This window comes from Physcomitrium patens, chromosome 19, assembly GCF_059467195.1.
Source record: "Physcomitrium patens ecotype Gransden chromosome 19, ASM5946719v1, whole genome shotgun sequence".
Classification (NCBI taxonomy): domain Eukaryota; kingdom Viridiplantae; phylum Streptophyta; class Bryopsida; order Funariales; family Funariaceae; genus Physcomitrium; species Physcomitrium patens.
In genome coordinates, this window is record NC_143428.1 from 9,458,230 (window position 1) to 9,602,408 (window position 144,179).

At 32.5% G+C, this 144,179-nt stretch overlaps 10 protein-coding genes across 22 annotated transcripts; 4 read left to right on the top strand and 6 right to left on the bottom strand.

The window, feature by feature from the left end:
• Nucleotides 1-40,836: 40,836 nt before the first annotated feature.
• LOC112272802 (uncharacterized) lies at nucleotides 40,837-43,440 on the top strand. The gene is made up of 2 exons (XM_024500915.3): nucleotides 40,837-41,954; nucleotides 42,219-43,440. The coding sequence occupies exons 1-2, from the start codon at nucleotides 41,375-41,377 to the stop codon at nucleotides 42,857-42,859; spliced, it is 1,221 nt and encodes a 406-aa protein (XP_024356683.1). The 5' UTR covers nucleotides 40,837-41,374; the 3' UTR covers nucleotides 42,860-43,440.
• Nucleotides 43,441-48,209: 4,769 nt separating this feature from the next.
• LOC112272768 (uncharacterized) lies at nucleotides 48,210-52,806 on the top strand. 6 transcript variants are annotated; one of them, XR_016498601.1, is made up of 6 exons: nucleotides 48,210-48,349; nucleotides 49,980-50,161; nucleotides 50,304-50,632; nucleotides 50,723-51,221; nucleotides 51,338-52,608; nucleotides 52,721-52,806. XR_016498601.1 is itself a non-coding variant. In XM_090244729.1 (5 exons), exons 3-5 carry the CDS (start codon nucleotides 50,333-50,335, stop codon nucleotides 52,267-52,269), a joined length of 1,701 nt encoding a protein of 566 aa, XP_090100855.1. In that variant the 5' UTR covers nucleotides 48,210-48,349; nucleotides 48,989-49,068; nucleotides 49,980-50,332; the 3' UTR covers nucleotides 52,270-52,806. The 6 variants fall into 6 exon arrangements, 5 of the variants coding, with proteins under 5 accessions (XP_090100855.1, XP_073385195.1, XP_090100856.1 ...); XM_090244729.1 differs by adding an exon at nucleotides 48,989-49,068 and having other exon boundaries at nucleotides 49,980-50,632; nucleotides 51,368-52,806; XM_073529094.2 differs by having other exon boundaries at nucleotides 51,338-52,806.
• A 6,315-nt stretch (nucleotides 52,807-59,121) lies between these two features.
• Nucleotides 59,122-61,643, top strand: LOC112295939 (phosphoribulokinase, chloroplastic). The gene is made up of 4 exons (XM_024547990.3): nucleotides 59,122-59,763; nucleotides 60,335-60,419; nucleotides 60,636-60,720; nucleotides 60,835-61,643. Exons 1-4 carry the CDS (start codon nucleotides 59,153-59,155, stop codon nucleotides 61,332-61,334), a joined length of 1,281 nt encoding a protein of 426 aa, XP_024403758.1. The 5' UTR covers nucleotides 59,122-59,152; the 3' UTR covers nucleotides 61,335-61,643.
• A 1,057-nt stretch (nucleotides 61,644-62,700) lies between these two features.
• On the bottom strand, nucleotides 62,701-67,112 carry LOC112295938 (FHA domain-containing protein DDL). Of its 3 annotated transcripts, none has more exons than XR_016498537.1 (10): nucleotides 66,366-67,112; nucleotides 65,891-65,922; nucleotides 65,638-65,704; nucleotides 65,130-65,187; nucleotides 64,826-64,918; nucleotides 64,535-64,649; nucleotides 64,005-64,099; nucleotides 63,345-63,390; nucleotides 63,138-63,208; nucleotides 62,701-63,003 (listed from the first exon to the last, which is right to left on the bottom strand). XR_016498537.1 is itself a non-coding variant. In XM_024547987.3 (10 exons), exons 1-10 carry the CDS (start codon nucleotides 66,849-66,851, stop codon nucleotides 62,958-62,960), a joined length of 1,062 nt encoding a protein of 353 aa, XP_024403755.1. In that variant the 5' UTR covers nucleotides 66,852-67,112; the 3' UTR covers nucleotides 62,701-62,957. The 3 variants fall into 3 exon arrangements, 2 of the variants coding, with proteins under 2 accessions (XP_024403755.1, XP_073385044.1); XM_024547987.3 differs by having other exon boundaries at nucleotides 64,005-64,052; XM_073528943.2 differs by lacking the exon at nucleotides 64,005-64,099.
• A 12,991-nt stretch (nucleotides 67,113-80,103) lies between these two features.
• Nucleotides 80,104-82,517, bottom strand: LOC112296168 (uncharacterized). Its single transcript, XM_090244564.1, has 2 exons — nucleotides 81,844-82,517; nucleotides 80,104-81,086 (listed from the first exon to the last, which is right to left on the bottom strand). Exons 1-2 carry the CDS (start codon nucleotides 82,096-82,098, stop codon nucleotides 80,232-80,234), a joined length of 1,110 nt encoding a protein of 369 aa, XP_090100690.1. The 5' UTR covers nucleotides 82,099-82,517; the 3' UTR covers nucleotides 80,104-80,231.
• Nucleotides 82,518-83,037: 520 nt separating this feature from the next.
• LOC112296167 (pre-mRNA-splicing factor SLU7-A) lies at nucleotides 83,038-86,967 on the top strand. Its single transcript, XM_024548458.3, has 9 exons — nucleotides 83,038-83,164; nucleotides 83,314-83,477; nucleotides 83,691-83,803; nucleotides 83,977-84,405; nucleotides 84,660-84,795; nucleotides 85,071-85,370; nucleotides 85,780-86,100; nucleotides 86,297-86,365; nucleotides 86,679-86,967. The coding sequence occupies exons 1-9, from the start codon at nucleotides 83,149-83,151 to the stop codon at nucleotides 86,751-86,753; spliced, it is 1,623 nt and encodes a 540-aa protein (XP_024404226.1). The 5' UTR covers nucleotides 83,038-83,148; the 3' UTR covers nucleotides 86,754-86,967.
• A 5,555-nt stretch (nucleotides 86,968-92,522) lies between these two features.
• On the bottom strand, nucleotides 92,523-96,950 carry LOC112295919 (mitogen-activated protein kinase homolog NTF6). Of its 5 annotated transcripts, XM_090244755.1 has the most exons (5): nucleotides 96,443-96,902; nucleotides 95,808-95,999; nucleotides 94,909-95,683; nucleotides 94,131-94,317; nucleotides 92,523-93,840 (listed from the first exon to the last, which is right to left on the bottom strand). In XM_090244755.1, the coding sequence occupies exons 3-5, from the start codon at nucleotides 94,909-94,911 to the stop codon at nucleotides 93,707-93,709; spliced, it is 324 nt and encodes a 107-aa protein (XP_090100881.1). In that variant the 5' UTR covers nucleotides 94,912-95,683; nucleotides 95,808-95,999; nucleotides 96,443-96,902; the 3' UTR covers nucleotides 92,523-93,706. The 5 variants fall into 5 exon arrangements, with proteins under 5 accessions (XP_090100881.1, XP_090100880.1, XP_024403728.1 ...); XM_090244754.1 differs by lacking the exon at nucleotides 94,909-95,683 and adding an exon at nucleotides 96,378-96,442 and having other exon boundaries at nucleotides 92,523-94,317; nucleotides 96,670-96,950; XM_024547960.3 differs by lacking the exon at nucleotides 94,909-95,683 and having other exon boundaries at nucleotides 96,443-96,907.
• Nucleotides 96,951-97,620: 670 nt separating this feature from the next.
• On the bottom strand, nucleotides 97,621-100,536 carry LOC112295806 (uncharacterized). 2 transcript variants are annotated; one of them, XM_024547773.3, is made up of 2 exons: nucleotides 100,111-100,536; nucleotides 97,621-99,790 (listed from the first exon to the last, which is right to left on the bottom strand). In XM_024547773.3, exon 2 carries the CDS (start codon nucleotides 99,756-99,758, stop codon nucleotides 97,971-97,973), a length of 1,788 nt encoding a protein of 595 aa, XP_024403541.1. In that variant the 5' UTR covers nucleotides 99,759-99,790; nucleotides 100,111-100,536; the 3' UTR covers nucleotides 97,621-97,970. The 2 variants fall into 2 exon arrangements, with proteins under 2 accessions (XP_024403541.1, XP_024403540.1); XM_024547772.3 differs by having other exon boundaries at nucleotides 97,621-99,811; nucleotides 100,111-100,533.
• A 17,728-nt stretch (nucleotides 100,537-118,264) lies between these two features.
• On the bottom strand, nucleotides 118,265-122,320 carry LOC112272817 (uncharacterized). The gene is made up of 6 exons (XM_024500952.3): nucleotides 121,500-122,320; nucleotides 121,207-121,326; nucleotides 120,832-121,090; nucleotides 119,316-120,716; nucleotides 118,883-119,175; nucleotides 118,265-118,774 (listed from the first exon to the last, which is right to left on the bottom strand). Exons 1-6 carry the CDS (start codon nucleotides 121,718-121,720, stop codon nucleotides 118,717-118,719), a joined length of 2,352 nt encoding a protein of 783 aa, XP_024356720.1. The 5' UTR covers nucleotides 121,721-122,320; the 3' UTR covers nucleotides 118,265-118,716.
• Nucleotides 122,321-128,964: 6,644 nt separating this feature from the next.
• Nucleotides 128,965-130,438, bottom strand: LOC112295951 (GPI-anchored protein LLG1). The gene is made up of 4 exons (XM_024547995.3): nucleotides 130,300-130,438; nucleotides 130,000-130,151; nucleotides 129,713-129,784; nucleotides 128,965-129,595 (listed from the first exon to the last, which is right to left on the bottom strand). Exons 2-4 carry the CDS (start codon nucleotides 130,076-130,078, stop codon nucleotides 129,333-129,335), a joined length of 414 nt encoding a protein of 137 aa, XP_024403763.1. The 5' UTR covers nucleotides 130,079-130,151; nucleotides 130,300-130,438; the 3' UTR covers nucleotides 128,965-129,332.
• Nucleotides 130,439-144,179: the final 13,741 nt, after the last annotated feature.

A 144,179-nucleotide genomic window follows, 5' to 3' on the forward strand; every position in this document is an offset into this window, starting at 1 on the left:
ATTATCAATACTGTTTATTTCTCACCTCCATCTAATCTGACACATTAATAATTACTAATTATTCTTTCAGTTTCTTCTACACCCTAATGTACTTATACCTTACTTAGGTCTATTCTAAGTCCATTCGAAGTCACCTCCCCCAAAAAAATAAAAATTCGTCTTGGATTTTATGTATTGAATAACTATAATTGATTCTTGTTAATGTGGATACTAAATCGATGGCCCATGAAATCCTCCAATTAAACAAATCCATTAAAAAAGCCTTTAATCACCTAATATGGCCCGTGCCAACGAACTTGAAATTTGTTTAAAAAATGAGAAAACTAATTATCATATAATAATACTAAATCATTGAGCATAAAAAGCTTCGAGTGCAGTTTACTATCATAGTAACTCTTCTTCCATTTTTGAATTGCTTCCATGTTGAAAAGAACTGTAACTTGTATTTCATCCAATTCCTCCAATTTTGCCAATCAAGAGTGTAATGACTCATTATCACTGAGACATTCATCCAAGGCAATCCATAAACTTTGAACTTCTAATTCAATAGATAAAATTGCCTCTTGTCCGTAAACTAGTTGGAACAGAGTACTGTTTGTAGTTACTTTATATATGGTACGATACGCCCACAAAGCCACAAAGAATTTGGTCTCTCAATTAGTACCTACCCTCAAAATTGTCTTAATCAAGACCTTGCACAAAATTCCGTTGATCTTTTTTGTTTGCCCATTTGTACGAGGATGATATGGAGTAGTTTTTTGATGCTTAATCTCAAATGTGTTACTCTAGGCAGTGTCGTAATACATGAAGTCTTGCTTGAGAATGCTCTAGGTACCTAGCTGTGGAAGATAGAATGGAAATTGCAACAATAAAATCCTATTTCTAATAGAATACTAACTAAATTCTAATTAGACCACAATAATGTTAAGCAAGCTTTAATCAAATTCAAAGAAACCTCAAATAAATTTCAAAGAAACAATAAAAAAATCTTAAAAAATATTAGAATGATCACAAATATATCTCAAATATATCTCAATTCAATCTTAATTTAATCCTAGTTAAAATCCTATTAGACTTCATTGAAACTTTAGGCCAAACTAATTAAATCTTAAATCCTAAACAAATCCTAATAAAATCCTTAATCCTAAATCAAATCCTAAATCCAAAACCAAATCCTAACCAAACACTAAACAAACCTTAAACCAAATCCCAACCAAATCCTAAATGAAATCCTAACCAAACTCAAATCCTAATCAAACTCTAAACCTAAACTAAATTCTAACTAAATCCTAAACTAAATCCTAAACCAAATCTTAAACCCTAAACTAAACCCTAATCAAATCTTAAATCTTAAATAAAATCCTAACCAAATTTTAAACCCTAAATCAAACCCTAGTCAAACTCTAAATTTTAAATCAAATCTTAACCAAATTCTAAACCTAAACCAAATCCCAACCAAATCCTAAACCAAACTCTAAATCCTAAACCAAATCCTAACCAAATCTTAAACTCTAAATAAAATCCTAACCAAACTCTAAATCCTAAATCAAATCCTAATCAAATCTTAAATCCTAAATCAAATCCTAATCAAACTCTGAATCTAAACCAAATCCTAACCAAATTTAAACCAAATCTTAAATCCTAAACCAAACCCTAACCAAATCCTAAACCCTAAATCAAATCCTAACCAAACTCTAAATCCTAAATCAAATCCTAACCAAATTCTAAACCTAAACCAAATCCTAACCAAATCCTAAATCTTAAATTAAATTCCAATTAAATCCTAAACCATAAATCAAATCCAAACCAAATTCTAAATCCTAAATCAATCCCTACCCAAACCCTAATAATTTCTATAATAGATTTAAACTTCAATAATTAATGAATAAATTATTTATCTCGACTCAAATTTTGTAAAATTCTTAAAAAATAAGTTGAAAACAAGCACAAAAAATTTGAAAAAGATTAGAATTACCAAATAGACGATAACCTCAAAAATGTGCTCGGGTATTGGCCAGCCTCCTTCTCCAACCTTAATGCCAATCTTCCAAAGCCAATATCTCTCTTTTTCACCATTTGATTGATTTCAAAATTCTCAAATATATAAAAAAAATAAGTCTTATATCCTCTCACATAAATTTCATTCCAATCCAATTAGTAGATTACAAGAAATCTTAAAAACCCTCACTAGATCTAAAATTCTACTTTCTGATACCATGACCCATTTAAACCTCAATAACCTTCAATTCAACTATTAGATCGAGCTCAAATTCACAACACATATTAAATTCAACTATAAACATTAATCCAAAAAATTTTACTCATAGATCTATTACAAAACTCTTGAAATCATCCAAAATATAAACCTTCTTTTATTTCATAAATCCAAGTCATCCAAAAACAAACCTTGACTTTGCAAAGCTCTTACAAAGTCATAACAACTCCCAATCATCCAAAACCAATGCTCTTAGAAATCCTTTCCAATCTGATATCAAACCCCACTCTCCGATTTAAAAAAGAACCCCGGAGTCGTTGTTGAGACTCAGTTTTGTGCCTCAAGGTTTGATTTCGACCCTAGTTCATAACTAGCCTCTTCTGCATATCAATATCTACTTTTTCTTAGTAAATTTTACTAGAATTCACTCTTAACTTCCTTCTAAAGATGCCCATATCATTTATTTTTCCAATCTACTTTATTTTGCTTTACTTATGGTCTTACAAAATAAGTAAAAGTCACCTTTTTAAAAGGCAACATTGGTACTTTTTTGTTTTACTACCCTTTTGACTATTAACTATATTTCTAAGATAATTTGTTCTAATACTTTGAACTAAGATCTCCTACATTACAATAATTTCTACATTCTTTTACCTATTAGTCATGTTACATCACGACAGTAGCTATGGTAGCATTTATGAAATGTGTGCCGCAATCACTAACTAATTCTTTTGGACACCAAAATTGAGTTATAATATTCTCATAAAAAAAAGTGGCCACCACACTGGCATTATCATGGCAGGTAGCAATAGCCTCTACTGATTTTGTTACATAGTCGATGGCGACTAAAATATACCACTTTTGGCCAGGTTTTGACACTGGTGCGATGGGACCGACAAAATCAATATCCCATTTTTCAAATGGTGTCTGTACAAAGATTGGTACTAACGGCATGGTTAAAGTACTCATGGATTGTACATTCGTTGACAAGGATCACAATGACAAATAAATTGGTGTGCATCAGAAAACATTGTGGGCCACCAATATCCTGCCATTAAAGCCTTGCGAGTAGTGCTGTCGCCCGAGAAATGACCACCACAACTATCCAAATGGCAATCCTCTAGTATCGACTGTACTTCACTTGGAAAGATACAACATCTTAAAATGCCATCTTTATCTTGTTTATACAAATTATTGTGAATCATCATGTACGGGGCACTCTTCAGAATGAGTCACTTCTTAAGCTTCTGAGTGAAAGTCGATGGAAAAGTGTGAAAGGTCAAAAATTGAATGACTTCACTATACTCGAGAGAAATCGCATCCACCACAAATAATTTGGCATTAGAAAGAGCATCAGGGATAAGCTCGTTGCCGAGAATATTAGACAATCGGGATAAATGATCAACATTTGTATATTTTTCCTAGATTGTACAACAATCATAAAATTGAACTCTTGTAGAAGTAATACCCATTGGGCAATGTACCCACTCAATTGAGGCTTATTAATCATGTTTTTTAGGGCATCATGATCCTCATAAAATATAAACAGATATCCCAGTAAATAGTGCCAAAATTTCTAAACCGAGTATATCATACCCAATGCTTTGCGTTCAGTAGTAGTATAATTGCGTTCAACAGCCACCAATTGTCGACTAGTATAATAGATAGGATGATCCAGACCTTGGTCATCCTTTTGAATTAGCACCGATCCAATAGCCACATTAGATGTATCAATGTATACATGGAAATGCTCCATCCAACGAGGTGCCACCAATATTGGAACAGAGACCAATTTTAACTTTAATGCCTCAAAGGCCCTGATACACTCCATAGTCAAAAGGGGACTAGTCCTATCTAATGGAGGTTTTATCAGTAAGTTTGTTAAAGGTTGACAAATAATTACAAATGAACGAATAAAGAGTTGATAATAACTGACATGGCCGATAAATCCTTGAACATCGAAGACCGTCTTTAGTCTGGGCAAGTTCATTATATGCTGCACTTTGTCAGGATCTGTAGCAATACCACGGCTGGAGACAATATGTCTCAATAATTTTTTGGATGGAACATCAAATTAACACTTATTCAAGTTCAACGATATTCCAAACTTAACGTATGAAGCCAAGTATTTGCCTAGACAACTAAGATGATCTTGTTTTGTACTAAATGTACAAAAGTCATCTAAAAAGATCTCCATAAACATCCAGAGATAGTCTTGGAAGACCTGAGTCATCACTCTTTGAAATGTGGCTAGGACGTTGCGTAATTCAAAAGGCATCATGCGATAAGCAAATGTGCTCCAATCTGTAGTAAAGCTTGTTTTGAGCTGGTCTTCCAATACAATTTGAACTTGATTATATCTAAAAAATCCATTGAGGAACGAATAATATTTGTGACTTACTATAGCATCCAATATATTATCCGTGTAAGGTAATAGGAAGTAATCTTTCTTGGTGGCCACATTAAGCTTCTAGAAATCTTGACAAATTTGAATTTTCTCATTTTTTTTTTGGCACCATGACAATTGGAGAAATCCACTCACTATTTAGTACTGAGTAAATAAAACCAACCATAAGAAGCTTGTCTAATTCTTCCTTCACCATGAGAGAATATTTAAGATTAAGGCGATGTTGCCTCTATCGTACTGATTTAGCGTTCTCGTCTAAAATGATATGATGCTCATAGACTTCAGTGGAGATACCTTTTAGATCATCATAAGTTCAAACAAAAGAAAATTTATGATGCAAGAAAAAAAAATTTCAGTAGGTCAACTCCTATTCCTTAATATCTTTATAGATCTTAATTGTTCGAGGCTCTGTTGTGGTCGCCAAGTTGATAGTTTGACATAAAGATGCAGCGATGATGTTCTGTTTCAACCTCCGCAATGGTTGAAAATTAGTCGGTAAGTCCAACATGTGCAAAATACTAAATCCTAAGTCCATGGCACTTGCATAGTGCACATCATACTTGGTCATCCAATTAATACTAACTTTAGAAGAGATTTCTGAATCCGATGGGTATATCAAGTACTCCCCTGGACCTCCACATTGGTACACCACTCTAGGGTGTTGGACTGCTTCTATGGGCACCTCTATAATCGGTGCTACTGCATCATCATCAAAGCTAAGCTCATTGTCTAACGTCAATTCAGATGCCGGCAATTGAGACTCCCCGTGATAGTGTACTAGGTACATTTGCAACACCATTTTATCTTTGTCCTTGTCAATTGTCAAAGTACCTCGACCCCAATTATTCTTGGCCTTTGTTTGATAAAGTCAGGGTCATCCCAATAAAATTGGATATGATAAAGTTGAACGTTGTAACCAAAAGATGATGTAGTCAATTTTATACATAATATTGACAATTATAGTTTGAACACTCCATAAAATATCCATTGGTTTAACCTGGCTATGATTTACCATTCTTAACTTCAATATTGTGGATATTAAGTGTTCCAAATCTAAAGCATCTATTATATCAATGTTCATTAAATTGATGCTGGATCGACCATCCACCTAAACACCTTAGATTATAACATCGTCAATCAAAACATCGATGGTTGGTACACGTGGATCAGGGTTCAAACTGACTTCACGAACTTTCTTATTGCATTGCCTATGTGTGATTGCTCGTTTTACTTATTCCTAATTAATCTAATAGGAATAAACCCATATAGAGGGATTCGAACACGGAGAATGTTTAGTTGCTTAAGCGTTCACGTTAGGATCATACAATCAATCACCTCCTGAATGTATCGTCTCTATTTCCAACATCTGAACACACAAGGAAACTATAATCTCCTCCTTTACTTTATCGGTCTCTTCTTTACAACAATTCAATCATACCAATAACTGCTATTTCTACTAATATATTCACCTTCATAATCTCTAATTGTAATACTGCACCCTCACAGCTTTCAGCACAAAATTATCCTCATTCCAATCACTGGAATTCTTCACACAGAACTGCCATTCACATTACGGTGTTTCATACAAACACAGACTCATTCTCTCAAGTGAACTACAATCAGATTTCAGCATTCAATCTTTCTTCTTCTCAAATAATACCAATCACATTTCCATTCCATAATTCACTTCACAATATTTAGAAACTTTCAATCCTCATATTCAAAGAAAATAACAAACAAAAGAAAAGAGGTAGTACTAAGCTTACCCCGGCTCACAGCTATCACAGCGATGGCCCTCGACTCATGACTATCACAGTCTTGCCTCCTAATTAACTTCTACAACTCCTATATACTTTCCCCTGGTTCTCCAGATTCTAATCATAATTCTATAATTAATTACTTTTAATAACTAAATTACTCATCCGTCTTCCTGAATTTCCTATTATATAGACTATTAATATATTTTATTAATATCTTTTAAAAACAAATTAATATCTATTCTACACTATGTCATATTAACAATAAATTTAATATAAAATGACATTCTGGTATAATCGCTAGAAGTTGCTTCATAAAAATAGAAGGCCGAATAGCATCCAGATCCTTCAAAATGTTATAAGATTCCATATTTAAGGTAATTCCCAATTTCCTCTTTCTTTTCATTGGATTGAGTTTAACTCCAAGAGGTAAGATATTCTTCCGTCGTGGACTTGAAATTAGAACAATAGCCTGAGCTTTCTTAGAATTTACACCCCTAAGAAGATCTTTCAATGGATAGGACATTTTTTAAAACTGCGTAGAGAACAAAATATCTTGAAATGGAACTGGAGCCTTTATAATCAAGACCTCATTGGGTTGCCCTATTGAGTCAGGTCTCATACTGGGTAAGAGGCTCGTAACAGGACCTGGATTGGATGTCCCCATAATTGAGTCAAATTAGCCCTTTGCATCAGGCTCACCCAAATGTTGAATTGGTCTATTCTCTTTTTGCTAACTCTTGGTAAGAATGGCTTGGATACATTCTATCCGATTTATTGGAGAATCTTGAGGACCGTAATTTATCTCCTCTATTTTTCCTTGGCTTTGGATCTGTTGATCTAGATTATTGAAGTTGAACAGAGCATTATATTGCTGATAAGTATGCCTTGACTACTTGCAATTTCCATACATTGGCGCACAATCGTCACTAGCTCTGGGATTGGGACATTCACTGGTATAATGACTAATTTGTCTGCAACGGAAACAACAAAGTGGTCTTCTTGCACCTCCATTAGGCATATTAGGTGTCTCCATCTATATATATATCTACTAGATTTGTTCCATGTAGGATTAAAAAATGATCCTGATTGTTCCATTGGTACGGAGGATACTTAGTTCGATGATACCGATGGAGCATATTGTTGATACTTCTACTACTCCTTATCATAGTTCTGATATTTTAATACAGACCCCTGATTAAAATTAGAACTTTAAAAATTATTGAATACTCGATTATGTCGATTAGATCGATTTTCATTCTATCTAAATGTATTTCTGATTTGAACTTGATTGACTTTCCACTGAGTTAGTGGGATCATGGTCTGATTACTGAATTGTTGTTGCCTTTGCCAATTTCAACAATTAGCTATTAAGTGCTTTCCTCCACAAAATGTACATTGACCCATCATTTGTGAGGGTGAAGGGCATCCTATTACCAAATGACCGTGGCCTTGACAATTACTATACCATACATTAGTCTTATTGTTGGTAGGCTTGTACCTCTTTTCCTTATCCTTGACCATATTAATAGCCATTTCTTCCATTTTCTTTGTCAGGTTCAACAACAAGGTTTCATTGGAATCTTTTGGGGTTGGTATTAATGGTAACTCTGCCATAGTTAATGCTTGTTGTTGATACAAAAAATATGGAGCATACACTATTGTCACGTTCGGTGGTATAGCTTGCAATGGGATGACATTAATTGGCCCGTGAATATTGGCATTAGAATTGGCCATTGTTACTAACATCCATAGATAACTACTCAGTGATCCGTTTCAAGTCGGATTTTGATAGCTACCTTGAACTGGAATCATTGTGGCACTTGCAGTTAAAAATTGATCATAATGGCATTCTTTCCAAAACTTGGCTCTATTGAGAGATGCAATTACCATATTTGATTGAGCCTCTTTTACAAACATTTTCAGTTCGAGTGGATGCAATCCGTTGATTAAAATAGATAATACAAAAGCCTCTGGCATTTGGTGATTTGGCCACTTGCGGAGTATATCTACCACACGACCATAGTATGATTCCACTGCCTCTCTTGGATCCATTTTGCTAGTCATTAATCTTTTTTGAAGACGATCTCCAAAACCAATTGCGTAAAAATGGATTAAAAATGCATTCTTCAATGCTTCCGAATTGAGAAATTGACCTACTAGTTGACGGTTGTACCATTCAAATGCCATGTCCTTCAAGGTTGCTGGCAACCATCGTAACCAAATATCTTCAGTTCTTCCATTATTGGCTACACATGTTGTCAGAAACTGAGACAAATGTTGATCAAGATTCACATCCAAAAAAATCCTAAAAGTAGATAATGGAGCCACGCTCGTTATATGATCGCTCATGTCACCTATTTGTACTACTATTGGAATTGCTGGACCGCCCGTGGCCATTGAAAAAAATAATGTTTCACTTAATCTTTTAACAAAATAACTGGCACCTTTTTCAATTGATTGTTCTAAATTTTCAAGTTTCTTCAATTTGCTATTATTGTCCCTTGCTAAGTTATTTGATTGAATTAGGGGTGAAAAAGATGGATTTTAAAATACACTGAATTGGCCCTTATTGACCAGTAATTTATGCCACTCTACAAAATCAGTTTTGATGGAATTGGAAACTTCAGGTATTGAAAACGTATCCAATGGAGTACGCAATTCTTCTGTGATTCTCCTACTCGTAATTAACAGCCTTAACAGAAACACTGGTCTATTGACTAAATTTTTTGCGAGTGCTCTTGGCAATTTTTTTAACAATATATACTTCTGAAATATTTGATGTCAATCAGCTTCTAGAGATATTGAGATATGCTGATAGTCATGCAACTATGGTTTAATCCAACTTTGTCAATGATTCCTTTTTAACTTTTATTCTTCCTTGTTACGCAATAAATTTCTTACTTGCGATCTATCTATTCTTTCTTTCGACTACCGTATTTTCTTTACTATTAAGTTTTCATTCTTAATAACTATAATCTTTCATTATATTCTACTGAATTTGCTTCCTATCTCTCATCTAACTAAATCGGAAGTTAATTCCTAATATTCAATGCTATTGAGTATCCCCGGTAGCAGTGGCAAAATGTTATTGTTGTTTTACTTATTCTACAATTCATTTCAAAATAAACCTATATAGGAGAATTTGAATACATGGAAAGACTAAGTGCATGAGTTTTACTTGTTAGGGTCACACAATTAACTGTATTCCAAACTACTAAAATACTAAAAATAAAACTGCTTTTTTCCAATAATAATACTCCTTCATCAACTGATAACAATAATGTGCAATCTTGCACTCTCAAAAGACCGCTCAAAATACATAATTTCTATCCAACACCAAAACTAACAAACTTCACTCCAACCAATCTGAATTCACATAATTTTTATAATCACAGACTTTCTCTATCAAAACACACACAGCTCTCAATAAACAACAATCATAATCTTCCAATAACTCCTCATATAATTCAATCACTCAGTGCTCCAATTATCTAATCAATAACTCATAAATCAATCTCTGATTTATTCTATAGACTCACTTCTCATTATTTAGAAACTATCTATTACTTTTCAACAACAAAGAAACAAAGAAACAAAGAGGTAGCACCAAGCTTACCCCAGCTCATATCTATCACAGTCTAGTACTCAGACTAATTTCTACAGCTCATATATATTTACTCCCTATTCCCAGATTCTAACCATAATCCTATAATTAACTGCTTTTAATAACTAAGTTAATCATCCGTCCTCTTGAATTGACTATTCTATGGACTATTAGTCTATTTTACTAATATTTTATAAAAACGAACTAATATCTATTCTACATTAATATATAAAATTATCCTTATATGAGCAATTACATCAATACATAAGCCGTAGGTACCAAAAATCAACCAAAATGTGATGAAAATATTCTAAAATCATATAAATCTTTAACGTAAAATTTTTCTAAACTTCAACAGCTCATATCTCATGATCAAATTATTCAAACAAACTAAATTTTGGTATGAAGTATAAATGTACTTTAAACAACTTCTACAACAAATTTTAACTATAAATTAAGTATGGATCTTGAAATATTGCCAAAATCCTAGCAGTAGCTTCAAATCCTTGTTTACATATACTAGCATGAAAATTTCTTTATATTTCACAAAATAAGAATTCAAATGCTATAAAATTTGGTATGTAGCTTTTTAACATAATAATATACAATTTTAAAAATTTTAGCCAAAACATTATTTAAAAACTCAAGATATGGTTCCAACTACTACTATCAACAAAATGATTCACTTACTACCTTTGACTTACATGTGTTGTCTTTAACTTCCTATAATTCTTTTATACAACTTTCAAATATAATAATTCTTCAACAAAAGACATAGATCTTAAAATTGCTCTTATAGCTGAATCTTTCAATCTCCAAAAGTTGTACAACTCCTTGTATCTTCAAAAGCATAATAGTATATCTAAAAAGACATCTTAACTTTAAATGGCTAAAATTTCATCACCCCTATTCCAAACCCTTCAAAAATTTGTATATATATTATAGCCAAAATTCTAAATCTTATGATCCTTAGTTTTGATTTCCAAATATTTCTTTTGAAGTTGCTGAAATCCTTGTTATGGTCACAAACAACCTCTTGAAAGTCTATTCGCCATGATTTTTGATCAATTATCACAGACATACACATGTAAACCAATAATTACTTATATGATTAGATAAAAATAAATAAAAATCAATTAATTCTATAAAATCTTCTATATAAGCTTCTTAGAAGTTTCATAGATATTGCTTTGACTTTGTAGGTATCTATAATTGACTTTTTAGGTTATAAATGTGGTCAATAAGTTAGCCATGTGCTATTTATATTGGTAGCTTGAAGAATAAGTTAACTATGTGGTCCACACATAGAAAACTTGTCTTGTAAATTAAAGCATGTGTCTTGCAAAGTCAATATATATTAGAGGTCTTATAGAACATTGCTACATAGCTCCTAATTAGATAGTATATATAGAGGTAAGAATTAAGCCTGCTTTACTTTTGTCAATTCCTTTCTTGCTTCTAGTCTAGATTCAAGAGTCTCTAGTTTCCTTGTCTTTTGACAATAGTCATTTTAGTTTTTTTTTAATATACATACTACTTTATTTCTATTTTTTTTACTTTTTTTTATATAGATTTTCTAAGTTTATTCATCTTTTTTGATTCATGTCTTTGACACCAATAGGGATGAAGACCTTCATCCAACCATATCTTATTTTCAGCTATCCATATCTTACTTTCATCCTTCCTAATAAGCTTCTTAGAGGTTTGGATCTTCACCTTTGAGCTCCAATCTTCTCTTTAAATTTTATATTAAATATCTAAATTTTATATAATTTAAATACTATAATCAAAATAGATAAATCTCAAAATAAATTTCTCACATCACCTTTCTTTAAATCAAAATACTAACCATTTTATTACACATCAATACTTTAAATATATTATATATTTTAGTTAATTTTTACATACTATAAATGATTATAATATGACACTGTATTGATATAAATAAATCCTATAATTGGAAAAAATATTGTCTAATAATTTTGATGATAATTGATGTTATATTTTAAATACTTCTCTAAAATTTAATTCATCTATTTATTTTTTTTATTATTTAAAAATAAAAGATTAAAAAAAAAATTATATCTAACTTAAATAACTTTAAAATAAGTTTTTAAAACCTAGGTATAAATTAGATTTCTTAATCTAATATAGTATTTTTTGTATTCCATGATAGAAATAGATGTTATTGAAAATAGTATAGTTTTTTCTTCACTTATGATAGTTTTTGTATATAATATAAATTAATCATTTTAATAAAGAAATCTACTATCATAAATATAAAAATTTAAGAACTTGAAATTAAAAGATCAATAATAAAATCTATAGAAATATAAGAATATTATTTTTTTGATATATATAAAAATAAAAAAGTATATAAAATTAGAAATAATTAGATTTCGATCTTCAATAAATATCACATGATTTTACAAATTTACATCTATTTTCTTCATGTGAGGCTATCAATCTTTTGAAATTAATTTTAATATTTTGTTGTATCTAAAAAATTATATAGTTAGAAAATTGAGACAAGCTTAAAGAATATGCAATCATGCTTTATATTCTAGATGTAAAGGCTTCTTTCTAAATAAAAAATATTTTTCTTGAATTCAAACTTTAAACATTGTAAAATTTTAAAAAAATAATTTTAATATCATACATATAAAAATCTGAAGACATTCTTAATTGAACTCAAAAATAAATGTTAATTTCATTGCTTAAAGATGAAATTACTTTAGCTTAAAAAGAATTGTTTGTTGTTAATAAAAATCTAAATTTCTTTAATTTTTTATAAGACAAAAATCTCTAGAAAAAAAATCTTATAACCTTATTGGCTTCTTAGCCAATATTTTTTTTCATCTAGGTGTATAATCCTATATTATTAAGTTTTTATAACATATTGTTGTATTACATATCTTCTTGTTTGGAAATACATTGGACATCTGGCTATTGAAGGTGAAGTTGTATATTTCTATTATCTAAAACATCCTAATAGGTTTCAACCATAAGAAATAAAGCAATTTGAATTCCAATGTAAAAAGATTTAAAGCCAATGTAAAATACTAGAAAATAATCTTTTTAATTACCTCAAGAAAATACAAACCTTAATTGTCTTGTTATTTGCTATTTTTTGTAACTTTAATTTTCTCTCCAAATCCTAATTCTAGGCAACAAGCTTCAATTTCTATAATTTTTTATCTAACCATCCAATTGATGCAAAATTTTGTACAATAGTAAAAAAAATATGTCTTTTATATGTTTAAATTTTTTGAATCCAATCCAATTTATAATTTATGAGGAAAAAAAAAAAAAAAAAAAAAAAAAAAAAAATGCAATGGTGTCCATTGACTCCCAACTTTAAGGTTGATGATGAAGTTTGAGCAACAATTTCTTTGTCTCAAATTGTTAACTTTAACTCCAAATTGGTATGAAGCTTGATATGTGAATCTATTAAAACCATACCAAATTTCTCCTTGTTTCAATAAGTAAATCTTTAGATATCATAAAAACCCTATCCAACCTTAAACTACCAGCTTTCAATAATTTCTTGTACTAATAATTATATATCTCTCAATTGCACTATTTAAATCATAAAAAAGTTTATAAATAATTAGAATATTTATTCAACTATACATTAATAAAATTTGAATTATAAATGTTGTATGCAAGTCATAAACCAACCAATAGTGCTAGTCCTAATTTTATTGTATAAATCTAAAATTATCAATAAAAATACTAATTTTACACAATAATTACAAAATCATCTCAAAACCTATAAAAATAAGCTTTATAAGTTTGAAACAATCTTAAAGCCAATTCTTTTATCTAATTCTTTAATCTCAAAAATTTCCCTTATTTTATCTTAAGTAATTTTTTTAGTGGCTAAAGGTCTAACTTTGATTTTGACCTACAAAAAATCATCTCTCAAGTATCAATCCAACCTTTCTTAGGAATTTTAATATTAATAAAAATGACCTTTCTAAGGCACTAAAAGAGTTTTTTTACAATCTAGATGTCACAAATATACATATTTATCTTGATAATTATTTAGATAATAAGAATATATAGAAGTAAATCAAAGTAGATAAATATGATAATATCTTGTAAAAATCTTCTTAGAAGCTTCATAGATGCTGCTTTGTCTTTATACATGTCTATAGGCAATTGATAAGTTAAAAAACTTGGCCAACAAGGAAGCCATGTGTCGATATGTTGACCACTTGTAGTACAAGTTGAACATATGGCGCATACCTAGGAAACTTGCTTTGCATATTAGACATATGTCCTACAAGTTAGATGCTTATTAGAGGTCCTATAGCATGTTGCCACATATGTCTTAGTTAAGTAATATATATAGAGATAAAAGTGAGGCATTCTTCATACTTATCAATTCTTTTTTTGTTTTTAGTCTAGTTTTAAGAGTCTTATGTTTTCTAGTCTTTGACAATAGCCATTCCAGTTCTTCCTTGAATTTACATACTTTCTTTTATTTTGTCAATTTCTTTTTGATATAGATTCCATGAATTTATGTATTTTCTTTTAGTTTGTATCTTTGAAAGATTGACAAGAGTGTACATACAATATCAAAGCTTTGTCCTTTCGTGTATCAAGAGTGGATTATCCCTTTTTTTTTATAAGACATAAGCATATTAGAAGTTATAGATTATCTTCTTCTAAACTGATATTATTTTTAGAAGTTTTTTTTTCGATTCTTAAGTATTATATTTTGTAATAATAGACACCTTTTTTTTTATTGTACTAGCATGGTATAGCTTGCTAGAATGAAGAGTGCAATGGCTCAAATGTAAGAGCAAATAAGACAATTAATGCTTGTAATGCATCAACTTAGTCTACTACCACAAAGAATAATAAGATTATTATGTAATGAAGATATAGAGATGATTGGAGTTCCTTCAACATCTACACCAAGCTATACTATTGCTCATACAATTGAACATGATTCAAGTTTCAAGGAATTAAAAATTAGATTATATGAGAAGTTTCATTGCACAAAATCTAAGTTTTAAGGATTCATCAATCAAGTACAACTGGGAATTGAATTACAACCTCAAAGTTATCTAATTCAAGAATTATAAGTTAGGTTTATTGGAATACTACTTCCAAATTCTGCTTTGTCATAGTTTTCATCATTTTTTAAATGACGTGATTGAATATTGGATAATTTGGAAGCATTCTTAGTAGACTTATGATCTATGTATGGAGAATATAATGCAATTCATCTTGCAACCAACAAGATTTGTATCTTATAATAAGGCAATCGATTAGTGATATTATATGCTTCACAATTTTGACAATTAGCGACAAATATTAAGTGAAATAATACAGCACTCATCAACCAATTTCTTTATGGATTACAATATGAAGTAAAGAAATTGATGCTCAATTTACTTGATCTTATGACATTGAGTCAAGCAATTGACTTTGCTGTAAAATATGATAATTGACTTTTTGAGTTTTGATTTGAGAATTGCATAAGAAAACCTCAACTTTATTATAATTCAATGAAAATATCAATGACTTCTTAATCTAAACATTTAAAAGTAAAAGACATCCAAATTGATGCAGTACGTTTTAAACCTCTTATCGAACAAATAAAGACATGTCATTGTTAAGAAGGACTATGTTTATATTGTGAAAAAGCTAAGCACACTACTCAATATTGTCTAAAGGAAAGATAAAATTATAAAATGAAGAATATTGTCAAAGATGAAAACATGTTAAAAAACGAATTTGTCCAGCTACAATAGAGACCATGTGGCTAGAATCTTATATAATTCCTAATGAAGATTCTATTCTCTACTCAAAATCCTCTCCTTGTTTTAGAATAGTTGTACATTTAGGATCTAATAAACACAAAGCTTCTACCTTAATAGATTCAAGAGCCTCAGCTTATTTCTTAGATGAAGAATTTGTTAAAAATCATAATATATAATTAGTATAAAAAACTAAATTCGTACACATAGAAGTCATAGACAATCATCGATTATCTTTTGGAGATGTTATTCATGAAATACTTCCTATAGATGTAGTAATAAATAGACATAATAGTTACATAATTTTTAATATGATTAGATCTTCGTCTAATCCAATCATTTTAGGTTTATCATGGTTAGAAAAATATAATCCTATAATAGATTAGATTTCTCATAAACTTGATTTTTCTTCAAACATCATTAAGAATTTTTCTAATCAAATAGAAAGCCATGAGTCTAGTATAACCAAACCTATACTTATATGTGCAAAAGCTTTTTTGTATGCTATAAAGAAGGATCGTCTTTTGTTATTTACGCCACATCTATTTTAAACGATGGAAAGATTTCAAGTAAAATTCTAAGTCAATATCAAGATGATTTTGAAAAAAAGAATTCAAATATTTTTTAAAAGAATTTCCCATGTAATTGCTCAATCGATCTTAAAGAAGGAACTCAACCACCATTTAGTCCAATCTATATTTTATCACAAAATGAGTTGGCTGAACTCAAGAAATACATTGATGACAACTTGGCCAAGAATTTCATACGCCATTCAAAATCTATTGCTAGAGCTCCTATCTTATTTGTGAAAAAAAAAAGATATATCATTGCGAATGTACATGGATTATCAGGGATTCAACAAGATTACTATCAAAAATAGATATCATCTACCTTTGATATCTAGATTTTTTGATTAATTAAATCAAGGTAAGATCTATATAAAAATAAATCTACAATGAGCATACAATCTGGTCCACATTCAAGAAGGAGATGAATGAAAAACTACATTTTGAACAAAGTATGGACACTTTGGATATAATGTCATGCCTTTTCGATTCATGAATGCACTAGTTGCTTTTCCACATCTTATGAATGATATTTTTTGTGAGTTTCTAGATGATTTTGTTATTTGTTACTTAAACAACATTTTAATCTACTCTAAGAATGTAGAAGAATATAAGATTCATGTTTGTCGTATGTTACAAAAATTTAGAGATGTGGGATTATATGCTAAGATAGAAAAGTGTATATTTTACATTACTTGAGTTGATTTCTTAGGATAAATCTTTCAAACAATGGTTTAATGATGGATCCTAAAAAAATCCACACAATCATGGATTAGAAGATTCCAAAAATAATAAGAGATGTACAATATTTTTTAAGATTTGTCAATTACTATTGGATCTTTATCAAAAACTTTTCTCCAATTATATTGCCACTTACATACTTAACTTGTAAAGGCAAGGTCAAAGGAAGTAAAAAAACAAAAGCATCATTTGAAGCTTTGAAGAAAGCTTTTAATTTTGTACTAATTGTGCATCGTGTCAACTTTTCCAAAGCATTTTATATGGAAACAAATGCATTTGACTTTCCTTCTAATGTAGTCTTGTCACAAATAGGAGCAAATGACAAACTTCATCTAATAGCTTTTCATTCAAGAAAATTTTTAGCTCTCAAGATTAATTATGAAATCCACGACAAGGAACTTCTTTCAATCATGGATTATTTTTAAGAATGTCGTCATTATTTAGAAGGCACTTCAAGTCTAATCACCATGTATATGGATCACAAGAATCTAGAATATTTCATGTTAGCACATGTTTTGAATTGTAGTCAGGCTCGTTGGAGCATGTCTTTGTCAAGATTCAAGTTCAATATCACTTATTGGCTAGGAAAACAAAAAGATTTATCTGATGCCTTTTTTAGACATTCTTAACTTACTCCAAAAGAAGGAGAAGCAGCTTTTGATTATAAAAGAAAATTTTATTGAAGCCAAAATAATTTTATCTTAAAGCAATGAAATCAACATTGTCTGTTGATTTGACTTTTCTCAAGAAAATCCAAACAAGTATGTCCTCAAACTTTCTTGTTCATGATATTAAAAATAACTCCTCTAAGTCTCAAGATACTTCTAAATTTAAATTTAAGAAAAAACTACTATATTTCAAATAATGCTTATATGTTCTAAAAGAAGAAGCACAATTATGTGCTCTTGAAGCTCATCACAATTTTCTTCTAGCAAGACATTTTGGATATAATAAGACTTTAGAGCTTATATCTAGAGATTTTTTGTGACCTCAAATGTGGAAGGTTGTTAAAGAATTTTTTTAAATATGTGATATTTATTCAAGATCAAAAACTCCTTGTCATCAACCTTATAGATTCTTTCAACCATTACCTATACCAAAACAATCATAGTCTTCTGTCTCTATAGATTTTACTATGGATCTTCCAATTTCAAGTTCATATGATTCCATGTTTGTGATTGTAGATTGTTTCATCAAGATGGCATATTTTGTGCCATATACAAAATCTATCACAAGTAAAAGAATAGCTAAACTCTTCCTTAACAACATCTATTGCTATCATGGATTACTAAATAATACTATATTAGATAGAAGAATATAGTTTTTATCAAGATTTTGAAGAACTCTTTTTAAGATATTGAAGTTGGATATAAAACTATCTATGACTTTCCATCTTCAAATTGATGGATAAACAAAATAAATAAATCAATTTTTAGAGTATTATTTGAGGTATACCATCAACTATCAATAAGATGATTGGACAACTCTTTTGCCATTAACAAAGTTTGCTTACAATAATTTGGTATACTCTTCTACTTAATAAATACCTTTCTTTGTTAATTACCATTATCATCCACAGTTTGATACTTTTGAATTTTCAAAAGTTGATAATCATGGAGCGAAAGATGTGACAAATTGATTATGAGAGCTACATGTAATAATAAAGGTACAATTAAAAGAAGCTCAAGAACGTCAAAAAGCCAACATACGTAGATGTTTATCATAAGGAACAATCTCAATTCTATGTGGCAGATAAGGTGTGGTTATTTCATCATAATATCAAAAGTATCTGTCTTTGTGATAAGCTAGATTATTATAGGCTTAGACTATTTTCTATTTGTAAATAAATCAATTTAGTTGCTTATTGATTATCCCTACTTGAGTCTATGAAAATCCATCTTGTATTCTATATGTCTTTACTTGAGCCATACAAGACAATGGATATATAAGAAAGGAGACAAATGCCACCACCTCCTATAGAAGTGGACAATAATGAAGAATTTGAGGTGGAAGAAGTCTTAGATTTAAAGTGGCGCTGAAATAGGTTAAAATATCTAGTACATTGGTGTGGATATGACATTAATGAATGCACATAGGAGTCATCCAAGAATCTAGCGAATACATCAGCCAAAGTTAAAATATTTCATGAATAATATCCATCAAAATCAAGATAAAGAGTCAAAAAATTCTTTGCTATAAAACAAAGCAAGTCCAATGGAAATTTCATTCTATCTTGTATCATTGTTTCTTTAGATTTTTTAGTACTTAGGAGATGAAAAACCAACAATAAGCAAATTCAATTCCAAAGCTATCATTGTTAAGCTATCAGACGAGACATTGCAATTATCACAACCTTTGAGATGGCAAAATTGAGATGAAGATCCTCAACAATGACATATTTTTCCTTGAATAGTGTTAGGGACATAGTCCTTAGAACCTTCTAGAGACAAGTTTCTAGAACCTTCTAGAAAAAAGTCTTTGGAACCTCTAGAAGCTTCTTGGTTGGTAGAAGATATTAGGGATATAGTCCTTAGAACCTTCTAAAGACAAGTTTCTAGAACCTTCTAGAAACAAGTCTCTGGAACCTTCTAGAAGCTTCCTAGTTGATAGAAGTTGCTTGAGAAGCTTCCTAAATAGGAGTATATATTGGAATCGAGGCTGAAGAGTTCTTCAGTCTCGACAACACATCTCTTAGAGCTCTAGCTCACCTCTCTGGGGTTGTTCTTGTATTCATCTGATTAATCTAGTTCTTATCAATTCTTCTTGAACTTCTTATTAGATCTCGAGTCTGTATTTCTGTGTCCGTAACAGTTTTTCGAGACTTCACTCACCTCAGATATCAGAGCTAGTTTCTTCCTCGTTAGAATGTGGATTACTCCTCTGCTTGGAAGTGTACTAGCACTTTAGAGGTTGCGGATTACCCTCCTCTAAACTAATACTTTTTTTGTTATAATATTGGAGTCTTGTTCTTCTTGGAGAGAGTGGATTACCCCTTTTCTTGAAGCTCTTAAGGCATTTTAGAGGTTGCGGAATACCCTCCTCTAAACCAATATTGTCTTCTTGTAGTCATTTCTGTCCTTCTCTTAGAATGGCCAGAGGCCAAGACATTAGTCTGACGGAAATTTCGGAGTCTAAGTTGGATGCTATCAAAAATGCCCTCGCTATATTATCGCAAAGAACTGCAAAGATTGAATGAGTCGTGGCAAGGCTTCATAATGATGGAACATCTGAGATGGCACAATCTAGGTTGCACTAGCGTCAAACTTCTATACTTGGAGAAGCAATTTTACCTCAAGTTTGACAAGCACCATTGGTTCTACAATATAAAGAGTCCCGAGTTAGCCTTCCGGACAAGTTCGATGGTACGCATTCTAAGTTTTGAGGATTCATCAACCAAATCAAGTTGATAACAGTTTTACAGCCCGAACGCTATCCAACGGATGAGTCACGTGTTAGGCTTGTTGAAACCTTACTTACAAGGCAAGCTCTATCATGGTTTGTTCCTTTGTTTGAGAAACGATCGTCCATACTAAACAACTTTGAAATCTTTTTGGAGGTATTTGCGGAAGCATTTGGTGAACACGACAAGATTCTATGGGCTACAACAAAGATCCGGTTACTACGACAAGGGATGCGGTCTACATCAGTCTATGCATCGGACTTCAGGCAATTAGCATGCGACATCAATTGGGATGAAGAAGCATTGATGAGTCAATTCTATTGGAATTTAAGGGACGATGTGAAGGATTTGATGTTAATTCTTCCTGATCTGCAAACGCTCAATGAAGCTATTAGCCAAGTTGTGAAGTGTGATAACTGCCTATTTCAACGGTGCCAAGACCAACGTTCAAGACAACATACGGTTCGCCATGCTCCAACTATGTCGACAAGCAGCATGAAGTCACATTCAGAGGTAGAAGACATGCAAATTGATACCGTACATGTCAAATTCCTTACTCTAGAAGAAAAAAAACAGCGTATTGAGGAAGGTCTATGCTTGTATTGCGGTGAAGAAGGCTACAAAGTTGGAAATTGCCCCAAGAAGCAAAATCGACGTATTATTAGGACTAGAGGCACGTTTGTTCAGGAAAACGAGGATGCCTAGCCATAATAAGAACCGTGCGACTAGGTAGTGAAATAACGCAACAACAATTAGGTTCCTTTCTTTCCGCTCAACCTGCCCTTTGCTTTACAATTCCTTTACTTATTGGCCCTCAGAAACTGAGAACCTTAGCATTATTAGATTCAAGAGCATTTGCTTGTTTCTTAGATGAAGAATTTGTAAAGCATCATAAGAACCCTTTAGTACAAAAATCCAAATTTGTTCATGTTGAGGTCAAAGATGGACGACCTTTATTGTCTAGTAGTGTCACCCATGAATCAAAACCTATAGAAGTGACGTTTAAGGGCCATAGTAGTCATATTATTTTTAATATTATTAGAACCCCATCAAATCTAATTATTCTCGGTCTTTCTTGGTTGAAAAAGCATAACCCATGCATAGATTGGAAGTTGCGGAAGATGACCTTTCCCACAAAACCACCCAAGAGCAAGCCTAGTAGAAAACCCCAAATAGAGAAATCCTTATTCATTGGAGCAAGAGTATTTATAAGATCGTCCAAAGAAGGCATACCATTTGTCATTTATAGAGCTCCAACTACTGGGGAGAAGATCTCGACAGCAAGTATACCGGAGCAATATAAGGATTTTAAAGACATGTTTCAAAAGAAGAATGCCGACATGCTACCGGAACACCAACCATATGATTGCACCATAGACTTGCAAGAAGGAGCACAACTACCTTTTGGCCCAATCTACAATCTATCGCAGACTGAGTTGGCAAAGTTGTGGAAGTACATCGACGAGAATCTAGCCAAGAACTTCATTTGTCATTCAAAATCGTCAACTGGAGCACCCATCTTATTTGTGAAGAAGAAAGATGGCTCATTAGAGATGTGCGTGGACTATCGAGGCCTCAACAAGGTAACAAAGAAGAATCGTTACCCGTTACCTGTTATCCTTGATTTCTGGTCTCTTAGAACAACTTGGACGTGCAAGGATCTTTACAAAAATTGATCTAAGGGGAGCTTACAACCTCGTACGAATCAAAGAAGGAGATGAGTGGAAGACAGCGTTTTGTACAAGGTATGGCTATTTTGAGTATAATGTCATGCCCTTTGGTCTTACTAATGCTCCAGCGGTCTTTTTACATATGATGAATGACATTTTCTGAGAGCACCTTGACGATTTTGTTGTCATCTATTTCAATGATATTCTGATATTTTCCAAAAATGTGAAAGAGCATGAAAAGCACGTTCGTTTGGTCTTGGAGAAACTATGCGAGCGAGGACTATATGCCAGGTTGGAGAAGTGTTTATTTCACTAAATAGAGATGGAGTTTTTAGGGTTCATTGCGACTACGGAGGGCTTGAAGATGGATCCCAAGAAGGTGGAAGCAATTATGTCCTGGGAGGTTCCGAAGACGAATAGAGACGTACAATACTTTCTTGGTTTTGCCAACTTCTATCGGATCTTCATCAAGAATTACTCTCAAGTTGCTGCTCCTCTCATTCGATTGACATACAAGGATAAGTTGGAATGGGGACCCCTAGCGGAGAAGGCATTTTAAGACCTGAAGACCGCATTTACTACGGCTCCAATCTTGGTACATTTAGACTTTACAAAGGCCTTTTATTTAGAAATTGATGCTTTGGATTTTGCTTTGAAAGCTGTACTTTCACAAATGGGAGAAGACAAGAAGCTCCATCCAGTTGTATTCTATTCTCGAAAGTTCTCTGCTGCTAAAATCAATTATGAGATCCACGCTAAGAAACTTCTTGCTATAGTGGATTCTTTCAAAGAATGGCATCATTTTCTTGAAGGAGCTGTACACCCAATAACCGTATACACAGATCACAAGAATTTGGAGTATTTCATATCGGCTCGAGTTCTAAATTGACGTCAAGCTCGGTGGAGTATGCCGCTATCTAGGTTCGATTTTGTTATCACTTATCGACCTGGAAAGCAACAAGGATTATCTGATGCCTTATCGAGGAGATTGTATCTTGTACCAAAGGCTGGAGAAGTAGTGTTTGATCAACAATGTACGACGTTGTTGAAGCCAGAGCAATTTCAACTTTGCGCTACTATTGTGTCAATTGATGCTGACTTCCTGAATCAAGTACGTGCTGTAATCATTGAAGATTTAGTAGCCATTGATATCAAGCAACATGCCAATGATGACAAGTTCAAGGTGGAGGGAGATCTTTTATACTTTGAGGAGCGGTTGTATATCCCAAAAGGACCAGCACGACTCCGAGTTTTTCAATCTCGCCACCATTTTCCAACTGCGGGACATTTTGGATTCAACAAGACCTTGGAGCTTATTTCTCGAGATTTTTGGTGGCCCCAAATGTGGAAGGATGTGAAAGATTTTGTCCTCTCCTGCGACATTTGTTCAAGATCAAAGAATCCTCGACATCGCCCTTATGGACTCCTACAGCCATTGCCAATTCTACGTCAACCATGGTCTTCAGTTTCCATGGACTTCATCACAGACTTGCCATCATCGAACTCATTTGACAGCATCTTTATCGTGGTAGATCGGCTTACAAAGATGGCGCTTTTTGTCCCTTGCAAAATGACATCATCCAGTGAAGTCATAGCAAGGCTCTTTCTCGATAATGTGTATGAATATCATAGACTACTAGATGATATCGTATCAGATTGAAGAACCCAGTTTGTATCAAAATTTTGGAGATCTCTCTTTGAGATACTGAAGGTGGATATCAAGCTTTCTTTGGCTTTTCATCCTCAAACTGACGGCCAAACGGAATGGGTGAACCAAGTCTTAGAACAATACTTACAATGTAGCATCAACTATCAGCAAGACGATTGGACCACATATCTGTCGTTAGCCGAGTTTGCATATAACAACACCCTCCATGCGTCGACTCAATACACACCATTCTTTTCCAACTATGGGTATCATCCGAAGCTTGATTTATTGAGTCGACAAATAACAATCTAGTAGCTGAAGGATTTGCGAAACAACTATCAGAGCTTCAAAATACCTTGAAGCTTCAATTATAATCCGCTCAAGAATCTTACAAGGCGTCTGCAGATAGATTTCAAAATCAAGCACCTACTTTCAAAATTGGAGATAAAGCATGGCTTCTTCGACGAAATATCAAGATCAAGCGACCATGTGATAAGTTGAACTATCGAAGATTGGGACCATTTATCATTCAGATGCAAATCAATCCAGTGGCATACCATCTGGAAATACCAGCCTCTATGAAGGTACATCCAGTCTTTTATGTTTCTCTGTTGGAGCCTTATCGAGAGTTGTCTTTTCTTGAAAGAGTGCAGTGTCCACCACCTAATATTGAGATCGAGAACTACGAGGAATACGAGGTTGAAAAGATGCTGGATTTACGGTGAATGTGGAGTAAGTTGGAATATCTTGTTCATTGGAGCGGCTACGACATTAATGAGCAAACGTAAGAGCCAGCTGAAAATCTTGCCAATACGTCACAAAAGATACAGGAGTTTCATCAACAACATCCTCATAAACCTAAGCCGGTTTGACGATAGCTTTGTTCTAAAGCTTGCTCACCCAAGAATATAAGAAAGGGGGAGAGCACCACCAAAATTCGCAATTGATGTAGTTATTTTCTCCAAGATAAAGTAGAATTTTTTCAGTAGCCATAGTTTGGTCTTTTGATATGGATAGCCAAGAGATAGATACTATGCCAATCAAATTATCTCAACCGACTAGCTCACAAAGGCGACTCCAAGATGAAGAAGCGCCCATACTACGACGACGACGTAGGATATGGAGTAACCGATCACTGGTGATTGTATTTGAGTTCGAACCTGCTTACGATGGTCAGCTAGAAGGCATGTTTGCAGGACAATTTCACAATGATGACATGGAAGTTCATGCTTGGTCACAAGTTGAAAGAGTGGGCCACTACCATTGGCTTTAAGGACCTATGAACCATTTGTCTCGTGAACAACAGTTGGAGTTCATAGCAGACGTTATGCGACAGATCTTCATTTTCTTGCATTGGTATTGATTAACAATAATATTGCTTCTCAGAGACCTCGAAGCTAAAGGAGCGAGTGATGTTATGGACATAGTCCTTAGAACCTTTTAGAGACAAGTTTCTAGAACCTTCTAGAATCAAGTCTCTGGAACCTTCTAGAAGCTTCTCAGTTGGTAGAAGTTGCTTGAGGAGCTTCCTAAATATGAGTATATATTGGAATCAAGGTTGAAGAGTTCTTTAGTCTCGACAACACATCTCTTAGAGCTCTAGCTCACCTCTCTAGTGTTGTTCTTGTATTCATCTGATTAATCTAGTTCTTGCCAATTCTTCTTGAAATTCTTGTTAGATCTCAAGTCTGTATTTCTGTGTCCCTAAAAAATAGATGGCAAGATATAATGCATTTGGTACCACGACCTTAGAAGGAACTTCACGTGTTTAGTGATACTTTTGGGGGTAGGAACTATTCTTGATGGTTTTAATAATGTTTTGTTTGAAAGAAATTATGAAGGCCTTAATAATGATCAAATATTAGGGTGGTCTTTTTGTTTTGATATGAAACATTATCGATGGTTGAAGGAACCTATCAACTACCTTCAATAGAAATAAAGATCAAAGTACATGGCAAATATAATTTGGCACATCTTAAACTTCATCAATATGTAATCATTGCTCCTCTTGGAATTCATCCTTAGAAGGGGGAGTAATGTCACAAGCATACATATTTATCTTGATAATTATCTAGATAATAAGAATAGATAGAAGTAAATTAAAGTAGATAAATATGATAATATCTTATAGAAAGCTTCATAGAAGCTTCATAGATATTGCTTTGCCTTTATACATGTCTATAGGTGATTGATAGGTTGAAAACTTGGCCAAAAAAGAAGACACGTGTCACTATTTTGACTACTTCTAATACAAGTTAGATATATGGCGCACACCTAGGAAACTTGTTTTGTAAATTAGACATGTGTCTTATAAGTTGGACGCATATTAGAGGTCTTATAGCATGTCACTATGTAGTTCTTAGTTAAGTAGTATATATAGAGGCAAGAATGAGGCCTTCCTCACTCTTATCAATTCCTTTCTTGCTTTTAATCTAGTTTCAAGAATCTTATATTTTTTAGTCTTTAACAATAGCCATTCCAATTCTTCCTTGAATATACATACTTTTTTCTATTTTATTACTTTTCTTTTGACACAAATTCCATGAGTTTATGTATCTTCTTTCAGTTTGTGTCCTTGATACTAGAAGATAAATTTGCTAATCAACCTTTAATCTATTAGCTATTAAAATAAGAAAATAAACTAAGAGACTTTCATAAAATTCTTGTTTAAATGTTTAGAATTATTATTAAACTAAGATAAAAGTGTACAAATTATAATATTATTTTTATTCATATTTTTACTATATAGTTGTTTTAAAATATGATAATACAACAAAAACAAAGTTTAAGCTCTTTTTTATTCTTAGAATAAATAAAAATATTTTATAAATAAAAAATAATTAAATTATTTAATATATATTAAAAAGAAATTGGTACATTGTTTACTCTAAAAAAAATGATATTATATTCAAAATATCCATACTTAGCTCAAAATATAGTCTTATATTCATCTATTTTTTTAGTAAGTACCAAATTATATATTTTTTATCGAATTATTTTTATATAGAACTTTATTTGATTCAATTGATAAAAAAATATTAATATCAAAGATAAAAGATATTTTTTTATAGTAATTTTTTTTAATTCTTAATAACCTATGTATATTTATCATAATCCATCTATTTCTCTACAAATAAGATAAGTGGTCATACTAGAAATTAGAATAGAGTATGAAATTAGAATCGTAATATATTCATTTAGTGAAATCAATTAATTTTATTGTAAGTTTATATTGGTCCAAATAGTAGTTGAACTTCTTCTTAAAGATCAATTGAGTACTCATAATAATAATATTCAAAAAAAATAATATATTTTTTTTTAAAATATTTTAAATATCCTTATATTGGCTTGGAATGAAATTAAATTCTCTCTACCATTAGAAATGGATGTTTCTTAAACAACAACAACAACAACAACAACAACAACAACAAAAAAAAAAAAAAAAACTATAATTTTTATGAAAGTTTTTGTACTTATTTCTAAGGGTTTGATTGAACTATGCTTATATCTTTTCAGTTAATTAGCAAAAGTCTTGATTTTTCTATTAAAATATTAAGATTATAAAAAATCTAATATATTTAAAGATTATACTTTTTTAAACCATAATAAATTTAAAATAAGTAAATTAGAAGGAAATATAATAATATATAATAATATTAAATTATTATAAAAAAAATTATAATTTCTATAGGAATAGTTTTATGAATAATATTTTTAGAGGAAAAAAGACGACCATTTATGAATTTTTTATGCACAAGCTTTGTTTTTTTTAATAAAATATTTTATATTTTTTAACAAAGTCTTCATTTAAATAAAAATTTAGGCTATTAAATCTTATTAATAAAATACTTTGTGATTTTTAGGTCATAAAAAAATATTTATTATAAAATTAGGGGATATTTTTTTAGGAGAGAATAGGACCTTTATTATGTGTTATACAAGATTTTAGTTGCACAATTTCAGTAATTGAAAAAAATCTAATATAATTGATAAGTTTAGTTAATCAAAGTTATTTTTACATGTATTTTTTTCTCTGATATCCATGCTCTTTATTTGAAATTGAATTGCTTCTTTAAAAAATATTCAATAATATACTTAGATTCTTCATAATATAAGCAAAATCGTTTTAGACATTAAATTTTTTTTATTCAAAGAAAGGTTTAGAATATATTGTATTAATGTTCATAAATTCCAGCCTTGACAAATAAGTTTTTAAAAACTTAAGAATTGATGTCATGACTTAATTTTTTTTCAACCAAATCTTTGTTCTTAGGATCTTTCAAAAAGTCAATTTTTTTATGCAATAGCTTGAGCAATAAATTGTTTTAATGAGTCAGCTTTTAATGTTGTTAATAACAAATCTTTGAGATTATCTTTTAATCCATATAAAAGTTGATTGATAAGTATATCATCATTTAAATCTATGGTATGATAAAGGCTTTTGAACTTTTTAATATAAATTATAATTGATTATAATTCTTATTATTAAATAGAAATTTTATCAATGCTATGTTTTTAAAAATCGATTTCTTTATAAGTGGCTATAAATACTTTTAGAAATAAATGTAAATCATATAAGAGTTTTAAATTTTTTTCTATCAAAAATATAAATAAATAAATAAATTCACTTTTAGATAAAAATATACTCATAAATTAAGCTTGAGTAAATCCATCAAGCTATTTGAAAGAATTCAACTTTAATTAAAGCTTGATTTTTTGTAAAAATTCTTAGAATTTTGATTTTATTCCATCGAAATCCTCTATCATATCAATCTTTGTCTCTTTTATACTTGTAATATTAAGATTTTTAGATTCACTTGTGGAGTTGATGTATACTAACTTTCAAAATTAAATCAATCAATAAAACATCAAAATTTGGAAAGCCATATCTAAAAAAAATTGATCTTTTTTTTAATTCCAAATTAGTTGAGATGTGCAATCAAGTTAGCTATTATCTTTTTAAATTTTAATTTAAAAATTATAGCAACTAAAAAGAAATTGTATTTTGAATGAAATTTGATCTATTAACTTAGTTTTATATCATACATCTACCAATAAATTAGTAATTTTTTTTACCTTCATATAGAAGTTAAAATAGCTTAGATACAATTGAACATGTTATGATAGAACTTTTGACACTACTTGAAGTAGTGGAATTGAAAGAAGCTTGTACATGCTCTTATAATCAAAGTATTTCTTTGGCTAATGAAAGATATTCTATTAATTTATACTTCATAAGTACCCATACATATATAATTAGATTTATGTCATCTGATTGAAGAAGCTAAGTAAGTACATTAAAAAAATTCATTAACAACCACTACTTGAATGATTTTGCAGTATGTTTAAGATTATTATCATCCTAAAATATAACAGAAAAAAAGATTGAAACAATATTATTCAATTGGATTTACAAACTCATTTTAAATAATGTTAAAATATTTATCTTATTTTATTTTTATGTCTGTCTTACACATGTAATTTATGCTATAAAAAGTCATACAATCCTATACAAAAATTGCAACATCTCTATGTTTAATTATCTGATTCAGATAATAAGCATATAATTAAGATTTTTCAACTTTTATCTAATATCAAGCACAACCATTACAGTGAAATTGATTCATCTTAGTTTCAAATTATCTTATATTAATTATAGGTAGTCCAATCTTTATAAAGTTGAGCTAATTCTAATGTACAATGCACATTCTTAATTGTAAGCAACAACTTCTTTTGCTTTTCTAATGGCCTTAGACTTTATTAAGTGCGTATCTTACTGTGTTTGTACTTACTACTACATTGAAGTGCTCACTGAAGGCATTCTTTACATCTATAATAATATTTAGTTCATTAATTGTAATGGCTCTTACACACATTTTGTCTCTTAGCAAGAATGATGCTTCTTAGAAGCTCTTTTTTTAAAGCTCCATAAAAGAAATAAATTCTTTAAGAATCCTAAAGCATATAGGGTGAGAAATATCCAACAATTCTGAGACTTTACATGTATTATATTTATATTGTAAAAAAGTTATATTATTCAACCTCTTCTTTTCTAATATCCATCTTATGAGCAAAAAAAATATTTACAATTATAAGAAAAAATATCCTAAAAGACCACATTGCTAATCAAAAGTAAAAAAAATAATCCTAAGTAGTGCTATAAAGTCATTCTTGTAATTAAAGATAACTAAAGAAAATAGCTCTAAAATTGAATCAATAGACCTTAGTTCATTTGAAATGCAATTTCTTTATTTTTTTTTAAATTTTCAAGCTATAATTTGGAAAAACAATAGTTAGCTTGATTATTTATTTTATTCAATTTATATTTTGAAAAAAAAATTGATATTCTTTTAAATATGGCTTTTCAAAAAAATATATTTTGATAATTGATTCAATTTTGAAAGTCAATATACCTGCTTCTTATAATTGCACAACTTTTTAGCATAGACATTAGACATTACTGCTGACTTCTTCTATATACATAGAAATAATACATCTATATTTGATACTATTAATTGATGCAATTTCCACCTTGAGAATATTAACAAGCTTATAAAGATTTATAATAGTTGTAAATTTATTCTCACTTTGATTAAATAAAATATCTATATTTTATTTTATTTTCATCTCTATAATATATAACTTTAACAAATCCATAAGTCAAATCAAAGAAGAATATTTTATAATTTCAAATATTAAATAAAAAAAATATAAAAAAGATAATTTATATTCTTCAAAAAAAATATTAGTTTAAAAAAAATACATTTCAATCTTTAAAATATAATAAAAAAAGTTGGATAATTTACTCATTTAAAATAAATAAATAAAAAATAACCCTTCTATTAAACCATCTAAGATATGAATTACAAAACAATCAAAGAATTAATATATTCTTGTACCAATAAAAATATATATATATATATATATTTTTTCTTTAAAATAGTTATAATATTAAAAATAGAATGACTATTACCAAAGAAAATTATTGGCAAGAGTGAAGAAGACCTTACTCTTTTCTTTATATATATATAAATTAAGAATTATATAGAAATATTCTATAAGACTTCCAAAATGTGTTCAAATTACAATAGAATTTTTCTATATGTATGCTGCATGGCCAACTTCTTGGCTAAATTTTCAACATACAATCACCCATAAATATAGATAAAGTCAAATACGCATTTACAAAAAAATTAAGAAACTTCTTCATAAGATATTATCATTTTCAATTAATTTTACTTACTTCTATCTAACTCTTATTATTTAGGTAATTACTTATGTCAATTACGTCTATAATATAACATTACTTTTAAGATTAATCAAGCGTATCTTGAGCAAGTTTATTTAGATTTCCAAATTTGTTGTTTTTTTCATTGTTTCTCCTAAATTCTACTAGCTACGCTCTAATCTTTTTATGGTGTCTTACAACAAACTTCCATGATTAACTATCTTAGTAATTTGTATCTTCCAAAGGTGGCTTCTACTCTTTTTTATCTCCAACTTAAATAGAGATTATACAACAAACCATAACATTACATGACTATTTCAAATCATATGATGGAACAAGTGGGACCAATGTTATATTTTTTTATTTTTATTTTTCTAATCAATTTGAATATTTAAATGTAGTTATTTCTTTTGATAGTTGCATATCCTCAAGTTGATTTTATATCACATCTAATAAGGCCCTCCAATCATTGCAAGTTGTTTATTACAAATTGATTCTCCAATACTTCACCATCTTAGAACCTAGTTTGATTCTTGAATATGAGATTGATTTGAAGTAATTTTTTAGTTTGGGTCAATGTCTTATTCTAGCTTCTTATAGTCCTAATTATTTTCATAAAATTTTTACTTCTTTTATTTTCTTATTTTTTCTATGTAGTTTGATTCTTCTAATCATATTTAATCTCATCTATTCTATAGGACTATAACATAATTTTAAAATATACTAGTAATTACTCTACTTCTAATATAAAAAAATATATTTTTACAAACCTCATTGTTGGTTCTTTTGTAGATGTAGCAATAATACTTCTATGGTTGAGATTGCTAAGACATGAAATTTTCCTCAAAGATTACTAAAAAAAACTCATAAAAATTAGTAAATTCTATATAATAAAAGAAAATAAAATAAAAAACTAAATATATAATAATAGTATTTTATTTTTTATCTTTTAAATAGATAATAATAATAAATTTATAAATAAAATTAAAAAAATTTAATTTACAGCTTTAAATATGAAATACAAATTTGAACAAAAAAAATAATATTCCTTTTTTACAAAAAAATAAATTTTAAAAAAATAATATAAGTTTAAATATGAATAATCGACAATCTTTAATTAAATAGCAATTTTTTTAAGAAGAAGAGTAATATATTCACTTCTTAAACAAAAAAAACTATAATAAGTTAGTATTTTTTTCAACCTATCAAGAATATGAATATAAAAAAAATTAAAATAAATAAATAAATAAATTATATATCTATTTATTATTAAAAAGAAAAATAAATAAAGATAATATATATATATATATATATATATATATATATATATATCTTTAAATATACTTTTAATTATTAAAGCATTTAATATAATGTTAAAGTTGAAAAACTGAATTATACATATTTTATGATTTGATTTAGAAAAAAATTGATAAAAAAAATATTAATAGAAAGAAAAAAAGACAATATAAAAGAAAAAAAACAAAAAAAAAAACAAAACAAAACAAAAAATACAAATATTGAAGACTTAGTATAAAAAGAATTGAAGAAAAAACTAGTGTAAATAAGATTAGGAAAAAAGAATTTAGTGTAAAAATGCAAGATGATTAGTCATCCATTGGTACAGACATACATATTTTTTCTGATAATTATCTAGATAATAAGAATAGATAGAAGTATATCAAAGTAGATAAATATGATAATATCTTGTAGAAAGCTTCATAGACGCTGTTTTGCTTTTATACATGACTATAGGTGATTGATAGGTTAAAAACTTGGCCAACAAGGAAGCCTCACGTCAATATGTTGACCACTTATAGTATAAGTTGGACATATGGTGCACACCTAAGAAACTTGCTTTGCAAATTAGACATATTTCTTGTAAGTTGGACGCATATTAGAGATCTTATAGCATGTTGCCACATAGTTTTTAGTTAAATAGTATATATATAGGCAAGAGTGAGGCCTTCTTCACTCTTGTCAATTTCTTTCTTGCATTTAGTCTAGTTTCAAGAGTCTTATGTTTTCTAGTCTTTGGCAATAGCCATTCTAGTTCTTCCTTGAATATACATACTTTCTTCTATTTTGTCACTTTTCTTTTGACATAGATTCCACAAATTTATATATCTTTTTTCAATTTGTGTCCTTGACATCTATGTGTTGAAAAGATAAGATGATTACAACCACCTCAAATATTTTAGATAGTTATAAATAGAATAAATTTACTTAATTTAAAAAGTAATAAAAAATTATTATTTATAAATTATACATAGCCAAAAAATTCTATTTAAAATATCATATTAGAAATCTTAATAAAAAATTATGATTAATAGTCAATAATATTTTTTCTTTCTATTTTATTAATATATAGGATAAGTCTTAAATTATAAATAAACTCAAGTACAGTTTTATATAGAACCTTAGTCAATTGACGATAGAAGAAGCTTTGGAATTAAAGTCATAGAATAAAAAAGTAAGTAAATAGTTATAAGAAAAAATTTATTAAGTGTAATCTAAATTTATATTTCAATTCTTTTAAAAACTTGGTGATAGTAGAATATTATAAGTCATTGTCCTGGTAGAAAGAATTTGCCTCAAGAAAGCACTTGACTCTTGACTATCACTAATTGCTCAATCAAGACTTCAGATAAGAAAGACCAAATTTATATATATATCACTTTTAAGAGCAATTATACCAAACATATAAGTCTCAAGTTCCCAAAAATACCCAAAATATTATAAAAAAAAAACTCTAAATCCTTATATACCTTGTAGGATACTATTTCAAAACCTCAACAATTCATGTCTTCCAATCGGACCTTTCAAATATATTCAAATTTTACATGAGGTAGTGATGTACTTCTAAAAACTATCACAATAAATTTCAATTGCAAATTTGTTGCGGATCTTAAGATATCACCAAAATCCTAATAGTAGCTTCAAACCCTAGTTTTTATACACCTGCATGCAATTTTTTCCATATCTCACAAATTAAGCATTTAAATGCCACAAAATTTGAATTTATAGCTTTTTAATATATTTATCTATCTATTTCAAAAGGTTTGAGCCAAAAATTTGTCTAAAAACTTAAGATATGGTTCCAACCATTACTATGAACAAAATCACTTACTTATTGCCTTTGATTTGGATGTGGTCACTTCAATTCTCTATAACTTCTTCATTCAAATTCTAAATATAATGATTCTTTTATACAAGATGTACGTATTAAAATTGCCGTTCTAGCCATACCTTCCAATCTCCAAAAATTACCGTAAAAATTCTCGTATGCTCAAAAGAGCAACAGTATGTCTTAAAATGATATGTTAATTTTAAATGGTTATAACTTCTTCACCCTTATTCCAACTCACTTATTTTTACATCCAAATTATAGATAAAATTCTTAATCTTTACAACTCTAGTTTTCAATTCTCAAATGCTTCTTTGAGGTCACCAAAAACTCTTCTTATGGTCGCAGACTATCTCCTAAAAGCCTATTGGATATGGCCTTCGACCAATAGGGATGAAGATCTTCACCCTATACCTTCATCCATCCATACCTTATCTTCATCCCTCCAAACAAGCTTCTTAATAGTTTGAATCTTCAACTTTGAGCTTCAATCTTCTCTTATAACTTTAGTTTAAATATCTAAATCCTATATAATTTAAATACTATAATAAAAATAAGTAAACCTCAAAATAATTTTTCCTACATCAATTCTCTTTATGTTAACCTAATAAATACTCTAATATATATCAAGACTTATAAACATGTTATATGTCTATATTAATTTTTACATACTATAAATAATTATAGTATGATAATGTGTAAATAAGAAAATTAAGGAATTGAAGTATCAAGTTGTTGAGGATGAATTTGGTGAAAAATTGGTATAGAAGAATGAAATGTACTCAACCTAAATAGACTTAATTACAATTAAATCAATAGTAATCTTAAATATTTATAATTACTAAAGGACAAAGAATATTTTTTAAAAGCTATTAAATATTAAGAGATAGTTCCTATGTAGAATCATATAGTAAATATCTTATGATTCTCAAGATGTAAGAATTTAGGTGTTCAATATAGTTATAAGATAGAAAAGAATTAGAATAATTATTGTTAAATACAAAGAAATTAGATAGTCTTAAACCAAGATTAGAACATAGTAAAGATATTAATAAGATTTAGGATAGCCTTAGCCTTGCCTCAATATATTAGCTATAGAAAAATCTTGTGGCTCAAGCTTTAAAATATAAATTACTTCTAATGTAACTTCTTAAAAGTAAGAAACTTCTAAAGTAAGTTTTAATACTACCATGGCATATCTATAAAATTTAAATATTTAATTTGTATCTAAAAAATTCTACAAAGCTTCTTAAAGAATTTACAATGTTTTTAACATATTTTTAGTTACTTCTATTTATTTCTATTTAATTTTATTTATTTTTATATTATAGAGTTATTTTACAATATCTATAATTCAAATCATTGTAGTTGATATATATATATATATATATATATATATATATATATTATTGTAAAATATTTAATTATTTATAAATATTAAAAATATAATACAATTACCATCTGTATGTATTATTGATCAATAAATTTAAAAATAAGGAACCATAAAATAAGTGTTAAGTTTTCAATGTATTACAAATAATTTTATAAAATTTAAATATTTTTATTATATAATATAGATACATATATGTATTAAAAAAATTATGTTAATTTTTATAATTCATTATAAAATTTTATATCTTCACCTTCTATAAATTTAAAATCAAAAACTAAAAATCTAATAAAAATACATATTTGGATATATTTTTAAAATGTAATGCAGATAAAAATTATTCCAACATAAGAAAGAAAAAAAATATAATACATTTAAAATAATTTATAATTAAAGATATTTTGGAATATTGATTTTCAAACCATGATAAGAATAATAATAATATTTGAATTAATTCTATTCTTGCATTTATCATACATTTTAAAAACCTAAAATAGAAATATTTTAAAAGCAAGTTATCTTTTTTATCAATATTTATTTTTAATTTTTTTTACTTAGATTAATTAGATTTTTCTTAGAAATTCTAAACTTAAAATTTTTCTATTTGGAAATTTCAATAAATTATATTTATTTTTATTTCTAAGTATAAACATAAAAAAAATAGAAACAGTTATAATATAAAGTTTGTGTATCAAGTCATATAGTTAGTGAAATAATGACCTCTGTCTCATCAAAGAACAGAAATTATAATATTAAGTTTTAATACTATACATTATAATTTTGGTTAAAAACAAAAAAAAATATATATATATATATATATATATATATATTGCTTTATAAAATAACGAGTGACTTCACAACTTCTAAAATTTCTTGTTTATTGTCACAGAATTTTCTCCAATATTATGATATGATGCATTAATGGAAATTAATATATATATATATATATATATAAATAATTGGTTATTTTTCCTAATTTCACCAATAGCATGCTTATGTAGAAAACATGTATAATTTAGAAAAATAATATGAAATTACTTACAACGGTTTGAAGTGCTGATAAATCTAAAAACTTCAATCTCAAAGAGTTAAATAAGATTGTTTCAAATTTTATTTTTACTATAGTTTTTATTATAATATTTAATATTTAGTCATAACTATTTTCTTATATATACATTATGAGTTTTTCTAAATTCATGTCTTTTTTAGAATAAATCTATACATTTTTTTTAATCATGTTAGAAAAATTAGTATTAAAATCAATTTAACTTTATGATATTATTTGAAAGATTTTCTATTGATCCATAGCTTATTGTAAATAAAGTGTAAATTTCTTCTAGAGAATGTTAACATAAATAATCTAGAATATTATTAATAATTTTTTTTTAATATTTTTAATTTCGATAATATACTTATATTTTTAGAATTATATATTTTTCATATTTATATGTATAATTTAAATATTTTTAATAATTTCTACAGTTTAATATATTTTTATTTATATATTTTTATTTTATAATAAAATTATTTCAAGAAGAACTAATCTTGTGCAAATTTTCTGATACATAATTGTCCTGCATAATGGACCATTGCTGTATACTTTTTGTACTATTTTATAGCGAGTTAATAGAAATATTCACATCAATCTTCAAAAGAATCAACAAAGTAATTTTTAAAATTAATAAGTGCCTTAAAGGTGATCATTTTGGTAAGATATTGATTTTAAATAACCAAAGTTAAAAATATATATAGTTTCTCTATTCAATGTAACCTTACGATTATCTGCTTTTACGTGTTTCAATGCAAAGACCTTACCATTCAGACCTTGGATTGAATTACCATCATGTTTTGTATGAATAGTGTCAAAGCAGTGCTTTGGCAATTCAATGAATAAGGCTCATTGTTTAACTTCTCTACACAAGTCAACCCTAATTCAACCCAATCTAAAAAAAACCCAACTTTATTTCAACTCATGTCATTGTCAAGTCAACAACTACACACAGAAAATAAAATAAAATAAAATAAAAAATCAAATCAAATCAAAATAACTTCTGTATTTCACATATTTTGTCCTTTTTGTTGTTCAGGTTTTAGGGCTTAGGGGTCTGAGTTACATGATGTTGCAAATGGCAAAGTGAAGTCAGCAAATGCCAAGAGAATGTCTTGCCTTGCTTGAGAGCTGCACAAGCACCCAACTTCTCCGAGCACATGGGATTCGCTTGCAACCAAATTTGACTCACAAAGAAGCCAACCACAATACTTTGGTCACACCAAACATGCCTTAGAAGCCTCTTGCAAGGGATGAGGATACTATCCATATGTGGATGAATGAATTTATGGATGAATGTATAAGCAATGAATACCATATACTTAGGTCTAAAATATAGATGTTTGGCTTTGTGGACAAATACCGGTGATGTAGTTTGTATGGTTAATTGAGATTTGGGTTTTTTTTAAATAATAATAATAATAATAAGTGCAATCCAATGAAAGGAGTTGAGATTCTACTCTTCTTATGAGATCAAGTCATTTGAACTAAATAGGAAAGGGAGACAATTTTAAGGTGAAGATGGTGGAGGTGTAAGCATAGGGAAGAATTGAGACTTCATGGAACAAGTCGTTTTTTAGCTTCTTTTCTCTTTCTTTGTTATATTTATTATTTTTTCTTTTGTCTCTATTTATTTATTTATTTCTCTTTCTCTTCTTGTTTTTAAATCATTTATTTTCTCTTTAAGTTAAATAATTTTGAAGTGATTGTTAAGTTATTTGTATCTATGTAATTCATACAACTCCAAACACTAAAGTACAAGAGGGACCACCCAAGTGTGGTCCAACATGTCACCCTTCTTCATAACATCCTTCTTCATGGAGTAGTCAAAGATTCTTCTATTCAATGGTGGCTTCATTTGTGATTATCTAGAGCACCTACAACAAATACCACATGGCTTGCTTTCTTTCTTATTTCTATTTCTTTAATAATAAAATTTAGAGCATAGCCCCTTATCTTTTTTCTAGTTCTAAAGAAGCTTGGGTTTTAAAAGCGTCACAAAAAGAAAGCATGCATGGCTTCCTTGTTCCCATGCAGCAGAGTCAGTATGAAATTTAGTGCACAGTTTGTCACATTTGAATATGAATATAAGACATAATGATCTCAAAGGTTTTTTATTTTTATTTTTCATATATATATATATATATATTTTACTTATATTTATATATATTAAGTTGAAAACTCTCCAGTAGATATACATATATATATATATATATAGATTTTATTTGTGTTTCACTCAAGCATGATATTTATGTAAATCTTTTGATGGAAAATGATTTATTCAATATATTAACAGAATGTAGTAATTTTCAAAAATAGGTGAAGAAAAAAGAAAAATATTTCCATTGTAACTGCTAAACTTGACTAACACTTGTTGGTCAAAATTCATTTATTGATTGCTTGGAAAAAAAAGAAAAAAAAAATGAGAGTAAAATTTTACTACCAGTCAATTGTGAGTGAAATTATAAATTATAAATTCTACTGTTTCCAGAACAACTACTTTAAGACTGCCTGTGCCCTGATTGAGTTAGCTTTGTATTTGGCCTCCGGCCATCTAGAAGCCACCCAAACCGCAACGCTGACATGGCATGATGACACGCAAATGGGAAGATCTCACACTGTCCACGTCAGACAATGCCCCAGGGAGCCTCACAGGGAAGTTGTCCTATGTGGCAGCCCTAGAAGCTTCCATGCGTCCAGGTCAGCACATCTTTCACATTTTAGCATTGCACTTAAATGTGAAGGAAGTGCACAGACATGGTAACCAGTTGCCACATGTTGTCTGTTATCTGTGCCTGAAAGTGTGATGACACAACACAGTGCCATTACAATATAAAATTGTTAATAATAATCTGTTTTTAAAATTTTAGTTACACAGTGAGTAGAGTAATGTAAACATGGAATCAAACGTACACACACTGGAATCCAAAGTACAAGTTCATGATCTTTAATCATTGTTGCTTCAGAGTGGTAATGTTCATTGGAGGAAAACATCCAACCTAACAAAGATATTCAACAACTTTGTTGGTCTGGTTCTCGTCAAAATGGCATTCAGCAATGGTTAATGTGTGCATAAGTACAGTTTCACAAAACCCAATTCTAATGAGCTATTGAGCTTTAAAACGGTTTCATATACGCCTTGACAATCTTTGTTGCAGAATTTCTTTTCAAAGAATTGTAATTTCTGGTGTTCCAAATGTTTGTAGAATCTCATTAGTTTGTTCAAACAAATCACATATGCTTGAATGAAGTTAGCATTCTCAGTTATTCTCTATAAAAATCATCAGGAAAACAATCCATTTATTCATGCATCAATCCGGACTAAATCGGCGTCAAAGCTTGATCTTTACATCCACCAAGGTTCAAAGTTCCCACATTTGATCCCATATTCGCTGGTCTGTATTATTTACTGATTTATTCGTGAGTGATTTAGAAAGAACACATGCTTTCTATTACAAACCCCAGCTTGTTGGGAGTGGATGAGGCCAGTGAAGAGAACCCCAAATTATCCTGATTGGACTTAGTCAATGGGGATCACTCCAGAAAAGGTGGTCTTCGTCAAATGTCTATGCTCGGACAACATTATATGAAGCTCTTCGTCGGAAGTTGTGTGTTTTATTACACACCCATTTCATCCTTCTTCAAATTTTTAACCCTGCAGAGAAACACACACTTGGCAGCCACGGAGGGGTTGCAATTTAAACTGCTAGTTTAACAACTAGTCAGCAAAAACCCATTCACACGGTTGCCAGTTTTCCAGTCTTGACTTGTTATAATTCAAACCTTTTCACAACTTTAATGACATCTGATTTGCAGCAGAAGGTGAGATTAGTATCTTCCTGCATTTCCAAAGTTGAAAACTTTTAAGAAGAATGTCAAAAGAAGATTCTCCAACTGTATTACTTTGACCGATTCCTTCACTCTCTTTAATACGCAGAATCTTCAGCAGCTTAATTCCAACATGCTTTGCACTCCAATTTCTAATCACAGATCTCTTTGTTCGAAATACATTTCTTAGCATATTTGACATTCATCCACAATCTAAAGAGAACTCATACTTCACAATTGTCTTTTCTCCTTTAACACATTCTTCAGAAAAGCTCTGACCAAAAATAGGGTTTCCGGCTGTCAAATATGTTTTTTTGGGGTAGTCAGCAAGGTTGATTGAGTCCTGGGAGGATGTAGAGGAAGTTTCGTAGCCGGTTTTTTTTCTTTTTTCTTTTTTCTTTATAGTAAGTGGAGTGCCATTCAATCTTCTGGTGATGGGTTGGTATGAGCAAGTGCTGCGGGGGGGTGAATTTGGAAGGACTACTGATCTCAAGAGGTTGAGTCTAGAGCAAGGCACGGAGCTGGGCAGCGAAGTCGACAGAATTCTCCATTCTTCTTCGGTTGTTTGGTTTCGGTTTAGACAGTTCGGGGAAGATTTAGATGTGTGTATTCGACACCAGGTGTGAATGGCAAACAGACGCGATAGGAACACAGGAAGTAGGATTGACTACGAAATTCATGCTTCGAATTCGACTCTCTCGGAATACGGCAGCGGAAATTCTCCACTAAATGAGTGAGGTGAAGCAACCAGTGGGGATCATGACGCGGTCGTTTGCGGCAGGGAACAAGTGACATCGACGGAACGCAGGGCGCCGTGTGCGGGCCAATTGGAGCTGAAAAGGATTGCATCGAAGAAGTCGAAGTCCGATGAGGCTTGGATTTTGTCGGCGGGGAAGGATTTCCATAAAGAATTTATTAGTGTAGTGGTGCACTAGCAGTGGTTTTTTGGTTGCTGGTGCTGGGTTGTAGGAATGGCGAGCCCAGGTGGATTCGATTCTCTCGGTGGAGGGAGAGGTCCATCTCCGTTTAACGCCAACGAGACCGCGAGGTTTAATCCGACTATGGCCGTGGTCATCATCGTCCTCATCGGGGGCTGTTTCATTCTCGGCTTCATCTCGGTGTTCATCCGCAAATGTATGACGGACGGGAATGCGGTGACTCCCGCAGAGAGATCACGTATCTTGAGCATGAAGACACGCGGTCTCGACAAGGCGGCTGTGGATGCGCTGCCAATTGTCCACTTCAAGGATTTAGACGAGAAAAATGACCGGGAGTGTCCAGTTTGCCTGACAGATTTCGAGCTTGAGGATAATTTGCGCCTGTTGCCCGTTTGCAAGCACATCTTTCATCAAGAATGCATTGATATGTGGTTTGATTCGCACTCGACATGCCCTTTGTGCCGCGCCAGCTTGACAGGCCAGCTCGGGGTTGTTGAGGATTCAAACGACGGGCAAGTGTCGTCGATGGAGCCCGTGGAGATTGTTGTCGAGGAGTCAGGAAACGAGGACGGCAACAGTGAATTGCAACCCGTCGGTGACGAGCCCGAGGAAGGTAAAGATTTTCAACAGCTCTGAAATCGGAGGTTCTAGGGCTCATTTCTACTCGAATTAGTGCCCTGTCCATAGATTAGATTCTGATTTGGTCGAAAGAGGACTAGCGTTGGAGACAAGAATCCTAGTTGTTGAGATAATGCACAAAATTTGGGGGCTTGGTTACGTTTCGCAACCGACAATGCAAGATCGATGAAAGCAAGTGCTATGCTCACCACAACAGGAAATTCTCCGACACTCATGTTCTGAAATTTTCGAATTGCAGATGCTCGCCGAGAATCTTCAGTGGGAGCGATGATATCACGAGAAAACGTCAGGAGCAGTGCACGCGGAGCCCTATCTCGGAACTCGCAGTCGTTCAAACGTGCGGCGCGAGGCGTTGTAGCATTAGAGAGGGCAGAGTCGTTTGGAGCCGCGGGAGGGCAATTGTCTGCGAAAAAACCATCGTTGGAGCAACCGACAACGCCGAGCTTTCGCCGATCGTCCTCTCCGGAACCCGACCTAATAGCTTTGCGAAACATGCTCACGGGGGGCGGAACTTCGGCCTCGCATCGATTGAATGCCGCTCGGCCTGCTGGGCCCAGCTCCGACGTACTCAGAGGCTCATGGTTTACACGCACTAGAAGCGTGGGCTCAGTACCAACAACGGACCACTCTCTCTTGAACGGATACCCGACTTCTTCCGCAACTTCCCGGGAGGAGTTTGTCGCAATTGCCTTGGGAAACAGAAAATCTTCCGATGGATCCAGCAACGCTGTGGGCGAAACCTCAAGCCCCGCACCACCAACACCACAGCGGTCCTGGTCTGACAGATGGAGTTTGGCAGGTCTACGAGGCGCCATGTTCCCCCGCAGCATGTCAACCTCGGATGTCTCATCGCGCACTAATCTGTATCCGCAGGTCTAATGTGAGATTTTTGCAAGCGGTTGATTACATCGACAACACGCGAATCACTCAACCAGGAGGAGACTCATCATCGCAGTTTTCCTGATGTCCAACGAAGTGTAAAACTCTCTCTTTAGTTCAAGCCAGTTCGGCCAGATTTGTACAGAGTAGATAGCTAGTTTTTATGCATAACCTCTCCGTTTTTGTTTTTGTTTTGTTTTGTTTGTTTTTTTTTCTTTTTCTTTTTCCACTCATTTGTGTAGGATGATTGATTCTTGTCTCGTAGATGTAGAGGACGAAGAGTGTGCAGCATCATGGTGACCTTGTCTTGCAGCGGATGTAGATATTCAAGAGACTCTAGGTAATGCGGAGGATTGATTGTTTTTTTTTTTTTTTGAAGGAGCTTGCAATTTTGCATTGCAGAATATTAGTGTCAAGGTGGGTTACAGGATTTTCATGCATCTTTGTTTTTCTTGTGGTAAGAAGTTCTCACAATTGGATGTTGTGGAGGATGATTTTTCTTTTTTTCTTTTTATCTTTTTTTGAAGTGTAACGTCTGTCTATGTACAGAGAAGTAATAAGAACAGTTTTGTGGTATGGGCTACGTGGAGATTCAATGGTGTAAGGTTTGATCAATGGGGTGTTTTTGTTTGTTTGAAGGAGCACAAGATATTTTGGCTCAATTGCTATATCTACCATGTGTTTCAAACATAATGTATTGTACAAATCAATTCTGTTTCAACAATCTTACAAAAGGTGCAATTTTCCTTGAGCCTCAATGTTTCATTTGTATCACCATGGCTATTTCTTCTGTCTTGTAGAACTTGTTTGTGCAAAAGGTGTGGCTTGTTGGATGTATTTAGCATTAGATAGAATAAGTTCATAGATATAGATATATATATATATATATATAGGTAGATATGCAAGCTTGAAAGTTATCAAGGAGTAAGTTTTTTTTTATACCATTCAAGTAGGAGATTAATCTTTCATTAATCTTTCCATCAAACACAAATTTAAAGGCTTTTGCTTCTAGCTACGATCTCTCCCCCACAAATTGTTTTATTCACAATTATGTACACAAATAAAATAAAAAATGACACAGTTTTTTCTACATCTTGCATTTTCATCCTCAGTGTTTAGTAATAGAAATTTCAAACTGACCGAATTTCTAAAATTGACCTTATTTTTTTTCTTTTTTTGTATAATTTGTTGTTTTAAAATAAGAATGATTCTTAATCATTACTTGCCTTAATGATGTGGTGTTCATTCTATCTTAAGCTTATTATTTCATATTGAGGTTTGGGTTGTTTACCATAGTTCAATTGGTTTTGCAACTTATTTTATGATAGTCTTTTTTATATTTGTGCTGAAAGTATATTTACAGCTACCAGTCTTAAACATGATTCTTAATATAAAACTAATCATTAGATATTTGTGATAACCTTGATTATGAAAAACAATTTATTACTAGTGTCATTTAGGAAATCATTTTAATGCTATTTCATTGCAAATTGGTTATTTATTCAAAAATAACAATAACCATTATAATAATACTTAGTTCATTGTTAAAATATTAAAACAGTTGTGTTATGTTTTTTTTTTTGGCGAAATACAAAATTTTAAATGCAAATTATAAATTGTACAAAAAAATTAATTTTCTAAGTACTAAAGTTTTGGGTATAACATTTAATATTCTCAAATTTCCAACTTCCTCATAAATATCATTTGAAGCATATGTTTTTGTTTTTTAATGAAATAATTTGTCTTTGTTTATATCATTTTAAAAAATAAATAAAATTGTGTTAGAAAGCACTATTGTTAACAACTGAAGAAAACATATTGGCAAGAAAAGCATTTGAAGGGTTTCTTAATTATTTTCTTAGTAATCAAGTGCAAATTCTTGTAACAATTGTGAAAATTGTTGCAAGTTCTAAAATTTTAAAAATTTGTATGTATCTACATATTTTCTCAATCAAAATTAGAGTTAAAGTATTTAAGAAACATCAGTATATTATACAACATATCTTCGTGTGTTTAATTTCTTTTATCACACACACGGTGGCATTTTAATCAACAACGTGGAATTGATGTATCTATTTATGTTTGTATGGGATGAAAAAAAATAAAAAAAAAATAAAAATGAAAATAAAATGAACATATCTATCCACATCATTTCTTAAAACATTTTTCAAAGCTACCATTACTGCTTTCAAATCAGCCCAACAGTGTTTGTTGTTCTCCACCGAAAGGTCGAATGCAACTGGTACCTTATCTTTGTGGTTTTTGATTCTTTTGCTTTTTTGTTTACTTTAACTTTTGCTTTTATTTCAAGGATAGACCAGGATAGCGAATGGGATTACGTTGGATTGCGGGCCGTGCGGTGATAGGTTCCACTTTCGGTCACCGGACCATCCATCGGGAACGCCTCATCCATCCATTAGATTCATCCGCATGGTCCATCCGTGGATCCGTTCATCCAAATGCTGCTCCACCCACTTGCATTTGGACGCTCATGCACACCTCATGGGCTCTCAAACTAGGCAATTTCCAACTATTCTTTCTTTTGGATGAATATAATTATGATGGACGAAGTTTGGATGGATGTACCCAACTTGCATTTTATGAAAATAGAAATTAAAGAAATACATACATACATATATATATATACATACATACATACATACATACAGTATTGTAAATTTTACTGTAAATTCTTCTTATGAAACAATTTGTCCTATGAAACGATTTCAGAAATATGACAAGTGATATCCATTGTGATGGACAATTGGGTATTGGCATATTATTTTGATTTTGTTTGGCTACAAATGAAGATGTGGTATTGAAGTTGTTCAACAACATTATCAGTATTTTTTTATTTTTTATTTTTTATTTTTTTTGTTTTTTTTTTGTCTTAAATAAACTGATGGCAGGTTTTATCACGGAAGTATTCATGGAATTAGATTTATTTGTTGAAAGGTTGTTTAAGTTTTTTTAAGAATCTACCTACATAAGTAAATATACATATATATATATATATATATATATATATTTTATCGTTCCTCATTGTAAATGTTTTCAATGTCACAGTATTAGTTATCTTAATAGGAATTACTAGTTAAAGGATGAAGTTTCGAGTACAAACAAACCAGAAATTCAGATTCTTTTTAAAATGAGGACAAATGAAAAGGCCTATTTGGTTGTTGAAGCTATTTACAATCAGAAAAATAAAATCTTAATAAATAAAAATAAATCAGTGATTTATTATTATTTTTATTATTATTTTTATTATTTTTTCCAGTCATTTTAGAATGACTCTTTCATTGTTCTTCATTTTGTTTTACAAACTACTTCTAATGCTCTGTATTACCTCAATATCATGCACCTTGTATATCAAATAATATAATGTACAATAATGTTTAACTTAAAAAATCAAATTCGTACTGAATAGAAAACACGTATAAGAATTAGACTACAATTTTATAGTTATTAAAAAAAATAGAGTAAAATATTTTAAAACTTAAAAAAACTGTGTATGTATACCTAACAATGATATACCTTAGTAATAACACACATATGTACTTAAAAGAAAAATGTGTGTTTAAATATGAAAATATACATGGTAGCATAAAAAAAAGCAATTTTCAGCGTGATAATAGTAGTGTACTTTAAATGGATTGAATTTATGAAATTAAGCTGTAGAAACCATGCTACACAAATCAGTATTAAGTTTAATGAGATTTAAGTTAAGGTTTTGTTTAATGTATTCAGCAAGTTTGCTAATGTTGTGACCAAAAATCTTTTAGGAATCCTTGGATCCTGTGTGTTTTTATTTTATCTTTTTAAACTTTTATTTTTCATTTAAAAAATTTGTAATTCTTTTTACACCGTAATTTCTGTTTTATTTATAAACATACAAATAGAAAATTTAACAGCTAATTTTGAAATTAAAATCAATATAAACATGTTTTACATATTGAAATGAAAAAATTCAGAAAAAAAAAAAAAAAAACAACATATTTCATCTTCTACTTAATATAGTAACTTCATTTATTCAATGCTATCTATTGAAGATTAATTTCTCTACGGATTGATAACTCATCACCTATAGGTTTTGAGCATAACATATAAGTAGGCATCTGCATATCTACTTAAAATTTCGGCAACAAATTATAGTGCTACCATTTTTTAGATATATATATATATATATATATACATATATATATATATTATAAATATATATCTTATTTTGAAGAAATTATTGATATGGTATAAATATATTACTTTCAAAAAATCTATCCTGACGATTAAAACTTTTAATTGAAGTTACTGTTGATCTGTGAAAAGGAAAATTTGATTTATAAAAATTAGTGAAATTGGAAAATAATCAAATGATATTGGATCAATTTTAGACAAAATCACGAATCAAAAACCTCTAATCAATCTCGTAAAACACTTTGTCTATATTTTTACAATTATGAACTGTATTTGTTAAAATGTAAGCTAATGCTTACGATTACTTTTCATGACTCACTACTGTAAGCATGATCAATTTACACAATTACTTGTTCTTCTTTCACATTGCTCACAAGTTTTTTACATTAAACATTATTCAAAGTTAGAAAACAAGATTAAATATACATCATTAGAGTTAAAATCCCATTCCTTTCATAGGTGCAACAATTGTGACTTACTTCGGTCCAACTCCTAATACAAATCCACATCAAAGACCAAACAATGAACTCTTCGAACCAGACACAGACCACAAGTAAGAGAGACAGGAAACGTAAACGCTGATGAGCTTTACGATTTAATTACAATATAAAGATATTCTTAGAGACTGCTCAATGGAGCGGGTCGACGGCGAGAGGAATCGGTCCTTCGTTCCAATATTCCCGGCACCCAATGGGGGATGGATTTTAACAATTTCGGCTACTTGGTCCACGAGATTTCATGCATCGCGCAACATATGCACAGCCGATTGAATTTAAGCTACTTATGAAGTTACTTGGTTTTTACTGCGTGACGCACTCCGCGATGTGGTTGCGAGGAGTGAGTGAAGGAGTGCACACAAACTCATCACAAACGGCTCATGTGTACGAAGAAGAATTGGGCCGGGATGTGTACAATGCCAACCATCACTGCGCCGTCGTGAACGTAGAAGACGAGACGCAACAAGACGGGTAAATTTAGAATGGGAGGGGAGGGGGGTGTGATGAAATGGACCTGTGGCGTGGTGGTCGTGGACGTGATTCCAAAGCATAGTTGCTTTTTCAGGGGAGAGATCTGGCGCGTTGTTCCCGCTGCTCCCGTTCCTCTTGCCTCCACTCACTCCTTGCATTCGCCGCTAGCACCACTGCGTGTCTCGCGCTCGAAGCGCCCTCACAGTCCCTGTGTTGTTTAGTGGGTATGGTGCTCCGAGTGTGTGTTCCTCGGCTTCCGTCCTCCGAACTCGGCGGTGTTTTGGGTCGTCGTCGCTCCACTTGTGCAGCTCTGAGTCGCTTGGAGATCGCTGTAGGTGCACAGTTTCCGATTTCCCTGTCTCCTGGGGTCTCTTGGACCGATTCGTTGTGTCGAACTGTGTCCAGCCGTGTTGAGATCGATCACCCCTCCTTGAACGTACAGGACGTTGTTGTTTTCTTTGTTTTTTTTGTGCTTGAATCTCGGTTCTCATGTTTAGTGCTGTTGGGTCGAAATTTTAATCTGGAAAGAGTTGGTAAACTCTGTGAGTTGGAATGTAGAATTGTGTGACTGGAAAGGCAAGCTTTCTAAACTTTCTGCCGTTTCAAGCATTTTGATACGTGTTGTAGCCTTGGTTGTGTTCATTTCGACACCTCTATCTTTGTTGCTTCAAGATTCTCCGTAGCCTAAATCGTCCGTTTTCTTCCGTTTCCTTTGTTGTGTTTTTTTTTTTTGATAAATACACGCATCCACAGTTACTCTTAGTAAATTAAGACCTTGATTGATTAGTTTGGAACGCGGATAGAACGTACAAAGGAACGATAACCACGGATCAGTTAGAGTCAGATACAAATGATTCATGTTACTGTCATGACGCTCAATGACGTCGAATGTTTGAATCACGCCGGGCGTTGAAAGTCGAGAAAATGTACGAGATGGGCGTGGTATAACTGGTCGACAATGAAATTACAGGTTGCAAGAGATGTGTGGAGCAGCTCGGCAACTCGGAGCGTCGCACAGGAATATCTTTCAGCTTCAGCTTCAAAACTTAGGTCGGGACTGGAAGTCATTCTAAAGCCACAGTTTGCTTCATTACTTTCCGTTGAGTGAATCCCGCTTATTGTCATGAGATGTTTTTCTTCTATACGCTACATTGCGTAGTCGCACCGTAGTTTGATGTCGTGCTTTCAGGGTCAAATTGTGTGCAATCCCTCTCGATGAACACGCGGATTCACTCCGTTGCAAGGAAGTCCCTTAGGACCAGCTGCAATGGGAGTTTTGGCAGTTAGTAATTTATGCCCTAATGTCGGAGACTCGCTGCTAAGTGTGGATACCTAGGCCGGGGCCAATTACTTTATTGACTAATCTATTGATTAAAAAGAATTGTGCATGCGCCACTATTATTTTTAATCACCATGTGTCAGGAGCGCACTGCTTCATACTCTTTTGTTTAGATGCTTGATGATGTTTTGGTCACTGGAAAAATATTAACTTTCCCTTTCTTTCAAGGTCAATGCCTACACCTCCCAGTTTCGGCAACTGGTTTTGAGTTTAGCCTTTCGACTAGGGGTTGGCTGACCGAATCTCAATAGCATTCAGCCTCACTTCCATTTCGTAGTACTCTAGCAGGAGATCGACATGTTTCGGAGGAATGCCACAATCTCAAGAATTTTGAAGCGCTGAATGACCTTCAGCCAGTCTCAACGTGGTTAGATCAGTCGTGCAGTTGGTCGTGTAATTTTTTTTTCTGTTGCCGCAAGGCTAGCGGTGTGCACGGCCTAGTAGTGAAAATGGTTGATAACGTGTAGGTGTTGGGTTTGCCGCAATGACAGAGAGCTTCGAATCATGTACAATACTCTGTGCCGCAAAGATGTCGAGTTTTCGGAGACCAGTTGATAATAAATCGTGCACGGTTTAGAAACTTGGGTCGTATCCATTAACTCATCAACTGCTCTTTGTGCAGATTGATGCGGCCTGCCGTTAAATTATGAACGCCTGTAGAGGGATACAGCTGCTGCGTCCACTGGGAGTGCAATCTTCAAAGCAGGAATTTAGATGGAATTGCAGCAATCCCTTATTGACACGGCGGAGGGCGGCAGAAAGCGATTGCGGGATAAGTCTACTATTTCTCCATCTTCCTTCAAGGTTCGAAGCTATTAGTCTTACTTTAAACTTCGGTCATTTGAAGTCGTCTTGAAGACCTCGTCAAGCCCCCTTTTGGTTTCGACCTGGGACTTCCGAAGTTATGATCAAACGTGACCCGCATTATCATTCCCCTGTGCACCAGGTGATGAATCTCCCTGGGTCAGTGTCAAAATGCGCGTTACGATGAAGCAAAAATATGCGGTTCGAACACGCTACCTCGAAACGGAAAGCCCTGGCTCCCTCAATAACCCCTATGCTCCAAGTCCATACATTCCAGCGCCAATTCCGCCGGGTTCGTCTACCCCAAGGCCGAACGCATTCAGTCCAGCAGTGGTTGCGGTGATTGGAGTGCTAGCCGGCGCCTTCCTGATCGTTAGTTACTACAGAATCTTCGCAAAGTATTGTAATCGGCACCACTTTCCCTTCTGGGGCACCCGGCGTAATGGTCGAGACGGCGGCACATCCGCCATTGTAAGCATTTTCCTCCTCTTACGAACCTTCTTTGGTTGAATCCGTTTCCGAGATGCCCCAATCTAATCTTTTGATACTCTTCGTCTTCAGGTGTTGATGGAGGAGCATGGCGCATGGCCTTCGAATGCGGTGGGCTTAGACGACGCCCTCATCAGTCGGATCCCAACCCTCAAATACGATCCTCACGAGGGGTTAGTCGATGGGACGGAATGCTCCGTCTGCCTGGGAGAGTTCAAAGTTGGAGAGGTTCTCCGAATCTTGCCGAAGTGCAACCATCCCTTCCACATACCTTGTATCGATACATGGCTCGTCACGTCCTCCACATGTCCCTTATGTCGAGTCAACATCGTTTTAGCTGTTACGGTGCCCTACTCCCTGATGCCGGTGGAGAGAGAGCCGCCCGCGCACAGTCGTGGACCCACCATGTCGGCCATTCCGGCGTCGAATCCTAATCCCATGCAGGCGCTCATCAACCACGAGATTGAGATCCTGCAAGAGCAGTACGTGCAGGAGTTTTGGGAGAGTGGACAGTTGTCTGGTCCTCCGAGGTCGATGTCGCCACCTTCTAGCCGTGGCTCGTTCATGTCCGGTAAGATCGACCTCCTAATTTTGTAGTTCCTGTTCCAACCTGTTCGCAAACATACGCCCGCCTCTCTTGTTCGTAGAAAACATGCTCTTATCGTGTGAGTTTGTTTTACTTTTTAGCTGAAGACCTTAAACCCCAAACTATTGCAGCTCCGGATGTCGGAACTCCAGACAACCACCAGATTGAGATGGAAGGAAGTTCAGTGCAACACTCGCGGCATTTATCATCAGAAACTGTCGAGACTCCCACCAAAGAAATCCATCTCGTCAACAACCAGAATTTCACTTTGGAGCGAAACTCGCACCTCAGCAGGCAATTGTCCGTGTCCACCAAGCGGAGGCTCTACAGCCACGCTCGCAGCGAGAGGCACCGCTACCAATCGGAAGGTCGGCCTGGCCATAGTCGGAGAGACTACGACCACAAGGGAAAGCACCCTCTGGTGCCTTTCCCTTCACCGCAAATGGAGCGCTTCGCTCGCTTTATGGGGTCATCCTCAGCTCGGTCCACGAGCTCAAGCTCAAACCAAGTGGTGGTTGAGCTTCTGGCACAGGAAATATTCCAACACAACAATCCAAGGAACCACTCTAAAACCCTCTCAGAATCAATTCTAGAGACCAGCGTCAGGGAGCATCCATACTCAACGAAAAGCTCTCAGGAGCTGATGTCTACCTGCACTTTTTCTCACAGACCTCAGCGGTTACGACACGACAATGCGAGCTTCGAATTGATGTGGTCTATCAAGGAGCAAGAGCATCCTCCCGTGGACATCATTGAGTCGTCAAATAGGGCTCCATGTGGTTACGACTCCCTGGAAGATTCGAGTAGAGAGCACGTCGAGATGCCGTTAGCTGTATCTGTGAGCTCAGACGATGAAGACGACGAGCTTCACCACAGAGACCATGTTAGCTCTATCAGGAGCTTGAGAGGTCACAGGCACACACGGCCCAGCATGCATTTCGCATTTAAAAACTCCAAATCGAGGTTTAGGAGGTATGGGTCCGTGAAGAAGGTCCACACATCTGAACCTGCCTTGGAGATTTTCGACGTCTGATGCTTCCATCTTTTTCCATCTTCTGCTGCCGTGAGATGCGATCCTGTACAACTATTAAACCCGGTCAATATCATCATACAGGTAGAGAGCAATTTAAAGTACATTAACTCAATTCTGATAATCAAGGGCAGCTTGTAGCCTTTTAATTCTTGACTCTTGGACAGCCTTGGTGAAGAGAAAATCTGGAGATCCAATGAGCTCAGTAGACTGTGATTAGTTTATACTTGCATCCTCACATGATGCGGTTCTCCCATGAACTCCCTGCCGATTGCATGCCTTCGGTGGTGATGAGGTGTTAATTAACGAAAGAATTACTTTTGCAGCTAAGTAAACATGCAGGTATGTTGCATTCCTTCATAACCCAAGAGCTTGAAGAAAAATTTAATATGGGTTCATCCTGGTTGAGATCCTCATGCTAGATCCTCATTCTGGTTATGTGCCTGAACAACAGGTCTTGATGTGTGAAGCTCTGCTTTGGCTTCAGCGTTGTATATGTGAAGACAGTATAACAATGTATCATAATGGTAGTTGAGAAAATGTATTCTTGTCATATTATTCTCTGGTGTGTTTTTGTACGTGATGGTTTCTATGGTATAATATTTTTATTTTTATTTTGTCATAATCTTTTGATTATGGAGGGAAGTTGAATTCCACATTCATGGAATTTTTCTTTATAAAATATAGCTTTGTTTGAACAGTTATGAACAGGTTTTTTTCGGTTTATGTAATTTTAAGATTACAATTATTAATTTGTTTGAAACATAATGGAGTCAACTCTTTCACTAATTAATTGGATGTACACAACTATAGATTTTGAAAAGAGTCTTAGAACAGGGTGGGATATACTAGGGTAAAATCCTATTTTATACTTTGCCCTTCCTCTCTTAGGCCTGTCTAGCCTTTCCTAATCCAATTCATTTTAAACGTTCTTAGATATCTTAGTTCATTTAATGGTTTTCTACAAATTAAGGTTTAAGTCCTTAGTATAATTTATTAATCTAAACTAATGTGTTCTGTCAATATTTTTATGAAAACAAGTTTAGTATCTAAAAACTAAAGTCTATTTGGTGCTTTTAAATTGTTTCAGTACTAGAGCTCTTTCATGTTGGTTATGTTCATGAGAGTTTTTCTAAAAACTATTTGTTGAAATTGTAAAACAAGCCATGTAGTGTTTCTTGGGACTTTTGTTCAAAGAATGTTTTTTTAGTATTAGTACTAATTACTTTGTATTAAATAATATATGAAAATATTAATTATATTAGATTTAATTTAGTTCTTATTTTAATCATTGTCTTTAATATTTGACTTTTAATTAACTTAATATATATATAGACAAATAGATAGTGTAACATGTATTTTTTGAGGTATATTACAACTCATCATAAAATGGTCTTTATCAATTCTTTGTGCATTTAGCTTTTAAACTCAAAACATATAAATTTGTCATTTTAAATTAATTAGATAATATAATCTTATTTAATCTTTAATAAAAATCTTCTATATCATAAAGCCTTAATTGTGGCATACTAGCATATATATATATATATATATATTTGTGTATGTAAAAATAAATAATATGTATTATATAATATAATTTTATTCAAGATGTATGTATAATCATACCGTCTTATTTAATTCATCTATTAAGTGACAAATGAAATCTTAACTATTATAACCATAATAGATGAATATGAACAAATAGATTCTAATGGAATCTCAATGGATGTTTATACCAACATCTCTTCTTAAGTTGGATTTGATATGATTATATAGTTTTTGCTCTTTTTTATATTCTCCACCTCATTTTGTATCATTACAATACTCTTATGTGTGATTTGGTTATGGAGTGTGTACTCAAATGTTTTCAAGGTAATATGTATGTATGATAAAAAAAATGAGAAGGTGAAGATTAACACAATTAAGTGTAGTAGTCAAAGCAACTTATGACAAGACTACATCACTAGCAATAAAGTTAGCAGAGTAGTGGAAGCAAGGCAAACTATCTTGGTTGTGATTTAATAGATGAAGAAGCTAATGTATGAATACATGTACAGTTAGCTTGAGATGACTTGATAAAGAATTTGATATAGTTGGAAGTGCACAAGATGCTTAATGGTAAGAATTGTAATTCTAAATCAATATGCCATATGTGTAAATGTTTCATAATCCAAGCATCTTACAAATCCAAGTTTCAACTTCTTTCTTATGGTGCAATTTCAAAGATATGTCCTATGTAATAGAACATAAAGGAAATACTTGACAACTACATGAGCTTTTAATTGTATTAGATTGTAGAGTATAACAATTTGTTGTGTCAAAATAAAAAGGTAAAGAGTGGTATAGATTAGGTGGCAACACAATAGTTATTCAAGTGTGGACAATTATACTATAAGTTTGACAACTTATACTTATTAATGGCATCTTTCTTAACAAGATTGATGCTTGTATAATACATAGAGCTTTACTATGTTTTCTACTTTATGAAGTTAAAAATATCGAAGACATGTTGTTTTTAATATAGTATTCTAAATTATTGATTGTCTCTTTATTTTTGTTGGACAATGGAATTTGTGTATGATTTTTAAATTTGCAATTATTAGAGAAGTCTATACAACTAAACAACTTCTTATGCTCTATCACTTAAAGTTCAATATTTAGATTTTATTGAAGATCTTGAAATAATCAAATATTGTTTATTTTTCTAACTTATTGGTCTTCTTCTTAATATAAAAATGTATACTTTCATAGATCAATGTGTGTCTAAACATAACTTCCAATCAATGTTTATATATTCTTTAAGTTTATAGTAACTTTCTTTTTGATAAAGTATTCCAAAATCCAAAGTATGCTTAGTGTATTATATTATATATTTATCTACTTCTAAATATAAAATTTAAAATTATAATATAATACAACATACTAAGATTATAATATAAAAAATATCTCATGTGATAATTGTAAGAAATATTAATTTTTCAACTAATTGGCAATAATATGTTACATTGTATGCAAGGGAATTCAAATTGTTTACTAAAATCAATCCTTTTGGCAATCATGTTTTTCTAGGTTAACACTCCTTTATGCCAAATTTATCTAAGATGGTAGCAGCATACTTTGTTTCATATTTAAAGATCTTTCTTTATGTAATTTCAAAATTAAGTCTAGATAGTGGTTAATCCCATTAAGATCTATCATATCAAATGTATTGTGAAGGTGAGTTTTTAACCAACTTGTTAATTCTCTCTTACTCTTTATTAAAAATAGATTATTGATGTGAAATATAAGATTAAATATTTCTTCATTTATGTACAAATAAAATATTTTTGCATCAAAATTGCTTCTTTTTTTGTTGAAATTTTTTTAAAAATATATTGATTTATTTATGCTATGCTTGTAATAATTATTTAAGTTCATATATAGATTTTAAAATTTTGTATACTAGTTCTTCATTTTTTAATGAAATGAATCGTTTAAATTGTGTCATGTGCACTTTTTCTTTAAGGTGATTGTTAAAAAATGTTATACATACATCTATATGATATATTCTCTAATTATTCTATATCACCAATGTAGTAGGTGTATAAATTGTAGACCATTTTAGAACAAATCAATTCTTTTTATTTGTTCAAATCCTCTAATAAATAATGTACATATTTTCATTTTTTGTTGGTTTTCTTTACTAGGTTTCAACTTGTATATCTATTTTGTAGATGTAGGTCGTTCTTTTTCATGTAATTGTTTTAATCTCCACGTCTGATTTTTCATTATTGAATCTATCTCATCTTCTACTCTCTTTCTCCAATCAAGATCTTTATTTGCTTAGTTAAAGCTGATATTATTGGATTGTATATTCACATCTTAATAATTGTCAAACCATATATTTTTTTGCTTAGGCCGTGTTGGTTTATATACACTTAGAATGAATTGAAGAGAAAAAGTATCATTGTGTTGTTTATCAGTACTTGGAATCACTAATCTAGATGCTAAAATTCCTATCACATTGTCACCTTCTTGTATTTATTTTTATGATTTTGTTGATGGTAATTTGTTTGAATAAATGTTGATATTCTTTTCCATTGTATTAATTTATAATACATATTTTGATAAATATGAAAGAATCAATATGTGAGTAAAATTCACTCTTTAACCTAAATTACAAGATAGTCTCAATTAGCACTTGCTTATAATTGGTGGTATAAAGTGAGAGACAAAATCAACAAGAGACAAAGAAGAACAAGAAAAAAATAAGTGAAAGAAATGTACCCAACAATTATACACTTTAAAAACTAGTCACAATTGATTCATTAAATTTTTATTTAATAAAGAAATAATATTAAAATTAATAATGTATTTTTAGGTAGACAAAAAAAATTATAATTTAATGAAGTATAAATTATCAGAATCTATATTACTATAAATAAATTATGATAATTTAAAGAATAAAGATAAAAATAGAAAATTTGTATAAATATGTTTTATCGCAAGAATAACTTGTTCAAGAAATTAAGAGTTTGAATCTCATTATGTAAAATATGTACAACTAGTACATTAGCTCTTGATTCTTTTGTTTTCTACAAGTAAAACTATATTTTTTGTATTTTTGGCTATACCATGGTATTTCAAAATGTTGAATTAGCATAGAGATCTTACATGGCCTTCAGAGCCTACTCAAATTCTTCATAATGGCCTTTCAAAGTAATAAAAATCATTTTTACAAAAGTCTTAAAAAATATGCTTTATAAATTTCTTAATAATTTTAAATAATTCTTAATAAAATTTTAAAATTATTTATAGAATTTTGAAAGTGTTCAGATCTTGGATTTAATACTTCAAATAAAACTTAACTATCTTCAATCTTATTATAAAAAAATAAATAATATTATATCTCATAAGCAAAAAATTATAATTAATTAGAATAATTTATTATATTTTATTAATAATATCAATTATTCTAAAAGAAGACTTGTAGAATATTTTAATTTAAATAGTAATATAAAAATATGAATTTATGTTATTATATTATAATTATCTTTAATTATTATTATTATTATTATTTATTTTTTATTTTTTTGTAATTGTATTGCTCACTATTTAAAATTCTTTTCTAATATTTTAAAAACTAATAGAAGTAATAATTCTAACTTATAGCTATATCAAAAATACAATTGGATTTATTCATATATAGTACAAATTCCAATTGTCATATTTAAAGATATATATATATATATATATATATATATTTGGTAAAATAAAATAAAATAAGAATAAGGATTTTATTAGAATGCATCTTATTTTAAAATTATAACTTATTTTTTAGTATATTACCAAGAAAATTTTGAGGATTTTCACCCTCAAATTTCAAAATTAATTTAAATTATTAAAGGTATTTTATTTTTATTTTTTATTATTCCTATTCCAAGTTCAAAATTGCAATTTTCATTTAAATAAAAGTAATCTTATATAAAGTATGCGTGAAGCTTGCAATAAACCCTTTGAAATGATTGCATTTGTAAATAAATTGTTATTCTATTGAATTTAGTTGTGTTTTGAGTAGAGTAGATCCTCTTGTCACTATTTTCTTTACATATTCTAATATTTGGAAGATCAATCTCTATCATGTGTATGTCTTCTTCATGTGTTGTCTTAATTCCTTGTGTGATTGCAACGTGTCATTTTAATGAGTGAATTTGTAAAAGCCTTGATTTAAAAATGATCCTCTGTTAACTCAAATTGCATTTAGTATTTATTTAAGTTAATATAAAAATTCATAATCCACAACTTCGTTTGAATATCTAGTTTAGTAAAGACAATTAAAAAACATCAACAATCAATTACAAAACTAATTGAAATGTGTAGAAAAAAATAAAAAAAATAAAAAAAATAAAAAAATAAAAAATCGTAAAATAATGATATGCACATGAAAACAAAATCCTATCCATCAAATCTTCATACATAAAGTCAGGTGTTAGCCATATCATAATAAATATCAATACATGTAATTACGTTTGCAAATCCACTTGAATATTAGTTTAATTTCAATTCAATGCATTTGACAGTCTTTTGTATTTAATTCATTATAAAGTATAACCTAAAAGTTTCACATCTACATAATTCAAAAATAATCATATTACTAATAGTAATCTCTATATACATACATATATAATCATACACACACCCTTTGAAAGCCCATGAAGAAAACACATGATCACCCCAAGAATTTGCCACCTCTATTGTTACAACATCCTCAAAATAAAAACAACGAAGCACATTACTATTACCAGGACTCAATCCAAGTCCCAAAAGGGACCAATCATATCTCAAGCCAGTTCTCCAGAATACCCCAATCACGTCTCAATTCGGTTCCTAAAAATTTCCCAAACACAAGTCCTACACAAGATCCAAGTCGCTGTACGAGATCCTCAAAATACGACACCAACCCCAAAGGCGCGCAACACATGGGGAGCAGAACTCCCAGTTCCCAAAACCGCGCGATCGGGGACGGAATTACCGAATTACCGACCCGCGAGTGGCCAGCGGCGGAGATTGTGAAAGCAGCAAGAGAAGATTCCATAACGAGCGGAGAGGAGAGGAGAGGAGTTGGAGATGGAGCTCGGAGAAAGAAGAGGTCTGCGGAGAGTGTTGCACTGCGGAATGGCCCGGATAGCTAACGATTGGTGAGCGAGAGCCAGCCCCACACCGGATCTCCCAGATAAGGCGACTCTAGCTCCCCGTTCTTGTTCCCCCGTATCCTCGCCCACCTCCCTCGCGGATAAGCCCCCCCCCTGCCTGCGCCGCTCCACAGTATGCCCCTGTAAAAGTGCCCCTGCATTATACACCACTACCACCTCTCGTCGCAACCGGGTCGTTCGATTGCGCAATTGCGATGGCAGCCATGGCCTGCACTACTGCTGCTGCGTCCACTGTCTCCACCCCGCGCCTGGGTGCCGTGTCGGGAGTCAAGACCAGCGCTGCGGCGGCACGCTCCGTGCAATTGACGTCTGCCTTCCATGGCCAGAGCGTGTCCAGTGTGAGCCACGTTGCGGCTTTGAAGGCTGCGGTGACGTCGAAGAGAAGTGGTCGCAGGGCCGTGGTGGTTTGCAAAGCTGCTGATGGGCAGACTGTGGTCATCGGACTGGCTGCGGACTCTGGGTGCGGGAAGTCTACGTTCATGCGGAGGCTGACGTCCGTGTTCGGAGGCGCTGCGACTCCCCCGAAGGGTGGCAACCCTGACTCCAACACGCTGATTAGTGACACCACCACCGTGATCTGCCTGGACGACTACCACTCCCTCGACAGGTATGGTCGCAAGGAGAAGGCCGTGACCGCGTTGGACCCCAGGGCGAACAACTTTGATCTCATGTACGAGCAGGTGAAGGCCTTGAAGGAGGGCAAGTCTGTTGAGAAGCCGATTTACAACCACGTGACCGGTTTGTTGGATGCCCCCGAAACCATTCACCCCCCTAAGATTCTCGTCATCGAGGGTCTGCACCCAATGTAAGCTTCTTGCTGCTCTTGTGAGAGCGAGCTTGACGATTTTGGCCACAATTCTCTGATTGCTGCTGTACTTTAGTGGCTAATTCATTCGCGGAGCGCTACTATTATTTAAATGTTGGTTTCTACATTGAGTGATGTTGTCAATGCTTGCCGGAGTTTCAGTAGGCAACCTAGAGGTACGAATTACTGCAGTATTCGTTGTCCAGGCACATCTCTAACGAAACGATGTCGCGAGATGGCTAGACTCGACTTTGGAGAGATTGAGTTTCGATTGTGTATCTGCTTTTGTAGGGTCCATCTTTCTGTATTACTTTCTGATGATTCAATCGCAGGAAGACGAGGAATTCCTTTTGATAATGGCAGTAGTGTCGAGTTTAGCTTTACCTCGTAGAATGTAGATCAAAAGTTCAACCATGGACATGAATTCGTCACAGCGTTATTATCCAGGCCATGTATGGTGAAGGACGCGAAATGCGCATTTTGCACCTTGCTCAGAGGCAACAAGTTTGTTCTCATTCGGTCAATAAGTTCCAGACTCCATAATCTCTGACTACGATGTTCCCACGTGCAGGTACGACGAGCGTGTCCGGGAATTGTTGGATTTTAGCATTTACCTAGACATCAGCGACGATGTTAAGTTCGCTTGGAAGATCCAGGTTGATGCACCCTCCTTTTTTCGACTCCCATATTACAGCAGTCACTCACTCGTCACCGGACCTGTTCAACCCACCTCACTTTCTCCATGAGAATCATTAATGATCTTTAGAAAGTATCACTGTTGACTGCATTAATCAAACTGCTCTACACCGTGGCCTGTGAGCCTGGCGGTGGACCATTGAATGTGGAACTGACACATCGTATTCTTCCTGCAGCGTGATATGGCAGAAAGAGGTCACAGCCTCGAGAGCATTAAGGCAAGTATTGCGTCTCGCAAGCCTGATTTCGATGCTTACATTGGTAAGCCCTCTATCTCTTGTTTTGATCTTGCGGCGCCAGTTCGAGGGTACTGTACATATTTTTAACTCCCGTGAGTATTCAGGTTAGTAACTGTGGGATTGGATTTGTGAACAGATCCCCAGAAGCAGTATGCCGACGTGGTGATTCAGGTCCTGCCCACACAGCTCATCCCCGATGACAACGAGGGCAAGGTCCTCAGGGTGCGCATGGTAATGAAGGAAGGCGTGCCTTTCTTCGAGCCCGTCTACCTTTTCGACGAGGGCTCAACGATTTCCTGGATTCCCTGCGGTCGCAAGCTCACCTGCTCATACCCTGGCATCAAGTTCTTTTACGGCCCAGACACCTACTATGGCAACGAGGTCTCCGTCTTGGAGATGGACGGCCAGTTCGATAAGCTCGACGAGCTCATCTATGTGGAGTCACACTTGAGCAACATCTCTACCAAGTTTTACGGTGAGATCACTCAACAAATGTTAAAGCACGCGGATTTCCCCGGTAGCAACAACGGTACTGGATTGTTCCAAACCATCTGCGGTCTTAAGATCAGGGAAGTGTACGAGAGGATCCTCGAAAAGCAGAAAAACGCTGTCTCTTTGGAAGGCGCCAAGTCTTAGGATCCGAGGCACGACCGCAACTGTATCATGGAAGAATTCTTTGTTAGGGTAACTGTAGATTCAGATTGTTTATGGATGTGAAGACTTTATCTAGATCAATCGCAAACCTGGTTAGCCCGGTGAGGTTGAGGTAGTTTTCAAGTTTTGTAGCTTTCTATTCGTTGACTAATCCCCTGAGCAGAGCGTCGACGATCTGTCGATTGAGCTCTGCCTGTGCAGGTATATACAAAACCTAGTTTTCCTCTCCTGAACTAATTACTTGTAAAATGCGCACTCGTGTTTGTCAATTTGTTTCTCTTTGTTCTTTTACCGGCCATGTTATATGCGTCGCCAACAATTAGCGGATGGATAAATATTACAATTCTCGTTCATATTTTTTGATCTAATGTAAATGAATTACGAAAATGCACTTCTCCGTATCGTAAAAATATCGCCTGTAAATATCTCTAATATATCACAGATGGAGAGATATTTCAATATTCTTATACTCCTTGACATAAAACAATCATCGATAACTTTGCTTCTCTCAAACACGAAAACTGATGATCATGGATTATATTAACTTTTGACAAGCATAGTAAAAGGGGAAAATATCTAAATCGACAACGTTATAAGATGTAAGAACAGAAGAATAATAATATAACTTCGAACAACAAATGTGTCAGTTTTACAATACACTAATGCAGGAGACAATTGTGAAAGTGAGTGTCGAGTTGAATGAACTTTGTCAAGAGCTGATGCCCAAGATCACCTGAGACAGATCCTGAAGTTGCCAGGAGGCCACCTTCACCTCCTGGTGGGAAGAGTTTTGGTTCTGGCAGTGAATGACAATAGAACGGTCATAGGTTCTCGGTGAAGCTGCTACGTTCCCACTAACTTGAGTTATATATTTTTCTACAGTAGCCGATAAGCACCAAGACAGCAAGGCCACCGCCAAATCCTCGTAAAACAGGATCAATGGTCATAAAATACACATGATCGCCGTTCGGTGCACACTTTCACCTCGTGTCGACAGTTGTCAGATAAGTAAGGGTCGGAAGAATGCTCTCCAATTACCAGCTCCCATTCGTGCGGAAAACGGCACATTAATCTACACTGAGGACCTAGTGGTCACGATGCTCAACAGATAGAATGATAACACGACTTAACACGCACCTTTCGTTCGTAGCTTAACCTTACTCAGCATCTTTAGCCGTTTTTACGTAATTTGGCAATTTGCAGCAGTAAAGTTGACATGCGGTATTTTACAAGACGCCTAATCATCAGCTACAGCACACGATTTAGGGTTTATAAACGTCCGGGTAAGCACAAATGTTCCAGAAACATAGATAAGTGCAAAAAAATCACATTTTGTAATTGCCCATCGTGGTCGTAATCCGTAATATATTCTTAACCAATCTCTAAATGGCATCCCAACCAATCAAAGGAGCTCTTACATTCGATCAGTAATGGCATATAGCGTGTTTTGCTAAACGTGTTACAAGCAACTCTCTCTAGAAAGTCGAATCTACGAACTTTTCACTATTCCGAACACCTTGAGTGCTCTCAAAAATTATGAGCTTGGTTGGCACTTCTGTCAACAACGTGACGTCCAACTCGTCAATATCAATTAGCTTCAATGTGCTAAGACGCGGCTGCAGAATTTTCGTGTAGCAACACATACTCCCGGCTGCATGTTTCAACTTCGAAGTTAGACATTGGCAAGTGTTGGGCTACCCAACTGGTTCCTTGTATAAACCTGTGCAATGTTCCAAAGCTATTACCTTCAATATCGAAGTTGGTTCACGTACTAGAATTACTGACCTGCTGTTTCCAAACTTTAAAGTATCCTTCTCCCGGAGTTCGTAGTATCGTCGTGATTCAATGCGAGTATTCTGCAGACGAATACATCATCCCAATTTAAGAAGCATTCATAAATTTATCCCAAAAAACACGACAGATAAACTATCTGAATTGTAAACGTTGACACATCCAATAGCGCTCTGTCAGACAGCCGAAAATTTTTCTTACATTCAAATGGGTTCCGTTTGTGCTTCCTAGATCCATGATGTAAGGCCTGTGAATAAATGAAGCAATCATAATCAACATTCAGAAGGCTTGTCAGAGTTAAAAGCAGGGGCGCCTTGAGCCAAATACGCAAAATAATTGCAAGGAAAAGAACAGAAAAATAAGTAAACAAGAAAGAGAAAAAAAACACAGAAAAAAGACAGGAAGTGGGAGGAGGAGACTCAATACATACTGCCGCACTGAAAACCAGGCAGACTGGGTACACCTGATTCAACATGTAGCATAATAGTTGATCTCACTGTTCAACCCCAGCTCTTACAGTAGCAACGACAGAAGCATGGTGTAGAAGAATCTACATTTACAAGTAACGAATAAGCTAGTCTAATTATACTTCTATTGACTTATACCACCCCGCACTGGTAAAGAACAGACCCGGGCTAGTCTCTTTCACACGCAATTGTCATGAATCCAATTTACTACCCGAAGCACAGGGCATGCATAAAATTCAAAGCTGTGACTACCCAGATGAATGTAAGCAACTTGTGCAGAAAGTAAAAACTGAAGGAAATCAAACCCAACTTATTTTTGTAATCCAATTGGTTAAACGCACTACAGAATTTCGATTTCTTTGACCAAGAAAACAAAAACCACAAATTGTCTTACCTCACTTTACTCTCCATCATACCGTCGGGGCCCTCTATCTCAGTCAACCTATATCCAAGCCCGAGAAATCAAATAATCAGGGGACATCTTCATCTCTGAAATCCACATTCAGGATACGTATTCAGCGGCTTACACTACATCTAACCGAACATGGAAAATACAAAAAAGTGATACGAATTCGAGAGCAAAAGAGTAGACAAACATATCGATTTAGAAACTTAATTTGGATGTTAACGGTGAATTTCGCTGTACAGAGATACAAGTGACCAGCCGCAATGTGGCTATCAAAGATATGGAGCTTTACACAATGACACAAATTTAGTCAAGAGTCTACGCACGTATCTGGGCAACAGACTACTTGAAGAGTAACCCAAGAGAGCACGTAAATAGAAAATCAAACTTAACACATTCGCCAAGATTGCATAAGATGAAACTGAAATAATAAGCAACACTCAAAATATTTTTAGTACTCAAATGTACGTTAATGCTGGAGAAAAGCACAAGATTAGGAACCGTGTGGAGGCTTGTACCGGTACTGAATCACAGCATGTTGCTTGCTGCACGAAGGATGATCCGTGGGTACATCTGCTACTTTGCGTTCTCTTCCAAACAAGTAACAGGTTTGACGATGTATGTATAGAGGCTCTGCATGACGTTCAGTTTCTTCATCAGTGTTCGAAAGATCCACTGAACTTTCTTAACCTTGCAGTAAGCCAGGAACAGAGCAGAAGCCAGAAGTAAAGGCCTGGTTAATAATAATTCCATCGTGAAAGCTTGTCTTTCTAAGTACTTCAAGTAATATTAATTGTTGGAACACATACCATTCATAGGCTCTCCGTCCTTAAAAACATACAACCGCCACCTCATGGAAGGCTTCCGCGCTTCTGGAGGCTCCGTAAATGCTAGTGTCACACCTGCCAAAACCACAGGATTGCCGGAACAGATAATATTGAGTTGTACTTACAAGTTTGATAGAGTGAATAACCGAAAAGAACCAAAAACACCTTTCTAAAGCTCCGGAGTCTAATATGCAAAAAGCAGCATTGATACTCAAGAGGTCCAATCTGCTTCAGTGGGAAACCAAAACAGTTGAATTTCCTTTATACCAAGAAACACACGTCTCACCTCGCACTTTGTTCGTCTCCGCAGCAAGCTTTCCTGAATACTCAAACGTGGGCTGGGCCTGCACCAACCAGCACATCAAAAAGCTGGAAGGTAAGCTATTGAAACATACAAAGAAATGTAGTTAGTCAGCACTGATATAGCTCCGGACGAGTTCTTTGAGGAACCTCCCTCGATATTCTAAGCAGTCTGACAAATTTCAAAAGATATCCAGTGGAAGTAAGCATGTGACAGGTTTTTCATACGCCAATAGGAAACTTTCCCACAGAGCCAAGCCTAGAACCAGCTTTTCTAAAGAATAATAGCCCATTTTCGCCTTCTACATAGTAATTGTCAGATTTACCTTGAGGAACAAGAAAGCTAAATTCGTGTCAGGTGTTAACAAGGTTAACGACACAGAAGATTTTAAAAAAAACAAATAAAACGATGAAATAACTTCAAACTTGAAGCGGCGACATTCCCTAGATCAAAATTTTGCATGAAATGTTTTTTAGAAATAAAATAAAAAAACCTTCTCCTTCTCTTTAGCTTCCAAGGCAGCTTTCGCGGCTTCCATTTTGCTGACCACGTCATCAACACTGTCAACATTCCGTAATAAAGACGTAGTTCAGTCCACATCCACCACAGTCCCTCACAGTAGATGCGAAAATTATTTGCAAAGAAAGGGAATATGCCAAATAAATTTTGAACTCACGATAACATGCCCATGGCATGTACCAGAGAATTACGAGTTGCAACAGCATTAATATTATGCAGAACCATACCTTGGCTCGTTTCCTGCGACGTTCATGCCACCCTACATTAACCCAAACATAAACACTATCAGAAAATGGGTCTGCAAAGATCAAGTTAGAAGACAATACCCTACTTTCGTCAAAAACAAAATTTGACGTTTTTTTCTTAAATTTCGCAAATTAAACCTAAACGTTTGCTTTGCAGTGGTTCATCATGACGTTATTCCAGCAAGGCTATCGATCGTGCACAGCGATAAAAACATACCATCAGGACATAGTTACCAAACGGATATATTCGAAGATATATACTACCTAAAGAACGCCTGGCATTCCCCTAAAACTCTCATCTATCGCAATGTCGAATGTACTTAAACAGCTAGCAGGTTAGGCATCAACTTGCTCTATCAAAGCCATCCTTAATTAGGACGGACAAAGCTAGTTTCAGTAGTTCTTGCTAAGAAATGTGAGAGAACGAGACTGTAAAGGAGTGGATTTCACCAGACACCTCATTCGCGGCAGTGCTTGTTTCACGACGTGGGCTTTTCGTGGTATCCCGAACAGAATCAGTTATTCTTGCAATCCGACTCTCTTTGTCCGACTTCTGCTCGTGTCTTGGCGACCTTGACCTCGACCTCGACCTCGACCTCGAACGCTGCCCGGGCCTCGTCTCTGGCTCATCATACCGTTCTCTGTGGTGGTGCATCCCACCATGGTCGCGGTCCCTGCCCCCTCTCTCATGCTCACCCCTATCTCTGTCCCTGCTCAAAGCCCGCAATTTCTCCCGCCCTCTCTCGTGATCTCTGCTCACTCCTTTCTCCCTTCCTCTTTCCCTTTCTCTTTCCCTATCGCCACCCTTATCGTGGATCCGTGCTCTATCCCGGTCCCTATCCCTATATCTAACCCGCTCTCCACCCCTCTCCCTATCTCTATCTCCCTCATAGTCCCGCCCTCTCCCTCGTTCATAATTCCTATCGTGTCGGCTACGAGACATAGAAGAAACTCCGCGGCACTACTCGCCAATACCACACTTTCAACAACCCGCAATCAACGCTAAAAACAGACGCTCAAAATTAGCACGGCCACGAACACCGATACGATTTTTTCAACTGCCGTGAAGGAAAACTAAAGGAACTCTCCGTGAAATAACAATGCAATTCCAAGCGCACCGAAGCATATCACCAAGACAGCATCAAATCAGGGTCGGCGACGAGCTGCAGAGTCAAATCAATCCATACCAAACTGAAACCGAACTTGGATCAGCTGCCGAAACAGAGAAAGAGGGGGCGCGAGCGACCGAGCGAGCTAGCGAGACTCACCACACAAAAGCCAGCTCGTATTCACACCGCACTCACGAGAACCTGTTAGGGTTTCCACGGGGGGCATTTCACTGGAGTGAAAACCACTGTTGGAAGGGAAACTTCCCTGCGCTTGACCGGCAGTTGCCGGTCGTCGCGGAAATAGCTGTGTGCCTCTATTCCACATTCAATTTTGTTCATCTTTTCTTTCTTTTTTTCTTTTTTTTTATTTTTCTCGTGAGAGAATTATTGTTGTTTTCGTTGATAATAGAATGAATTGATGTGGATTATCTTTGTATTTTTTTCAATGAAAGCTACTTAATGGACCTTAAAGGGATTTTAAGATTTAATAGAGTTGTAAGTAAGAATTGAATTTCAGGAATTGAGACTGCAATTTTTTGTAATGCTGTGAATACTGTAAAAACATGCTGTTTTATATCAATATTGAACCAACTTGTTGAGAAAAATTCTTAAAGAATGCAATTATTACTTAATAATATTTAAGAAACTTTATGTTATGGACATCTAATAAGAAGATTTTAGGAATATTCTTAGAATATTCTATTAGTTTCTAGAAGATTCTTATAATGTTCTAATATATTATTTTATAAATATTCTTAGAATATTTTAGAAGATTCTAAAAAGTTTTTAGAATATTCTATAAGATTTTAAAAATTTCTAAGAAGATTAAAGTAGTTGTTCAAGAAGCTTCTTAGAATTGCTTCATTTTCAAGCAATATAGGAACCTCTCAAGAAGCTTCTTAAGGTTGCTTCATCTTCAAACAATATGGAAACTTTTCAAAAAGATTCTTAATACCTAATATCTATTAGAGTCGAGGCTAAAAGAATCTTCAATCTTGATAATACATCTTTTGGAGTTTTAATTTGTCTCTCTTAGTATTGATCTTGTATTCATCTAGTTTAATCAACACCTTGCTAATTTTCTTATTGAAATTCTTTTGTTCAACTTCTGTTCAATCTCTTCTATAATATATCCATGAAAGTTTATCAAGACTGCCTTCTTATCAATATTAGAGCTTGATCTTTCTTCATAGAGAGTAGATTATCCTTCTTCTTGAAGGCATCTAAGCACTTTAGAAGTTGTGAAATATCCTCTTTTAAATTGGTATTATTTAGATTTTCTTTTTTTCTTTTAAGATAGTTGAAGATGTGTCACGGACACAAAATACAGACTTGAAATCTAACAAGAAGTTCAAGAAGAAGTGGCAGAACTAAATTAAACAGATGAGTACAAGAACAATACCAGAAAGGTGAGCTAGAACTCCAAGAGATGTGTTGTCGAGACTGAAGAACTCTTCAGCCTCGACTCCTATATATACTACTGGCCTATGGTTCTAAGGAAGCGCATCAAGAAGCTTCCCAAGAACTATGAAGCTTCTCGAGCAACTACCCAAGAGCTAGGAAGCTTCTCAAGTAACTTCCTAGAATCTACTAGAATATTCTAATAATCTTCTAGAGCCTTCTAAGGGAATCTTTAGGAAATCTTTAAAGAATCTTTAGGGAATCTTTGAAGAATATTCTAAGAGAATATTCAAGGAATCTTCTAGAAGTTTCCAGAGACTTCTTTCTAGAAGGTTCTAGAAACTTGTCTCTAGAAAGGTCTAAGGACTATGTCCCTAACAAGATGAGGATGTTAGTATATTTGAGTCTCTCAAGTTCAAGGTAGATGTTATTATAAACACGTTGAAATCTTATATAACTACTAAAATAAAAAGATTTTGTGCAAGTTTTTATGATAATGCAAGACTTGGAGTAGTTCAACTTGTGCTACAACCACTTTCGTAAGCTTCTACATCCAAGGAGGCATTGACACTTGTACTTCAACAAGAAAATTCACCTGTTCAATAATATAAAGAATGTCAGTTTAATCTTATAGAAAAGTTTCATGACACATGTTCTAAGTTTCAAGGATTTGTTAATCAAATTTGATTGGTAATTTTTTTGTAACTTGAGCACTATCCAATAGAAAAGTCATAAATTGATTTAGTTAGAACTTTGCATATAAGTCAAGCCTTATCTTAGTTTGCTCCTTTATTTGAAAAAAAATCTTCAATCTTGAGTAATTTTGAAGTTTTCTTAGAAGCATTTGTAGAGGCATTTTGAAAATATGACAAGGCTTGATAGGCGACAACAAAGATTTATTCATTATATCAAGAATCATATTTTGTATCAATTTATACATCCAATTTTAGACAATTTATTTGTGACATCAATTGGAATAAACAAGTTCTTATAAGTCAATTCTATTAGAGACTAAAGAATGATGTGAAAGATCTATTATTATCATTACATGATCTTCAAATCCTTAATGAAGCTATTAACCAAGTTGTAAACTACAATAATCAATTATTTCAATGCCATCAAGATCCACACTTGTGAACTTTGACAAAGTAACACACTAAAAATTTGTACTCTATTACTTCAGAAAATATATTACATCCACACTTTGGAGTTGAAGATATGTAAATTAATGTGATTTAGTACAAACATCTTACAACAAAAGAGAAGAAGTGTTGATTTAAATAAGGTCTATACTTGTATTATGATAAAGAAGGCTATAAATCTAAGAATTGTCTAAAGAAACAACTTACAACTAAGATTAAGACTGTAATTGTTTTAAAAAACAAAGAGGCCCAACTACAATTGGGATTGTGTGGCTGAACATTTCAACTCCTAAATTTCATCAAGATACTTTTTTTTTTTTATCCAACCCCCTTTTTGTTTTATTATATCTTTATATTTTGGCCTACAAAAACTTCAAACAAATGCCTTATTAGATTTATGAGCATTTGCTTGCTTTTAAGATGAAGAGTTCTCTAAATTTCATAAAATTCTTTTAGTACAGAAGTCAAAACTTGAAAATGTAGAAATAATAGATGATTGACCTTTATTTTTAATCAATGTTACTCATAAGACTATATTAGTAAAAATATCATTTAAAGATTATAATAAAAAAATAGTATTCAATATTACTAGAACTCCATCCAATTATATAATTTTAGGACTTTTTTAGTTAAAAAATTTATAATCCATCTATAGATTGGAGGCTTCATAAGATTGAATTTTTTATAAAATATTTTTGGAAAAAATCTATTAAGAAGTCATCAACAAGAAAGTCTTTATTTTTTGAAGCAAGGACTTTTATGAAGATGGCTAAGAGAGAAATGCCATTTATCATTTATGCAACTTCAACTTGTAAAGAAGCAAGCTAGCTAATAGCTATCTTAAAGCAATATAAGGAATTTCAAGATATCTTTAAAAAAAAGAATATTGATGTATTACTTGAGCATCATTCATATGATTGAATCATCGATCTTCAAGAAAGAGTTTAACCACCGTTTGGCCCAACTTATTATAACATATCACAAAACAAGCTTTTGGCATTAAAAGATTACATCAACAAAAATCTTGCAAAGAGTTTTATTTGATATTTCAAATCTCTAATATGTACACTAATATTTTTTGTGAAAAAAAAAAGATAGATCATTGCAAATATGTATTGATTATTGCAGCATTAACAAAATAACGGTAAAAAATCATCATCCATTACTATTGATATCAATGCTTTTGGAGACCTTTGGTCAAGCAAAGATCTACAACAAAATAGATCTTCATAGAGCATACAATTTGGTGTGCATTAAAAAAAGAAATGAATAGAAGACAACATTTTGGATAAGATACAAATATTTTGAATATAATATCATGTCTTTTGGATTGATAAATATTCAAGCTATATTATAGCATTACATAAATAATATTTTTAAAAATTCCTAAATAAGTTTGTTATGTACTATCTTGATGATATCTTAATTTATTATAAGATTTTCAAAGAATATAAATAATATGTGATATTAGTCTTATAAAAGTTATAGAATACACAATTATATGCCAAATTAGAAAAATATGTATTTTACCAATCAAAAATAGAATTTCTTAGATATATTATTTTAATAAAGATCTATTAATGGACTCAAAAAAAGTTCAAGTTGTAATAGAGTGTGCAATTTTAATTCATGATATATAATATTTTCTTGAATTTATTAATTTTTATTGAATATTTATCAAGAACTATTCCTAAGTTGCTACTTTTTTCACTTGGTTGACATCTTAGAGACAAATTGGAATATAAACCTTAAGCATAAAAGACTTTTTAAGATTTGAAGGCAACTTTTATTACAACTCCAATCTTAATACATGCAAATTTCATGAAGGCCTTCTATTTGGACACTGATGCTTCTAATTTTACATTAAAAGTTTTACTATCATAAATGGAAAAATATGAAAAGCTCCAATTAGTTGTATTTTATTCTAGAAAGTTTTCAGTTATATAGATTAATTATAAAATTTATAATATAGAACTTCTTGCAATTATAGACTCTTTCTAAAAATGACATCATTTGTTGAAAGGTACTACACATCTTATGACTGTATATGCAGATCACAAAAATTTAGAATGTTTCATGTAATTTTGGATTTTGAATCATTGATAAGTTTGTTGGAATACATTATCTCTTTGCTTTGATTTTATGATTATATATTCACCAAGAAAGGTGTAAAAACTATCATACACTTTATCAAAGAGATTGTATCTTGCTTCAAAGGCCAAAGAAGGAAGAATTATTTAGTAATATATTACTTTATTAAAACCAATTTTTTTTAGCTTTATACTATTTTTATAATTATACTTGTTGATTTAAGTTTTTTTAAACAACATTGTACAACATCAGTTAAAGATTCATTAGTTTGTAATATCAAGCAGTACCTTGACAATAAGAAGTTCAAGTTTGTGGAAGATCTTTTGTATTTTGAAGATTGTTTATATATTCCAAAAGGACCAATGTGAATTTAGGTTCTTCAATCTTGTCATGATTTCATAATTGCAAGACATTTTGGATTTAACAAAATATAAGGACTTATCTTTCAAAATTTTTGGTGGCCTCAAATGTAGAAGACTATGAAGGATTTTTACCTTTCATGTGACATTTTTTTAAGATCAAAAAATTCTTTATATCATTCATATGGATTTCTACAGCTACTATCAATTTCAAAGCAAATATGATCTTTAGTATCAATGGATTTTATCACTAATTTGTTGCCACTAACTATATTTGCTACTATCTATGTTGTTGTGGATTAACTTACAAAGATGGCATATTTTTTTTATGCAAAAAGATAATTTTAGAAGAAGAAATAATAAGGTTCTTTCTTGATAATATATATCAATATCATAAGCTATCTAATGACATCATTTTTTATTGAATACTTAAATTTATATCAAAGTTTTGAAAATCCTTTTTGAAATATTGAAGGTAGATATCGAACTTTTTTCTACCTTCCACCTTCAAATTGATGGTCAAATAGAATAAGTCAATCAAGTTTTTGAGTAATAATTACGATGTATCATCAACTATCAACAAGATGTTTGGACATTGTATTTATCTTTAGCACAATTTGTTCATAATAATATTCTTCATCCTTCGACTTATCAAACACCATTTTATGCTAATTATGGCTACTATCTAAAAGCTTGATTTGTTAGGTATATCAAAGGATAAAAATCCAATAATTAAAAAACTTATAAAATAATTGTTACAACTCTACACAACTTTGAAGGTCTATTTAAAAGCTGCTTAGGATTCTCATAAAACATCTTTAGACAAATTTTTAAAAAAAATCCTTGTTTTTTAAGTTGGAAATAAAATATGACTTCTTTGACAAAATATCAAGACTAATTGATCTTGTGATAAGTTGTACTACTAAGATTGGTTCCATTTTTTATTCAAAAGAAAATCAATCTAATGGCTTATTGGTTGGAACTACCTATATCTATGAAAGTACATCTAGTCTTTCATGTTCCTATCTTAGAGGCTTATATAGAATCAACTATTTCCGAAAGAATACAACCATCAATATCTTAAGTTGAAGTAGATAATTATGTAAAATATGAGATGTAAAAGTTCCTTAATTCTTAGTAAAGAAGAAATAAGAAGTTAACTATTTTATTCATTAGCGTGGCTACGACATCTATGAACGCATATAAGAATCAACAAAAAATCTAATTAATGTATTTCAAAAGGTATAAGAGTTTTATTGAAACAAAACTAGTCTATCTCAAGTATCCAAGATTCTTCTAATCCATAGCAAAATAAACCTCATCACAAGGTAGGACAAATTGAACCAGAATAAAATAGAATAGAAGTAAATAGAATGGGACATGAAAAACAAAATCGACCAACCAGAATTAAGACAAAACAAAAAAAAACAAGAAGATGGAAAATTCAATTGTATTACGAGAAAGGATCCAAAGCCATACCTAATTAGATGCCCCAAAAGGGCCTAACCATTCCTATTTATACTTTGTTAATCTACCATGGACTTTCTAAAATATTCTTAAGTGGTGGATTCCACTTAGATAACCACCTTAAATTCCTTCTAGAAGGTTCTATGGTAGGTCCTATCTAAATAATCATCCTAAATTCTTTCTAGAAGATTCTATAATGGGCTCCACCAAAATAACCACCCTAAACTCTTATTAAAATATTTCATCGCGGATCCTACCTGGTCTACTAATTTAATCTCAATTCTAGAAACTTCCATGGTTTTAATTATTTATCTCTACACAAATATCTTATCTATACCTTATTACACTTAATTTCTTTCTAGTAATGCAAAATTTCTTCATTTTGCTCTCGATGGTATTTCCAAATTGTCTCTTAATAATAGATGAGGTTTTGTTCAGGTTCCTATATTACATCATAAATGGAATAACCTTTCTAAAGAACTTTGTACTGAAGTTGTGGATGTCTATTACCACAACAAAAGATAGAAATGCTCTAAAATCCTATCCACTTCATATTCTTGTTGCTCATGAACTACAACTAGTAGTGGTGGTGGTTGGTGTCGATTTGGAAAGTGCTTTGGCTCAATATGAAATTCCTTTAGTTATAAAATATGAATGACTGGATGAACTTGAATATATGATAGAAATTTGAGGCGATATGCGACATTAAAAATTATTGCAGAAATACAAAAAAGTCCAAGCTACCAAAGTGCTAGTTCACTAATTTGGCTTGATGTAGTAGGTAGCAAGTTGGCATTGGAGAATAATACTTAATCAATCTTTTCAAAGGTCTTGTGTTGCGGATGATTATCCGCATATTATTTTTTTTGATTTTATGGAATAAGAAGGCAATATTGTGTCTCTTGTAAGGCCGTTGTAAGTCATATAAATTCTTCCATTGTTAGGTTGTTGGTGTCAATGGAATGATAGAAAGTTGCTAGCATAATCAGATGTTGATCTATATTAAAGAAAAATAATAAATGACTAGTATTTACCTGAATACTATCATTGTAAGCAAATTCTAAAGGCGTCAAATATTCATCGCAATCATTATGATGAACCACTACAAATTCTCACAACATATCTTCCAAAATCCAATTTGCATGCTCTGTTTGTTCATCTAATTGGAGATAGAAGGCTATAGACATAACAAGTTGTGTGCTTAATAGCTTGTACAAAGCTTGTCAAAAACTTTTTGTAAAATATCAATCTTGATCTGAAATAATAATATAAAATAATCCATGGTATCAAAAAAGAATATCAAAAAAAATTCTTATAAGCACTGAGGCATCAATATCCAAGCCTACCATAGCCAAGTGAAATTGCTTAGAGAGTCAATCTACAAAGACACCAATCACCATATGATTATGAGGCATTTACAACAAACACATAATGAGATCCATAGTCATTTGCTTCTAACGTACCAAAGGGAGTGGAATTAGCTATAATAGAAAAAGAAATATTATATTGCATGCTTTATTACATTGACATGACTCGTAGGAGTATATAAAGGCTTGAACATCTTAATTCAAACTTGCCAAAAAACTATGTGCTTGACATCCATTCTAGAATCTTCTCTCATTCCAAATGTCTATATATTAAGATGTCATATCTCTCTTAAAGTATGTGCATGTGAAGTATATCATTGTTGAGTATATAAATCTACTTCTTCAAATAGAATAAGCCATCATTAAGAGTATAAACTTGATATTATATATTGCTTACCTTCAATCGATTGCTAATCATTTTAAAATAAGCATCCTGATGCATAGCTTCTTTTCATTTTATCTTTTTGGTTAAATTTGAAATAACACTACTAATGGTAGTAACTTTTGCCTTGTCTCTTGATTTTCCATTGAAGTTTAGTCTCTGCAATAAGCTATTTGACACAATATATTGTTGCCCTTGTTTGTACTCAAGTTGGATATCAAAATGCTACAACTATTCTTCTCAATGATGATGTTGTGATTTTATATTTTTAGATACAAATCATGTAGTAAGTATCAATAGTTAGTCCAAATAATCACTGGCTTCTCTAATAGATAGTGTTACCACATTTTTATGGCGTATACAATCACTAATTGCTCTTGATTACGTGTAGAGTAATTGAGCTTTGTGCTTTTGAACTTGCATGATTTATATGCCACAGATTGAAGGCTCCTATGAAAGTCTTGTTGAAGGACTACTCCAATAGTAAAGTCGAAAGCATCAATGTCAAGCGTACAAAGAAGGTTAGGATTATACGATTGTAATATTAGAGTAGTAATGAGTGCCTCCTTCAACTTATCAAAGGTATTTTGTTGCTCTAATTTTCATTCAAATGAGACATCTTTCTCCAATAGGTTTCTTAACAGTTTGCTTATTGAAGCTTTGATAGTTGATGCAAAGGCAAAGTCTACTATCCTTCTTGGGTGCTAAGAGTATAAGTACTTTCCATAGTGATGTGCTTTCCTCAATGAGGCCTTTCTCCAAAAATTCGTCCAATATCTTCTACAGCTCTTCAAGTTCTTTTAGTGCTACGTGATAAATTTTTCGACTTATTGGTTTGGCTTGAGATAATAGTTTTATTTGATAGGAGGCACCTTGTTCAAGAGGCACGCCACTAAGTAGGTTGGTTGGAAAGACATTTTGATATTCTCATATGAATTGATCTGCCTATTTTATTTCTTTGATTATCTTTCCTACAACTGATGCAAGATTTGAAACCACCATATGTATCTATTATTTATGTTGTATTTTTTTCTTTATAAAAGTTGTTTTGATGAGTAAATCTTTGGTTGCAGATTGTCTTTCTTCTTCATTTGATAAGAAGGTGTAAAGAGTCACATTGCATCTACCATCTTTAAAGGAGATTGTCTTTGCTATCCAATCAACTTACTTATTTTCCATATCTAGCTATAGCATACTAGGGATAATATCATATCTTAGCTTTGTCACCTTGAACCTCTCTCTTAAGACATAGATGTCACTCAACCTCAAGATTTCTACTTCACATTCTCAGTCAATATGTTCTCTTGGTCATTTGCAAGGTATATACTTCTTCTTTTAATTGCCTTAGTTTTAATTTTAAACCGGTCGACAATTTCAATTGAGATGCAATTTTTTGTAGAGCCATAATCTACAAACACTCAACATGGTTGTCTTCTCAGTAGTCTTATTAGATGTACCAGTCAACTCTTTTTATAGTTTTCTAAGGCCATGCTATTTGTCTCTAAGAGATAGTAGCTATTTCCAATAGTAGCCTTTGGCATCTTTATTAGAGATTCTTATTTTTCTACTTTGTTTTATTATCAATTTGGTGAATTTTGAGATTGTGAACATGCTTTGTCTTGTTGGTGCTTCAATTTTGACATTTTGGACAACCTCCAATTTGATGGCCTACTTCTCGATAACAAAAATACAATTCTTTTTGTACCAATATTTATTGTCTTTGTAGTGTCAATGATCTTTAGAGGGCATCAATCTCTATTAGTATTGGTTGTTGTGCCATTGTATTTGATAGCAGTATAGGGCTTCATATTAGAAGTCTTGCTCTACTATTTTTGAAATCTATAACATCAACACTCTATGCAATCAGAATTGCGTCTTTGAATGTTTGTTGATCCCTTAGGTCCACCTCTCGTTAGACCCTAGGTTTCAAACCTTATAGGAATCAATCCATCATCTCCGCCTTTAAAACATTATCAATTTGAAAACATATGAACTTGAATCAGGAGACATAATCTTGTACCGACTTAGATTGAATAAGATTTGTCAATTGATTGCATGCTATCTTTTCTACATTGATGGGCCAAAATTGATTCTTAAACTTAGTCTCAAATTTCTTCTAACCACAAAATCCACCTTGAGCTCCATAGCTTTAAACTTGATGTCACTACCAAATGGTTGCCGCATCTCTCAAATAACTAGTTGTATATATAATTCCTTCAATGGTATTTGCTTGAGATAGTTGAAGGTATTATTGCATGTTGAAGAATCATTGACATACATCTTCTTGTCTTAAAGTCCTATAGTATGTACTAGGCTTATTCAATTTTAGCCTTGTAGATATCAACTTTCTTATCCTCAAGGCTTCTATTTGTCCTTACAAAGTAGCTATTTGGCCTAAGAGGTGTTATATTTGAGCTTCCATCTAGAATTATTCTACCATATCTCTCATGCTGTAATTTTTTTATTAGACTCTATTATTATAATGCCTTCTCACTTCTCGATTGATTTTTTAAAAATAGCTTGTGATAGCCTCAACACAGTGCCTAGTGTGACTACAACAACTAACGTTAGATTAGATGATGACTATTGATACACTACCAAAAGTAAATAGTTTAACACTCGTTCTTATATCAATGGAATAGGACAGGTCTATCTCAAGTGTCAAAGACCCTTCTAATCCATAGCAATATAAAACTTCATCACAAATTAGGACATACTAAACTAGAATAAAATTAAACAAAATTAAACAAAATTAAACAAAATGGGACACAAAAGACAAAATTGAGCAACCAAAATTAAGACAAAATAGAAAAAAATAAGAAGATACAAAATCCAATCATATTAAGAAAAAAGGTTCAAAGCAATACCTAACCAGATGCTCCAAAAGACCCTGGCTAGTCTTATTTATACTTTGTTCTACCATCCTAGACTTTCTAAAATGTTCTTAAGTGGGTAGATTCCACTTAGAGAACCACCTTAAACTCCTTCTAGAAGATTCTATAGTAGGCCCTACATAAATAACTATCCTAAACTCTTTCTAAAATATTCCATAGTGGATCTTATTTGATCCACTAACCTAACTCCAATTCTAAAAACTTCTATGGTTCTAATTATCTATCCTTACACAAATATATTATCTATACCCTGTTACATTCATCAATACTACTCTCAAAAATCTATACCTATTTTAGAATGACTTCTCTGTAAAGCTACTATTAAGATATTGTATATAACAAAGAAAGCACATATAGAACCAATGCTCTTTATGGAACTTGGAATTAAAAAGAGATGTAATGTTATGAACATCTAACAAGAAGATTTTAAAAATATTCTATTAGGTTCTAAAAGATTCTTAAAATATTCTAATAAAAGATTTTAAAAAGATTCTTAGAATATTTTAAAAGGTTTTAAAAGATTTTTAGAATATCCTATTAGATTTTTAAAATTTCTGAAAAGAATCAAAGAAGCTTCCTAAGAATGTTTCAACTTTAAGTAACATGAGAACTTCTCGAGAAGCTTCTTAAGATTGCTTCATCTTTAAGCAACATGAGAACTTTTTAGAAAGCTTCTTAATATCTAGTATATATTAGAGTCAAGATTGAGAGGATCCTCAATCTTAATAATATATCTCTTAGAGTTTTAGTTCACTTCTTGTGATGTTCATCTTGTACTCATCTAGTTTAATGAAGTTCTTATTAGTTTTTTTGTTGAAACTCTTCTATTCAATTTCTTGTTTGGTCTCATGTATAATATATCCATCATACTTAGGTATTAAGTTTTCAAAAATTCAATATTAAATTCTTAACTATTTGTAAAGATATGATTTTTTTAGAAGGATTATTTTTAATATAATATATTATGGTAGTAAATATGATGCTGTATGTAAATTAAATTTACGATACATTTTATTTTTATTTAAAAAATAATAATTATTATTATTATTATATTTTTTTTCAAAAAATTCATAGCTTAAAAAATTTATAAGTGTATTTAAAAAATATTAATCATATTTCTAAAGATATTGAATTTGGTATTTATTATTATTATTGTTGTAATTATTATTATTATTATTATTATTATTATTATTATTATGCTTTTTCCAAAAAAATCATAGCTTAAAAAATTTATAAGTATCTTTAAAAAATATTAATCATATTTCTAAAGATATTTAATTTGATATTTATTGTTATTATTATTATTATTATTATTATTATTATATTATAATGTTGATATAGTACAAAAAAACTTAGTTAAAAAATAAAGAGATGAAGTAGTATTCTTATTGGACAAATGCATATTTTGCCCTTTCTTATAGTATGTTATGTTTCACAATGCATTTCTCCAAATACAATTACGATTCTTTATTCCAAAGGTAGTGAAGTCAATAAAATCACAATAAATGCAGCTTTTCACAATGCTTTCTCTTAAAATAAACACGAAAAATCAATTGCATTGAACTTGAAAAAATTGAGATGTTGAAGATAAAAATAATTCACATAAATCCAATTTGAACTTCCACTTAGGAAACGTCCCCTTCATAGAAATTTGAGGATATCTCATGTAACTGCATTTTCTGTAAATTCTATGCAAATTCTAGCACTTTCTCTCCCCACTTTTAACACATCACCTTTAACCTCAGTTATATACTATAGATGGTAAATTCCACAGCCAACTTCAATTCTAATGCCTAAGTATTGTGCAACTGCAAGACACGTCAATATGGGCAATTACACTACATGATAAACAGACCTTATGCATGCCAACGATACTAGAGGCTCACCACAAGAGTCTAGTCACAACCACCAAATAAAATTGGTCCATATCAGACAAAAACTCTCCAGAACTCAACAATTCAAGCATCGATGCAGGTAAGAAAATGGATAAGCCACTTGAGGATCTGTTGTTTTCAGTAATAACTAGAAGTGGTATGTTACAGTTGTTACTAGCTAAGTCAACATAATGGAAAGAAACTTAGAGATGGATGCGTTTGGACATGTGATTTGTGTCAACCACGACCGTGAAGAACATCAGGAGTCTTAATATCCCGAGGAAATGGAAGCTCCACCCGCTCCTTAACTACGCACTTGACAATTCCATCGTCTTCTATCCGCTTGTAAGCTGCTGGACACTCAAAAATTGGCATCGGCTTTGGCCTGAGCTCTACCTTAGGATCTGATCTTGGTTCCACCTTCGACGGTGGCGTTTGTGCGGGCTCTTGCCACTGTGACATTGAGGGAGGTTTGGGCTCTGTTTCACCCGGTTTCTGAGACTTTCTACCACTCGGGGATTTGAGGTTGAGCTCGGAAACCAACAAAAAAGCTACAGCAGATACTACCACTAATAACGTTTTCCTTGTACAACTGAACATGTCACTGAAAAGCCTAGAGAATCCGCTAGACGATGGACTAGTTTCTTCGTCTATATGCACCTCAGCGCCGTTTGCAGTGACTTTTTCAGGACCTCCTTCGATGGCCAAATCACCGCCCACATCAGTGGGCATCTCAGAGCCTCTCTCAACCTTTGCAGCTTCCGAATCAGATACTGCTTCATCTACAAGAAAGAGGCTGTCATTTAAATACAATCGGTCATCCAGTTGCTTGAAGAGATTGGGTTTCTCTGCCTTCATTGATCGGAATACAGGAGATTCGCTGTAAACGGAGGGGGAGATGGGATTTAGGTAAGGTGGCAGGGGAAGATCATCCGTCTTTTTCACTGGTTCCCCTGCAAATGTCATAGCTTCCTCAACCACCTGCATTTCCCGGCCATCGTGCTCTTTCAATCGTTGCAACAAGACTCTTCTGCTTTCTTCAAGCTTTGCAAGAACTGCATCCTTCCGGATCCGCTGTTGCTGTTGTACAGACTGAGTATTGACAAATGAGGAGAAATCACCATCAGCATACGTGACAGTCATTTGGGCAGAAATTGAGCGTATTCCAATTCCAAATTATAATTCAACAGCAAAATGCTAATATACCACGAATGTGTCAATCCAATAGAAAACCTAATAGCCCCTGCTGGTACAAGGTTAAACAGATGGACACTAGAAACCCTCTTCAAAACCTCTTTCAATGAAAAAACTCTGTAGTGAAGGATTCCCAAGCAGGATAATTCCAACTATATTTCTGAATGGCAATCTTCAGACAAAACGATAATAACGAAATGTTGCTAGAACGACATGCGATACCACAAAACAGTTGCATGATCGAGCTTCAAGGAGCCAGACATGCACTACGAAAATCTCCTAAGTACAAAGGAGAAAGAAGGGCTGCAAAGAAACAGCTCCGGGGCGGCAAAACTGACATCAAATCCACTTCTAAGACTCACTGAATCTCGGACGGCATTCCAGCTCCGACAAATTCACTGAGAAGATGCAGACAAATGATTACAGAAACTCAAAACGTTGCAGCACAATGAAAAGAAATTCTCAAAATGAAATCCAACCACTCCGTATACCAACTCTGAACTGGAAACATACCAACCCTAGATTGTCACAACTAAGTTGTGGGTAAGCCCAAAGTAGAATTTAAGTTCTTTTTCTACGGCCAAAACCAAATCCCTTGGAAAACAAACATTGCAAAAGAGAATAATGTAAAAAAACAGAGGAGACATGTAGGCACCTGTAGTGACTTCAGCTGCGTTTCCAACGCTACTAGCGCCTCTCGAATGCCTTTCAAGCTGCGCATCTCGTCCTCTTGCGAATTACCCCGCGCTTCTGCGTCCTCGTCGTCGTACTCCTCGCCATCATCTCCAAAACTGTGCAGTAGCCACTTCCCTGAATGACGCGACTTGTTCACTCTTTCAATGGCGTCACAAATATTGGCATGCAGCTCACTGGCTCTCGTCATCACCACCCGTATGTCATCGGGTTCCATCGCCGCAAGATCTCTAACGCCACCAAATCCTCCACGACAAAGAAAACATAAATGAAGATTAAAATTCCGAGCTGCACCGAGTACCAACTCCGCCTTACTCACGGAACCCAACGGTCCTCCATAACTCCCAAGCACCGACCATTCCAGAGCCGCTCCATCTTTCACCAAGTCCGCATCTGGGTCGATTGCATCGCAGCATTGGATTCCCACCACCCCCCAGATCTACAGTCGGCGATTATCCGTAGCTTGCGACCTTGCGTGTAATTGCACCAGCACGCACAGATAGTTGCGATACCAGCGAAACTATAGGAGAGACCTAGAAGTTTTAGATAAAACAAATAGAGAATTGCCAGAAGAATTACAGTTGATGCTAGATGGCGAGTGCTCATTAACGTTGTTGTACGGATACTCTCTCTATCCCTCCCCATTCTCACGAGTCCTTTTTCTTTCAAGTTCGTTGTTGTGTCTCGCACATTCCCTCAGCGTCGCCATCACTTTATGTGTCAGTGTCAGCTTGTGCCGTTAAGCACATATAAAGTCTCAGAGATTTGCCACGCGGGGGCCGTGATGCCACTCGGGATGCCACTCTAATTTTTTAGAGTTTATATTGTGATCACCCTCAAAGGTTTCATCAAAAGTTAGGGATATGCTCAGGATAAACTAATATAATAAAAAAAGACACTAAACTGCATTAACTAATCAAGAAATCGACTGTAAAATCTACAATCTCAGCGACTTACCTTGAACTCTTCGGGCCAGTCAAAGTAAAGTGAAACCCTAACTCCACGTCAGCCAGGTTCCAGGGAACCATTCGACACTGAGAGTCACCGGCCGGTACAGTCAGCGTGTTTGCTGACCCGGGGTTTCGTTGGGGGTATCAACCAGCTTCAAGCTGTGGGGTTCCTTCGCGGCCAAGGATGTGAACACAGTTAGCCGCGCGGAGTCAGGGTTCTGGTTTGGCAGCGAGTTCTCTTTCATCTCGGTGAAGCAGAGGAGGGAGGAAGAATAGGAGTAGGCGGAGGACGCAGAGGTGCTCCGGTTTCAGCAGCCATGGCGACGGCATCAGGTGCGTTTCAAATTGACGAGTTTCAGTGGAATTTTAGGTTCAGTTTTGGTGTTGTGTGGAGATAGAAGTTGGTTGGAGATTTGTGGTGTGTCCGATGGTGGAATTCAGTTGCGCTGCAGTGTTAAGTGTTCTCAATGTTGTGTTGACAGCCGCTTTCAAAAGCAGGGAGGATCATAGGAAGCAGTTGGAGTTGGAGGAGGCTCGTAAAGCGGGTCTTGCTCCTGCCGAGCTCGATGAGGATGGAAAGGAAATTAACCCTCATATTCCGCAGTATATGTCCTCTGCGCCTTGGTATCTCAATGCTGAGAGACCGGTAAGCGTCGTTTGCTCGTTGTTTTTATTTGTTTTGTTTTACACGAATTTCTTCTTAGGTTTTTTGAGGGCATGAGTGGCCTTAGTGTTACCATCTTTTTGTTCTCTTTCCCGATGACTGATATGCAATTTCTATCCCGTTTTAATTAGGTTAAAGAATTTGTTAGTTAGCATTTGGGTTATTAATTAACGAATTCGGAGCATCTATTTGTAGAGTTTGAAACATCAAAGGAAGTGGAAATCGGATCCAAACTACACCAAGGATTGGTACGACCGCGGTAAGAAGGTCTTTCAGGCTGATAAGTTCCGCAAAGGAGCTTGCACCAAGTAAGTCCCTGTGAACATGTCCATGCCTTGTCCAATTAAATTTCGTTTACTGGTGGTGGCTTTTGACCGTTTACGGATTGTTGCTTCTTACAAGGGTTTTGGCTTCCTCGACATTTTGGTTTTGTCTCCTGTATTTGTTTCCACATCAACCTAATGTGAAACCTGGTTTGCAGCTGTGGCGCCATGACACATGAGTCGAAAACTTGTATGGACCGACCACGCAAGATTGGTGCAAAGTTTACCAACAAATTCATTGCTCCAGATGAGAAGATCGAGATGTTTGAGTTGGATTATGATGGTAAGCGTGACAGGTGGAATGGTTACGATCCATCCACCTACAGTCGAGTGATTGATACTTACGAAATGCGGGATGAGGCTAGACGCAAGTTTCAGAAGGAGCAGCAGCTGAAGCGGCTTCAGCAGAAGAATAGCAATCCTGAAGCTGACCAAGGCAAGGACAGTGATGATGATGAAGATGAAGACGAGGATAAAGACGGAGGAGAAGTTGATGAAGCGAAGGTTGATGAGAGTCAGCAAATGGACTTTGCTAAAGTTGAGAAGCGTGTGCGTACAACTGGAGGAGGTAGCACTGGAACCGTACGGTAAGTGTGACGGGTCAAAATAGCAATCGCTTTGGTTGTGTCAGATGACCGTTTGTCTATTGCAGTGTTGTGCTGCCTTGGTTTCAGTTAAACGATTTCATTATCTGTCACAGAGTGTGGTAAATGGTAACTCAGTAAGAACCTTGGTTTTTGGCTCTTTGCTGTGATTATGACCTTGTGCTGTCAGAGGCTACGAGAACTAGTGAAAGATTGTTTGCGGTGCTTCTAACATTCTCTATCGTGGTTCTTTGCAGTAACTTGCGAATTCGAGAAGATACTGCAAAGTATTTGCTCAATTTAGATGTTAACTCTGCGTACTACGACCCTAAAACTCGATCCATGCGTGAAGACCCACTTCCGGATAGCGATCCAAACGAAAAGTTCTATGAGGTATGCATGTGCGTGGTGTCATTTTAGTGCTAAGTGCAATTGGAAAAAAATAAAAAATAAAAATAGAGTAATGTCTTACTGGTGTTGATTAGAGAAATATTGCAGTTGACGTCTTTTAGGATTTGTTGTAGCATGTCGCAACCTTTTTCCTTCAAGTCTTTGTGGTTCAATGAGCAGTTTCTGCATTGCTATGCCTTATTCTATTTTGAAAGTCAACCTTGCACATCTGGGTACAAAGGATCTTATTCAAGAAACTGGTCTGTATGTGAAAACAGGGTGACAATTATAATAGAAATTCCGGCCAATCGAATGAATTTAAGCAACTCAACATTCACGCTTGGGAAGCTTTCGAGAAGGGCCAAGACATTCATCTCCAGGCTGCACCCTCACAAGCAGAGCTGTTATACAGGGATTTCAAGGTCAAGAAGGATACACTGAAGACGCAGACTAAGCAAGATATCATGAATAAGTATGGTGATGCAGCGTCGGCGGACAGACCCCCCATGGAATTACTGCTTGGTCAAACCGATAGGCAAGTGGAATATGATCAGGCAGGCCGAATCATTAAGGGACAGGTAGGCTTCTCTTTAGTTCTCACCTTGTGGTTGCTAGGATATTATTTTAGACGCTATTAATCTTCACAGCTCCTCATTTATATTTTGAGTCATCACAATGTATGGGTTCGTTAGGATGCCGTACATTACACTAGTAGAATGCGGGTTCCTTTAGTTTCCTTTGTAGCTATCTTTGCATATCTTTAGGTTCCTGCGTTTCGATGTTTTCTTTGTGACTCATTCCTTAGTGTTATTTCTACGTCTTTGTGCTTCATGATTGCTATTTGTTTGGCTGAGTTTCAACCTATAATCAGATCCTTCTTTTCGTTAGCTTTAGTTGATTTAATATTGCATCTATGACTATTGTATGGATGTATGCCTAAGAGGTTGCTAAATTTGACTCTTGGTTTTATGATCATATCTATCACAGGAGAAGGCTGTGCCTAAGAGCAAGTATGAGGAGGATGTCTTCATCAACAATCACACAACTGTGTGGGGTTCGTGGTGGAAAGACCATCAATGGGGATACAAGTGTTGTAAACAGTTTACTAGAAACAGTTACTGCACAGGACAAGCTGGAATTGAGGCTGCTGAGGCTTCTGCTGAGCTGATGCGAGCTAACATAGAACGGAAGGAAGCAATCCAAGAGAAACCTGCTGAAAATGTGGAAAAGAATCTAGCTAGTTGGGGTTCAGAAGTACCTGATGATTTGGTCCTTGATAAGAAGAAGCTGAAGGAAGCCTTGAAGAAGGTAAATGCATGGGTCCTTCATGTGCATTGATAATGCATGACATGTGAGACAGTTGTAGTTGTGGCGAATTGGCTGCTGTACACTCGTATTTAACTCGTTGCTGTATGGACGAAAGCATTGAAAGCATGAAGTAGGTTAAATTAGGAATAAATTACATTTGTGTTGCTTCTACTAACAACTCATGTCTTTGGTTCAGGAGGATGAGAGGTTACGCGAAGAAAAAGATGATAGGAAGCGCAAGTACAATGTAACTTATAGCAATGATGTAAGTTTTGCTTCAAAAATCTTTTTGTTGCTTTTTGTATTCCGCTAGTATAGTATCATACATTCTATCTACTACGAATTTGCACCCTCTTATATATTATTGAATAGTTGTTTGCTGATTGTTTTGTAAATTCTAACCCACTATGTGTGTTCGGTGTTCCATTATGTTGAAATCTTTTTCTCTTGAACTTGTGAGTATACTTGTGTTCAGGTATGTGATGGTTGGATGAACTGTAAGTACATATATTGAGATTTTTAATTTGGTATGTGAATTTCTGCTATATCTGCTAACTGTCGATCCTGATCTGGATCAGGTCACACAAGAGGAAATGGAAGCCTACAGGATGAAGAAGGTTCACCATGACGACCCGATGAAAGATTTCCTCTAGGAACGAACGCATATTGGGTGAAGATGTACTCGGCTAAACTTGCTTGTGCCCTTTCAGATTGGACTAGTTTTGCATAATTGCTGATCATTCTTCATTGTATAGTCTAGTCTTTTGACGAGGTTAATGAAAATGGACGGCTAATTGCTGTGCCACCCATGTACCATATTTACTTCAAGATATTGCTTCTTGCCCTCTTGGTTTTTGATACCACAAACGCATTCATCAACAAAGATTTCTTAATGGATTTCCATGACTCGCTTGCGGCTCTTCGTTTAACTCTCCGTCTTGCTGTTCTTACTTCATGTGCATGTGAGTACTGAAAGTGCAGAGAGTGTTGTGGTACACAGTTCCGCAGAGGTCTTATTTTTGTCAAAAATTCTTGTTCGAACCACATCTAAGGTTGTGTAAGTACTTCATATTTATATACACATATATTTGACACAAAACGGAGTATACCAGATGCCACAGTTTGATCGGGGAAAAGTACGCAGCATCTTGGACCATTACAACTCGAAAACAACAGGAGCAGCAGATTTTCCATTACAAAATTTATTACAACAAATACGTATGAAACAGGAAGGTAGAGTATATTACTTTTCTTGCGAATGCACTCAGAATTACTGTTTTCGTTTATTTATTTCGTTAAGCTGACTAGATGTAAGAAAAGATTAACATATAGAATTTCCTTAAAATGCAATAATTATATGTTTAAGTTGAAGTCTTTACATCAATATATTTATTACAATTCATCATGTGTGTATTTAATGTAAATTATAAAATTTTAGCGCTTTATAGTTATGGAACATAGATGTATTGGATTTTTTGTTGTTACTTTCAAAAATCTCATAAAATTATTTTTTGTAGATAGTTTAAAATTTTAAAATTTATCTTTTCCTTATTTAGTATAGTTAAACGATTTTTTTAAAAAATATATATTATTTGATAGTACATGCATGTTGAAAACAATTGTGATACAACAATAAGCAAGGTTATTTCAGAGTGCTTGATACAAGTAAAAACATGACATTAATGTAAAAATTGATAGAATTTGAGCAACATGTTATACAACAAAAAAACTATATATATCTATATATATATATATATATAGATATATTTGAAAGATATACAATTTGCTGTTTAAATGAAAAAAACATTACAAGTAGTAAATTGGTTGTTAATTATGCCAATGTTGGAAGACCATGCCTATTCAAATTGATTTGATCAAGCCAATCTTGTTGTATTTTTAGATTGCTAATAGATTTTAAATTTGGACCAATTGATTTCTAAGCCAAAAACGAAACTAAACTATTTGATAATATTTACTAAATATAGAACATTTTCTACATCTCTATGGATTGTGATTGTAGAATCATTAATGTATTTGCTTATGACTTATTGATAAGAATCCCAAAGAATAGACATATCTTGTAGTAGGTGGTATTAAATAGCATATTGGATAGCAATATTAAGAATTTTACTAACTACGATGAAGAAATAAGACGCTAAAGAATATCATTGTTTAATGCCTCTTTCTATTTTTAAATAGTTTGTAAAACTTTCATTAATATCTACTGCTATTCGAGCTCTTTAGAGACTAATTTGAATCATATGAAAAAAAGGCATAAAAGGCAAGAGATTCTAATGCTTTAAACATAAAATCCCAATTGACCTTATTATAGACTTAAGAATTATTGATTTTTAATAGGAAGAGGGATTATTTCAAGGTTTTGGTCCAATTTATAGCCTCATAGGTTATTAATATATTATCTAAAATAAACCTCAAATATAAAAAGGCAATTTGGTCAAGGTAAATATGCTCTTTGAAAACTACTTTGAGCCATTGTTTGATTACTTTAGTCTAGATTTTGTAAGAAGTGTTTTTTAAGGTAATAGGCCCCAACTTTTTACACACACGCACACACACACACATATATATATATATATATATATTCATTTCTTTTGTACAAAAAAATAATATGTTATTTGACAATGCAATTTGGAAAATAACATGTAGTTAGTATATAGTTACCGATGTGTAGATAGTATATAATTAGTAAATATTTTATTTTTATATATATAATCTTTATTAATAACATACCAAATTATCTAAAAAAAATTCTATACTTACTTTTTTTAGGCTTAGTATTTTGACTCTAGTCATGTTCTTAATAACTTCTTTAAATTTATATATACTATATGAATTAGATAGTCCCTTGTAAATATTTATTGTGACCTTATTTAGAATATTCTTAGATATGCTAATTTTGGCTACCTCAGATTCTTTAGATCTTGTAGACTTTTTGTAAAGATTAGAATCGATATTTTAAAAAATAAAATAATCTAGAGGATCTTTCTGTAGCACACCTTGAAAAATTTGAAGTTTTTTAGTAATGGATTTATGATGATTTTTTTATATTTGGAATATAGAAGGCCTTAATAAAACAGCATATAAAAACGTACAAAAATTTGCATGCAATAAAGAAAAGAGCTTCTTGTATTATAATTAGACCAAAACTTTGAAGAACTTGAAGATTACTTTAATAAAAAAAAATATTCATTTTAAAAATAGATGATTTAGATTTAGTTTTTTAAAGTTATAGTATAAACTTGATCAGAAGATGATTTGATAATGCACTATTTCCTTTTATATGTTATTTTTGGATTTGGTTTATTTAGAAAAATAAGAAGCTTTAGTAGAATGTATTTAGCCTTTTCAAGATGCCCACTCCTCTTTTTTATTGTTACATGAATAATTTAATATATTTTATTGTTTAAAAGAATTCATTAAAAAAAGACAAGATTTCAGATAATTCTAATAATTCTTCTCATCTTTAGATAATAATTGACTACAAAATAATAATCTATCTCTTGTCTTTTATTCCATATATCAATCTCTACCAAAGATGAATAGAATATTAGATCTTTACAAAATTAAAAACTTTCTTGTCTTTTATTAAAATCATAGATATTCACTACCATAATGGATTTTCTAGAGATACCAAAGAAAATGATGCATAATTCTTTATTATGCATAAGAGCACACTCATTATTAATTAGGTATTAAGTTTTTAAAGAAATATGTATAGAAACACTTCTAGTTCCCTTACCATCACAATTATTTATGTAACATAAATTTGCTTCTTAGATGTGAAAACTAGCATTGCTCTATGGTCATTTGTATCTAATAATAATATTATTATAGATCTTCTAATTGAAGCTTTTATGATTTTATATTTGTGATAGTAAATTACTTGACTAAGATGGTATATTTTGTATTATGTGTTACAACTATTTCAAATAAAAAAACAACTAGGTTATTTTTTGATAACATATATTATTATCATGAATTGCCAATAGATATTTTATAAGGCAAAAGAACTTAATTTTTAACTTAATCTTAGATTTGTTTTTTTTCAAAATATTGAAGGTAGATATATAACTATTATTGGCCTTCCATTCTTAAATTAATAGACAAAAAGTAAGTAAATCTAGTACTTCTAATGTACTATCAACTACCATCAAAAATATTAAATAACTATTTTATTATTAATAACTTTTCTATATAATATTACATTATATTCTTCTACTCAACAATCACTATTCTATATTAACTATGATTTTTTATCATTAATTGATATTTTTTAGTTTTCAAATGTTAAAAATATTTTAATAAAAAATTTAAGAAATTAATTTATTGAGCTACATACAACAATGAAGATATAATTAAATAAAGCTTAAGGAAGAAAAAATATTAAAATAGATGTATATTGGAAGGAACAACTTCAATTCTATGTTAGTGATAAGTTGTAGTTACTTTGTTATAATATTAAAATTGATTGCTCTTATATATTATAAGTTGGAATATTATAAATTTTGATTATATTCTATTAATAAATAGATCAATTTAATTGCGTATTAGTTACATCTACTAGAGTCAATGAAGATTTATTATATTTTTTATGTATCTTTTTTTTGAATCATACAAGAAGATAAATATATCAAAAAGAAGACAATTGCTACCTTTAGCAAGAGAAGCCAACAACAATCAAGAATTTAAAATTGAAGAAGTCTTAGATTTAAGATAGTGCTAAAATAAATTGGAATATCTTGTACATTGGCGTACAAATAATATTTGTGAATGTATATGAAAACTATGTGAAAAGCTAATAAATATGTCAAAACTTCTCTATACTTTTCATCAACATCTAAAAAAACTAAAGACTAAACATTGACAATGAATTAGTATAAATCTAAAAAAATCAAGTTCAAGGATCAACTTATAGAACTTTTTATAAATATAGAAAATTAATAACTAACATATTCTTTCAAGAATTATTATTTACAAAATTATAAGATGAAGCATTTTGATTGTTTCAAAGTAGAAAATATTATAATTGTAATGAAGATTTTCTAGAGATATATGTTAATTCTTAAAAAAATGGTAAGATATAGAGTGTTTGGTACTATGAACTTAAAATAGACTCTTGATGCTTAGTGATACTATTAGAGATGTAAATTATATGTAATAAAATAAAAAATGTATTATTTGAATGTATTTATAAAAGCCGTAGTAATGATCAAATAGTTGAATAATCTTCTTGCCTTGGTATAGATTATTATTTATGGTTCATGAAACCTATTAACCACCTTTGTGCAAAATAAAGATCAAAGTTTGTTGCCAATACCATTTAATAGATCTTGGATTTTATCAATTTATGAAATAATTTTACAACTCTACATAGAATTTGTTGCCTAGAAATGGAAATAATGTCACCAACAATTATTATCATTAGTACATTTATTTAGATAAGTAGAAATAAGTAGAAATAAAAGTAAATCAAATTTTTAATATCTTGTTCTAAAAATACTACTAAATTTTTTTTGAAAGTAAAAGAAAATTTTAATAATCAAAAAATCCTACAAAAAAAAAATACTACTAAATTATTTTTGAATATATATATATATATATATATATATATATATATATGCGAAATTTTAAATATATATATATTATTTTATTTTAATTAAAAAAATTCTAGTCTAGCTACAAAATTGCATCCAAATTAGATCTTATTGTGCATTAATATGTCTTAGTTGCAATCCACCTTTCTATCTTAAAATATTCAAAATCTTTATTTTCTTAAAAATAATGTTAAATCTATTAAAACATATATTAAAATTTAATTCTTATTAAAAAATTTAAAATAATTATTATAATTATATATTTAAGTATTTTAAATTAAAATTTTATAAGCTAAAATCAAATCAAAATATTATAATTTTCATAGAGTAATAAAATAAAAATTAAAAAAATAAAAAATAAAACTTTTAAAATTAAAAAAAATTAGAATGAGTATTGTATTTAATATTTTTATATATATTTATAATTATTCTATTTTCTCTAAATCTCTTAGAATTAAAACTGAATTTAAACTGAATCTAGTATCTATGATCAAAAAATCTTTATACTAGATGCAGTAATAAAAGTTTTATAACTGATATGAAATATTAAAGCAATTCTAAAATAGGTTTTAGTGTATTGATGAAAAAATTATATTAATTTGAATCTATTTTAAATAGGTAGCTCTTAATAAATTTTGATATATATTAAGTAATAAACAAACAATCATGTTTAGTTTGTAGTTGCTTTATATTTTAAAATAAACTCTTTAAAAAATATTTTTTTTTCATTATAATTATTTTTTAATTTATATTTTATTTAAATTTTTTGACATGTAATATTTCTTATTTTATATTTTTTTATTATATTTCTATAAAAAAAAGTACTACTAATTAGAGGCTCTTGGACTTTTTAGATGTTTGTTTTATGATTTTTAAAATAAATTTTCTATAAATAGAAAAAATAAATTTAATGGTTATTCTCTTCTTATTTTTGAGATAAGCTAATGTGTCTTTCTTCTTAACATAAAATGAAGAACTTAAAAACGCATTTTTTTATATTGTAAATATTTTTATAAATTTATTAATGATTACTTAGTGTATCAAAAATTTTCTTAAAATTTTTGACAAAAATAGTATTAAAATATAATTCATCTAATGAGTGCATATAAAACTCTTTAAGATTATATTCAAAGAAATTAATTTTTAATTTTTTTAAATTTTTTTATTAAGTTGATATGATAAAGACTCGGAAATTTTTGCTATTAAAATTTGTATTACATTTGTATATCAACAGCTAAGAGTGTTGATATTACAGTTTGTATTGAATTCAATTGATAGATAGAAAAAATACTATCAATAAGGCAAATAAAATATAAAAATATTATATGAAAAGGTTTAATAAGTTTATTATTAAGATTAATAAAAAATACATCAACATTGTTATTTTTTAATAATTAGGAAGAGATTGTGTTTTATTTTTTATTGGTTGAAAAAAATATGAAAAAATATACGATTAATATATAAAGTCATGATGTAATTAAAAACTATTTTCTTAAAAAGAATTGCACCACCTTGATTAATATAGACTAAAACAATTAGAAAGAATTTGAACTTAGAGAACAATTTATATATATATATATAGATTTATTTTTATGAAAGGCTTTAAACATCTCCAAAAAACTTAATGAAGAAATCCACATTATACATAGATATATCCACACATGCATATTTTATTTGCCCTTAGTCTTTGCTCCAAGGAATATTGCGGTCCAACCTTTGTGAATCCACAACAGCACCACTCACAAAATTCCAAAAGCATTTCTAAATATTAAGTAATGAAAAAAAAAACACCAAATAAAACAAAAACCATTCGTACCATAAATTTTTAGTTTCATGAAATCTGTTTCTACTGTTTTATTCACTTTTACTGCAACAGAAAGTTTTAGTACATGCGTTACACTATATAATCAAAACATGGCCTTCATAACAAGCTGTAAGATCGGTCACTAGGTAATGAAGATTAGCCAAAGATGGGATGGGATGGGGTGAAGCTATTGCCTCTTAACATCAATATTTGAGTTCATCTTCGCCGATTCCGTCCATATGCAATCCTTCACATAGTCCACTGAAACGGAGGAAATGTCGGATTCAAATTCGAAGATTGCTCCACAATTGGGTTCTTCATCTTGGCCACGATGAGAAGCCAAATAGGCACAAAAAACAATCAGGAATCCAACTCAGAAACCAGGAATATGGCATGGGACTCTTGTGGTGAGAAAAACATACACTAGAGGTGCACCGCAACTAGCAGTGATCCACATCGGAGGCGCTGCATATGCTATAGAGTTGCAGTCAAGCTGGTGTGTTGTAGGAAACTGATTCAGGAATCAATGTTCAATGGCACAAACAATGCCAGTCATCAGAATGGGGTAAACTCAACTCTCTAGTTCAGAAGTTACATCGCCGGAATGATACCTGAGATTCTTTTGGCTGGGTTGAAGACTATCATCTTTTCGGCAAGATCGAGAGCGGTCGGGTTGATGTCTTTGAATTTCTCGGTGAAAGGAACGTGTGGTTTTCGAGTCAAACATTCCTTCACATATCGCCTGCTGTTCAAGTCTCTCAGAAAGTGGAGGTCCTCGTCCTCGGGAGTCCCGACGAGCTGCCATTCATAAAGAAGACAACTCAGAGGCCAAGAGACGGGTTGTAAGTTAGTGGAGTAACATTACAAGTTCAGTTACCATCGAACATGACAACCTCAACAGCAGTTGAGAAATAGATCAGTAAGGCAGATGTGCCAGGGTTGTTTGTGACTTAGGAATGCTACTTTTTGAACTAATCCCCTCTTACTGAAAGTCAATGCAGCTGATAAGATAGGCTTGCAGATGCAGTGCAGATGCAGTGGGTTTCACTACCAGGTCATTTTTTAATTTCAGAGGTCAATATGTCCCATGAGAGTTTCATCAGAACAATCAACACAGTATCAGATGTACATTCGTAAAGTGATGCTTAAAGGATTCATTCCTAAGTTACCTCTTTTCCGCCCAGACAGAAGGGTCAGAAACAGCACAACCACATGCCAAATTGGGTAACAAGGTGTACTTCTATGATGAGGAGGATCTGGTTTACGTAGTCACTGCCCTGTAATAATGGAGCTCCGAGGTATAACTCTAGTAGGATACATCCCACGGACCACACATCAACTGCAGTATCATATGTCGGGCAAATAAAAAGTAACTCTGGTGCTCTGTACCATCTTGTTACAACATACTCCATCAAAGATTCTGCTTCAGTGCATATGCGTGCCAAGCCAGAATCTGCAATTTTCAGTGATCAATCGAAATTGACCAAAATATTGGCAGGTTTCGAACCCCGGTGAAAGACCTTCTCTGAATGAATGTATTTCAACCCCCGCAAAATTCGACTTAGGATATACTGCATCCAGGTTATACGTGTTAAAAACATTCCCATGCGTTAGACGGGGAATCTGGAGATCTTTTTACAATCTAAAAAGACTACAAGGAATACTTTTAATCTTCTATTTCCAGTCTAACTCTGCATTGACTGGAACAATTCAACTTGTGGCCACTGGTTCATGGTAGCAAATACAGACATATCCATGATCGATAACTCAGACCTCAAGTTATGCTTACTCTAGTCATTCGTGCTTGGGCTTTTGCAGAACAGAGAAATCTATTCGGATTATCGATCGTGCGGATTCTTATGGACACTGAACAATTCTAGATGACCAGCACATACAGCAAAATGTTTACAGCCCCATGCTGCAGTCATGCTCCCACCAAAAACACGTATGAGAGAACTAAAAGATTGCATTATCCTCCCACGTCACTGCACATATTACATTCAGAATGTTCAGTTTCATCTTTCTGATTAGTACGTTCTCGTGATTCATAAGCCTGAGAAGTTTAATTTCACGAATGGTCCGCTTCGCGTAATCTGGGTCGTTGACGCCATTCACAAACTTTTTGACTGCTACCTTCTCACCCGTTATTGAATCAATCATTGAGCTGCACAAGCAAAAAAAACAGAAAAATGTTTTTTTCTCCACTGTAATGAGCATCACGAACCACTTACTGGTTTCAGAAAGACGAGGAATCTTAAGAAGAATTTTCCTAAGGAAGAATTTCTCACCACACGGGACCACAAGCTCCACATCCGAGCAGTTGAATTGGTGGTGTGTATCTACTGGAGACTTCAAAATCAAATCCTTCCTTGGTAAACTTGACATACTGACCTCCATGGGTTGGAACTACTACAACATTCGGTTCTGCCTCTTCGTCACTACTACTCTGATCCATGTAGTCACGTCAATCCGAGATGACTCTGACAAATTTGCGACATAAACCATGTTAGTGATTCAATACTTTGAATAGGAAAGAAGCAAATCGAAGTTACGCACCAGCTAATGGATTTTAAGCGAGCACAGCTTTCTAACTATTCAGAAAGCACGACCTGAGAAGGAGGAAGATAATATCTTAGAAGAAACCCTCTTCCCAAACACAATACTATAAGAATCAAATGAGCTTGAACTGACAGAAAATGAAACTCACGAATCACTACACAAGGCCAAACAACTAGTCAGAATCAGCACAACCGGTTGTATGAGAAGTAAATGGCAATTTGAAACTGTTTTTCAGCGAAACAAGTTCAGGAACAGATTTAGCTTGTTGTAAGTAGCTGGTGATCGCTGTTGGATCTGACCTCCAGGCACAGCTATGCTTTGAGAATGACTAAAAAAACCGAGAGGATCAGCAACTTGGTCTAACCTGTGGAAGTCCCCCGAGCACCACGGAATTCAGCACATCAGTCGCAGTTGCAAATCAAGCACCCTGGAGCGCTAATTGAACAAATTCTCACACGTAAAGATGGCCCAAACTCCATCTCTAGGTGGATTTGTAAGCAAAACTGACATGCTACACCAGTTACATTACGATGGTATTCATACAAGTATACGAGCCTAGGGTTGTTCTGCTAATGCAAAAGAACAACTTACTTATCAAACAAAGCCACAATAAACTTAGAAACACCGAAATTCCTTGATTATGCGGCATCAAAGAGCCCCATCCATGCCCTACCACCTGGTCCCTTCGGAGAACTGTGCCGCTTTTCTAGATTCCGACCCGAGCAGACAATGGATCTCCGTGTAAACAGCTACCAATTAATTATAACGTCAGATACCGAGGCAAAACACATGTTATTTATACACTTGAGCATCATTTGATGACGTGCACGGACTCAATTTTTCTGGCTCCTACCGATTAAGTTGGACGTCAGATCTCACGGCGTAAGCGGTGGGAGATGTCAACAGAAGCAGTATCGTGCTCCAACTGGCGAGAGGCTTTTGAACGTGTTCGTGGTGTAATGCCTTTTTCAGCAGTGCAGGTGTGCAGTTGTCATCGCTATTCAACGGAATGATTGTCGTTTTGACTTATTGGTATAGTGTATCTCTTCCCCTATGCTAGTATCCATTCACCTTCGTTTGCTCCTTTCAAAAGCATATAACACTGGTTGAAGTCTGTGTATGTTTAGGTGATGATAGTGTTCCGATTTTAATCAGATTTTCATTGATTGTATTACCATTCGCACTTTTGAAATAAACAGTTGGCGAGCATATGTGATTGTGTAAAAAAAGGCGGATTTGCTAAATATTCTCCATCTGAATAGTCACACATATGGTAACGTGCAACGTCGTTATCAATTCTAAATATGGAGTTGATACCATCTTCAGTTTTCAAGCGTTGTGTTTGCACGAGTCAGGCATTTTCAGTTTGAATTTTAGAGTATTCCTCTTTAAATGAACTCATTTTTCTTTACAAGCCCTCATTTGTCACAGTCAAGAGCATCATGTGATGTCATTTGGAGATCTTGGATGCACAATATATTCAAAGACTGCATTGAAAACCCTGAATTCTGAAACCATGTCAGACGTCGACTGTGACGAGAGTGGTGCTAAAATTTCAAAATTTCTTACGCGTTGTGGATGAGTAGATGGCACACGCGAATGACTACCGACGCTCTGGCAACTCTTAGAAACAAGCCCAAGAGAATTGCGAGGTTTCTAGTACACTCCCTGGCACAATGATACGGATCACCTGCAGGTGAAGTCTCAAGCTTACAAAGAGGGAAAAGAGAGTTGTAACTGTGAAGCTTTCGACCAGAGAATTCAAATTCACTATGAAGATTATTTTCTAAGATATGAACCAGCCGGGTAGCTTTGCTGTGGTACCAGCAGAGATTCTAGTGACCTAGACTAGCATGTATGGTACAATGCAGCATGATCGGAATGGGTGATGATCACACGAAACCTTCTGCAATCGGGAGATGCAACTGGTTAGGCCCTTGACTGCCAAGGAAGAAGTTCACAGGCTCGGCAACTAGCTCAAGCGACGACCTTCCGAAGTATAACGACTCCTTAACTATTCGCTTTTCATCCAATGTCATGTCCCCCGAGATATCGATCGTAAAACTGCCCTCCATTTTCACCCCGGGCTCATCGGTGTACCTCGGATTCGTGTTCTCCGAACTGAAAAGTGTTACATCCATAGTCGTCTGTCCACTTCTAGCTGGATAATAGGTCTTGCTGATGCACTGATCGACGTTCACCACATCACCCTTTCTAACATAGATATGAAACCGATTTCTGCATCGCCTTAAATTATTGATGACCTGGAGGTGGTCCTCTCGATCGACCCCATATTTGAATTCCTCCACACACTCGACCCCATAAGTCTTCTTGCTCACTCTGGAGATGATAGTGTCAGGATTGAGCGCCGACATTACGGCACCCAAGGATATCGCGCTCACGGGATTCCCGGGTACAATGATGTGCCTCACTTCACTGGAGAATCGCCGTTTGATGCACTGGATGAGATACTCTGACTTAGCCAATCCGCCGACAACGGCGATGACAGTAACGCCTTGCACTTCTCTCAATTTATCGGAAATGAGAGTTAAGTTCTGATTGATTATAGGATCGAAAATGGATTTCATCTGATCGTACCTAATCTCATATAAGCCATCATTCAACGCCCTTGCAACATCGTTGTCCATACTCGCGTACGGTTTCATCATATTCAACAATTCGTAATGAAGTGATATGTCGGTGGAGCGATTACTCCTAGTTAGATCACCGAAGCTGGCCTTCGCTTCGTCCCATTCTTTGAGTAATGAGGCATAAAGAGACGGCTGCTGATCCAGGGCCCCATCCAGACATGGAATTGATTGTATCATAAACTTAATAAAAGATTGGTCAACGTAAATGCTGCCGCACAAACCTCCAGAGCTGAATGTCACTTCTTTCACTTGATAGCTACTCTGACCAATGGCAACGACCTGCTCTACAACAATGTCGGAAGTCCCGCCACCGATGTCGGCAATCAGGATCTTATCATTAACAGTGATGGCGCTTTCGTGTAAATGCTGGTAACAGTGAAAGAAGGCTGCTTCTGGCTCCAACACGATGCTAAGGTGACTATCGTCGGTCCCGCTCACCAAGCCCGCCCTCACCATGCAATCCTTCATCACCGATTTCGCAACATTATCCCAAATTGATGGAACCGTTATGCACCACTGAATCAGATCATTGGTCAGGTCTAAATTTCTGTACTGCCCCCGTAAGGTTTTGAGGATTAAAGCTCCCATTTCCCGCAAATAATCCGTGATGACCCTCTCATTTGTAAGCCCTGCAGGAAGCGACGGTAGGGGTACTCTTGCCATTCTTTCATTTGCCAGGTAGAGTTTGAACTTCGTGATGTATCTGCCAACTTCCGGTAGTGGAGCATTGTCATTTTGTGCGCCAGAATGTTTCCGTCTGCGTTGTTCTTTAGTTAACTTGGCCATGTCTCTAGTGTACTCAGAGCGGGCAGTGAAACCCCAAGAATTTAACCTCCACTGATCTTCATGACCGGGTACCTTCTTGTAGTAACTCACTGTTGGAGTTTTGGGATAGAGGTTTGATGAGTTTGGATACTCGAAAAAGGAATTAATTTTGTATGGCTCCGAGATAAGTGCAAAGGAGAATCCGGAGTATGTGGTGCCGAAGTCGAGTCCCACCACCACCATACGTCTTGGATTTAACGGCATCCTTGAAAGTTGTAGAATTCTAAAATTGATGTCTGATAACCTCGGCAACATTTCTAATGTTTAGAAACAGTCCAGATTTCATCAGAATCTCAAAATCAGAACTTTGGGGTTATGGTTCCAAGAGCTCAAATGGTCACTCCAAATTACCGATAGTAACGCTAAGGTGGTAACATAGGATTCCAACACTGAAGAGTATCACACGAATTGCTGCAACGTTGTTGTTCTCGAGCGAGGATTTGAAAAAACCATTTCTACAACTGTTGAACAAGGATTCCCAATATAAACTATTGACTCTATTCAAGAGCAACACCTACCAAAACGATCCTTCACTTGAAAGAGGCGTGTAACTTACCGACACACCGACTTCAGGGTGGTGAAGGACTTCGAAGCGAGCGACTACTCCAGGTGCAAAGCCAAACACGGCGCTGGATCCATCGCCACGAAAGAACAGGAGCACTTCTCCACAAAGTACCAACTGATCGCAAGTACTCTTGCAGTATCACTGAACCACAGCAGCAGCAGCTTCAGTAATCCTCGAATCTCGATCTGGTTCCACCTAATCTGTTGCGAGTCCGATACGAAACCTAATGCAGTGCTGCAACGCCTGCTCATCTAATGGCAACTCGTTTCGTTCAACGACGTGAATTTGATGACCTGGGAAAGTTGCAGACAACGTCGCAGATGATATGCAAGAGTTGCAAGTGAACTGTAGATGGTAAGCAGAGCCTTTTGAAAGAAAGCGGACTCAGCACTGGGAAACACACAACCAGTCCAGTGCAGGTAATCACACGGTCTAGCAATCCAAGGGAAGGTCACTTGACCTACACACGAAGTCAAAGGAGAAGCTTCTAAATAAAAGATCTAAATGTCGGAAAACTTACTGCACATCGGGATTTGCTTTTTCGTTTGGAATGGAAAAACTTCACGATCCAAAAATACATGATATTATATCCTCCAAAGGTCCTTCTCAAATTCTGTCTGCAACCATCCCTAGAGTCGCCGGATATTTCATCGTATTGCTTCTATATTCGATGTAATTCAAAGGCATCCTTTACCGAGATTATGTCAACATACCTGAATCAACAAAAACAGTTTCAAAACAAGTGCCCACCAGATTCTACCTGAACCGAGAGAGTGAAATCTCAGTTTCGGAGAATAAGTCGTTATCATTTCTTATAAATGAAAATGGTAACACGTGTTTTTTTTTTATTTTTTGGAAACGAGAACCAACTCTTACTCCAAAAGCTTGAAATGTGATCCGAATCCTAAAATTCACTTGAGATGCGACTGTTTCAAATCCTAACTGTGATGGAACAATGCTGATGCCACGCACACTACAAGTGGGGATCATCTGCTGGCACATAGTAAGGTACCTCTATGTTTAGCCCGTAAAAGGAAGATGGGAAGAGCATCCCCATTTATGCATCACTGCACTTCGCCACCATTGCACCTTAAGCCCTAATTACGAATGTATGAACCTAGTATGCACAAAAAGTTGAAGAGATAAAGTTAAACAACACAAGAGCCCTTCAAGTGACTTCCACTCAGTAAGTTCTGTTTGATACTCATGTCAGTAAAAATAGCCAAAATAAAATCTGGAATGCTATTCATCGAAGAATATCCTACTGACTTTGACACACACACAATCTAATAAACTTACAATTTCCCACAATTATCCTCATGGTCTCGGCCTTCGGAGAAAGCTGATTCCGAAGCTTATCTCCTCGCAACGACGATTCCACACCACGTGGTTGCTAGTAAATTCTTCTGACACTGCTATTCTTTTGAATTTAATTTTTGTCTCGCATCTCTTATGTGGTCGATAGATATAAGTTAGGGTAGGTGGTTTGTTTCATTTGTTTTCACAAGCTAGTAGGGGTGAATCTTGTACAAAGTTTTGTCTAGTATGTTAGAGTTTGAATCATTAATTTTTTGATGTTGTTTTAAAATTTGGTTGTTGGAGATTGTTCAAAATTCTTACCAAGTTTTTTTGATTGGTGAAGAAAAATCCTTTTTTGGAAACCTTTGCTTTTAGATGTAATTTAAAGAAGAAGGCATGAAATACATTAGATCATTTTTAATTCAAGTTTAAATATATGAATTCATTTCTTAATGAAAACAATTACAAGAAGTATTTTTTTAAATTTAATTTTTTTATATAACTATTTTTTGCAATTTTAGTCTCTTGCCTTGTCTTCTACATAATAAGTTTCCCTAATTTGTTATTTTTTGGTAGTTTAAGGTCATTTTGGATACACAATGGTTTTATTAGAATTTTACAAATCATAATAATCTTCTATAAGTATTTTTAATTTTTAAAATATTCAAGTGAAGTTAGATGTGAGTGATTTAATTAAAATAGAAGTATGTAAAATATATATATATATATATATATATATATACTTGCGTATGATTTTACTTAAGTAATATTAAAAATATGTTATCTTTGTTGACATTGATTTAAACATTTTAATTATTTTTAAGCAAGTAACTTATTTTTTAAAAAATTCTTTTGTATTTATTTCTTTTTGTAACAAAGAAATATGTTAAATTCATGTATTCTAATATTTAATGGTTTAAAAAATAACTATGACCTTCAATTATCTACAAATAGTAAGTTGGTATTAAGAAAATTAGTGATTCAAATCCTAAATGAGAAATTACAATCTTGCCAAGTATATATGAATTAAGAAATAATAACACTTTTATATCTTTAAAAAAATCTAAAAATCTAAAATAATCTATACTTTATGTCTTACCTACAAGTATGGTATGTTGACTTCAAAAATATAAATGATTTAAAATCAATAATAAAAATTAATAATGTATTAAGTATTTTTGATAATATATAAATAAAGAATTTTTAAAATAATTATTATAATATATTATTTAAAATTATCTGATATCTTATTTTAAATTATATATATACATTAAATATTATATTATTTAAAATTATCTGATTAATACTATATAATTCAAAATTCTTATATTAAATATACTATTTAAATTTAATCATACAAAGAATTTTATAAAAAATGAGATAAATATTACTTCACTTTTCTATAAACAATGTGCACAGTTTAAAAATAACTCATCCATAAACATTTTAAGTTTTTCTCAATGTATAACATATGATAATAAGGTTTTTATTTTAAATTTTATTAAAAATAGTAATTTTCATATTATTATATTAAATTATTTATAATAAAGTTTAATATTTTGGTATTTTTAAATACACTAGTTTCATTCTTTAAATGAAATGAAATTCTAATTTGTATTTCAAATATGTTTTTTAATATATAATCAATAAAATTTGATTAAATTTAATAAATTTAAAAATTATATATATATATATATAATTTTTAAACATCTATGATTATAACATAATTTTTATTTATTGATTTATCTTTTAATATTTTTTTGTTACCTTGTATTTTTTTATTCCATTATTCATGTGAACCAAAACATATTATCACATTTGATTCAGAAATAATAACTTCAAGTTCTATAATTCAATGTACAAGCATCAGCAATAAGATACTTGTATCTTTAATGCAATCATAACTTTACTTACATTTTTAACATCAACTTGCAAAAAATATTATTTTTTTATAAAGTGTGAATTGAAAGAAACCTTTCTTTTTAAATATATGTTTAATAAAATTTAAAGTTTAGTTTTATCATGAATATCAAATAAATAATTTATTATATTTTCTATCTTAAAAAATAGATTCCGAATGTTCTAAAAATTATTTATTTTAGTATATTTATAAATATTTATACCACTTAGAAGAAAAAAAATTAAATAGTAGGAACATGATATGTTTATACAAAAATAAATCAAAATATTATAAATAAACATGTAATTATTTTAGTTTCATAATTTTGCTTTTGTTCTCCTTTAACAAAATCTTATATTTATGAGATTACTTTTAGAGGAATGTTAAAATGATCCACCCATTTACTAAATCAATCCACCCTATTATAACTATCATTAGGAGAATGGATCATCTCCAAAAACAGTCATTACAATCATAGCTTTCATCCCGCCTTCCTCGTTTCCAGCCCCCCTCTCCCTCTTTTTATAGCCTTCCTCATCCCAACCCCTCTTGTTCCCTCCATTCTTAACTCTCATCTCAACCCCCCTCATTCCAACTAGTTCATGTTCCCAACTCTATGAGTCTTAGTTGAGAGTTGTAGCAAAACACAGATTAGCTGCAAAGCTCAATTCACACCGCCTTGATGTGTTAGACAATACTCCGAAAGCGTCCCCAATTAGAAGTACTACAAAGACCCCCGGATGTGATTGATACAATGAAGTGGTGTTCTGATTGGAGCCCCATGCATCGGTATTCCAAGAACAAATCTGCAGAGAACAACAGCGCATACACATTGCACTTCGATTATTACATAACGAAATGGGGACAGCAGTAGAATTGCCACAGAAACAATAGGATGATTTGAGGCAACATAATGTTGCAATATGTGACTTCACAACGTAGATGCTGTCAATGAGCAAAGGCTTACCTGCTTCCCAGTGCGCTCAACAAGTCCACCGACTTCACCAGTTCCATGAAAGGACGTTCCAAGCGAAAACTTCAATTTGACACCAAAGAAAAGCATTCAGAACCATGTCGAGATTTCATTGTATGTGTGAAGAAAGGTCGATTCAAAACACAGATTAAACACAGACCTTTACAGTAACAACTTGGTGATTGCCGTCACTTTCAAACTTGGAGTAAATTACGGGTTCATTACTTTGAACCTTGATTTCCTCCTCACACACTTTGGGGTTGAGAAAAGAAACAGAAGGTGCTGCTTCATTTCTAGTAGGATGTATATTTTGCTCCAATTGGGGTAGAGGCGAATGCTGACAATAGAGCTGTGCAGAAGTTCAAAACATTTTTATTCTGCATAAGCTCTTGGTGAAGTTTTTACAATATGTTGGATCCAGAGGCGTGAGTGATATCACTGGAGTGCGTGTGTGAGTGGCGACAGTGACGAGGCTTTTCTCGTTAAATCAGGAGTGGCAAGCTCTGGGAGTTGGTACAGTGGTGGTTGCTCATCCGGTTTGTAAAGAATCCTGAAGAGACAACTCAAGGAGTCTAATGTTGTGATTGAGTTGCACTAAATTTTGCATTGGTAAGGTGAGAAAAGATACCCATTTAAGATTCAAGCTTCGGAAAGCTCACAACATACATCAAACTTCCATCCACATTGCTATTTACAAAGATATGGTAACCTACAACCAAACACACAATCAAACTGTCCACTTCACGAATACGTAGTCATAATTAAACAGACACATATCACTAATCCAGGACAATAACAAAAATCTAAGACAAACATATAACAAAACTAGGTGAGAATCCAATCCAAACCACTCTACTGAACACCACAAGAGGGTCCCATATCAAAAGAATATCACTTGAAAATTCCACACAATATGCAAGAATTACATTTGCATCTAGATTCAAAAATGACATGTCAATTAGACTCACCTTGTCACAACACACCTTCCAAACAATAACTTTTTAACAACATACAAAAAGCTACTTCCTAGCACACATGTAATTCCAATCCTTAGAAAATTGCACTTAATCAAAAAATCCATATAAATCACACTCAAAAATTGAAGTCTTCATTCAAGGCAATAAAAAAAATAATAAAAAAAAAGTATACTGAATTGAGCCACACAATAACAATTAATGCAAGAAGGAGAGTATTGGTTAGATAAATAAATGGCACATTTGAACAAAGAAAGGAAAAAAAAAAAAAAAAAAGAAAGAAAAAAAAGAAAAAAAAAAAAAGAGAGAAACAATAGTATAGCATGAGGCAAAGCAAGCAAGCTGAATAGATTGAGGTAGAGCCATCAAAATGTTGTTGAAAAGAAAACTCAATTGAGGCTCATGCAACTGAAAACAACAAGTGGAATGAAGAAAGGGAGTTGAGATGAGAATTAGGAATAGGAAAATAAGGAAGGTTGAGATGTAGAAGGATGAGAATAGAGGAAATAAGGAATGATGATGATAATAATGGTTTTTGGAGATGATCAATTTTTTTAATGATGGTTATAATAAGATAGATTATTTTAATATTTTTTAATTTTTATTAATAAAAATATCACATATATTTCTAAAATTGGCCAAAATATCAAGAATATTCATGATAATATTAAATCTATCATTATTTTTAATTATTTTTAATTTTTTCATAATAATTAAAAAATTACCTTTTGAAGCAATAACTTATCTATTTTTTGTTTTTTTTAGTTTAAATTGTGGCCCAAAGTACATGCCATGCACATTTGGTACAATATTTTTGCTTATTTCTTAGGCACCTCTCAAAATGGATGACACAAACTACTTATCTTTTTCTTATATATGTTGTGTTTCTTCTTTTCCTTCTCAAATATCAATAGTTCTAATTTTCTTCTTATGCAAGTTTCAACAATCAAGGATTTTGAGAGTTTTGGTTTGTCAAACATTGATAGTTGTGGTTCTATTCTTGTGTTGGTTTATGCAACTAATGTTTCTATAAGCTACTAACTTATTATTTGATATGCAAATGCATGGGAATTTATAGGCATGCTTAAATTAATAAACACCAAATTTAATTTTGTATATGCATGTTGATGAGATTACAATCCATTGGTTCATTTTTAACTGAATCGGATGGCCATTATAGAATGTGTTTAATCTATCATAGTTCATCTATAGTAATGAAATCATACAAAAATCTATAACTAATTCAATATCATAAGGATCTTTCTATAAAAATCTCTTACTATTATTGTAACTTAAACCAACATTATTATTTAGAAAAAGCATGATTGTTACACTATTTGGAGTAGCAATTGTTCTATTTGGAGTAGCAATTGTTCTATTTTAAATGAGATTCTTTCAAAAGAATCAAAATTCACTTGTTTTGAAATACAAAGGGACTTTCAATTGTTGCACAAATCATACTTATCATATAAACAAAGATCATTGCACAAAACATATCGAGTATTACAAACCAATGATAAAGTATGTAATTTAAATCAAATACAAATGCACATCCAAAACACTTTCAAAAAAAAGATTGAAAATCTATACCAAATTAAATTAAGCTATCTCTCATAACAAAAAGGAAGAATTCAAGAATGTAAGTGTGAATGTAAGAAAAATCCTAAAACTTTACTAAAATGGTTAAAAAAACCATAACCAAACAAATCTTTATAAGAAAATCTCTCACTTTCAAAATTACTGAAAAGACTTGACTTGACAAAAATGTCAAGTCAAGGATTTTTTTTTCCATTTAAGTACTCAAACTCTAATTGACATGAAAAAATTAACTAACAAAAAAGCTATCAAATGCTGAAAAACTACTAATCAAACTAAACTATATATATTCAATGGAATTTGGTTCTCGATGCCATATCACATGACACTTTTCATATAAACAAAGATTGTTACACACAATATATTAAGTGCTACAAATCAATCACAAAGTATGTAATTTAATCCAAATACAAATCTTAGGCCTGCAAAACCATCAAGCTTTGTAGTTCACTAGTAATCACCTCCAGATTACTATAGATCCAACATATCTACAAACAAAAGGATTTTGCCAGCCATCAACCCAACTTCATTCCTATAATATGCTTATCAATAGAAACTAATATAAATATAAAATGAGGTAATCATAGAAAACCTCCAGAAATAATATCCGCAACTAGGAGAAGGTACCAAAAAAAAAAATCCAGAAATCCACATTGGATCCTCATCTCCAACAATACATAAGCAAAAATCAAAGTAAATCAAAGCAACTGACACTTGCCTATAGTTGATGGTCACAAATTACAGAACTTGTAATAATAAAAGACAATTGTAATAAAATGAAATATAGAGAAGTGAAAGAAAATCAAAAACTCACTCAAAAAGCAATTGGTATTTAGTAAATGCCACTTCAATGCTCCAAATGGCCTCCACTCCAAAAATTGAGCATTCCAATGAACTCTTTAGGCCTCCTCTAGATAAAATTGACTCAAAAATAATCAAATTTGGACTCCATATGAACTTGGAGTGAACTTCCAAACTTGACACTTTAAGAATTTTAAACATTTATATATTTATTTATTATTTTAATACTGGCCTATAATCGCGCATTTGGTCTATAACCGTGGGTCACTGTCACCGTGGTCCTATGATCGTGAAGAGCTTTTGACCGTGGTGGTTGGTCACTGTGGGTCCTATGACAGCAATGGACCTTAAATCGTGGGCCCTATGACAGCAATGGACCTTAAATCGTGGGCCCTATGACAGCAATGGACCTTAAATCGTGGGCCCTATTACTGTTCGCACACAAGGTCGTGGCTTGACGCCTTGAGCCGCGAGAGAACATCACAAGCCGCCGCTAGCCGTCACTCACCACTACACCCACCACCGCAAATCCAATTTATTTTGTACGAAATTTTGTAACAAAATCAAAATCACCATGATGTCGCAATTCCGAGCCAACTTCTGCCACACCAAATCACTATGTCGCACCACCCAATGCGCAATGCAACAGAAGATGATGAACTTATAATTATAGACCAACGCTGCACCGCCTTAAAATGTTGTAGTATTGCAAGATTTTGCAGCTAACTCGCACCAGACCTGTGCCTACCTTACTTCACGATGTTCCATCTCGCACAATCCTGTGTCTCGACCCCGCATTCCCACGAGACAATACCTTAGCTTTGCATTATACTACAGCTCTTGTACTGCCTTGCGGCCTCGCAGCCTCATAGTATTACCCCGCACTATTCTTCGAGACCGAGCTCTGCAGCCTGAACTACCCATATGTGCAAATTCCGAACCTGTGCTATGGCTACGCTTCTCTTGCAACCCTCTTGTGCAGCACTACGATCCTGCCTCGATACACTCCGCCCTGTGACACAATTTAGCATAGTCCCAGTCCAATATCCCGTACTGTGCAGTACTTGTGACGACTGGCCATACGCAACAGTTCGACAGTACAACTCAGCTGGGTTTTTGGTGCCTAGCATGGTGGTGCCCAAAACCCAGCAGCAAAACAAATCCAAATTGCAATTTATTTACTTATTTACTTATTTATCTACTTTATTTTAACTTGTTATACCACAAATTGAAGAGGAGAGATTCTTTTTAAGTGAGACATTAGAAATCTACACCAAACTAAGTCAAGCTATCTCTTACACCGCAAAGGAAGAATCCAAGAATGCAAGTGTGAAAATAAGGAAAATCCTAAAGCTTTACTAAAATGGCTAGAACACCTTAGCCAAGCAAACTCTTTCAATAAGATCTCTCACTCTCAAAATCATTCACAAGACTTGACTTGACAAGAATATCAAGTTAAAGATTTTTTTCCACTTAAGTATTCAAATCCTAATTGATATGAACAAATCAATTAACAAAAAAACTATCAATGGATGAAAAAATATTAACCAAATTAAACTACATACATCTGATGGGATTTGGTATTTAATGCCATATCACTTGACAAGCTTGTAAATGAATTCTTTGAGAGATTTAAATAAGATAGGTTAATAAGCTTATCAATGCTAGGTAGAATGATATTGCTAAATTGGTTACAAGAGATATTAAGATGTTTAAGGTATATTAAGTAGCTCATTAACTTAAAAAAATATATATATCATTGAGGTAGAAATCAAAATCTTAGGCGTAGTAAAAATCTAATTCATAGCAATTGTGGGGCACTATCTATATATTTTTGTAGATGAAACTATTCAATAGTCTAAATTGTTTTTTTTTTGTTATTGGCCTAATTAATTTGATATTCAAAACATCCAATTAATGTAGACTAAGCAATTCTCATATCCATTCCAAAATATTATTTTTTAGCTTATTATATTCTAATATTAACATCTAAAGCTTTGATAATCTTTTTATATCATAGTTTGTAGGAATTGTCTTAGTAAGATTATTCAAACATGCGCTCACAATTGTGAAATTAAGATTCTTAGTTATACTTTCAAAGAAGTTTATATCACTTATAAACAAGTGATTGGAGATTGCTAGAATTATGCTGGAAGATGTAACTCTATTGAAGTCCACCTTCAATTTGTCTTTGAGCTTGTTGCTCCCTAAATGGAGCCCTTACAATTTGATGTAGTTTTCTAACTTTGCTGATATATTTCTTGATATGTAATTTTGAGTAAGGTTGACAAATTCAAGATTAAAGCATTGTCTAATAGTTCATCATATTTATCCAGTAAGGTTGTTTGAAGACAAGACCAGCTGCTGAAGAGAAGAGCAGTTGACAATCAATTTTGGAATGGTACCATCCAAATTATTGAAACTAAGGTCAAGTTGTTGCAATAACAACATGTTTTCAATTGACAATATAATTTTTTTACAAGTTGTTGTATTATTATTACTACAGCTAGGTAGTGTTTGTTCATGTTTTGAATGATGAGGACATTCAAAATGACACATGTTCTTGAGATTCTTATGAATCTATGGAGGTTTGGTATCTTGAGCTATGTATTCTTTCTTATTTCATATTCACATCTTTTCATTAATAGTTAGGTGGCTAAGGGTGATATTCCTTGCCATTATTGAGAAGGCTAATCTCTAAGATCTAAACATGTTATGATAACCACATGCTACTTTAGTAAAGTTATTTTCTTTTATAATATTTTTTTATAAAATGAGGACTTTAAAACCTTCTTGATATTAAAACCTACTGCATTTTAATTAATATTTATAATTCTTGCCAAGTGAATGGCTTTTAATTTTTATTTATACTTATTGGTATATCAATTTTGTAACTATTTTATATTCATGATAAGACTTCTTTGTGGATCTCAAGCAAAAGTTACAAAAGAAAGATTGGGAATATATTAACAAAATATCTTTCCGCTATATATTATAGATATAAGCTATTTCATTTAGTGAAAATATCATTATCGCTTTCTTGCACAACCTTTACAACAAACTTATGAAGATAAAATTGGTGCGATGTGAACTAGCCAATATAATCAAGTGTGATATGATGCACATTATTATTGAAGGCAAAATTTCTCTTAGAAAGGTGATTAACATGTTTCTATTATAAAAAAAGACTATTCACCCTAACCTAAATTTTGTTTTAGTTCATATTTTTTATAATTAAATAAACTCTTCTTATGCAAAGTATGAAAGGAAGCTTAACAACTTGTGAAGTAAAATAAACTCTTACTAGTTGAAACTCTATTCTAATTCACAACAATTTAATTATCTAAATTTTCTAATAAATTTTTATTACTATTTGATTAAGTATCCAATAATTTTTAAAAAATAAAAAATAAAAAATAAAAAAATAAAATCCAATTATGATTAACATAAATCCTTCTGATAAATAATCTATTATAGTTTATCAATATTAACTAGCTTACAATTTAATTGATTAAATTGTCTCCTATTTTGTTTAATTTTTCAATTCTCTACCAATTAAATTCACCTTCAACCTCTACAACAACCACAATACAATCTCTTAAATAACACAACCACTTAAATAACATAAGGCACTTAATTATTTCAACAAAAATTTATAATTGAAAGAAAAAAAATTGTAAATTTTAATTTTAGTCTATTTATTTTTTTAATTTATTTTTTTAATTTTTTATCTAGTATTAATTATCATCCAAGATTCAAAATTCATCTAAGAAAAGTTTTCATGCTTGAATAAATTTTCATCCATAAATAAAAATTCACTCAATTTTAATAAACTTTCATCTACAAATTATCATCTATTTTAAAAGTTTATCCATAATTAAAATTCATCCAATTGTATTACCGTCAAACTTTAACCTAACCTAATTCAATTCTAATCTAGGTTCATTTAGCTCCTAACTCCATCCATGTAGTTGCTTTCACCTTATAAGTCTTTCCAAAAATTGATAGACCTTGAAGATGTATGAACAACAATTCTAGTTTCCCTAAAAGAACATTCTTGTCAATGGTTGCAATCTAATTCTTTTATATAACAATGATTTATTATCTTATGTTGCTTTAGAGCACCAAGTATGGAGCTTAAGCCAATACACAAAGGCAATCTAGTACTGCACTTTTACTACCATGACCAGAGCTAAACAAGAAAAGAAGACGCTTCTTCAACATCATTGGCAGCAAAAAATAGGTGTAGAATTAAACAAGGCACCTCTAGTATAGTACTTCCACAATACAAAGTAGATAAGAATAAAAATATTTTGGCATGCCTGAAGCTTTTGAAGATGTAAAAAAACAAAACAAAAACAAAACAAAAACAAACAAACAAACAAACAAACAAAAAACAAAAACAAAAGAGATGGAATCCGGGATAGCCTGGACCCCAATCAAGAAAGTAGCTGCCAAAATTTAGGGGTAGCTTCTTGCCTCCCATCTGCCTTTTACTTTATTTTAACCTTTTCTTTTCTTTTCTTTTCTTTTTTCTTTTCTTTTCTTTTTATTTTTTTTAATCTTCTTTTCTTTCTTTTTTTTCTACTTTTTTCTTTTCTATTCTTTTAATATATATATATATATATATATAGTCTATTTTCTTTTTGGATTGTTTTGAATCAAGTATTCCATTTAAATTCTAGTTCCATTAAACATCCAATGGAGATAAGACTACTATCTAATTTTCTAATTAAGTAATCTAAAGAGAGAATATGTAGTTTAAAATCCCTTTTCAAGAACAACTCTACAAGAGGTCTATTTTTGCAATTAACATTTTATTGTATTTTTTCTATTATTTCTTTATTTTTCTATTTATATCAAAATCCTTACACTGACTTATTTAAATAGTGACTTAAAGCAGCATAAATATCTTTTTTGTATTAAAGTAATTAATGAGTCAATTGTGATTTACACAACCTATCCAAGAAAATTAGCATATTCTTCAATATTCTTCATAGTCAATAGAATTAAGATTTTTGATAAGTTTATCTTTTCAAGAAATTTAATAGCAAAAATCATATTTCAAAATGATGAATTGTCTTACAATGGGTGTTTTTTTTTTTTTTTTTTTTTTTAATAATATTAAAAAATTGAAAGAATCTATTTTTTATGATGCAATTAAAAAGTATTATAAAACATCCATTATCAAGTTAGATTAAATAAGATACATTATGAAGTGTTTCAATGACACTAGCAAAATAGAGACTATGTGTGTCATGATTTCAATTGGCATATATAAGTAAATTTTTCATTTGGACATTTATCTCTAAAAAAACATGCATTAGTATTGATCAATTAGGCAATTAACATGCTAGTGCCAATTGGACGGCGAGCAATGGAAAGAATAAGCTGAAAGATATACTACAATATAATATTATATATATCCAAATAGATATTTGATGTAACCAAGGCATTATAATATCCTACTTGATAGCATAGAATAGAAGAGAAAAGACTATTTTTGAGATAATTGGCTTCTATGAAGATAGCTACACCAACCTAAAAGTGTATTATCATCAAATCAAAACAAAGAATTTTGAAGATTATGCAAAATTGAAAGTTAATGAAAAAAATTGATTTCTTTAATTATTTGTTGCCTACAATGCAAGATTACATGGCTTGGAATTTTGTCAATGTTTCATTAGCATATAAGATATCCATTAAAAAAATATATATCATAAGATATTCTTTGCTACTACAGCAATTAATGTTGAGAGACAATTATCTTCTGTTGCATTCAATATTGTGAATGCTGAAAATAATAACAATTAGTTGTGATTTTTATAGAAGCTGAAAATATCAATTTTTGCATACCAGCCACTAAACTGGAAATTTTCAAAGTTTATATTTTTTTTTATCAATAAAAAAGTCTCATTCATCCTATTAACCATACATTTCTAATATACAAATATACATTTTGTATTATTCTAATACTATACATTGAGTATTAGACAAAATCAAAAAAATTGATGTTACTACAATCCTACCTCTCTTCTTATAATGTCCATGTAGTTGCCTAAAAAAACATTACATCTATATGGAAAATATGGAAATAGCCAAAAATATATTTAGATATAGTTGATGCATAAGTATTGGACATGATTCCTTAATTTTCAATGAACCAATTAGGTTACAATATTATCGTGATATGGGCCACTAAATAGTTAAATAATAAATATTTATATACATTGTACCTATCTTAAATATATAATTAGATTGTTATTAGTGGTTTATTATTTTACTTCAAATATTTTTTTATTTCATATATTTGTTTGATAATTTAGTTCATATATTTGTTTTAATTCATGTACTTATTTATTTATTAATAGAATACTAGCAATAAGATTATTTAGCAAGAAGATTAGAAGATAAGGATATAGAAAAGATAGACCACAAGAAGTAGATTCTTATCTTGGAGTCTTCTTGGTGACTGTTAGAAAAAAGAAAAAATAGAGCACAAGAAGTGATTACTCACCTTACAGTTTTCTTAGAGACTTTTGGATAGAGGAGAAGATAAACTACAAGTGGTAGTTACTCATCTTAGAGTCCTTTTAGTGTCTTTTTAGAGAAGAATAAGAATAAGGTAGATTCCATGTGGTAGAAAAAGAAAGGGACTAAAGAGAGGGTAAATGAAGCACAATCTAATATTTTTTTTATGGTTATTATATCTTTGGTTTTGATTAATAAAGAGAGTAGATTTTGAGTCTTGGAAGATAGTCTACTATGACTAATTGGAGTCTTTAATTAGAACAAGTTTTTGGAACATTGTTTAAAACAAGTTTATCCATCTATTTTCAAAGTTTGAAAACAAAAATTGATTAAGTCAAGAAAAAATCAAGTACTAAAGAAAAGGAGATTGAGCAAGATTGCAAGTCAATGGTAGAAACTTTGAGGAGTCATAACTTAATGTTTATGAAAGTAATAATTTTGAAACTTTGAATGTAATTATATTATTAAGTCATAAATTCATTCACCAAGTTTCAAGATATTATGATGATTGATTAAAGAGATATGCATAAAAGAATAATTAGGGATAGAATTGTAATGAAAAGGTAATGACCAAAAAATTAACTTAGGTGATTTGCTTGTTATAGACGATTTAATTCATCAATCACTTTGAAATTTGGAATGTAAAAAGAAGATGAGATATGTAATCTATTGAAAAAAAATTCAAATCACTCCATTGATTTTACATTGAGTTATATAGGTCAAAAGTAAGTGGTCCAAAGGAGTAGAATCTAATTAAACATACATAAACAACAAAGATCTCCATTGCAAGAAGCTTTAGGCTTTTTTTTGACCAAGGACAAACTTTTCAACAACATTAATATGCCACTTCATGTCAAGTTTAATTTCATTTTCAATAATTTTATTTTGAATCAAATTTGGATGACATTGTGAGTTAAATTTTAAAAATTATATAATTTTATTTTTAAATGATTACTATTAAATTTTAGACTTACACCAAAAAATATAATTTTTTTTATTGATTAAAATAAAAATTTGATTGTATAAAATCATGTTTATTAATTTTTTAGGTATAGCAAAAAAACTTGAAGCAATGTAATTATATAAAAAATTGACTATAGAAAATCTTTTTATTTTTTATTTTTTATATTTATATATTAAACTTCAAAGCATGTGTTTAATTTTTATAATTATTCATACATACATGCATACATATACGGATGTATATATGAATAAAATAGATTTATTTTAATCAAAATAAAGATTTTATTAAATTTGTAATAAATAATTTTTATTCTATTATAATATATTAGATTTTGGAATAAATGGCTTAGATAAAATAAAAAAATATATGGTTTTGACACAAGTTATATTCTACTTGCATATTTAGATAGATTTGAAGGTACAATATCTCTTGTTGTAATGCTTGAATTCAAAAATATATATATATATATATATATATATATATATATTATATTGAAGAAATTAACAAATTTATAATTAATTCAATATATTTATATTTTATTTTTAAATCATTGAATTTCTTTATTTTTTATATTTTTATATTAATTTTAATGGTCTTAGTATATATTTGAGAATGAAATCTTAATTTTATTAGATTATTAGAATAAAGTTCTTTAAAAAATGATCATAGATTTTTTAAGATAAATTAATACAAAGTTAAGAATAAGAATATAAACTTTCTTTGTTATAAGTCTAACAATGCTATTTAGTATTTCTATCTTAGGATATGATATTTTACTATTTTTATAAGTTAAATTTACTATATTCTTTATTTTTAAAATTTTAATAATTAGTCTATGGTATGGAAAGTCTTGGAAAGCAATATCTTGGAAACTAAAATTGTTTGCTTAAATGTTTTTCTTAAATTTAAAAAGATTTAAATCTATATAGATACTTCTAAAAAGATCACTCTAATAAATAATATAGATTTAAAGAAATGCCTTGGGTATTTGAAAGTAATCCTTGTAGGAACAAGCACACTTAATAAGTCATATGAAAAAGCTTATATAAGTAAATCTGGTTTTTATGAAATATAAATAAAAAAAAAAAAAAAAAAATCAAGAAAAAAAACAAGATCTTGAAATCAATTTAATGTATTGATGGAACTATTCTTAGGTAGGAAATATAATATCAAATAAAGATAAAAGTATATTTAGATGAATAATTAGAGTCTTCTAAAAAAACTTAATTATACATACACCAAATAAGTCAATGCCAGTAAAGACAACAAGATTTTTTTTTGTTTATCTAGCCTACTCCTTTGAACTGCTTGGAACTTTTTGTTGTTAACAATTTTTTCAATTCTTCAACCTTAAACTTAATTTTGGTTTTGATTCGTTTGATGTTTTTGTGGAAAAACTAAAAGATGTATGTTTGGTCATTACTTTTTGCATAAATTTTGATAAATATTTCTTGGTAAATTATAAACATTAAATATAATTTTATTAATTAAGTACACAATAGTAAATAAATTTTAATTTAAGATGATTTGATTTTTACAACTATGAAAATTGTTTCAACAAATCACTATGCCATGACATGTATGCTATATCAAATGGGATCTAACAATATGTAAGTTCAATGTCATTTGCAATTTAAGGCTCTACATATTATTAGGCTTGCTCCCATGTTTTTTAACCCTTGGTTTTCCTTTTCTACTAAATGGAAAAGAAGTAAAATGTAAAAAGTGAGCAAAGTTGTGCCTGAAACTCAATATGGGATGATGCTGCCCAGGCAAATGTACAGACACACTTGAAACCAAGTTCTGATTTTAAAAAAAAATTAAATTTTTTAAAGAGAAAAGCAAAGGAGTTGAAATAGCAAAAAATTGTGTGGCATGAGACGAAATTATGGGCAGAACAACCCTTCTTGCCCACAAGTTGATATTTGGTGTCTAGTATCTGCTAGAGTTTCAGCGATCCACAATTCTCCTCTGTGCTCCCTTCCCTTGGTGCACTGTCGGAAAATCTGCGACGGCAACGGAAAGTGAGGAAAAGTGCAGTGGTTGGGCCCAGGTCAAACTAAAAAAATCATGAAATAGATAGATTGTCACTGCGAAGGGCATTTTTGCAATTATCACTAAAGGCAGGGGTAAATTTGATATTATCAAGAATACAGGGGTTTTCTTAATAATTCGGCAAAATTTCAAGGGCATGTGTGATATTTTCCCTTTCTAATATCATTATCATTGCACAATGGTCTAGTTGCCCTTCTTCTGTAATGTTGTTGGCAGAATTTCATTCTATCAAGTCTTAAACCTCGTTAAACCTTAAACTAAAAGGATTCTAGGATAAGTTTACCAAATGTAAAGAAAGAGTGCAAAGTCTACAAGGACAAGAGTTTATAGTATATACATATACATATACATATGTATAGTATATACTATAGTATGTATAGTATATGTATATGTATATTTATAGTATATGTATATGTATATGTATATGTATAGTATATACATATGTATATGTATATGTATATGTATAAGCCTTGTTATCTATGCTATAGTTGTTGCTTATATCTTCTGTATTAAATATTGACAAATATGGTTGAATGTTACGTTTAAATATAACGATCCGTATTTACACGGAATGTTAGGACAGCTGGGTGTGAATGAATGTATTTTATTATTTCCATTGAGAAAGATATTTTATAAACCAGGTGAATTTGATTCTAGTTGCAGTCAGTTTTTTCTACGTGAATGTTACATTTCTGTGTCTAATTACAAAGAACGTTGACGTAGAGAATAGTGCGTTATTGTGCAGAATGGGGTTCAAGCTCTCCACGACTGATTGATTACGTCCATTAACGAAATTGTGTTAATATTTCCTCCACTTTCATCAGTACAAGTTACATGGCAGATGTTGTAGAACTTTCCCTCCTTTTGTTATCGATTACTGACTGACAATTGCTTGTATTATGTGAATTACAGGTTCTTTCCTGCAACATAATTGGCCTTTTTCTCCACATAAGTCGATTCAATGAAGTCCACATTAGTCTCTTATCACTAATACTGGCTTCAAACATTTCGTGCGTCACGCAATTTAGCACAAAGAAAAGAGACTCAGTCTGTTTCGATAAGAATCAGAAAAAATATTTGCTCAGCTGTTGCTCTTGTAAGATAAATATCAGCCGAGGATCAACCCGGAATAAAAGGGCTTTAATGACTATTTTAACAGACAATAGTCATATTGCAAAATTCTGCCATATGTTGAGAAAGGAGTAATGAACTTGGCGCGTGAATTCTACAAAGCTGTACCATGCATTATGTAAGCTAACGGTGTCACGAACTACTCGTAGTTGGATATTACGTATGTACAAGTAAAATATGTCATCTATCAAATGACCTCAATTTTTTAAATTTCTCAGGACTGTGTCTAATTTACATTGTGGGGTACATATGTACCTGGTCATTAGTCAATGGACTGCACTTGATTCTTCTATCGAGTGCATTAAATTACACAACCTGTGTACAAAGACGCAGGAATAATCTTGACCAACAAAAGAAGCAAAAGTGTGAAATGCTACTGGGCTCCACAGAGTCTCCTGCGGACAGTCATTACGTCTGCTTTCTTGTTGATCCTGCAGAACGATATCATTTCTACATATCAGATATGAGATATAGCTTACCTCGGTGCAGGTAACGGAGAAGCAATAGAAGAATGCAATAGATTATGACAGAAGACAAACCTGTAGAGAGTATCTCCGGTAAGAGACTTCTTAGCAGATATCCATTCAGGAGCCAGCTCAGTGAGCATCTTCAGGCGCTCTTCCACTTCAACCCGGTCCGTCATCTCAGTGTTGGAGGACACTATCTTGGCCAAAAGGTCCTTGTACGGAAACACGGACTTGTTACTCGATTGGAAAATTAGGCAGAGTTGATTAAAAAGGTTGGGAAGGCCAGCCATCATTTGCTGGCGACGTCTGACAGCAACGACGTCACTGCTCTTCTCCTCTGCGACTCTCAATTCCTCTTTTATCACCTGGGAAACATTGACTTCACAGTGTAAGTTACATACGATGTAGTAAATTGGGTCTCAGAATAAAGACAAGAGCAAGCCGTGACAATACTCATGATATACAACGAAGATGGTATTCAAGGAGTACAAATGACTGTACTTACGGAGTTCACAAGCTCGGCTGGCAGCCCCTGAATCATGTTCAAATCCGCCTGAGATACCCTGCTGCCGAGGGACAATGAATTCGTCGAAGAGGGTGTTTCAGTTGCACCTGTCTCACATGACTTGCTTAAAGACTCAGCTCCATCTCTCTTACCAACATCTTCGTCATTGGTACGAGCAAACAGAGGCCGTAGGTCCAATTTCGAGTGCTTCACGGCTGCCTTCATCCTAAACCCCGAAGCCCTCGAAAAGTTCACCGGTGTTTGCGTACCCATGGTAGGCGAGCGAGGACATGGTGAGCCAGTCGCAGAGGAATCCTTCGAGTAGGACTTGGCCTTTGGTGTGTGGAAGTTCAAGGATCTTATGGTAGAGCTTCCCTTCACAGGCGTGGCAGCAGGCGACTGAATTCCTTCGTTGATGGGTTCGTCGACGTGATAAGAAATCCCGAGCGATTTTCGCCCGCGCTCAGAATTCTGAGGCGTGCAGGGAGTGTACTGGTGCTTCGGGGTCAATGGAGCAGGAGACTTAAAGGTGTGAGCTTGGATTGATGATTTAACTGGCGTTTGAGCTCCAACTGAATCCTCTCCGATAGGCGTATACCGATCAACTCCGTCTCTCTCGGATCCTGGCGTCCTCAAGTCCCAGGAGATTGAGACGTCCTTGGAGACGGATGGCTTCACAGGTGTACTTTGAAGACTGCGAGAGGCAATCAGGGAATGACTCAATGGGGAGCCGCAATTTGAATAGTGTGATTTTAAGGAAGGGGAAAGGTGAAGCCGCTTGCTGGGACTATCGTCACACGCAGTTGTTCGTTTCGGAGTTCCGTAAGTCTGGAAGACCTTCACCGGTGTCTGAAGCTCCACTGGTTCTTCAACCTCGGACTCCTCCTGGAGACCTGCATGTCGACGCTTTATTGGTGTAAGTTGCACTGAAGAGCTGGTCATGTCGGAAAGGACAGCACAATCGTCGCTGATTCCACAACCTAGCTCCGTTTCAGGCACGCTATTTTTGACAGAAAAGAAAGGTCTGAAGGATGGCGCGAGATGGGGGGTTCCCGTTGGCTTTTCAGCCAGGTTGTGGACGTCTCTGTGAGAGGTCCTGTTGATGGGCATTGGCAGTATAGTGTCCAACGTTTCCATATGCAGTGAAGACTTCTGGGGCTCAGCCTTGTCACTCTCCATAAGAGATGAGGCACTGCTTGCGGTCATCTGGGAGAAGCCAGGTCTGACCGACTTCGTGAAACAAGTAGACCCATCGGACGACTCCCGCATCTCCACCCGGTGTGCGGCGGTATTAATTTCCATCGGAATGCAAGTTGTTGCAGCAGGCAATCCTGTATTAGCCCCCTTGGAGTTTCCATTGAAAATGCGTTCTGGCATTGGATGGGCTGGTATATCATCATCCTGTATGTGCACAAGGTTTGTGAGCATTAAATCCTGAACTGGCACCCACTAATAAATTCACAAATATCCAGAATACACCCCTATGTGGATGGTGCACATCGAAATGATCATTTACCTCTGGGAGAGTAGCAGCCAGTTTAACCAAGCGGGAATGAAATACGAGCCTTCGCTGCACAGATTCGATCTTCGGTCTCTTCGAAGTGCAGCCTCCAGAAACAGACGGCTCCTCAGCCGCTGCGGGCAAAGGCAGCAGTGAAACCTTTAACTCCCATCTCTTGATGCGTGACTCCTGATCATAAGACCTCACATACTCAAGATGAACAGCCTCGGGAAGTATATATTTAATTTGTGCCAAATGCTTCTGGAGAAAGCGTCTGTAACCAATAACAAAAACGTCCGTCAGTGTGGGCCCCATGCTCAAGATTCAGTTTCTCATCCACAACTGAATTGCAAGGGGTACCAGGACTGCTGGGTAAACTAGACGAAGTACCTCTTCGTGGTGGCCTCAACTGTGGAGCAGACTGCCTGGAAAGTGCAGAGCTGACGACGGATACCAAGAAGACTAATTGCGGCCTCCACACCATCGTAGAAAGATTCAAGAAGAGCAAATCTGAAAATCGCGTCCACACTTAGTATACTGACAGTAACCTAAGCCAAACTATAGAAATCAGTGCATGAAGCACAACAAGCGATTCTCTCCCCAGAGAGATAACAGGATTCCCTCTGCAAGATGGCGACGTTGAGTTGCAAATGCAGGTATGTGGGAGAGATGAGACAACTTACTTCTCTGGCAACTGGGCTGGAGACTGCTTTCGAGGAGAGAGATACACTTCCTCTGGTGTCTCGTTTGCTCGCTTGCGAGTACAGGGAACGCTCATGCCCGACGACTTACCAGCGTCGACATCAGCCTTCCTGCTTCTGAAGGCCAACATCCCTTTCCCGACTTTTTCAGCATCATATCGGGCTGGCATCAGCCTCGGGAGTCTTCTGTGTATGTCAGACATTATACGTCTCCTCAAGAACACCCAAAACTGCAAACCACGACCTCGTGTAACCCTGAGACCGCCTCGGTTCAAGACAACATGAGGTCAAGGAACATACACGAGCCCCTCGAGATCAATCCCTCGAAAAGTCTGCAAATCACAACTTGATCCAAAGGTAGACAACCACAAATCTACGTGACACCACGACCAGGGACCCCACAAGTGTAAAACTCAACAAGCTCAAAATGTAAGCAAAACGATATCAGATTCCTCTTTCCAGGTTCTTTGCAACTCATATCAATCTGTACAGGGCGCAATAGGCGGTAAGCAACATCAATAATCTGTTCAACAAACAACACGATCACGATCCGTCGCCAGCAGAGAGGAGGAGAGCCAGGGTGGGAGAGGAGTGAGAGCGGGAGATAGAGAACTATGGCGGGGGTGGGGGGGGGAAGAAGGCACTGGGAAGTAAGGAATGCCTCTGGTGCTACTTCAGTGGCGGGAAACGATCAAAGAATTGGCGCGAAAGATGACGTGGTGGTGACCGTAGAGAAGTTCCACCAATAAAACTATGGGAGACAAAAGGATTTGCTATCCCTGGCCTTCCCATCATGGGTTTCCCGGGAGTCGTGCTGGCTGATTGCCTCTTCTTCCCGCCGTTTATGGCCTGTAACGTTGGACTAGCCGTTTGGGCCATCTAGGATACCAATCAACGGTCCCTTTTCGGCAAGTATTCTCATCCATTACATGGATGCGTTCTGTCCAGATTAATGTTATCATTCATCTATACATGACTCGTTCAGATGCTGAATGAGGAGCGGGGGCTGAGTCCCAAATAAGGAACGGGTTACCAAACCCGCTCCCTTTTTTGTTCAAGCCCGGCCCGTCATCACCTCTTCGATGCAATTTTCGTGGTTTTTGTGCATTGAATCAACAACATAAAAGGGCCCAATTTCAATTCGTGGAGTCGACCACACAAGGAGGAAGTAGAAAAAATGAATAAAAAATAAACTTTAACTTTTAACTTCTTAAGTGAAATATATAGAACTTATTTGTACTAAGTAACAAGTATATAGTGATGCAATGTCTTGTATTTTAGTAATAGAACCACATAAGAATGAACATACATGAATAATTAACTTTGGAGATACTACAAGAATTTTTTTATAATTTTACAGAATCCACGAAAAAAATATCTGTATATTAAAAATATATATATATATATATATATATATATATATACCAAATATGGTAATGTAATAATTTAATAAATTTATCATATTTTGGTATAAACATCTAATGTTATTGTAAGAACAAAGTTATTTTGTTAAGATATAAATTTATATATATGAATTAAAAAAAATTGGTGGTAAATATTAAAATTTCTAAAATTTCTAAAGACTATTTATCAAATAATCTAAATATTTATCTAATAAGGCATATGTCCTTCTCCTTAATTTTACTCCTTCAAATACTTAACAAAAGAAATTGTTAATAATAAGCAAGTCTATCAAATTCATACATTAAAAAAGTACAAAATATAATACATAATTGTAATGATCTCTATTTTGACTTTAATTTTTTTTAAACAACTATAAATCATGCATTAATAGATGTTTCTCTATTAAAAAATATTTTGTACTTAAAAAACTTCAAACATAACTTAAACTTTTCAACTATTATTTGTTTTGTTGACATACTTGCTATATATTTTTTATATCTATCTTTTCTAAGTAGACTTCATTGTTAATGACAACTATCCAAATGCAATAATGTCTAACATTTAAAAGCTTTGTTTTAAAATGCTATACTTGAATTTATATCAAATGTATGCTAGTTTGACTATTATAATGTAATAAAGTTTAATCTTGCACAAAATCAAACTTATTAGTAAGTCTTCTCAACCATATTATTTTTTTAGTTGTGTATCAAAAAATTCTATATTTTTCTTTAGTTGTTACAATTTTTTTGTAGATTGTAAAATAAACTTCCAACTTGAAGACTTATTGAAGATTATGAAGTCATAACCTAGAATAGACCATTTTTTGTCCAAGTCTCTGACATAATTAACATTAATTATTTTTGAGACATTTCTTTTTATTTTATACTTTGTATCAAACTATTATATAAATATTTAGATTTCTTTTTAGATAACAAAAGATTCACTTCAATTCTATTCAGTATTTTTTTAATGAATATATTGTATATATGCTTACTATAGTTACAACATATAAGATATCTACTTTAATCCACAATATAGCTTACTAAACTTGCATTTAGAATATTATAATTTTTTTCTTCTATCATACTTAGTGCTAAGAAATTATATTAATATAATATAATATAATAAAAGAATATGTATTATCATTTTTTTATTTTTATTTCTTTGTAATTTTATTTTTATAATTTTTAATTTGATGTATCTTTTTTGTTAATTATCTTTAGTAAAATTGGATGTAAAGTCTTCTCAAAACTATGCAAAATTTAAAGATATCAATCTCTACATAAAATGATACTAGTTGTAACTTAATTATTTTTCTTTTCATTTTTTTATTTATAAAATAGAAGTTTTATTAAATTTCATATAAGATATCTAGTTTGGATAATTATAGTTTAATTTTCTTTATTTACTCTTTTATTTTTATTTTTATCTTTTGTTGATTTTTTAATTTTTTGATCTCATATCAGATTAATTGCTTCAATTTTTCATAATCATATCACTTAATTTGTAACTTATTAAATGAAAGTTTAGATTTTGATTTAAAATTTTTTTTGATTGTATTTACAGTTGCTATTTAATTGTTTATTATAGATGAATTCATGTTAGTCTTGTACATCCTCTTCATGAAAAAGTATTAATGGAATTGTCTGAAATATTGTTGTTTTTGTATTTGATGAATGCTAAACAACATACATCCTTAGAGGTTGCTGTTCGGAGCGTCAATCAATTGTTGTATTTATAAATGTATTGTCTTCTATCAACTATACTAGTAGGCCATTTTTTTTTTTTTTTTTTTTTTTTTTTCTAGCTTTCTTTTGGTGCATGCTTCATTTGTACTCAATTCTCATTTTATCTCTTGTAAAATTCTATACTATTTGCAATCATTAATAATAGTTAGTTATATGTAAAAGCATTCGCAATATTACAAATCACAAGTTGTGAGGCAAATGCTTTGTAGTTGCAAATTAATTTAATTAATTTTTACTTAAAAAAATTTTAAATTTCGAAAGAAACATAATTAAAAATAAGAAGAATATCTGGTAGCATTTAAATTATATTGCTTATGAAGAAGAGATGAAAATGTGACTTAGTGTTAAGGTATCAAGGATAAGAACCCATTGAAAGCAAATAAACAAGTGAAACTTTCTCAAAGAAGTATGACAAAATAGAAATAAGGAAGTATATATATTAAAAAGAAACTCGAATGGCTATTGCCAAAAATAATCTAAAAGCTATAACTTACAATATAAAGATAAATTTTATTTTATTTATATAAAAAATTTATTTTATTTATTAATTTAATGATAGTTAAATCGATTAATTAAAATAAATTTTAATTTATTCAAAATATATTTTGATTAAGTTTATTTTTATTTTTTTATTATTAATTTTAATATTTTTTTAAAGAAATCAGACATTGAATTCTATTTACTTTTTGATTAAAGTGAATGATGGTAGACATTAATATATATATATTTAATAAAATTTAATGATAATAATTTAATTTATTTGAATTAAAAAATATATAAATTTTAAGTATATTTTTTGTAATTGATATACAACTATAGTTTAAGTATATATATTATTATATATAATTAAATATATTTTATTCTTTATATTATAGCTAATGGTATAGGAATTATACACATCTATATATCTATATATATTTTGCTTTAGTATTAATAAATATAATATATATATATATATATCTATTGTATATATATCTATTTGTTGTAGATGAGTCAATTTTTTTAATAGTTGGTAATAATCACAACCTATTATAAAGTCTATTTTTTTACCAAATGTTGATATGGATTAAAACCTATATCATAAAAAAATTCTTTGTTAATATATATTTCTAATTGATGAAATGGGGTATATTAAGTTTAAATTTAAAATTTAATTTTGTCTTTTTTAAATTTATTTATATTTAATTTTATATTCTAGTTTTTGGACATATTTTTTAAATAAATTTAAATATGGATTACTACTATATTTATTTTTGATTGTTTTTTCTAATTATAATATTAGTTTATAACTTATTCTTTGTATCTAATGCATTTTAACAAAAATCTTACAACCACAGAAAATTATTTAGCATAAAAATAAGTAATATTATATTTTTCATCAATTATGGTAAAAAATACAAGTTTAATTTTTCTTCAAGTGTATTTTTAAATCATTAAATGGTACATATGAATTACAATATAGACTAATGTATTAATACTAGAACGGTTTTAATTTATTTTTAATAAATACTTATATTATATATATTTATCAAAATATATATTTTTTTTCCCTAAACAAATTTGGTTGAAGTGGCAAAAATCGGCTTCAACTAACAACATTTGAGTCTAAGTCATAAGGTTTAGTATTTTTTAATCTACATAACATGTATTTTTTTTTAAATTTAATCATTTAATTTTTAAATTATTTTATATTTGGAAATAAATTTGATATATGGAAGAAGCTCTATAGTAGTTGCAAAACTACATTTAATGAAAATTACTTTAAAATCAATATGTTTAGTACACAAAACATATACAACTCTAGCAAAAAAAATAAAAAATAAAATAAAAAAAATAAAATCTTGTGCAGTCTTAAAAATAAAAAAGATAAAATCTCTTGCATAGATTAGGTGCATTCAAAATTTGTTTTCTTAGTTGGCAATAATTCAATGAGAACTTGTAGCGTTTTGAATCAACATACAAGCAATAAGTACAAGATTGCAATTAACAAATAAAAAATGCAAGCATTATCATCTATAGTTTCATATATATATATATATATATATATATATATATAAACATACATATATAAATGAAAAATTCAAAAATTATTGGCACAAAACACTTACTTTGATAATAAATTTCCATTGCAACTATGATGCAAAAGCATTTTCTTCTTGATGCACAAATTTGCAGATTTTAATGTTTCTATATATATATATATATATATATATATATATATATCTATATAAAACAAACGTTGTATTTGTATGTAGTTTTATATACAATATCCAAAAATCAAACAAAATTATGTATATACAAGTTACACACATATATATATATATATATATATCAACACATTATTGAGGCAGTCACCTTAGGAAATATGCAATGTGGGTGCAGACAGACCTTGTCACCCTCTTGGACGGAAGCATAAGCTCTCAAGCTCCACCATGGAACCACCCATTTCATATGTTGGGTTGCAATTGGTACACCAGTTGCAATGCACAGCCAATGTCACCATCTCCACCAGAACCACCACAAGCACCACCAGTATATACTCCATCTTGTGTACTTGGCTTCTCACCACACTCACCCACACTGTACAACAGTTGGGTCCGGCCCATGCACCTTGTGGAGTCCTTTTGGTCTCATAGTTTGTGTGAGGTGAAATGGAGAACTTGTCACCGCAAAGATTGTTCTTTGGCAATGTGAATGGGAGAGGTCCATATTTTGTTTGTCACCCAGTTTGTCAAAAATATGGCTGTGGAAGTAGCTATTTGGGACCTGATTCCCATTTGCTACACAAGTTTTGCATGAGCTTCAGCCGTCTTCGACTGTAATCTGCCCCTTTTTAAGACTGAAGGTCCTCATTAGAACGTGACTGATGATTCCTAGCGCTTCTTGTGCTCACTATTCATATCTACCGTGGTTTGTGTGTGTCAGGTATGATGATTTATGCTGATTTATGATAATCACCCGGGTTCTACCACAATGATACTGCTTTTTGCACGGGGAAGAAATCACAATATGTTGTTGCCTGAATCACATGGGCTATTACTCATGCATTGTAGATTTGATGTAATTTGTGTGCATCCGAGCTACCTTGACAAAATCTTTGAAAGGATGTAACAAGAGATAGTGTTGGAGGTTTGCTTTCTCCTTGGTTGCAGCAGCTAGTTTTTTCATTGAACGCAAGAACATGCTTCTTCACCAAACTCATTCGAAAGAGAAGATAGAATTGCGTTTGAAGGCGTTGCCAAGGATCTACCGCAATTATTGCGTTGCCGCCACACATACGATTGTTCAGCTGCGATTCAATTCGCAAAAGCCTCGTAGCCGCATTCCACAACTTCAAGATGTGGCATTGGCCAACAATGTTCTAACAAGTCATTCACTCATAGATGATTTGATGAGGGTTTTACCAGAAAGCTTTAGGAACTGATAGAATTACCGGGGTTCACAAGCATCGACGGGAATGCGATCACGCTCTTTTGGTGTTGCGTCTTTACATTACGGAGTAGCCACGTTGCACGCACAGCCACCACAGCATGTTGAAATGAATGCTGCAGATGTAATTGCTTCATGACCACTCTGTCGAATAAGAATGTTTGAGGGGGGGTTATTTAACTTACGTACCTCAGCAACCTGGAGTGGTTTCAGAGAGAATCAGCTTTGTGTCATGTTCTGGCATCGACCAAATCTTGGCACGTTGCTGTGGAGCTTTGGTAAGCAGTTACGGTTTATTCCTTACTGTTAACCTCCGGAGATCCCTTTGTGATTTATTAATATCTGAACTAGAACATTATGTAACTATCTGAATGCAAACTACATTATCCGGAACTTCTTATTCCTACTCCACCTTCCCACTGTGTAGCTCTTCCATCTGATAGTGTGAAGATGCGTCGGTGTGGTTAGTTGTCCCGGAAATTCACAACTTTTCAAGGTTCACTCGAAAATGTAGATGGCGAAATGAGAAGCTTACACCAATGTGAGCAAAATTTAGGAAATTATCTGTAGAATTCTCATCTCGCTACCAATGTTGAAATTCTGGTAGTCTGTGAGCTTTGATGCATTGTGAAGATACGTCTTGCCATTAGCCCCCAGCCAAATGGAAGTTGCAGTGCATGACAAATTGACATTCTCTTTGAGAAGCGGTTGTCAGCCCTGATGTACCGACAACTGGAAAGCTCATCCACCTCCCAGCCCCAACGTTTCGAAATTTTTGTTCGACTGCTTTCTCATTTTCTGCACCTAAGACTGCTACGAAACCACTGAGCACTTTACAATCGCTCATCTAATCATGGGGCTTGATATTCGCTTTGATTGAAAATTATAGATTCACGATCAAATATTTGACAGATTTATTGTTCAAACGGGCAATAGGACTGAGTGATCAGGTGAAGAAAAACCAGCTGACAATAACTACAAAATCCTTCCAAAGCATTATTGTGTATACGAGTGCAAGTTTACACGTCAGGAAATCTAAGTAATATAAATGCACTTCAGACACATGACAAACATAGAAAGATTAAGTCGAGGCACCCACGGAACGCTTAATTCGGGATTAGAGCTAATGCTACCAAAGATGGGCTAGAGCGTGATACATTACTTGCTGAATCTTCAGCTTCCGACACTGACAATGCATCGCAATGTCTAGTGCATCATCTGTGAATGTTTAATCCTATTTACGGATACAGAAGCCCTTAGTCCCATCGACACAAGGACCAACGAAATAACCAGCGGGGTAAGGGCCTGCAACGCCCAGATAATTGATGAATAGCATGGGGCACATGCTTCCGAAATTGTTCACTTGGGCCTCATACTGACAAGCCTTGGCGTTGAAGGCTGCGCAACAAGCTGCAGTTGCACCCTGGCCAGCATTGGCCGGGCAAGCGGATTTCACGTCGTCATACGAGACTTTGGAGAAGTCGGTAGGACAGTACTCTGTTAAAATAACGGAAGAGTTTGTCAGCGGACTTGCTAGAAAATGATAAACCAGGAACTACACAAGTGTCGCTGCAATCCTAATGAGTATCCACTAAAATAGTTTTAAAGCTCAACCCGTGAAAGCTTTCGAGTAATATGCAGATTCAGCTGCTTCGGTCGACGCTCTCGTCAATCCAACAACCCTGCCTGCAGAAGCAAAATTGACTGTGAGTGTCTTGAAATGCCATAGTCAGGGAAGCGTAAACGAATGGCTCTGAATTCCAGGCTAATCTTCACGAGAGGAGAAGTGTACAGATTTTCCAAGTCCATATCTTTGAACGTCAATGTAAATATTGCTTTTTCAGCTTCATGTCTCTCCCACACACGTGCTTGAGCTACCGTCACGGGGCGGGGCCAATTACCGCATTCGGAGAAAGCTGGAAGACACAAAACTATCACTGCTAGAAACGCCACAAGTCCAAATCGCGCGTGTCTTTCCATCGTGCCTACTACAAGCGCTTCAGACCAATGGTAGCAGCTGCAAAAGCTTGAGATAAAACCCAATTGCACCTCCCTGCCACTCAAGTTCAAATGTCATATACAAGCCAAAGTTGTAAAGAAACTTATGCAACATGGATGGCTTAGAAATTCTAAACTGACACACATCACTGGAAACATGAGAACATCTTTGAGCAGTTCCAAGTCATACAACAAGCTCTCACCTGGTGGTCAGATCATAGAGGTAGACGGAAAGAGCTCAACGACAACCAAATCAGCTTCTACTACAACTCTGAAATTGCGTGAAATAGAGGCAATAAGTACCAGTGAACTTGAAGAAAAGGAATTTCGCGAGAGAATAGTGAAAAGAGCATGGCCAACTTCCGATTAAATGAGCTCTGAGCAGCTGACATCCAGTGCTGCAAGTTAAAGTTGGTCCCAGTCAGTGCACCCACCTCATTAGACTTGCATGAATGTAAATTTGCTGCAAGTTTTGAATTCATGGTTGTTTCACATAGTCTCCCACCAACTACCGTGGAAATAGACCGCAGTGTAATGAACGTCTTGATGGTATGGTGGAGCAGGAAGTGTGAACTGATTGTGGAAGCTTTTATAGTGGTCACTTGAGTCTCCAGGTCATTACAACTACATTGTTGATTCTCGTGGCAGAAGGGTCACATCTTCCATTACCATGCAACACAAAATTTTAATTTAATCTGTAAGTACATAGCTGAATCTAGCTTCGACTCCGCAAACATGTTCACGGCTCTTCGCCTGGAGTTCGCTATTGGGCTTACGCAATAGAGACCTTATTGGAGCTACGATTGTTCCTCCTTTCTTTCAATGATGACTGCGATTTTAAAGAGTTAATGCCTCTGCAACCACAGTTGAGAGGTGATTCCTCAGAACGGTTTTTGTAATACCGTAAATAAATTTTGGTGTATTTTCAAATCTAGATTCAAAGGTTATCGATACCTGCAATGTTTACCTACTGTGTGTCAAATGAATACCGAGCGGGTAACTTGCCTGCTCGCTGAAACGAATTCATTTACAGAAGGGTGACATGGCTCCCAAATATCTGTGGTTCAGTTAGCAAATGAATGTGGCAAACGATGGTTCCATCATTGAAAGATTCTGAGACTTGTGCCGGATGCCCAACAATATCAGTGCACTGAAAAGCCTTGCTGTGCTGGTGCTCATAAAAAGTTCTCATCAGACACTCATGAAGCTGAAGAAGACAAAATAGACCTGCAGACTTGAGCAACAAAATAATATTAATAATAAAAAAAAAAAACATCTTCAGCCAATCTGTGAAATAAAAATAGGTTGTAGGCTATCTACCAGATAGCCTACAAACTTGGGTTCCTTTTTCATAACTGCATGCCCTGTATCTTACACATGAAACACTATTAGTTACTCGAGAGAATGATGTGCGATTTACAATTGACTCCATGGTTCATGCATATCATATTAATAGACATACAGATTTTGTGGATGAGGTGAAATTCCTAGTCCAACAAAGTATCAACAACATCCACTTAGTTTGGAAAATTGGGAAAATATTATATATATACCCCTCAAATAAGCTGAAATAGAAAATGTACCCTCTTATGTGATAAATTATCACCAATATTTTTTTGTTTAGTCATCATTTGGAATCAAACCACGTATTGCATTGTCATGATGTGAACCGTTTAATAATTAAATAATAAGCATTTATGTGTATTGCACCTACCTTAAGTATATAATTAGATTGTTGTTAGTGGGGTGTTATTTTAGTTTATGTACTTATTTATTTTTTAATAGAGAACTAGCCATTAGATTGATAAGAAGAAAGATTAAAAGATAAGAATAAGGATATGGAAGATTGCATATAGTGGATTTTTATCTTAAAATCATTTTGGTGATATTTTTGAGAATGAGGATAAAGATAGGATAGAATGCATGTAGTAGATTCTCATCTTGGAGACATCTTAGTGATATTTTTGAGATGTCAAAGTGACTTAAGGGAAGGAAGAGAGAAACAAAGGAATTGGTGATTGTTGTTATATCTTTTATTTTAGTCAATAAAAAAAGAAAATTTGGATCTCAAGTTTTGGTCTATTGTGTATGATTGGAGTAATATCTTAATATAAGATTTTAAGTAGATATTTAAGATGAAATAAATCACTTGTATGTAAAGTTTGAGGATTAGATTTGTACTAAAGAAGGAGCAATAGAGCATTGAAATAAAGAGGGTCTAAAAACTAAGACAACTAAGTGACTCAATTTTGAAGGCTTAATTCTTGGCAAGTATTGTAGCTATTAAGATGAAATTTAAATGATAGCTTTTGAAATGCCTTCTCTTAGTTGTGATGAGATTTTAGATGTATGAATCTTTTAGATTGGGAGATATGTGCTTTGATACAACCAGATCTATGAAAGAGAGTCTTGAGGCACAATATTAGTTTGAGTAAAATTTACACCATAGTTTGAATATTACTAATCTAGTTATGATATTTGATATCTAAATAATTGATAAGATATACGATCATCTTCCAAAGTATTCTTAAAAGAACATGAAGGAATTGAGAGTTACATAAGGACAAAATCAACAAGATTGATATTGAGAGTAATATATAGTTTGAGTAAACTTGAACAAGGTTGAGAGATGTTAGAGGATTAAAACCATACTATGCATTGCAAATTCTTAGTAATTCTTGAATGGGATAATGCTTTCCTTGCGATAATACTTATTGTTGCAACCACCATCAACTTGTATGCAAGTCCTTATTCTTTACCACAAATCTAATAAAAAAAGAATCAAATTGCTAATTATTTGCTTTGATCTACAACAAAGGCATGAATATTAGGTGTAATCTCATCCAACAATGTTAATGCCATTTGCAATCAAATCATAAGCACGAACGCTCTGACCTTCAATATAATACTAACTATGATCACTAATAAAATCAAAATTCTTTAGAAAACAATAAATTAGGTGGAATCACATGTCCTAGGCTCATAACCATGAATCTCATAATTGTGGCCTAGAAGGTCAAGAATCTAATATGGTTGAACATAAAATTCTTGAGATTGATTTTCATTCTCACAATTTGTTACAAATTATGCATGTTGGTGGATATTGAATTATGACTAATGGATCAAGAACTGAAGCAATCATCCAAATAATCCTGATCAACAAAATGGTTAATAGAGCATAATAAGCACCTATTTTTTTCTTGACTTCTTAAAATCTAGAGAGCTCCAATCTCAACTAAAGTTCTCTTATATATTGAATCTAAATTATGTATCTTAATTTTTTTAATAAATTAAAATTCTTGAACAAAGTGGTTTTTACTAACAATACAAGGTCAATAGATTGTAAGATATATCAAGGAGGCAATGACATGAATAATAATGTGGATAGAAGCCTGCATTCCATTCCTTGGCACTGCCATGGACATACATATCTATTCTAATGAATACCTATATGATAAAATAGAAATAAGTAAAAATAGATTAAATTCATATTATCTTTTAGATAAGCTTCTTAGAAGTTTCATAGATATTACTTTGACTTTACATATGTATGTAATTAATTGATAGGCTAAAAACTTAATCAACAAGTTAGCCATGTGTAACACATTGTCGTGATATAATATGACTATATAATGAAAATATAATCAAAATTGAATTTCTAATTAAATATCTAATTATTTTGATTTAACAATAATTCAAGATATTTAAATATGGCTTTTATAAAAGCCCCTTAGTTTATTTTCTTGTCTTAATAGTTAGTAGATTGAAGATTGATTAGTAATTTTACCTTCTAGGATGTAAGGATTCTTTTACTGCCTTAGAAAGACCATAAATTAGTAAAATTAGATTAGAAGTAGTAAAACTTAGCATGATTGATACTAGAATTAAGTTGAAGATAGGAATGGATTAAAAAAACCCCTAGGATAGGTTAAATTGATACTCAAGGATTGATTGTTTGTGAGATAGGGTTGAAATCAAACTTCTAGCAATCAAAACTACTTCCTAGGACAAAATAGGATTTCATTTGAAGATCAAAGATTAGAATTTGAGAACTAGCTTAGAGCTTATTCTAAAGACATAAGGCTTGTTTTAGTAGGATTTTCTAAGACTTTGCAATTATTATTCAAAATTAGAGTTTATATTGATAACTTAGGATTTATACAATATAATTAGAGTTAGCACTCTTAGCTAGTTTGTAAAATTGGTGATACATCTATGTTCAAATTTTGATAGTACTTAATTAATTAGGTTTGCTAAGTGTTTGTGAAATTTTGTAATAATCCAATTGTGCAATTGAGAGATATCTGGATTTTGATACAAGAAGGTACCAAAAGTTGGCAGTTTGGAGTTGGGTAGGGTTTCTATGATATCTAAAGATCTACTAATTAAATCAAGGTGAAATTTGTCATAGTGTTAGAATACTTGAAGATTAATCTACATACTAATTTTAAGTTGAAGTTAATAGTTAGAGAAGAAGAAATCATTGCTAGAATATTTACATCAACTTTTAAGTAAATAGCCAAGTAACATTAGTGTGGTTTTTGGGCGTTTTCTCAAGATCTTTAAGTTAGATTGGAGTGAATTCTTTTAAAATACATAGAAGACTTATAGTGACATTCATATGCAAAATTTTGCTCAAAGTGGATGGTTAGATTAATAGCTGCAGCTCTCTAAAGCTTCTTAATTAAGATTAAGGTTGTAAAGTAAATTCAAAATTACCTAATTATGAAAGTAACAAGAAAAATGGAGTTTATATATGGTTTTTATTACTAAAAAGAGTATTTTTGAATACTTTGTATTCGATTTAAGTACTTTTGAATTAAAGTTCAAATTACATTCTTCTTACAAAGGTGATATTTATTAAGATTCTTAGATACTTGTAAAATATAATTCAACTTTCTACAGCCAGATACATGGTGCATTTCCAAACAAGATGACATGTAATATGATAATGTGTCAATAGCTTGTAAAAGAAACTATTTATTTGATGCACATATAGGTAACTTATTTTGTAAGTTAAGAAATGTGTCTAGCAAAGTCAATATGTGTTGAAGGTCCTATAGAATATCACCTTATAGCTCTTAGTTAGAGAGTATATATAGAAACAAGAGTAAAGCCTTCTTTACTCTTGTCAACGTCTTTTTAGTCCTTAGCCTTCATTCAAGATATTCTAGTCTTTTTGTCTTTGACAATAGACATTTTGGTACAATATATTACTATCTTTGAGTGATTTTTTAGTCGTTTTGATTGACATAAGAATATATTGAGATTCTCTTTATTTGAGATTGATGTTCTTAATATTTTGGCAAGAATGTTAACTGATTGTTCTTGTCTTGTTTTAGGAGTGAGTAGATTATTCTATTTCTATTATTTTAATTTGTAGGTTATAAATTATCTACCTTTAAATAAATAGTTAAATTTTTTAACATTATTTTTTTTTTAAAAGAACAGATCACCCTTCTTTGTGATAATTTTTATTTGACATTAAAGTTTATCAAACCCCTTCCTCTAATTTGACTTGTGAATTTACTAGGTTATTTGAAATAAAAGAAAAAATTATAAATATTATACTTAGCAAAAGTGAGAATAGATTTGCAACTATTGTAAATCTTCACAAGCTAGTTAAATTTCTTAGGGTAGAAATTTCATGCATTATCAACTACAAAAGTGCTATTCCTACATATATGGAAGAAGTCTAGAATCTATGCCAAAAAGTTATGCAGTTGAAAGAAGCAAGTAGATCAATCTCACATCCAAATTCATGAAGTTTCACTTCTACAAGCACAAGGAAGGCAAGGATTAGTATTCTCAAGTATTTTGATGGAACTAAATCAAAATTTTGAGGATTTTTATAACAAATGAAGTTTTATTTAAGTTTGTATTTTTTTAATATACTAATAGATTTACTAAAATTAGATTTTTATTCATACTTCTATAAAAAAATACTTTATTGATTTGTACCTTTGATGAAAAAAGATTCACAACTATTTTATATTTTTAATTCATTCTTTAAAGTATTTATTACATTTAAAAAAAGTTATCAAGAAAAGATAGCAAAGACCAAGTTTGTATTGCTACGATAAGGATCATATTTAGTTATTATATATATATTATAAAATTCCAAAATCTTGTTTGTGATATGGATTGAAATGACAAAGTCCTTATCAATCAGTTTTGATATTAGTTAAAAGATAATATCAAAGATTTATTATTGATAATTTCAAGAACAAATTCATTAGAATAATTTATTACTCAAGCCATTATATGCAATAATTTATTCTTTAAAAGATGCCAAGAACAAAGATTTGATATAAGTCAAGCTATAGCAACAGTTTATTTTTAGAAGCTTACTTTTATAGGTCAAAGCCTATGCAAATTAACACAATACATTTTAAATCACTTATTGAGCAAAAAAAGACTTGTTATTTTCAAGTAAGTTTGTACTTATATTGTGGAAAATCCAAACACACAGCTTAATATTTTACAAAGAAACAATTCAATTATAAAATGATTAACATAGTTGCTAAAGAAGATAATATATCAAAAAAACAAGTTTTTCTAGCTATGATAGGGACCATGGAGCTAGAATCTTCCATAACTTCTAATAAAGGTTATATTCTCTTCTTAGATCTGTCACCTTGTTTTATAATAGAATTTTGTTTAGGACCAAAAAATCACAAAGTCTTAGCCTTGTTAGATTCATGAGTATCAATTTGTTTTACAGATAAAGAATTTGTCAAAAAATAAGATATGTCTTTAGTTAAAAAAATCAAATCTAAGTATATAAAAATAATAGATGATTGTTTATTGTCTTCTAGTAATGTTATACATAAAATTATTTCTTTAAAAGTAGCAACTAGTGGTCATAATAGTTTAATAATATTTAATATAATTAGATCTCATTATAATCCAATTATCTTAAAATTATCATAATTAAAAAAATATAACCTTCAAATAGACTAGATTTCTTATAACTATAATTTTTTCCATAGTTTAGATCAAGGTTTTGCTAAGTAAGTAGAAAACAATAAGATCAATATATTTAAACTATTATTGATAGGTTCAAGAATTTTCATACATACTACAAAAGTATGGTCAACTTTTATTATATATGCCATACTTATTATTGATAGAAAAAAGATTTCAAGTAGTATTGTAAGTCAATATTAAGTTTATCAAGATGTTTTTGAAAAACAAATATAGATATTCTTTCTAAGTATCATTTCTATGATTGTTCCATTGATCTTCAAAAAAGAACTCAACCACCATTTAAATCAATCTACAGCCTATTACAAAATGAGTTGGTTGCATTCAAAGAATACATTAATGAGAATTTAGCTAAGAACTTCATAAGCTATTTTAAATCTCTAATCAAAGCTCCTATCTTGTTTTTGAAGTAAAAATTCAGATCTCTACGGATATGTGTATACTATCAAGGACTCAATAAGATCACCATTAGATATAAACATCTATTACTTTTCAATTCAGGACTTTTTAATCAATTAAATCAAGTAAAGATCTATATAAAAATAGATCTATAAGGAGCATATAATTTGGTATGCATTAAAGAATGAGATGGATAAAAATAATATATTTTGAACCAAGTATAGATATTTTAAATATAATGTCATGCCTTTTGGACTTACAAATGCACTAGTTGTTTTTCAACATCTAATGAATGATATCTTTTATGAGTTTCTTGATGATTTTATCATTTTTTATTTAGATGATATTTTAACCTATTCAAAGAACTTAGAAGAATATGAAGTTCATATTTGTTATGTATTAGAAAAACTAAAAGATGTAGGATTATATATCAAAATAAAAAAATGTATATTTTACACTATTTAAGTTGACTTCTTAGAATACATCATTTTAAACAATGATCTTATGATAGATCAAAGGAAGATTTAGACTATCATGGATTGAAAGATCTCAAAAAATAGTTAAAAATGTGCAATGATTTTTGAAATTTTCCAATTATTAGAAGATCTTAATTAATTATTTTTTTTAAAGTTGCAACTCTTTTTACATGTCTGACATGTAAAGACAAACTTGAATAGAGCTATAAAATTGAAGCATCTTTTGAAGCCTTAAAGATAATATTTATTTTTGTACCAATTTTATATTATATCAATTTTTTCAAGGCATTCTTCATAGAAACAAATGCATGAGATTTTGTTATAGGTGCCATTTTATTATAAATAGGAGTAAATGATAAGCTTCACTCAATAGCTTTTCATTTCAAGAAATTTTTAATAGTTGAGATTAAATATGAGATCCATGATAAAGAGCTTCTTGCAATTATAAATTCATTTCAAGAATCAAGTTATTATTTAGAAGGCACTTTAAGTTTAATCATCATATATACAAATAATAAGAATCTTAAGTACTTTATGTTGATACATGTTTTGAATTGTTATCAAACTCGTTGGAGCATGTCTTTATTAAGATTTGATTTTAAGAATATTTTTTGATCTAAAAAATAATAAGGTTTATCAAGCACCATTTTTAGGTATTTTTATCTTACACCAAAAGAAGGAAATGCATCTTTTGATCAACAAAGAATGGTTTTCTTGAAGCTAGAGCATTTTCATCTTTGAGTAATAAAATCAACATTAATTATTGATTCAATCTTTCTCAAGAAAGTTCAATTGAGTATATCTTCTAATCTGCTTATTCATGATATTAAAAATAATTCTTCTAAGTCTCATCATACTTTCAAGTTTGAATTCAAGAATAATTTACTCTATTTTGAGGGAAAACTATACATTTTAGAAGGCAAAGTATGGTTACTTGTTTTTCAAGCTCATCATGACTTTCTAGCAACTAGACATTTTAGATACAATAAGACTTTGGAACTAATATTGAGAGATTTTTGGTAGCTTAAAATATAGAAGGTAGTCAAAGACTTTGTAAAATCATGTGATATTTGTTAAAGATCAAAAACTCCTTGCCATCGATGAAATAGACTTCTTCAGCCATTACCTATTCTAGAAGAACCATGATCTTTTGTTTCTATAAATTTTATCATAAATCTTCTAATCTCAAGTTTATATGATTCTATCTTTGTAATAGTAGATTTTTTTACCAAGATAGCTCATTTTGTACCATGTACAAAATCTATCATAAATAAAAAAATAACTAAATTTTTTCTTAACAATATCTATTGCTATCATAGATTACCTAAAGATATTATATTGGATAGAAAGATTTAATTTATATCAAGATTTTATAGAATATTTTTTAAGATTTTAAAGATGGATATAAAGCTTTCTTTGGCTTTTCATCCTCAAATTGATGGACAAATAGAATGGATGAATCAAGTTGTGAAGCAGTATTTGAAGTATACCAACAACTATCATCAAGATAATTGGACAACTCTTTTGCTATTGGCAAAGTTTTTGTACAATAATTTGATATATTCTTTTATTCAACAAATATTTTTTTTTCCAATAATAATTATCATCTATGATTTGATATTTTTAACTTTTTAAAAGTTGATAATCTTGCAACAAAAGATTTGGCAATTTATTTGTCAAAGTTATATGCAATAATGAAGGCATAGTTAAAAAAAAGTCAAGAATGACAAAAGACCAATGTAAATGCTTATTGCAAAGAAAAACCACAATTCAACATGGATGATAAGGTATAATTATTTTATTGTAGTATTAAGACTATTTGTCCTTATGACAAATTGGACTATCATAGGCTTAGATTTTTTCATGAGTGACGTCTTTAGGAGATAAAAATTAACCATCTATTACTTCTACATATATGGCTTTGGATTTTTTGACCATATAGATTTTGTATGATCTAAAAAATTCTTTGTCAATAAAACATGCAAAGGCTCCCAATTTAAGTAATGCATGAAATTCTAGTTTTGTGATTCCTAATTGTACAGGTATAGTAAAACAATGGAAAGGAGTGGTAGAGAGTGTAGGATCTTTTTTGGTTTATAATAGTGAAGAATTCAATTGCACAGTCCTTGCTATAACTGGATGCCTTTGTTTTCCTACAACGCTTTTGATAATGTGGCTGCACTTTTTATTTGATATGTATGCTGGTATTTCTTTGAACAATTATTAATCTTGTGGCCAAGTTTTCTATAATATAAGTATATGCCAAATTTCCTTCGACACTTTTTTTCTTTCTCAGAAAGAAATTTGAAGCGAATTACATCAATTTGCATATCATTTGTTTTGAAATGCTCATTAGAATTGGATAGTAAAGAAGTTGCAGAATAATTAGTGTATACATGTGGCGTAATTGAAGAATGTTTATCTTGTCATCATTGAAATAAAAAATTATTATACTTCACAACTTGACTAATGGCTTCATTGAATTTTTAAAGATCTAACATAGACAATAATAAGTCCTTGACATTGTCTCTTAATCCCCAATAAAATCGGCTCATCAATGCATCTTCTCTCCAATTTAAATCATATATTAATTGTCAAAAATTTGAAGCATATATTGATGGACAACGTGTTCTTTGTCAATGGCTTCGAATTTTACTTGTTGAAGAAAAAACCTTATCATATTCACCAAATGCTTCCACAATACTCTCAAAAATGCTTCAAAATTGTATAATATAGGAGAATTCTTTTTAAATAATGGAGCAAATCAAGATAAAGCTTGACTTGAGAGCAAGATTCTAATCAAACCAATACGAGATGCTTCAATGGGATATTGTTGAGGTTGAAGCAAGATGATTAACCGTACTTAATTTATAAAGCTACAAAATTTTGAGCGGGTGCCATCAAACTTTTTTAGAAGACTGATCCTTGATTCTTTTGTTGTTATTATTGTCAGATTATTGCTTTGAGTGGATGTACCTCCCATATTTGAAGCAAACATAGTCATTTGAAAATTTATAATCTCTATTGTCATTTGATGTGGTGGTTGAGGCACTCTGGCTTTTTGACCATTATGTATGGTCATATATAATTCTTCATTCTACTTCCACAAAGTCTTTGTCTTAATCATCAATACTTTAAGAGTATTAATAATAGAATCTAATTTGATTTCTTTAGAGTCAATCATATTGATTTTTCCACCTTCTATCATAGAAAATCAGAGAAATACATGCATTCAAAGAAAAAAAAATTGATTTATGGTAAAAAAAAAAAAACCAAAAGAATATTAAAAAAGAACAATATTAGTCTAAGAGAAGGTAATCCGCAACTTCTAGAATGCTATAGTACTTCCAAGAAGAATAATAATCTACTCTCTATCAAAAAAGTCTAAGCTTCTAATATTGTTTTATGGCAGACTTGACAAACTGTTGTCATTTTGTGACATGATTATATGGTGAAAATATGACTAAAAATTATTTTTTAATTAATATTCTATTATATTAGTTCTACAAGAATTCAAAATATTTTAATAAGGCTTTTATGAAAGCCTCTTAGCCTATTTTCTTGTCTTAATAGCAAGTAGATAAAAGTTAGTTAGTATTTTTACCTTCTAGGATATAGAAACTCTTTTATCGCCTTAGAAAGGCCATAAATTGATAAAATCAGGATAGAAGAGATAAATGGTTGGTATGGTTGATATTAAGGTCAAGTTGAAGATAGAATTGGGCTAAAAAATCCTTAGGATAGGTTAGATTGATACCTAGAGGTCGACCGTGTGTGAGACAAGGTCAAAATCAGACCTCTAGTCATTAAAATGACTGCTTAGGGCATATTAGGGAGGCATTTGAAGATCGGAGGTTAGGATTTAAGAGCTAGCTTGAAGTTCTTTCCAGAGGCATAAGGATTGTTTTTGTAGGATTTTTGAAGACTTAAAAATTATTATTCAAAAGTCAAGGTTTGTATTGGTGATTTGAGTTTTATATAATATAATTAGGGTTAGTAATTTTGACTAGTTTGTGCAATTGGTGTATCATCTATAGTTCAAAATTTGATATTGTTTGGATTATTGGTTGTGCAAAGTGTATAAAAAATTTTGTGATAATCTAATTGTGTCGTTTAGAGATATCTAGTTTTTAGCAGAAGAGGATTTTGGAAGTTGGCAATTTGGGATTGAGTATGGTTTCTATGATATATGGAGATCTACTAGTTGAATCAAGGTAAAATTTGGCATAGTATTGAAGGACTTAAAGATCTAGTTGCATACCAATTTTGAATCAAAGTTAACGATTGGAGAAGGAGAAATCACTACTAGGATTTTTTCTTCACTTTTCAAGTTGGCAGCCAAGTGACATGAGTGCAATTTTTGGAGGTTTACTCACAATCTGTAAGTTGGATTGGGCTGAAAATTCTTGAGCGTATAAAAGACTTACATTGACAATTGCATGCAAAATTTGACATCATGTGGATAGTTAGGTTAGAAGTTGCAGCTTGTTAAAGCTCACTAAATAGGATTGGAGCTTATAAGAAAAATCAAAATTACTTAAATATGAAAGTAACAAGGTAATTGAGGTTTATATGTGATTGAAGCTACTAAGAAGAATGTATTTTAACACTTTTGAATTGGAATTTGGATTATATTCTTCTCATATGGGTGAAACCAATTAGGATTTTTTGGATGTTTGTGAAATACAACCTCACCTTCCACAGCTAGGTGCCTAGTGCATTTTCAAGCAAGACAACACTTAATATGACACTTTTAAGGACCATATATAAGAAAAGGATTCAAGATCGAGAAATGGAGTTAGCTCAAAATTAGAACAATAACTAGATATAAGGCAAGAAGCTCCTAACTAGACCACAAAAAATAAATTATCAAGACTTAGGATCCCCTCAACCTCGACTCCTATCTATATTAGGTCATAGGAAGCTTCTTGAAAAGTTTTCATGATGCTTGGGAAGAAAGCAAGCTTAAGATCCTTCTTTGGCAACTTCCTAAATAATCTACTACCTCCTAGAACCTTCTAGGATCTCCTATGATCTTCTAAAACTTTCTTAGAATCTACTGAAACCTTTTTAGAACATATTAGAATCTTTTGGAATCTTCTAGGATCTACAAGAACCTTCTTAGGACCTTCTCGACTCTTCTTTGGTTGTATGTCCATGATACATATAGAATATTGTTTCTTAGCTTCTAGTTAGAGAATATATATGGAGGTAAGAGTTAAGCCTTTTTCACTCTTGTCAATACTTTTTAAGTCTTTAGTCTTGTTTCAAGATTATCTAGTCTTATTATCTTTGACAATAGACATTCTCATTCAATATATTACCATCTTTGAATGATTTTTTAATCTTTTCAAGTGACACAAGAGTGTATTGAGATTCTTTTCCTTTAAGGTTCATGCCCTTGATAGGCCCATTCTTTCATTTTTGTATAGTAGGGGTCATTGGCATCATGACCATTAATGGAGTTGTAATAGGTTGTACAAAAGTCAACAATTACTTCTCAAATATAGAATTTAAGAGTCAAAGATGGGCCTAGATGACAACTAATTAAATAATCATAGGACACGTATGGGCCCCAAGATGGTGACTAAACAAGAAATGTCACTGATAACTTGTCATCAATGAGGGTTATATTTGCTATTATCACAAATCTAAGAGATGTATTTGCTATTATTAAGAATACATGGATATTCTTGATATTTCAACATATTTGAGAGGTATATTTGATATTATCAAGAATACATGGATATTTGTGATATTTCAACATATATTTTTTCCATGGATATTTTTCAAGTATGGATATTCATTAAAAGTGAGTGGATTGAGCTTGTGACTTCACTATCTATTGCATGTAGTCCAATTGACACCAATGCCATTTGCCAATGTTAATTAGTGCTGGTGGGTGAAGATGATCTAACATCTTACTGTAAGATGATCTAACATCTTACTGTAAGTTTCAACTGCACCGAAGAACACTAGTAGTTTTACTGGTGGGTGAAGATGATCTAACATCTTCACTCTAATCCTGCTTAAGAGCTGTACCGCCCCTTCACCTTCAGAAGCAGTCTCAAATCTCTCATGATACTGTGAGCAGCATTGGAGAATTTGACATCCGAGTGCAAAACCAGTGCAGCAAGGAAGGCAAAAAAGTCCACATAACTATTCTAAACTAAATTTGTCACTCCAACGACCGGAAACTACTGTGTTCTTCGGTGCAGTTG

Excerpts from the sequence above, each read along its gene's own strand:
- LOC112272802 (XM_024500915.3), top strand. The coding sequence starts at position 41,375 with ATGGCGAGCCCAGGTGGATTCGATTCTCTCGGTGGAGGGAGAGGTCCA. Across the intron at positions 41,955-42,218 it reads CGGTGACGAGCCCGAGGAAG|ATGCTCGCCGAGAATCTTCA; the intron begins GTAAAGATTTTC and ends TTCGAATTGCAG.
- LOC112272768 (XM_073529094.2), top strand. The coding sequence starts at position 50,333 with ATGCGCGTTACGATGAAGCAAAAATATGCGGTTCGAACACGCTACCTC. Across the intron at positions 50,633-50,722 it reads ACGGCGGCACATCCGCCATT|GTGTTGATGGAGGAGCATGG; the intron begins GTAAGCATTTTC and ends CTTCGTCTTCAG. Across the intron at positions 51,222-51,337 it reads CCGTGGCTCGTTCATGTCCG|CTGAAGACCTTAAACCCCAA; the intron begins GTAAGATCGACC and ends TTTACTTTTTAG.
- LOC112295939 (XM_024547990.3), top strand. The coding sequence starts at position 59,153 with ATGGCAGCCATGGCCTGCACTACTGCTGCTGCGTCCACTGTCTCCACC. Across the intron at positions 59,764-60,334 it reads ATCGAGGGTCTGCACCCAAT|GTACGACGAGCGTGTCCGGG; the intron begins GTAAGCTTCTTG and ends TCCCACGTGCAG. Across the intron at positions 60,721-60,834 it reads TGATTTCGATGCTTACATTG|ATCCCCAGAAGCAGTATGCC; the intron begins GTAAGCCCTCTA and ends ATTTGTGAACAG.
- LOC112295938 (XM_024547987.3), bottom strand. The coding sequence starts at position 66,851 with ATGTCTCGTAGCCGACACGATAGGAATTATGAACGAGGGAGAGGGCGG. Across the intron at positions 65,705-65,890 it reads GTCGCAGGAAACGAGCCAAG|TGTTGATGACGTGGTCAGCA; the intron begins GTATGGTTCTGC and ends GAATGTTGACAG. Across the intron at positions 63,391-64,004 it reads ATGATGGAGAGTAAAGTGAG|GCCTTACATCATGGATCTAG; the intron begins GTAAGACAATTT and ends ATTTATTCACAG.
- LOC112296168 (XM_090244564.1), bottom strand. The coding sequence starts at position 82,098 with ATGGAACCCGATGACATACGGGTGGTGATGACGAGAGCCAGTGAGCTG. Across the intron at positions 81,087-81,843 it reads CGCAGCTGAAGTCACTACAG|TCTGTACAACAGCAACAGCG; the intron begins GTGCCTACATGT and ends GTCAATACTCAG.
- LOC112296167 (XM_024548458.3), top strand. Across the intron at positions 84,406-84,659 it reads GGTAGCACTGGAACCGTACG|TAACTTGCGAATTCGAGAAG; the intron begins GTAAGTGTGACG and ends GGTTCTTTGCAG. Across the intron at positions 85,371-85,779 it reads GCCGAATCATTAAGGGACAG|GAGAAGGCTGTGCCTAAGAG; the intron begins GTAGGCTTCTCT and ends TATCTATCACAG.
- LOC112295919 (XM_024547959.3), bottom strand. The coding sequence starts at position 95,974 with ATGGATCAGAGTAGTAGTGACGAAGAGGCAGAACCGAATGTTGTAGTA. Across the intron at positions 95,684-95,807 it reads GGAGCTTGTGGTCCCGTGTG|CTCAATGATTGATTCAATAA; the intron begins GTGAGAAATTCT and ends TTGCTTGTGCAG.
- LOC112295806 (XM_024547772.3), bottom strand. The coding sequence starts at position 99,809 with ATGTTGCCGAGGTTATCAGACATCAATTTTAGAATTCTACAACTTTCA.
- LOC112272817 (XM_024500952.3), bottom strand. The coding sequence starts at position 121,720 with ATGTCTGACATACACAGAAGACTCCCGAGGCTGATGCCAGCCCGATAT. Across the intron at positions 120,717-120,831 it reads TGGCTGCTACTCTCCCAGAG|GATGATGATATACCAGCCCA; the intron begins GTAAATGATCAT and ends GTGCACATACAG. Across the intron at positions 118,775-118,882 it reads ACCGGAGATACTCTCTACAG|GATCAACAAGAAAGCAGACG; the intron begins GTTTGTCTTCTG and ends ATCGTTCTGCAG.
- LOC112295951 (XM_024547995.3), bottom strand. The coding sequence starts at position 130,078 with ATGGAAAGACACGCGCGATTTGGACTTGTGGCGTTTCTAGCAGTGATA. Across the intron at positions 129,785-129,999 it reads TCCAGCTTTCTCCGAATGCG|GCAGGGTTGTTGGATTGACG; the intron begins GTAATTGGCCCC and ends TTGCTTCTGCAG. Across the intron at positions 129,596-129,712 it reads TTACTCGAAAGCTTTCACGG|AGTACTGTCCTACCGACTTC; the intron begins GTTGAGCTTTAA and ends TTATTTTAACAG.